At 41.6% G+C, this 139,771-nt stretch overlaps 9 protein-coding genes and 3 non-coding genes across 28 annotated transcripts in view; 6 read left to right on the top strand and 6 right to left on the bottom strand.

The window, feature by feature from the left end:
* Positions 1–557: 557 nt before the first annotated feature.
* On the bottom strand, positions 558–6,092 carry LOC147256454 (epithelial membrane protein 3-like). 2 transcript variants are annotated; one of them, XM_086214458.1, is made up of 6 exons: positions 5,979–6,063; positions 4,454–4,611; positions 3,423–3,513; positions 3,232–3,334; positions 2,989–3,129; positions 558–1,112 (listed from the first exon to the last, which is right to left on the bottom strand). In XM_086214458.1, the coding sequence occupies exons 3-6, from the start codon at positions 3,498–3,500 to the stop codon at positions 937–939; spliced, it is 498 nt and encodes a 165-aa protein (XP_086070584.1). In that variant the 5' UTR covers positions 3,501–3,513; positions 4,454–4,611; positions 5,979–6,063; the 3' UTR covers positions 558–936. The 2 variants fall into 2 exon arrangements, with proteins under 2 accessions (XP_086070584.1, XP_086070583.1); XM_086214457.1 differs by having other exon boundaries at positions 4,454–6,092.
* ccdc30 (coiled-coil domain containing 30) lies at positions 5,592–34,295 on the top strand. 8 transcript variants are annotated; one of them, XR_015117927.1, is made up of 29 exons: positions 5,592–5,684; positions 7,006–7,221; positions 8,626–8,808; positions 9,031–9,130; positions 9,267–9,457; positions 10,715–10,871; positions 11,243–11,314; positions 11,723–11,838; positions 11,918–12,036; positions 12,133–12,325; positions 12,566–12,664; positions 13,690–13,818; positions 13,987–14,124; positions 15,414–15,592; positions 15,751–15,988; positions 16,194–16,301; positions 17,150–17,320; positions 17,544–17,753; positions 18,076–18,233; positions 18,341–18,506; positions 19,241–19,362; positions 19,457–19,598; positions 19,809–19,945; positions 20,419–20,536; positions 20,714–20,766; positions 20,938–21,133; positions 30,501–30,593; positions 30,800–30,932; positions 32,335–34,295. XR_015117927.1 is itself a non-coding variant. In XM_086214450.1 (28 exons), exons 2-28 carry the CDS (start codon positions 7,207–7,209, stop codon positions 30,800–30,802), a joined length of 3,579 nt encoding a protein of 1,192 aa, XP_086070576.1. In that variant the 5' UTR covers positions 5,592–5,684; positions 7,006–7,206; the 3' UTR covers positions 30,803–31,072. The 8 variants fall into 8 exon arrangements, 7 of the variants coding, with proteins under 7 accessions (XP_086070576.1, XP_086070577.1, XP_086070573.1 ...); XM_086214450.1 differs by lacking the exon at positions 32,335–34,295 and having other exon boundaries at positions 16,194–16,274; positions 30,800–31,072; XM_086214451.1 differs by lacking the exon at positions 32,335–34,295 and having other exon boundaries at positions 16,197–16,274; positions 30,800–31,072.
* Positions 23,172–32,226, bottom strand: znf362b (zinc finger protein 362b). 2 transcript variants are annotated; one of them, XM_086214455.1, is made up of 9 exons: positions 32,046–32,226; positions 29,743–29,806; positions 29,242–29,476; positions 28,989–29,093; positions 28,025–28,343; positions 27,661–27,885; positions 27,373–27,451; positions 27,083–27,241; positions 23,172–25,621 (listed from the first exon to the last, which is right to left on the bottom strand). In XM_086214455.1, exons 2-9 carry the CDS (start codon positions 29,803–29,805, stop codon positions 25,505–25,507), a joined length of 1,302 nt encoding a protein of 433 aa, XP_086070581.1. In that variant the 5' UTR covers position 29,806; positions 32,046–32,226; the 3' UTR covers positions 23,172–25,504. The 2 variants fall into 2 exon arrangements, with proteins under 2 accessions (XP_086070581.1, XP_086070580.1); XM_086214454.1 differs by having other exon boundaries at positions 29,242–29,503; positions 32,046–32,225.
* On the top strand, positions 31,796–46,059 carry LOC147256457 (tumor necrosis factor receptor superfamily member 25). The gene is made up of 10 exons (XM_086214456.1): positions 31,796–31,816; positions 37,975–38,071; positions 38,167–38,292; positions 39,032–39,160; positions 39,276–39,306; positions 40,595–40,716; positions 40,874–41,014; positions 41,494–41,531; positions 41,933–42,026; positions 44,461–46,059. The coding sequence occupies exons 2-10, from the start codon at positions 37,987–37,989 to the stop codon at positions 44,763–44,765; spliced, it is 1,071 nt and encodes a 356-aa protein (XP_086070582.1). The 5' UTR covers positions 31,796–31,816; positions 37,975–37,986; the 3' UTR covers positions 44,766–46,059.
* A 791-nt stretch (positions 46,060–46,850) lies between these two features.
* On the top strand, positions 46,851–53,962 carry ttc34 (tetratricopeptide repeat domain 34). 5 transcript variants are annotated; one of them, XM_086214461.1, is made up of 9 exons: positions 46,883–46,944; positions 47,094–47,242; positions 47,930–49,680; positions 49,756–49,978; positions 50,399–50,591; positions 50,717–50,883; positions 51,076–51,349; positions 51,447–51,661; positions 52,129–53,962. In XM_086214461.1, exons 3-9 carry the CDS (start codon positions 47,990–47,992, stop codon positions 52,672–52,674), a joined length of 3,309 nt encoding a protein of 1,102 aa, XP_086070587.1. In that variant the 5' UTR covers positions 46,883–46,944; positions 47,094–47,242; positions 47,930–47,989; the 3' UTR covers positions 52,675–53,962. The 5 variants fall into 5 exon arrangements, with proteins under 5 accessions (XP_086070586.1, XP_086070587.1, XP_086070588.1 ...); XM_086214462.1 differs by lacking the exons at positions 46,883–46,944; positions 47,094–47,242 and adding an exon at positions 47,268–47,386 and having other exon boundaries at positions 47,930–48,104; positions 48,753–49,680; XM_086214460.1 differs by lacking the exon at positions 47,094–47,242 and having other exon boundaries at positions 46,851–46,944.
* On the bottom strand, positions 53,126–60,422 carry alas2 (aminolevulinate, delta-, synthase 2). Of its 2 annotated transcripts, none has more exons than XM_086214464.1 (10): positions 60,256–60,422; positions 58,971–59,317; positions 58,740–58,832; positions 58,445–58,667; positions 58,024–58,208; positions 57,759–57,938; positions 56,834–56,998; positions 54,508–54,776; positions 53,804–53,966; positions 53,126–53,592 (listed from the first exon to the last, which is right to left on the bottom strand). In XM_086214464.1, the coding sequence occupies exons 2-10, from the start codon at positions 59,299–59,301 to the stop codon at positions 53,429–53,431; spliced, it is 1,773 nt and encodes a 590-aa protein (XP_086070590.1). In that variant the 5' UTR covers positions 59,302–59,317; positions 60,256–60,422; the 3' UTR covers positions 53,126–53,428. The 2 variants fall into 2 exon arrangements, with proteins under 2 accessions (XP_086070590.1, XP_086070591.1); XM_086214465.1 differs by having other exon boundaries at positions 58,971–59,322; positions 60,256–60,408.
* A 702-nt stretch (positions 60,423–61,124) lies between these two features.
* On the top strand, positions 61,125–81,089 carry LOC147256460 (N-terminal EF-hand calcium-binding protein 1-like). The gene is made up of 12 exons (XM_086214466.1): positions 61,125–62,314; positions 65,910–65,934; positions 71,286–71,394; positions 73,134–73,159; positions 73,335–73,432; positions 77,165–77,423; positions 77,504–77,583; positions 78,973–79,026; positions 79,290–79,402; positions 79,553–79,630; positions 79,767–79,858; positions 80,034–81,089. The coding sequence occupies exons 1-12, from the start codon at positions 62,198–62,200 to the stop codon at positions 80,060–80,062; spliced, it is 1,080 nt and encodes a 359-aa protein (XP_086070592.1). The 5' UTR covers positions 61,125–62,197; the 3' UTR covers positions 80,063–81,089.
* Positions 81,090–87,143: 6,054 nt separating this feature from the next.
* Positions 87,144–87,450, bottom strand: LOC147256461 (Nuclear RNase P). Its single transcript, XR_015118008.1, has one exon.
* A 2,034-nt stretch (positions 87,451–89,484) lies between these two features.
* On the bottom strand, positions 89,485–89,791 carry LOC147256462 (Nuclear RNase P). The gene has a single exon (XR_015118009.1).
* Positions 89,792–90,654: 863 nt separating this feature from the next.
* LOC147256463 (RNase MRP) lies at positions 90,655–90,909 on the top strand. Its single transcript, XR_015118007.1, has one exon.
* Positions 90,910–92,434: 1,525 nt separating this feature from the next.
* On the top strand, positions 92,435–104,498 carry LOC147256464 (large neutral amino acids transporter small subunit 1-like). Its single transcript, XM_086214467.1, has 11 exons — positions 92,435–93,368; positions 93,882–94,391; positions 94,488–94,613; positions 97,898–98,003; positions 98,108–98,152; positions 100,000–100,123; positions 100,200–100,303; positions 100,549–100,645; positions 101,148–101,297; positions 102,366–102,540; positions 102,779–104,498. The coding sequence occupies exons 1-11, from the start codon at positions 93,293–93,295 to the stop codon at positions 102,853–102,855; spliced, it is 1,590 nt and encodes a 529-aa protein (XP_086070593.1). The 5' UTR covers positions 92,435–93,292; the 3' UTR covers positions 102,856–104,498.
* Positions 104,499–108,103: 3,605 nt separating this feature from the next.
* The window catches only part of LOC147256465 (TOX high mobility group box family member 2-like), an 84,863-nt gene continuing 53,195 nt past the window's right edge, over positions 108,104–139,771 (bottom strand). For 2 of the 3 annotated variants that reach the window (XM_086214470.1, XM_086214468.1), the window contains 6 exons: positions 132,463–132,723; positions 115,510–115,743; positions 111,956–112,036; positions 109,933–110,331; positions 109,602–109,741; positions 108,104–108,623 (listed from right to left, as the gene is read on the bottom strand). In XM_086214470.1, the coding sequence (XP_086070596.1) occupies positions 108,584–108,623; positions 109,602–109,741; positions 109,933–110,331; positions 111,956–112,036; positions 115,510–115,743; positions 132,463–132,723 (1,155 nt within the window). In that variant the 3' untranslated portion in view covers positions 108,104–108,583. The remainder of the gene's footprint in view (positions 108,624–109,601; positions 109,742–109,932; positions 110,332–111,955; positions 112,037–115,509; positions 115,744–132,462; positions 132,724–139,771) is intronic. The other variant, XM_086214469.1, reaches the window with a different exon arrangement.

Raw genomic sequence — 139,771 nt, forward strand, 5'->3', positions numbered from 1 at the left:
CTCAGATAATGTCACAGAGGTCAATTCTGACCACAGTCTCAGTTTTTGATCCTTTTGTCTGACATTGTCTGGGTGCCTGTCTCTCAAGGAAAACCCTGGCTCACCCCAGGATGCCATCCAATCATCATGCAGTCAACAGAGAGTAGCCACTCTGCTCACAGCACATCTGACTACATTTCCCTGAGTGTCCCCCCAGTGAGTGACTCACTCAGTGACTGCCTGAGTTGCTTAATTTGTGGCCTTCTGGCCCCATCCTCAGGCAATGAGGCAACAAAAATTAGCTAATGATGCTAATGTTACAGCTTGTGTTTGTTATGGAAATTAGGTCATGTGTTTCCCTCTAATGGTAAAGGGCTAAAATTGTAATTTTTGAATCAAACATTATAATAACAACTTTATGGATTTAAATGTATTTTCCATTTTGTTTTAATTTATTCAAACCAGAAGTATATTAAATATCAATACATGTCAAGTGTCCAATCATGAAAATATATGTTTTAGGTTTGCCAAGAATATGTGTTGAAACAAAAGGATTCAAACCTTTTTCTTTCTTTTTTTTTACAAGAAATTTATTGTAAGCAGTTAAAACAGATTCTACAGATGAGCTTTAGGTACAAAAATATACAATTTCCCACTTGCTCTCTTGAAATGAAAGGTAATAAAGTCATTTATTCAACTACAGTACTTTTTAACTACAAAACCAATATACTAACACAAACTAATATATATATATATATATATATATATATATATATATATATATATATATATATAAAATTATCACAAATACATAATTATTTCAACCAAAGCCTGAGTAAAAATCATAACATAAACATAATCAAAAATAATAAAAGAAGCATTTTTGATGAAAAAGGAGTCAGGCCAGTTTTATCTGTGGATTATCAATTACGGATGATATTGCCTTCCTTTATCTGATCACTCTTTTTTACGCAGGTGGACGTATATTATGCCGCTACAGAGCAGCAGGGGGACACAAACCCAGGCCAGGATGAAGCAGTAGCCAAAATGTCCTGAAGTCAACTCTCTGGAGTCCTGCAGGATTTCCTTGTTGTGCAATGTGTAGATGAGCGCTGCAGAGAAGGCTGTCAAGCCTGAAGAGAAGCATAAAATCTCTGATTTAGATACGTTTCCCCTATAAGGACATTATTAACATTCACCAAAGTTAAAGACAAAAACAATCGCAGTTCTTGGATTATAAGCTCATCCATCCATCCATTTTCAACTGTTTATCCTGTTAAGGGTCGCCAGGGTTGGGTGGGGGGGTGGAGCCTGTCCCAGCAGTCCTCAGGTGAGAGGCGGGGTTCACCCTGGACAGGTCACCAGTCCATCACAGGGCCAACACATAGAGACAGACAACCATTCACACTCACATTCATACCTACGGTCAATTTAGAGTCTGAATTAGCCTCGTCCCCTCTTGATGTCTTTGGACTGTGGGAGGAAGCTGGAGTACCAGAGAGAACCCACACAGGAACAAGGAGAACATGGAGACTCCACACAGAAAGATCCTGTGCTCCAGCCAGGGCTCGAACCCAGACCCTTCTTACTGTGAGTGACAGTGCTGACCACTGCACCACCGTGCCACCCACTAAGCTCATACAACCAATGCTAAATGTCGGGCAGTAAAATGCAGATGTGGAAGAAGCACACAATTAATTTGCTTAACTAAAGTATAAGTACTCAATAAAATAGATCTCTGGTAAAATACTCCACTCAAATTTTTACTCAAGTAAAAATGGAGAAGTATTTGAGATTGAGTTAATTAAGTATAAAAAGCCAGTGCTCATCCTACTTGATAGTGATGTATTTTAGTGCTTATGAGCATTCAAATCCTCTAAACCCCTGACTGCTACACTTTATGTTAGTGGTTTGTTTTCCAGTTTTGCTGCTCTGATTCGTGTCCTCTTGAAGTTGTTAGACACTAAATTTGAGAGTACATTAAAAGTACATGTATACAAGTACATATATGTACACTGCACATCAGGTTTTGACATGATTTCTATGCCAATTCTTTTTCTTCAAAGTTCTTGTAGGTTCAGATAAATGTAGCAAAGTAAAAAATACATTTAGTTTGAAGTACAGTGGAGAAAAAGCACAAAGTCCCCCTAAATACAAAGGCTCTAATACAGTACAGGTACCTTAATCATTGTATGTAAGGAAAAATACTGAGAAGCTTTCAACATTTGGTAAAGTTACTGAAACAAAAACATTATAGGGGGGTGAACGCAGTGACATTATTGCATGACAATACCAATGTTTTTCTTGGTTTTTTTTTTACATCTGGATGTGATTGTAGTCTCTATATTGAATGTTATTCATACAAACAACTCAACTTAAAAAAAAAAAGTTTCGTCACCATGAATGTATGTGCCCATTTGTGATCCCAATGAATTGTAAATGAACTCTATTAATAAATAATCTTTTCTACCTCAACAGCACTCACAGGTCTTTACAATGTCACCTCATTTATCCAGTTACACACAAACACAAACACACACACACACACACACACACACACACACACACTGATGTGGAGGCAGCCATGCAAGGCACCAACTGACTCATCAGGAGCAATTAGGGGCTCAGTAACTTGCGCAAGGACACTTGGTCTCCAGGGTAGGGGAGGACGAACCAGTTACCAGACTGCTAATCTACCTCCTGAGCCACACAGCCCCATAATGAGCATCAGACGTACAGCTGATCCACCATAATTTATCAGATTTAAATGGATTCAAGTAAAGGAAGAGACATGATGATTTTGTGCTGGTAAATTAAATGATACAGGCACACCAAACACAACTTTGCAGGAGAGGATTCTGTCGTTTACCTGCATCGGGAACTACTTCCTGAATAATTTTGCTGTACCTCAGTGTGAATGTCAATCAATTTTCAGATTTTAGACGTGCACTTCCAGTCTCACTTTGGAAAAGAGCTTTTTTTTCATGACATATTTCACGCCACTGTTACCTGCAAAGACTTGACACAGTCCTGTGAAATAGAAGAGTCCACCCTTAGACATGGTGAACAGCTGACCCAGGAAGACCAAGAAGGACACAGAGGAGAAGACCACCGAGAGAACCATCAATACCTGAACTGCCTGAAGCCATTCTGTGAAGGGAAGCCATTTTTAAATTCAAACTTTATATATATATATATATATATATATATAAATACATGTTGCCTTTTTAAGATGACATAATAATACATTACCAGTTTCTTTGGAGGATGAACACAACCATGTCCCCGTGAAATTGTCAAACCTGCAGTTGTACCACAAGTCCGAGTTCTCCATCCCATCCCACACCCACCAGGACTTAGAAAAAGAGATTTTAAACATGAGTCACAGGGTGGGTGATGATGTGTTTCAGTATCTAAATAAATGAATGATTATGTGTCTATACCTTCTCCATGGTTGCGATGAACAGCATGGCCAGTGTGATGAGATGCAGCAGGGTCACAAACATAAGCAGGTATGCCATTTTTTTTAAGTTCCTGCAAACAACATAATCTCAATTCCAGAGAGACTTCATCCAATGTGCAATTTATCACGGAACTAGTGAGGGACCAATTTAAACTGTTTGTTGTTTCAATAAGAGTTGGGGGACTTTCCTGTTTTCCTTTCGACCACAACATGGAATGACCGAGTAGCTTAGTATAGTAAAGTCTATGTTGTTGCTTGAAAACAGAGTGCTATGAGTTATTTCTGTAACTTTGGCTGCCCTGTGTGTTGCCATCATAAAGCCTGAGCCTAAAGGGCCTGAGCAGCTCCATCGAGGGCCAAAATATTTACCCAAATAACCTCTCCACCCCTTTGAATACTTATTTTCACATTATGCAGGGTAAACACGCACATTTGGACTTCATTAAACTTAGAGGAAATTGAAGTCCAAGGAAAAGCCAGTTAAACCTATTTGACATTCTATACACTGGCTGTGTACGTGCAAACACTCAAGAAGCCTCTGTAGCTTTAGTGGCAAGAAAGTCAGCTTTGAAATAAGTGGGCACATGGTAGAAAAAAAAGAAATAGAGGGAGGATGAAATTATCTGAGTAGATCTTTATCTATAGGAGAGGTCCAACTTGGGTGGGTGGCGGGTGAAATTATGTCATTAGACTAGAGTTTGCCCATCAAAGGAAAAGCGAAAGAAGGTAATCTTTAAAAATGAATCAGATGTTAATTCAAAGAACCTGTCACGGAAGAAGTGAAAATTTCAAATATGATGTGTAAAACCCATGACCTTACGTTGTATCGCTATTGGATAATTTATTTTAATATGGAACACAAAATGTGAGACTGAAGTATAATTTTGAAACACATTTTTAGAATGCATGTAATATTGAGAGATCTTACTTTCCAAAGACAGCACCCCTGAAGAACCTTTTAACAAGATATTCACTGACATCGGATGAAAAGTCTAAGAAAGGTCCACTTACCTTGAGTATTTGCTGTCTCCGTTCAGATCTCAGGGGCAGCTTCACCACTCTGCAACATTGTGCCCCTCTAGGTGGTCCTCTCCTTTCTGGTTTTGCCACACCCCTTTTATTTTCTCAGTCCCTCCATCAAAACTTTCCAAGGAGAACGCCTATTTCCTCTGTGCAGAACAGAGCTCCCTTTTGCTCTGCCTCATAGTCCCACAGTACATCACCATCCAAATTTACTCCCAATTGGTTCCACCCACAGGGCAGTGGTAGCACACAAAAACCACATGAAAACACAACCTTAGTCAACAGGCCACTCTTCAGAATATATTATGAGTAATCTAACACATTCCATCCATTCACGATCTAAGTATTGCATAGTTAGATGTGAAGGATTAACATACAGTTGAAAAATTGTTGACATTGTTGGCATTCAGAGAACCCCGAGATCATGTGGGTGGGACACAGTGAGCAAACATGTAAGGTTAGAGCAGGATAACAATAAAACAGCAAATTACAAACTTTCAAAACATAAAAAACACATTAAAATCTATGTAAAAGACAAAAGAGATGAGAAAAAATAACAGGACTTAATGAAAATGTTATTTTGAAAAAGTAGCCAACATACATTGTGCCATAAAATGTAAGAATTGTATAAGTGAGAGGAAAATACTACAATAACAGCAAAATCCTCATTCAGTCTTCAAAAATTCATGCAATCCTCATAGCAGAAGGGAAATCACTGTTTAAGTTTGTCTCCCCCTTGTGTTTTCATCAAGAAATGGGTGAAAACAGTAACGCTACGTAGAGATGACACAGTGCCAATGTGCAAACATATTTATATATATGTAAACCAAAAACTTCTCTATATATCAAATGAGAATTTTTGTTTTTAATTGTTTGATGGTGGTTAAAGATGATTAAGGTTTGTACATCTCCACTAAATGCGTTTATAGGAAAAGCCTGGCTGGGACTATTTCAGTTAGTCAAGGTCTAAAATTGGTTTTGGCACAATCATTTCAAATGATATTCCAATAAGTATTTTCTCTACTAAAAAGACAAAAACGACGCAGTCATACAACAGCAACACCCAATTTAAACAAAAACGGTTGCATTTTCCCCGTTTGATTGTCCCCTGTATCTGTGTAGTGGTACGCTCCGTTGCCTAGGCGCTAGGAGAAGCCAATTCACCTCACCACGCCTGTTCTTAGCGCTAAGCTATCTTATCGCGGTCACCTCTTGATGGGTGAGTAAAACAGTAACTGCAAAATGTAAACACGTCGTTGTTTAAGCACGAGTGTCCCTGTATTACCAGGAAAACAGAACGGTGTTTCAGCCGAGCGACCACCGGAGACAGCTACGGCTAAATTACTGCTAACGAGCTAGCGTTAGCGGACCACTGTTAACTTTGGAACTAACTTTGATAACAAGCTAGCTAGTGCTGCTCGTTGTCAACGGCTGTCTAATTCGGCAGTTTATTTCTACTAGCAATACTTAATTTGCAAATGTGAATTTAAATAACAAGAAAAAATATTCTTACGAGTGAGCTTGCGTGGCTTAAAGGAATGCTGTTGTCCTACAAAACCCCTCGTTTGCTCCTCCTCGTCAGACATTTTGTAGGGGAGCTTGTTGGGGAGCTCGGGGAAATAAAGATAATAAACCCTTTATTGGGTGTTAAGTTATCACTTATTGTGAAGAGCAGGCGCGTCAGCAAGTCAGTTGGTAACGTTATATAATCAAGGTTCACAAATGTAAGCATGGGAACGTCAGTTGGAAATGTTCCCTTTTAAATCCTTCTAAAATAGACAATATGCCATAGATTTAGGCTTTGCAAGGTTTCAGGGGATTTATCATAACTAAGTGTGCAGTGCTTATTTAGGATCACTCAGCTAGTCTTAATTTCATATGTGGATTTTTTATATGAATAACATACATGTATTGGATTGAATTGGGGCTCTTCAGTATGTCTATTGAATATCAATATCGTGATAGTAGACTAAATATAATCCGTATTGAGTATAGTGATGGCATTCTGTTGGTTTTATAGGCTAGACTACAGTGAAGAGATTTTCTGACTGTACAAGACTCCCCTAGCTGTTCTCATATTTGCATTTACACACTTACAACCACAGTAGTGAGGATCATTTTTTTATATTAAATTGTAATGATTATTTGTGAAGAAGCAATGTTAGTCATCCCTGCATCTGAACCACAATATCAACATCAAGGCATCATGAAATATTTTCTCCATATCACCCACTTCTAGAGTGAGTGTATGTATATTATTAGAAGAAAGAAATGGAAGTTCGTTTATGGAAAAATCTTGTGACTCGTGTAGAGGGGATAGAATTAAGTGAGGGTCTACTTCTTCCTACTTCTTTTCAGGCTTGTAAACTGGTTAGTATTTTTGCTGTTAAAGTATTTCTTTTGTTGGTTGTTTCTTGTTCTTTACATGTTAGAAAAAAAAGTATTTCAATCAATTTTAAAAGGAAAAAAGTCTTCAAAGTTGGCTACAGGTCCCATATGACTGGCCAGAATTGCTCTGAAGTGCCTGTTGTCTTTTACAGGAGCTATAATGGAAAGGAGACGCTGTCATTGGTGAAATGCAACAACAATGGCAGTGACGAAGACTGGAGATGTATTTATCTTTGTTATACTATTTCAAACAGAGTTGCTAGGTTAAATTGTTGCTTGGAATCAGTATTTTCATCACTAAGGAAAAGGTTCATCAGTCACAGATGCAGCTTCCTCCAGCTTAATGTGTGACCATGGACCATGAGGAGGTAATGTTCATTTGCTTACACTGCTGATGCTTAGTGTTTAACACCAGAAGTAACTGTTATACATCATTTAAAGAAAATATTAGTACCCACACGGTTTGGTTAACCTTGTTTTGTTATTCTCTGAGGCTTTTATTCCATCAACTACAGAGTGTGATAGCTGTTTTTAATTGGTCATCTGGAAAACAAATGTTTTATGAATGATTTTAATTTCAAAGTTGCTGAAATTATCATTATTACATTTAAAAAGGTTAAACTAAGGTCAGATTATTAAATCCTCTAAGTATTGCGGTTTGTATTTTCATCCAATTTTGCTTTGTGAATCAAATTCTTTTACACACCTTGATTGGTATTGTTTCATATTTGATGACGGTCTCGGTTGACTTGATTCAATTGGATCATTCATTGTGTTTGCACATCTCAAGAATTTATGCTGCTGATGTGATTGGTAACTTGGGATGGGAATGAATCAGATTTTATCAATGATGACAATGCAGTTGTCATTTCTGCTTGCTGGTCTGATTCCTTGTTCTTTCCTGGTCAGTTTTTACTGTGGAAAAAAGGCCACACAGATTTTTAAAAAATCTCTTTGTAGAAACAGAAACAAAGAAGAAATATTTGAGATTAAACGCATCCATGTTTTCATATAATAGACATATGATGTTGTCCTGCCTGCTTGCATTTCTAAACTATGAGGCATGCAATATCATTCTGAGACTTACACGTTACAGAAAATGTTTCAGTGTTTTTTCAAAATGTTACCATATATATTGTTACCACAAAATCCTATAAAGTTTTAAATCTATTCCCCCACCTCGAGCTCATAGACATAAAAATGTAGACAGTTGGTGGGATGTTTAAATATGACAGACACATGAGACCTGATACCACATGAGACAATATGTTCTGTGTTGTTGCAGCAGTAACCACTCCTGGACGGTCATTCAGGATGGGAGGGTGGGGGGGGGGGAGTCCTGCTCATATTACACTGTCTGCAAAGTACAGTATTGAATTCAATGACAGGTGTTTAGTACTGGTATGCCATCCTAATGCCGTGTCTGTCTCAAGGATCTGCTTTCAGTGAGATTGACAACCTTGATGTTGAAGACTTTTATTAACACTCGAGTTTGCAAGCTAGTTTTCCTGAATGCCTTCAAATATTTGTTGTTTTTTTAATGTTGGTATGGTAGTTGATGCTCGTACAAAATAGACTGTAACAGTAAATTTGTGTATATGTAACACTTGGTGAGAGCCCTTGCTTGCTTATTCAGAAACTAGCTCAATATTTGGATCCATTGGGTTTCCTCACAGTGTTGAGATGCCTTTCTTCCTCAAATCTTATTAGCTGAAGCTTAATTGCTCTTAATATATTGGCATCAAGACATTCACCACCTAGTGGGTCTTCAGGTGCGGACAGAGCTGGACCAGATTTCTGTACGCCTTCAGAGTGATGGTTTGCCTCCAGGAGCCACTCAAGAGGAGCGGCTGCGCCATCTTTGGCGGCAGCTGCTCCAAAGCGAAACAAAGCTCCAGTCATCCATCCAGGAGCTGCACACCTTACGCACCCAGCAGGCCAATGAGATGAAGGAGGTGAGGCATTATGCAATCTTTGCTCATTCTTTACACTAGTTGTTGTCTGACTAGAGGTATAAATGATCTAACAAAGTGTGCTCCTCCTTCTCATAGAATCAGACATAGAAACATAGCCGTAGCCCATGACTGGAGATAATACTGTCACACTTCTCTGAGATGGCTACTGACATGGTGTGTCAGTCACAAACCAATTAATTTTTGAATTTGTTTTTCTATCAGGTGGAGAGCTATGTTGCACATATTCGTGGACTGACTGCAGGCTATCAGAAAGATAATGAACAACTGCGACAAGAGCTGCACCAACTCAGACAGCAGCAAGGTGATTTCAGTGCACCTGTCGTCAAGTCTGGTTTGCTAAAACCTCTGAGGGGGCAATTTTAAACAATGTTGTGAATTCACTAGTTCTTTTCAATTCACAGTCCTCCATGATAAACTGAAACTCTGCTTTCTTCCAGAGATTCAGAGCAAGGAGCTGGCAGAGATGTTAGCCCAGGAGGACCTTGGAGAGATGGGCCTGAGCAGCCCCAGTGAGCAGGTGGCGTACTTGCTGGTGGAAAGAGCTACGCTGTTGGAGAGGCTAGAAGCTGCTGAGAGGAAGTTGGACTGCCAGAGTCTCTCGGGCAGCTTAAGAGACGTCCAGCTACAGGTAAATGAGTCTAGGGGGTTGCATCCGCGATGTGTGAATTCAAACGTAGACAAGTTTGAACCAAAGTTCTCCCTAGGGACTGAATTTATGCATTACTAACATTTTGAGGGTTACGACTTAAATCTTACACCAAGCTCTCAGTAAGTGTAAAGTTCTCAGTAGAGCCTTGTGAAAGGGGGATAATTAGGAGGATGAGGAGAAAATATACCATTACTTATATGTTGTAGTTTGATAGTTTCACCTCTCATTGTGCCTGTTATTTGACATTATCTGATGTTGTTGGTTATAATTATCACCTAATCATAATACATTGTCCCAGCTTTTTGTAGTTTTAGGGTGAGTAAAGGCAATTTTTTTTATCCGTTAGCCTCTTTGCTGTTGTGCAGCTAAGTGTATTAAAAACAAATGGATACAAGAGACAGCACAGTCATATCACAGTCTTAAGAACGATGCTGTTGACATCAGTCTAATGAGCTTCAATGGAGGGTTTAATGTGGACTTGACACCCTACATTAAGGGACAAGGGCTGCTAGGTTGCAACAATTCCTCGTATGAAAGGCACTACAGAAATGGACTTTAAGTCAAATTTTCAAATGAAGCTGCTCTACAGGCTTCATCGTGTACCGAAGTGTTTTTTATGCACTATAAACTTGGTCGGGTGCAGAATGCACCAGATTGGTACCTCTCTCCTCCCCCTTTGGTCTGAATAAGTTGATAGTTATGTACTGCATTTGTGCACGTTTCCTCTCAGCAGGGTTCCCAGACTCCATGGAAGAAACTGTTTGGGCTGCGCAGGTCGGGTCAGAGCAAACACAATATTACCCCTGTAGGTCCCCTCCATCGCAGCTTATACTAACCTAACTAACACAAAAGTCATTACTAAAAGCTAAACGGTTGCATCAGTGGCTGGTTTCAGAGGGGTACTACATTCCATGATACCTGCATGACCACAAAATGAAGGCATGTCACTTCTCTCACTAACGCACCTGTCAGTGTAACTCTGAATTAACTGGCAGGAGCCCACTAGGGTGGATGGGCATGTCACAGGTGACAGCACGTGTACTTTTTGTATGACTTGATTTTCTTTGCAGGTGAAGTGTAATGCTGAGACAGGATATTAACTCGCTTGCTCCTTTGCAGGGTGACGATCAAAATGCATGTCTCTGACAGCAGCATGTTGGCCCCCTCGCATCTCCAGTCGCTATTTGCACCAGGTCCTCCCACTGTAACCATTCATGCCTCATTCTGTAACGTCAGGCTCACAGCGAAGAGATTTCCCGAGAGAGAAATGAGCGTCAGCGGCTGGAGCGGGACTTGGAAGAGGCGTCAAGCAGGCTGGCGATGGCTCATCAGGATATCCGAAGACTCAACAATGAACTAGATGTTGCCAAAAGTAACAACCTAGGTCTAAATGGTATGTTGCAAACACTGACAGTATGTTTTCCTAGATTGTATGGCTCTATAGAAGATATATTGATTTTGTACATTGATGCTGCTTGAGGGTTTGCAATGAAATATACAAAGTATCCACAGATGCCATGATTGCAGCCGCAGAGGCAGGTTTCTTTTCACTGTCACGCATGTTTAGTGTTGCATTTACTCAGTTCAAATGTCAGTGTAGCACAGTTAGGCAGCAACGTTACCCTCGATTCGTGTGTGTTTTTAAGTGGAACTGCTATATTGTAGCCAACTGTAGGAAGTTAATGGCAAAAAATATTGTCTTTAAAAAGCGCAAAGCCTATTTTGTGCTTTATGAAATTAAAAAAAATCTGCTTCTAATCTCAGGGTCTGAGCTTCAGGGAACAGTCCAAGAAGTAGAGAATCTGAGGAAGGAAGTGGAAAAACTGAAACACTGTGGTGAGACAGACTTGGGTGTGAATTTGAATACTAGTATTCGGTTTTAGAACCAAAACATAGACTACTGGAGGTTTTTTTTTTAACTTTTCCTCTAATTTTGATTGATACATTGGCTGATTAACTCCTGATATAGTCAGGACATTCATTTGATTCAGTTTCCTGAGTATCATTTTTATTTCATCTGTTTCATGTTTCCCATTGTTTTAGAAAATAAGGTACTACCTCATTGTCACATTGAGATAGGATGTCATCTAAGAGGACAGTGGTTAGGATTCAGATGACAGCCATAGCTAACAATGACTGAGATTTCTAGAATTCTGCTTGGATAGCTTTAATACTTCATCAGACGTTGATACCAAAGCAGGCAAATATTTTGTTGAGATATTGATTGATTTTGTCTTTTTGCAGATATGATGAACCTGCAGAGAACCAAAGAGCAAAATGACAGATTAGATGCTGAAAACAGAAGTCTGAGGGAGAGATTGTGTATTGTAGAGAGGGAAAAGAATAATCTCCATGACCAGGTCAGTGTTTTTCTGAATATATCACTTTCAATATGTACATTATGGAGCAGCTTAGCATTGTGTGGTGTTGTTTGTCCAGGTGGTAAAGAATGAAATAGACCAAGAGGCCACTGCCAAAGAGGAACGATCGAACAAGAGCATTTGCAGTGAACCACAAAGCACTCTGTCAGCTAAAGAAAAGGAGCTCATTCACAAACGGTAAACATGGATTCCTCAACTGCTTCCAAGTAAAGGGTGTGATGAATGACTGCTCAACCTGCTCAGTCTGATGTGAAACATCCTCCTGCTCTGAAGGTGTCAGGCGGCAATGGAAGACCAGCTTGTGCAGGTGAAAGAGCTGGAACGGCAACTTCAGAGGCATCGCAAGGAGCAGGAGGAGCTGGTGGAGAGGAATGAGGAGCTGGAGGCCCTGCTGGGTGAGGCCCAGAATGCCAGCAAGGAGGAGAGGCATCGCCATGATGGGGAACTAGAGGGACTGCACAGAAGGGTAATAAACAATGCTAAAGTCTTTCTTAAACCTGTATGGACCTCGGTGGATATGGGATATATTACTGACAGTTAAATTCTCAAAATAAGGATCTTGAATAAAATGTTTATTTCACCTGAAAAGTAATTTAGTTTAACCAACATCAATTATATTGATCTTTCATTAGAAGAATGCAGAAAGTATAATGGGTTGTAGAACTTGGGTTGGAAAGGTTCAGAATGACCTGAACTGGTCCTGCAGATCAGAAGCCTGGAGGCAGAGTTGAAGAAGCAGGACACCCAGGAAAAACTGTTAAAGAACGGAGAAGAGGTCAAATCTACTGAGTCCTACTTACAGCTGGTAAGAAAGCTCACTCTTGAATATCACTGGTTACATTTACATGGAAGGCAGTATTTCAGTATTGACCAATTTAAAACACAACACATGGTCCAGTCTCCAGCAGGTGTTACAGTTTTCAGCATTGCATCATCGTCTTCCTCTTATTCCTTACTAGTAAGGGTCGTGGGGGGGCTGGAGCCTATCCCAGCATCTACGGGCGAGAGGCGGGGTTCACCCTGAACAGGTCGCCAGTCCATCACAGGGCCAACATACAGAGACGAACAACCATTCACACTCACATTCATACCTACGGTCAATTTAGAGTATCAATCAGCCTAGTCCCCAAATTGCATGTCTTTGGACGGTGGGAGGAAGCTGGAGTACCCGGAGAGAACCCACGCAGGCACAGGGAGAACATGCAGACTCGACACAGAAAGATCCCGCGCCTGAGCTGGGACTCGAACCCGGAAACTTCTTGCTGTGAGGCCACAGTGCTGACCACTGCACCACCGTGCAGCCCCTGTTTTCAGCATTATCAGAGAGAAAATATTAAAAAGAGATCACATTGCAACATGAAATGATTTCAAGTCAAATTCTGGAGGGAAACTGCTGATGTAGAATGTTGGGAGGAAATGTCTTGAGGCATTAGTCAGATTTGGCTCTGTAGCAAATGGGAATATGAGTGGAATATTCAATTGCAAACTCAATTAAACTCCATCAAAATATTGTCTTATATACCGGGAGCTGAATAGTTTGATTTTTGCCATCCATGCAAATGTAGCCATTGATGATGTCTCTTTCGTGTTCATTTCACAGAAGCCATGTTATCAACACATTTACTGCAACTTTATTTGAAAATGTTGACAAGAAAAGCAGTTGTTATGCTCATTTAAAGCATGGGGTTCTTTAAGTTGAATGGTTTGGAAGTAGAAACAACCTTTGAGAATTAGTTTAGACATAGTGAGCGTGTGCATAAAAGTGAGTATGTGTACTTAAAATTCTATGACTCACGAATACACTGTGTCCCCCTTGCACTGTGTATGAAGCATCTGAGGGACAGCAGCCAGGAGAGAGTGGCTCTGCTAGAAGCTCGTCTCACTGAGGAGAAGGACTGGAGGAAACAGCTGGAGCTGGATCTCAGTGCTGCCCGTGCTGCCTTTAAAAAAGACAAGGAGGTAGACACTAAATTATATTTAATGCTTCATCTGACTGTGCAGAAAAAAACGCATATATTGGGTAAATAAATGTTCAATGTAGACCTGTATTTTTTTTTTAAATCAAGAATATTGTTTACCAGTAAAAATACAACCTTTAAAACTGTTGGTCATTTTCAATCTTGCTAGGCTTTGCAGATAAGTGAGCGCGAGCTGAAGAAGCTGAGACTCGAGGTCAACAGCCTCCGGACTGAATGCCAACAAGGGAAAACGCTCATCAAGAGTCTTAACCAAGTCAAGGGGGAAAAAGCTGTTCTGGAGGAAAAGGTTTGTCTGTTCACACGCTGACACTGGACATATATCGGTGATTCAGTTTTTACTGGATAGTTAACTGGAAACATCGGGTGCTTCAATCGCAACCTGTTTTTTTTTTTACTTCAACCATTAAGTGCCAGAAACAACTTTTTTATACAGTCAGAGACAGCAGGACCAGAGAACCCCTTTTCTCCTTTTCTCTAGCTACTTAGACCATGACATGCTATACTAAAATTATCTCATCAACCAACAGATTAAGGGGTTAATAAAAGGAAATTATGGGTCATCCATGTTTTTATTTCCTTCAGACAGGCCTCCAGTTTAGTCAGCTGATTTGTTTCATGTCGATGCATGGATGAGTACAGCTGCGTATCGTCTGCATAACAGTGAAAATAATCAAGTGTTTCCTTATAATGTGATCTCGAGGTATAGGGGTATAGGGTGAAGAGGACTGGTCTAAGCACAGACCCTGGTGGAACACTATAAATGACTGTAGTGGTTCCAGGGGGTTTATCATTAGTGAGCACGAACTGAGATCGACCTAGTAAATATGACCAGAACCAATTTAGTGCAGTTCGTTTAATGATCTAATAAGACCAGCACAGGGACCAGTCCCTCATCTGATGCTAGTAGGAGGTCATTGGTTACTTTGACTAGTGCTGTTTCTGTGCTATGATGAATCCTGAAACCTGACTGGAAATCCTCTAATAGGCTGTTGCTGTGGAGAAAGTCACAGTTGTTTAGCAACTGCTTTTTCCAGAATTTTAGAGAGAAAAGGAGGATTTGATATTGGTCAAAAGTTGCCCAAAACGTCTGGATCCAGGGTTGTGTTTTTGAGAAGGGATTTATTTACTGCTACTTAAAAGGACTGTGGGACGTAACCAGATAACAGCGACACATTGATCATATCTAAGAGAGAAATGCTAACGAGGGGTAGAGACTCTTTAAGCAGCTTAGTTGGAATGGGGTCTAGAAGACAGGTGGATGGTTTAGAGGAGGAAATTATTGTACTAAGCTCATGAAGGCTAATGGGAGAAGAACTATCAAAGTATGTGTTTAGTCCAACAGCTGCCTCTAAGGTTTCTGGGGTGAAGGTGCCGTGTTGTCAGGTGATGGCAGGAGGAGAAGAAGTTTCTCTCTATTAGTAGAATTTTGTCATTGAAGAATTACATGAAATCTTTGCTACCCAGGGAAACAGGAATAGCATTTAAATATTTTAACAGAGTGCATACAAAATTTTGCAGTTGCTGTGTTGTATACATTTTGACACTTGACACCATTCACGTGACTCTTATTTTCAGGTAGCCCAGATGGAGCGAGCCCACCGCCGGCTTCAGAGTGAGTTGGAGAGCCAGAAGGCCAATAACCAGACTCAGGATGACCTGCAGGGAAACAGGTTGCTGGTTAACCAGCTGCAGGAGCAGGCTGACCGGCTAACCAAGGAACTCAGCAGCCTTCAGGCTGCACACGACACACTGAGGTTGGTGTCCAAGATGTCGAACTATAAAGAGTTCAGTGTAGTAATACATTTAAGAACCAGTGGGTTGAGTTGAGCTGTAGGAACCACAACAGATACTTCTATCTCTGGGATGGCTGAATGGAGCTTATCTGTTTAACATCCATATGTATGCTTTCCAGGGAGGAGTTGGTTTGTGAGAGGCAGCAGACTGCTAAGCTCCAGGCCAAGCTGAGCTCCAGTGTCCAGAAGACAATCGCAGCTGAGGGGGACAAAGAAAGACTGGAGCTGGAGGTAGAACACCTGAAGCAGAAGCTGCAGAATATTCAAGAGCAGCTCTCTCTTAGAAACAAAGCTCTTAGTAACATCCAGAGGCCTGCTCATGAAGAGACCAGTCCAGAGGGGAAGAGCTTGGATCAGGTAAGTGAATTGCATGTCAGTAGATTTTTCTTCATAAAAAGCTTTATAAATCCAATCATAGTTTGACTGGTGAATTATTTAGCCGGGCAGAATCTCACAGACATCTTTTTCTTGCTGATATGAATCTATGTGTGGAGGAAGTCAGAACCATGCATCATTCATGTACTACTTGTGTGTGTTGTGTTGGCTGCTGTCATGTCTGAAGCAGGAGTTGGAGCGTTTGCAGGCCAAGCTGGCAGAGGAGCAGCAGCTTGCCTCTCAGTACCAACTGGCTTTGCAGGCACAGGTCAATGAACACCAGGCACACATCAAGGTACTTTTAGTCTAGTTTACAAGGTTCTGGGTATAACCTTGCCATTGACTAATTATTTTAGTCCACATTTTCCACCCTTCTGCTTTTTGCATGTTTGCATTTTCCAATTCAATTCAAATGTAGATTTTGCAAATGTAGAGTTTGCAAAAAGCAAGGCCTGCTTGCTTCATTTCAGTGAATAATGGTAATGTTACATTTAATTACAATTAGTTACAATTAATGTCAGAGATTATATTGCAAGGGTACCATTGCTGCATTCTGTGCTCAGAGCCACCCATGATGATAATGACTGGATTACTGAAATACACCCAAGACACAGGGCTTTTCTCTACCATAGCATCCTGTACTGGTATGGCACATTAAAAAGACTAAGGTACATCTCATCTATAATGGCCCGTTTACACCAAAGATTTGGAAAGAAAGAAGTTGAAACTGCAAGTACATTCAATGTGCCAGTCTGAAACGCAGCAACTTTCCTTGCAATTGTTTTGTCTCGTCATGAGTCTTAGGTGTTATCTGACTGCAACAGGATTTTCACATACCCATACATTTTAAATTATTTTATCATGTGATATCATGGAAAATTTGCGATCTGAATGAAATACCAAAGTAGATTAAAATAAGCTGAACTTTGCAGTCTGTCTTTCACATTCATTACCAATCATCAGGCCTCCCATTTCCTGTCAACATCAGTTCCATATGAACAGATTTTGTCTCTGTAATGATGGAGCGAATGAGAGATTGACTTCATGATTCAGCCACCAAAGATCTTAGCTTATCACTGATGTCCTGAAATCCTCAGTTCTCTTCAACATAAACTCAGCTCATTCTATCAATTCTGTCTTTAGTCTCAGGACACAGTGCTGAATCAGAAGACAGAGGAGGCCAAACAGATGAAGCAGGACCTGCAGAGGGTCCAGAATCTGTTTACCTCAGCTGAGAGAGAGCTGCGCTACGAGAAGGAGAAGAACATGGACCTGAAAGGACACAACACCCTGCTGGAAAATGAAAAACTGAAGGTTTGTATTTAATAACAGCATATTATTTGGAATTTCCTGAACATGTCAGACAGTTATTACTTCATCATCATATGAGTCATTGTAGTCTCGCTGTCACCTGTACAAATGCTGTTCAGGAGTATGAATGAAACTATATCTTCATAAGGGTGAGGGGTTGGTTCTTCAGAATTATTATACGAGTTGTTGTATTGATGTGTGATGGTCTGTGGTCTGCTTCCTGAAGCTTTGTGCAGAGCTGAACCAGGTCCAGGCCAAGCTGGTCCAGTTGGAGAAGAGAGTCCAGACTCAGGCGGCTGATCAAGAATGTCAGCAGCAGAGAATCAGGGAACTGGAGCTGGAGCTGGCACGCAATGCCACAAACCGCAGCACCACCACCAGTCTGCAGGAGGAGCTGCAAGCTGAGAGGGCACGGCTGATTGCTGCTGACAAAAAGGTCAGTGCCACTCAGGGCTTGTTGGTTCCGTGGTTAGACCAGTACATCAAGGTTGAAAATTAAGCCCTGAGGTGATTTTACTCACCAGCTCCTCCTCTGTTGTTTATGTACAGCTTGTCAGTGAAATCCCTGACATGGTCTTTGACTGGAATGAACACTTGTGTCCAGAACACTTAAACATTGTAGCCTAGCTAGTGAAAAAAAAATTTGAGATGTGATTCTGTCAGGGTTTTTTGTCAATATGTAAGCTATTTCTGAGATTGTAGCTTGTGTTTCTTGCTTGTTGCAGTCCATGAACCCTGTGGTTCTGTTGTGATGGCAGGTGTTGGAGCTGCAGCAGCAACTGAAGACGACTCAGCATCAGCTGCGCATGGAGGAAGCTCGGGCCAGCGAGAGCAGCCGCCTTGAGAGAGATAGTAGAGACCTGTCTGACACTTTGTCAGCTTTGAGAGCGCAGCAGCAGGAGGACCACATCTCCAGGTAACAGTGCTGCTGACACTCCCCACCTGAAACTTGGTCCCATTTGGAGGAGTAATATTTTAAAGTGAACCCAGTCATGTAAAAATGTTCTTCTCCTGTTTTCTCAGGAAGCTCTTAGAGCAGCGTGAAGAGGAGCTTCAGCAAAAGGTGCGCTCTCTACGGCTGAAGGAGACCTCACTCACCACGAAGAATGAAGAGCTCCTCCACCGTGCCCAACAGCTGGACACCCGCCTGTCCATCCTTGAGGCGGAGCTTAGCAAGGCCAGAGAGGAGGTAAAAGATTGTGTATTAATGTAATTTTTGATCAGACGTCGTTCGCAACAGGAAGCATCCAAAATATTGCTTATACAGTCTAAGGTCTTACATATATCACAATATCAGAAATTCCTCTCTGAACAGTGTCTTGATTTTTCAGTTACCATGTTCTAAAATATTGAAACAAAGAAATTAATCAAACCACTTGCCAGCGTACAGTGTTTTAAAATCTAATTCAAACCAATTGAAAAATAAGTGATTCATGATTAACTTCAATGGGAAAAATATCTAATTGACAGAACAGATGATAGTGAGATGCAGGTGCCAATAAAATAAGTACCAGGCCCTGCAGTACTGAGAAGTAACAGTACACATACCCCCAACACCGTGTTAAAATATGTGAAGTTCAGTTAAGATTCACTGAAAAAAGTCTGTTGGTTGATCTTGATTAACTTAGGTAAATGTTTTTTTTTTTATGAAACCACATAGCTTGTATGCTGTGGTAAATTTTGTCATGTATTTTTAAAGCCACTATTCCTGTATGTACACACAAACATTTCAAAGTTCCTCAAAGTCACTAGTAAAAATGTGTGTGAACCCTGTTAACTGCTGACCATATTTAATTTTTTTGAACATCAACTATTACGTCATGTTACTTGAATTCTGAGAACAAAAGTACATCTGTTTACCAAGCCTCAAGTGTGAGTTATCTGATTTGAATTGAGATCCTGTGTGCTGAATGTGTCCTCCAGGCCAGAGACAGTCAGACATCCAGCCACAGGCTAACGGAGGAGCTGGCAGCCAGCCAGCTGGAGTGTGACAAACTGCAGGGGGAGCTGCAGCAGGTCCTCCTTCAGCTGGATGCACATGTCAGGTTAGACACATGGATGGACACTGAATGTACTGATATGAATTAGAAACAATGTTGTAGTTTTTTCTGATATTTTTAGCTTTCTTCCTTAAACCAGGAAATACAATGACAAGCAGAGTCAGCACAAGATGAAGCTGCGTCAAGCCAAGCAGGTCTTCCTCAAAGTCACTGCACAGAGGGACAACACCATCCAGAGCCTGGAGAACGACCTGGCCCTGGCCTCCAAACTGTCACATCAGGTCAGACAAATGATGCTGCCAGCATCCTGTAATCGCAATACAGATGTAGGTGTAACATCTACTGTTCATAGAATACAGACTCCTTTTTCTTATAAATACTCATCAAGGGACATTAGTGTTTGCTTTTTTTTAGAGGTGAAACACCTGAAGTTGAAGTGTCTTGTAAACCCTGGACAATATTTATAACATGTAAAATACTGACAACTACAGCACAAAGAGAGGATTCAGAAAGTGATGGAGGAAAATGAGAAGCTTTTGGAGGAGAAGAGGATGCTCCTGCTGAAGATAAGCGAGGCAGAGGAAATGGGCAGCAACGGCATGAAGGCGGCATCCACAGTCCAGCACAGGTAACAACACAGGACTCACATTCACAGTGATTCTCAACATACATCGAACCAGTGAGCCAACGCCAGCAGATGTAGAGTGAAGAATTGTCTAGACATGCGGTGAGTGCTGTTGCAGTAGGAGGGCGTGAAGATATATGTGCTGCATGTCTTTCTGCAGCTGCAAATGTGGGATGTTTTAGTAATTTAGTATTCAATATCAACATGTTTTGATCTTTTGTGTTATCCTGTATCAGTGTGGCTGAGCTGCCTCAGACAAACACTGAGTATTAATCTGTCCACCTTGTTGACCACTGATTGAACAGGAAACTGATGTAGGAAACGGATTTGGAGATGGAGTGCAAAAATAGAACTAGGACCAGTGATGTAAATTTAAAAAATGTATACAAGCCACCTGCTGCTTATTGGTTTTTTTATAGGTTGTATGCTAGTGACTAAGAAGAAAACTGTGTGCATTCCAACAAAATCTCTTCCAGGGTCAACTTCTTAGAAATGGAAAACAGGCGACTACATGATCGGTCAATGAAGCTGTACGCTCAAGTCAGTTCTTTGGAGCGCCTCCTGAGGTACCAGCAGACGTGCTGCAGTCTGAAGGTAAAAACATGGCTCCTCACCCACTCATGTCTTGATGTAACCCAGACATCACACTTTCCAACAGTGGCTCTGATTTGTCAGTTTACTTTTGAGTGGAGTGGATCTTATGTCCCTTCATTATTTGTAAAAGAAGTCTTTGTTTTTTTGATTCTATTTTGTGGTTTTAATGTTCAACAGAATGCCAAGAACGTGCTGCCCTCTGAAGGCGTCCTGCAGGCATCTGCGTTGAGGTAAAGGGCAGTTAATTATTGTAGAACTCGTCTTTTTGAGTTTACATTAAGTAAAACATTTAATCTGAAAATCTGCTCCATTGTTTTCTTCAAATAAATTTCAAACTACTCAGCATTTGTTTGCGCTGATGGCAGTTTCTGTGTCTGTATTTCTTTCTGCTGTGTCACCAGCAGTATGGCCGGTTCCTACGATCCAGTGGACCTACTGGACTCAATCTGCCAAGTGAAGGTTGAGCACGTGGGGGACAGCACGCAAGCATCTGTCTCTACACAGCAGCTGTCAGAGCAAGGCTACCTGAACCTCACCTCCCCGCTAGTTTCTCCAGACGCCAAAGGCCCCCAGGAGAATCCTGACAACAGTGATAAGGTATGAGAGGTGCTGACACCTACCAGTGAGCTCGCAGCAAGAACAAGCGTCCACCATCTTCACTGGGATGCAGACTAAAAGGGATCTTTGATAAAATACAGTAATAATGAGAAAAGGGGGCTTCCACTGCAGTTAAACTCAGGATGATCTTTGTGGTACAGGGGATTTTTTTTTAGCACTTGTGCATGTTTCAGTCATGCATTTCTGTAAAGAAAACAAGTTAATTGTTGATTAGGTGGTTTGATTTGAAAGGTAATGACAGTCTTGTATAAAACATGTATCTCATTGGAAAACCTTTGGTCAGCTTTTGTGAAACATTAGTGATTATTTTGTATAGAATTATCCAGGAAACAACATTTTGGGTCGATGCAGCAAAGGTCAAAAGGACATTTCATGAGGGAGATGTGACTGAGGTCGGTTTACACTGAGCACTTTATAAAACGTCTTAGCCTTGACTATGTTTACATTTGCAGAAAAGTAGCAGTGAGAAATGAGTAATAGACATTTTTACCTTGTTTAAATGTAATAATGGCAGAGTTTTCTATGAAAAAATGCCTGTGGTGTTACACTATTATGGTTTTGTGAGTGAAATGATTTTTACAAGTGTGCAAATTCATACTGATATGAAACATTGATGATTTTGTGGCCACTCCCGTATTTACAATGTGCAGCATTGTAGTTTAAAAGGAAGAGAAAGCCACAAAATTCCTCCAACTTTAATTTATTTTGAGTTACGTAAGTTGTTGATCTATTGATCTCCACGGTTTATTTCTGGGAGGCTCCATGAGAAAGATCTCATACTTCACCTGGCCACCAAAACCGTGAGTTGAGAGACATGTGAATGTTGCGTGAGAGCAAATCACATGATTCCACGTTACCATCCCTGTCCATGTGTAAACCCTTCCTTCTTTCATCTTGAATGTGCCTGAAATGGTGAAGTCTCACTTTGTCTTGCAGCTGGGGGAATAAGTCGATTAACAAAAGCCTGTTGACGTCCCGACATGTCGACCCAGATCTGACTAACGAGAGCCTTTGACACTGTTGTACCCATGTAAATAATTTTTAAACAAAACTATTTTCATAAATAAAGGACAGTAAATTACAAACATTCACTCGATAATCATTCCATTCCATCTGGCTCTCTAGTTTTTACTCATGCTTTCTAAATGTCACAGCTAAACAATACATTTTCACAAATTATTGAAATATATTTGATAAAAAAATAAATACAAAAAATAAACTTCTCCACTCACATAAAATGAAGAAAGAGGCATTATATTTCTTAATAGTGGGATTTATGCAATGCATCAAATACATAACTGAATATTCTTATACCTGAAGTAATGAAGCTCAGGAAGGCTGCGATTGCAATTATCTATAAGCACTACGTGCACAGATGGCAGCAAGAAAAGTGTAACTGCTGGTGTAAGATGAAAATGTCAATTTATATCATTATCATGACATGGCAGACCTGTTAGTCTGGTGACAACAAAATAAAAAAAACCTTTCAAATCACTCATTAAAAACGTTTGTATGGCTTCCGACTTCCGATAGAAATGAAGAAATATTGTAGTTAACTGGAAGACAACAATGATGGAAAAATATCCTGGGCTTAAAAAAAAAATCAAGATCAAAATTGTATGAATTTAAAATAAATAAGTTTGTGTGGTGGCTTTCAAAAAGTGGGAGAGAATAAAGACTTTCTTCTCCCTTTATTGAAATGATGGCTTCAGAAAGAAAAACTGAGTGTGAGAAGACTTTTTATTTGTACGGTGGCTTAGAAAAAACATTTGGAAAGGGGAATTAGAACAAATTGTCAGGGTGTCAGAGGATCCTTACAAAGTCAAAAGATTTAAGGGAGTAATCAGTGTTTAGAGCATGAAGCTGTAGTTGGAGGTCTTGATAGAACGCTCCATGTTCAATTGCCTCTAGAATGTTAGTTTGGTGTGGTCTCTTTCCCTGTTCGTAAAACATGTAATAAAAAATACTATAAATACGAACAAAAACAAGCAAACGGTGATGAATTTATAACAGTCTCTTTATTAAACAAGGTAAAGATACAAAGCTTTTTTTCCTTTTTTAAACATTGATAACCCTCAGGTTAACTTCTCAGTCTTGGCTGTGCATATTTAGTTGTCTAGAAACTGTATATGAAACCACAATGCAAGACAGGAAAAAGTTTAATAAATCTACGCAATATTTTTTCATAGAGAACATGGGTTAAACAGTTATCTTACAGATTACAGCTCAGGAACTCCATGCTGAAGGAAACAAAATAAAAAGATGTTTACAGGACTGAATACTGCAGAACACAATACAGAGTAATGGAAATGGGATGATAAAACAGTTAAGGCTTACATGGAAATAACTGATTTAAAACATGAATATTAATAACATACGAACAGACTAAAATAATTACAGTAAGTTCATACATATTTTTTTGTTTCAAAACCCAAACAGAACATGAAAGCTTAAAAAATAGGTACTATAAATGAGTAACGTGTTTTACAGTACAGCAACATGTACATTTCCCCATTATCTCAGAAGAGTACGTTGAAGAGGCAGGGTCTGTTGTTGGCGTAAATGTCTGTTTTCAGGCCAGTGGCTTGAGTAATATTCTTTTGAAAACATACTATATACTGTATATGTATTTTACATTGTTCTCAGTTAACGGAGCACTTTTGCTCAAGTGCCCTGAAGAATACAGCGTACCCTATTAGTACCATCCAGAGGTTAAACAGTACAATAAAAATACAACAAAGAATACTGTGTACAGTAAAAAATAATACTAAGAAAAGAAACCAAAAGGAGAAGAATCCCCCTTTGCTTTAACTCATAATATAGGCCTATGGAATATGTTTTATACTGCAATTTATTCCGAATGAATAAAGCTAATTAAACATAGGAAAGAGAAATCTGGGTGAAAGCTGTACAGTAACTTCACATTTTGGTCCAATTCTTAGGGTTAGTTCATCCTAATTGTGTTCAAAAATTGGATTTCAGCTGACACAGGGCTGGCACTACATGTGCAATAATTAATCACCAGCTGCAAATAATACGTGGAAAAGAAAAGTCAAAGTGAAGCTGAACAGAGAAAGAAGACACAAATATTACAACACGGTTCATTAGAAGAGGTGGGTAGTAACGCTTTACTTGTATGATTAACTTTCTGAATAAATTGTACTTGTGGGTTTTTAATGCGGAAACTGTTGTACGTACTGCACGTGTGTGAGGAGAGAATGCTACTTCGATGGGGGGGCGACTGCTTTGACACGCAGCGTTTGGTGTGTTTAGCCTCCAGAGGGACGATCAATCAAACTTAGTGGGCTTCATTTTGACCGTTTCACCAATCGCATGTATTCACATAATAACACACAAACTCTCCACACCAGCTACACAAACACACCCACACACAACTTTCTTATTCAAGTAATAATTTGCATGAGTACTTGAACTTCTCCTTGAGTAAATATTACTTCAAAGAGATGGTACTTTTCCTCGAGTAAAATTTTTTTGGGGCTCTCTACCCACCTCTTTTCTATGGCACTAGTTTATTGGATGCGAGGACGATTTCAAAAGCAGTGTTTCCGTGATCAAACGTGATCATAAAAGGTGCCATCGGATATGGAGCGAAAGAAGGTCTTTCTCCCCTCCTCACGTCAATAATACAATCATTAAATGTTTTAATTGTCAGCCACCGATTGCCTCTCTTCAAATTTAGACGACCCTGTAAATGTGTACTTGCACATAAATGTGAGTGAAACAAAGGAAGTAACAGAAAAAAAGACTGTTATTTATACACAGTCGGTACTCTTAGCTGCCACAAGTAATGCCCTTTGGCATTTTCCATCCAACAAGATCTCAACAATTTGAGCCACAACCACAAGGCCTAAAAGTGCTTCAAGATTATCTTTGGATGTTTCCAGAATACACCCAGCAAACATTTTTCTCAATTCTCTCTAAGGGCAAGTATCATCTGGCACATTTTGGAAACCCATTTCATGGAAGAGGACAAAAAAAAAAGAAGAAAAAAAAAAAAGAAACCCAACTCAAAACATTTTTGATGGCCAATGCATCCGGCAGTTTACATGACGCTTACGAAAGTGCTTATTAAATCTGACGCAAGACATTCTTTGCCACTCGATCCTCTGGACAACATCTAGCTGTATTGTTACATTCACAAAATAACACTGTGCTCATTTTTGACTGGCCGCCTCTGTCAAGACGGATGGAGGCAGCAGCCCGTGTGTTGAACGTAGCATGCTTACGTCAGCTGTCATAACGCTAATGTAAGCCTTATGTAGATGGCCGAGAGTGCAAGGCCTGACAAGCTCCAGCCCCACGCAGACTCGGGTTCGACAGCTACTGAGCTCAGATTAGGGAGATGCGTATGGGGATGCTGGGGGACTCGGTCCTCTGGGGTGACTGGTGGCTCACTAGGTGCTCCACCACTGTGTGTTTGGACATGTGCTTCATTAGGTAGGTCTCCTGCAAAAGCACAAAAACAAACAAAACAAACAAACCAAACAATAAATGGCATTATCTGAAAAAGAAAATCATAATGAACATTTGAAGTGATTCACACAGTATAGCAACAGAATCATTGGTGTGTTTGGACTCTAATGACCAGAATACGCGGAAACTTTCGCATACTACACTGTCTGCGTATCCTGCGTCTGACCGTCACCCTGACTCTTGCAGACTGTACCATCAGAGGTGATGAGGTATGTCAGGTTATGTTCATCAGGGTAAACAGTAACCGAGACGCAAGCTGCAATAGCGTGCAAAGCTTAACAAATGAGGAGGAATAGAAATGTGGACGCGGTCGTGGCGAGGGGGGAGAGGCCAACTTGGGATGCTTGAGGTAAGTAATGTGACTGTTAGCATGCTTGTGCCTGTGTCTATTGGTGACGTACAATCATTGTAAACAGATTCTGCATATAAATACAGAATCTGTAAGAAAGGGAGAAAAATATTTGGAGAGTGAAGATTCTGGTTTCCGCGTGACTAGCTTTGAGCGGGCCTGAGTTGCTTCCACATAAAAAGTCCAGGTGGAAATCAGAAAAGACGGAACGCATTGGCCAAAATGCAAGGTCAGAAAAATGGCTGTCGTCTGAAAATTTAACAAAGCCAGTGTTGGGTTTTAAACTCGTCCGCTGAATGTAAACTGGCAAATTTTGAAACAATCCTTTTGTATTTGTCGTCTTTCAACTCCATGCTAACGTCTCAAATTGCCATACAGACTAAACAATGAGCAGCCGATGGAACGACTCTTGGGCCGGATATCCGCCGGCTACAAAATACTGGCCCTTGATCCCGAAGTCAGAGTGGGAGATGACCATCCCAAATTTTGGAAAAAGCCAGATAATATTTGTTACAGACCGTGATAACGACTGTCTTTGAGCCTCTCACAAAGCGACACAGGACCACCGCTTTAGAGTTAGGACACCACATTTGGTCATCTTTTGTCTGAGCCCAAAATCACAGTGTAAACCAGGTGTAAAATGCAGCAAATTACTCAGTGTTTTCCAAGTTTAAATCAAGGATCCCAGATGCAATTTAACTGATTACAAATCTACTTCTTTTATTTATTTATTTATTTTTTTTTAAACAGCATTTAATGTCAGAAAGTAGTGACAATTAAATTTCTATGCCACATTACAAAGACGCATGTTGACTGTAATAGATAAAAAAAAAAAGAACCCATCCAAAACTGAAAACAAGTATCAGTTTTCATAAAAACAATATACTTAATAATTATTGTGATTGAAAAGAAATGAAAACAGGAGATGAGAACAGATTATTAGGTTCACTGGATCTCTTTAAATATAGCAAGAACATGTCAAATGATTAAATATCACAATCAGGGAATGCTGCTAGTTTCAGGCTGATGGACAGAATCTTTGATACTCTGAGACGACATGGAGACGTGAACTGTGTGGTACTCACTGAGGTGTACGCCCGACCACACATGCTACAGCAGTAGGCCTTGGCGTTTTTGATGGCGTGCGCCGACAAGTGGATCTGCAGCGATGCGGAGTCTGAGTAGGCACGGTAGCAGTTGGGACATTTATAGGGCTTGTCTTTATTGTGCTGCCTCTGGTGAGACTGTCAGGGACGAGAAGACAAATGTTTTTAACAGCGAAAACCTTCGGACTTCTGCAACCAACGATGGTGATCGGCTTGTTTTTGGAGTTGTCTGGCCCTGTCTCAAATCATGGTTTAATTTCGGTCCTGACCTGGAGGTTAGACAGCTGGGTAAAAGCCTTCTCACACCCAGGGTGAGCACATTTATAAGGCCTGTCGCCAGTGTGGATTCTGTAACCAAAGAAGCAGAGCAAAAAAAAAAAAAAAGTATTTTGCCATGATTATGATTCAACATTGACATAAATATGCAGTAATGTGTGTGTGTGTGTGTGGGGGGGGGGGGGGTATGAGTGGAGAAAGGAACAGAGAAAGTTAGGAAGCAGCTCCACAGCATCTGTTTTGTGCCTTAACCAACGTGACCTCCTCTGATTTGGACCCACCTGGTGTGCTGCTGCAGGTGTGACAGCTGACGGAATGAGTTCTCGCAATAGGAGCAGTGGTAGGGTTTGATCCCCAGGTGGATGCGCAGGTGCTGGGACAGGTAGGAGGCGTTGGCGAACGTCTTGGAGCAGTGGGGACACTTGTGTGGTTTGGCCTCCGTGTGGGATTTTGAGTGGATCTGCATCTCGGACTTGGTTAAGAAGGTGAGCGGGCACACTTTGCATCTTAAGGGTGGAGAAGGAGACAAAGATGCTTTAAAAAAAAAAAAAAAAAAAAGTTCACGCATTTACATTTAAATCTGATGAGACAAGGCCAGCGGTGAAATGATGCGATGCAGTGAGAATGTGGGTGCTGGGGTACCACCTGTAGGTTTTGCCCTCTTTGGGCGCGACAGTGACGCAGCCTTGGTCAGCCAGGATCGGGTACGGCACCACCAGCAAAGGACCAGAGGGGTTCTCAGCTTTGATCTTCTTCCGACCTCGGGGGGCCTTGGGTGGTGGGCCCAACAGTCCCGCCAACCCTCCAGCCTTCATGTGGTCCACACCAGGACCACTTGCCAGCCCAGAGATGATATTGACAGAGGGGGCCCCACCTAGGCGGTTCTGGCTGCTGGAGGTTGGAGTTGTGGGGGTTAGAGCCTCCGACGTGCTGAGGCTGTCGGGTCGGGATGAAGGAGCCAGACCTACAAGGGGGGGGGGGGGGGGGGGACTGTTTATCACAGCTGCTGCACAACTTGAAAGAACTTCCATTCTTGATAACCGAGAACCTCAAACTTGTTCATGTTGTGGACTCTCAATAAGCTGCAGGCATCTGTTTGAAGGGCTTGTAGAGATATTTTAGTTCATGTTCAGAAACCTTTCACTAGTCCTGCATCACTGATCAGAACCTAAAAATACCCAGGGAGGTTTGCAAAATGACCTGGAAATTGTAAAGGCAATTCTTAAAAACAATACAGTATAATAAGTCCACATTTGAAAGGTTTTGTGTTCAGTGATTTTAAATTGTTCGTTTATAAATGAAAAGAAACCATCATCAGCCTACAGTGGGGAAAAACCCTGATAAATCCCAAATACGGCTGCAATACAATGATAATGTGACACATTTGACCCCCCCCCCCCCCACACACACACACACACATCTTTTCAACCTCAGCTTAACATTTCCGCTGACATTTCAGTGTTTTCACAATGAAACAATTGCAAAATCTTGAAAAAAAAATAGTGAGGGCGCTACGGTGTTTTTGCTGTAGTTCGATAATTTCATGTACCTTCACAATATTTTACTCTTTTTTTTTTTCTCATCGCTGACTGAAAAACTACTGCAGTACCTGAGCGATGGTTGACTCGGCCAGGTTGTTCGCCGAGTTGCCGCATGTGCCAGTCTTCCCACAGTCCTTTGGCCTTCACAGCTGACTTGTCATCCATGTTTCCGTCTGGAAGTCACAGGTTGAGAGCCCCGTTTACAACACCCACATCATTTTCAGTGCATTACTGGAAACGTGTGTCTTTTCATAACCCCCAACTAAATAAGTGGTTGTCTGTTTGTATTTTAAAGATGTAGAGACAAAGTAAAGAGGTTACCTGGTCCTGAGCTGGAGGCAGGACGGGCGTGCAAAGCGATGTCCGGCTGGCCGGAGCCCTGTGGCTGCGGGTGGTGGCCCGGCAACTGCTGCGGCTGGGGCTTTGGCACCGGCATGCCGTGCTGTGCGCCACCGTCTGGGGATGAGGTGGGCACCAGCAGGGGCTGCTGGGAGGGAGTGGAGGTAGGCGGCAGGTGCAGAGGTCGGATCTTCTCGGCCATCAGCTGCTCCTTGATCTTGTTAATGAGCACCAGGTTATCCAGCTGAAAGGGTTAACGGGTCATGCTCAACAGAAAAAAGCCACCGTGTGTGAATGTCATTCATGCCCCCCCCTCCCAAAACTCCATATAAACACACCCCAGGTCAGCAACCACTGACCAGCTCTCAGGGAGACTTGTGACAGTTGGTGTCAGTGTCACTCTGGGGCTGAACAGACATTCACACATGGAACCACGTGAAGAATGGAGAAGTCACCGTCCTCAAAGGGTTAAAGTGGACTTACCTGGCCTGGCATGGATGGAGGCGGCGGCCAGAAGTAGGGGTTGTTAAATCGAGGCTCTGCCATCCTAAAATAGGGACAGCAAAAGTTAAACTGAAGAACAGCTCCTTACACAGCGCCACTCCAGATTTGACACGCCGGACGCACCATGCTGGACGTTTTGCCGATATCCAATATCGTACAACTAATTCTGGCTGATTACAAAGTTTACATAATATTCCCATTTTGAAAAAATAGAGAATTTGTAAAAGTTGCTTTTGTGTTTCCAAACATAAAAGCCCATAAAAATACTGAATGCTATTTTCCCATTAGTGATGATGATCTAAGAGGAAGTGGAACAAAACTACAGCTGATATAAAACGGACCACCAACACCAAATCATTCAGAAATGCTGCAGCACCTGCTGAGGACATGCCCACATCCTCATGCATCCCTGTACAAAAAAAGAGTTTTTCCAGACTAAAAGGAAAATACAAATGAAGAGTGGGAACCCCCTCCAATGAGAAAACTGGTAGGCAGGTGGCACTGGTGTATCTTGAATTAATAAGACTTTGTGTTGTTTTGGCCTTTCTGAAAATAATACTGTATGTGTTATATAATATATTCCTGGACAATGTATTAGTTTTGCTCTGTTTTCATCGTGCAATATTTATAATTTCTGTCATGCTTTCAATTTTTTTCCATCCTTTTGTATATCTCTCTCTCTTTTTTTTAACTACAATTAATTACATTCTGTGTTGATTTCCTTGTGTGAACGCTAGCGGCCACTCATTTGGAGGCTACGGAGGATGCTAATAAAAAGAAATACATCACAAAATATAAGAAACGACATCGTGGGAGACTCTGACATGCAGGTAAGATTCAGCGCTGCACCACAGCCAAGATTAGGACAGGTTCATGAAACGGGTTTGATCAGGAATGTTCAAGTTTGCTTTTTTTTTTTTTAAAATCAGCTTTTGATTCCGCTGGGGGAAAAATAATACAAGAAGCTCTTACAGGATTAATCATTAAACTGGACTCAACATTGAAAATAAGTCAGGGGTCACTGCTTCTTCTTCAGTGAGGCTTGTGACAGCTGGAATAAACTCCGCCATGACCATCGCCAGAACAACAGAGCAAACTTCACCTGCTGGCGAAGACCGGGAGATGCAGATGGATCACCAGACAAAGCAAGTGGACAGAAGACCTCTGAGGTAAAAGTTATATATATATATGTATATTTAAAAAAAAAAAATTTAAGTTTTTTTTTAAATTTAAATTATCAGGATCTGCATTCACCTTGGCAATAAAATCCTACTGGTAAAGGTAATAAATGGGGAGATTGAGTTACATTTGATTTATGTTAGTGTGTGTGTGTGTGTGGGGGGGGGGGGGGGTAGGCCTACAGACTCTTTCTACAAGTTAACACAGGTCAATCATGTAAACGTCACCCAGAAACATTTGGACCCTGCTAAAAAGGCGGTGAGCCTGGTCTAGCCAGCCTCCAGTCTGCGTTTGTCTCGCCTCTCTTCCTTTTGTCTGACACTCAATTCCCCCAAAAAATAAGTACTCGTCGCTTTAAATTCCAGATAAACGCAACGACACCACCACACACACACACACAGAAAAAAAAACACCCTACAACTTTCCTTTCTTTGACTTTCGGACCCGTCTGGCGTCTGCGAGCATCCACGGACGCAGACCGGAGGCGCATTTCACGGCTTGAGCCTCCCGGTGCGAGTCAGACATTCTCAGACAGTTTTCTTAAAACATTTCCAGACAAAAGAGAAACAAAAATGGCAGCCTTATTTTTATAAGGCGGGACGCCATATTCTGCAGACCCCCCAAAAAAATTTTAGGAGCATGATGTGGTAGTGAGGAGGGGATGCGAGGGGGGCCGAGGGAGGCGAACACAAAGGTGTGTTTATCATGTCAAAGGCATGAAGGATTGTTTACGCCGAATTGCAGGTTTGAATAGCCCGGCCTCCCCTGCTCTTAAAAAAACTGACACTTCCTACAACAAGCATGCCGTGCAAAAACAGCACGGAAACGGACAAGATGCAGGCTCCACGGCGGCTCGCACAGCCGCACCGACGCGGTAAGGTCAAAATAAAACCGGCGCACAATGCCTCCTCTACCGAAACACGAAGAGCCATCTTAGCCAAATTTCACTTTTAGCCTGCCTTTTTTTTTCCTTCTTACATTCTGCAACTTTTGGGCGAATCAAAGGGCAGCGGTTGCATTTGGTGCACAATGCATTTTTGGGCATCGAGCGCGTATCCGCCAAAGACTGAGCGGCGGGGAGAGCAGAAGACATGCACAAATACCTTGCGTCCCGACTGCAGATATTGTCTGGCGAGCTCGGCTATCATATAAAAGCTGGATGTTCTTTCTGCCTGCTGCCTCCAGTCGGACCAGCGCTTCCGGGTCGCTTTGTTCACTTCTGGGTGCCGCTGCAGGCTCAGTGCAACACACATTCATACACACACACAGATATTCTGCTCATGTTGCTTTGGATTTTTACAACGTGACCTACTTTTTTTTTTTTTTTTTTTTTAGCTTTGAATGGTCAGAGTGTTTGGGTAAAGCATGATTTTAACTATTTTGTTGTTGCAGGCTGGGTTTGAAGGAGGTGGAAGTAGACACATTATCTACTAGCAAAGACATTGTAGAAATTGTAGAAATACTCCATTTCTACACATCTGAAATCACGCAAGTGTATTAAAATAAAGTATTTAATATTTAGATTGACCCCTGTTGGAGTGTTGCATGGCTGCTGTATTAAAGGTTATGCAGCTGATGCATCATTACACAGTTATTTATCTAAATAGCAAAAAGTTGGTTCTCTATTGTCAGCAGTTCCTCAGATATGTGACCTCAGGACTCCAAATCAGTACAAGATGGGTCACAGAATTCTTTTTTGTCATCATAGTGTCTAACGATGTTTTATAGTCATATATTTCAGTGCCATATTTTTTTTTATTTTTGTTTTGTAGATAGAGAAAAAGTTAATTGTTCTTTTCCCGATAACGCGTCCAAGTTACATGACAAAGTCTCTCCAAATCAGTACCAGATATCAGAATGAGATTCAAAATACAGGAAACACTTTTATTTTAATTTCTCTTCTATTCCAGCATTTTACAGGAACATTTTAGTCCAAAATTCATTCTTTTTTCAAATAGAGTATGGCTGCCCAAAGAGGGGCCCACGGACCAAACTTCACCCACTGAAGGTTTAGATTTGAGTGTGTTACACGAATAATAACCAACATGATGAGCTACAAGTGATTTGAGTGTTAAAAAGCAAACTAGTTTTCACCCATTTCATTTGTGACACTCTGTTAAAGTCACTCTTGAGATTAAAGCTTTGCATTTATCACAAAATCACTGTAAACAAATACGACTTACAGGCTGGCTGATATTCGTGTAAGATGTCCAAGAAGTTTACAAAAGTGTCAAATAAAGCAAAATCAATTTATGAGAACGAACGAGTGAAAGAATATTTGATTTCCGTCCTGCACCGCGTTAATTATTGTTCATTGACAACAAATCAAACGTTCGGCCATGTCGCATACTGCATGTGTGATTAACACTCCTGCAGATCATAGGTGGAAAACAGGCAAAAATCACCAAATCCTGGCCAGTTGAAGAACATTCTTATCTTTACCCTAAATTAAATGACGCTACTCTATTGTGCAATAATCTAGTTACTGTCAGATAATCTATTTTGCAATAACACATTGATTTTACACTGATTTTTTTTTTTTTTTTTGTCCATACAGGCTATCAGTGAGCGTTCTCTGCACGTCTATGCACATGTTTGTCTTGTTTTTTTGTTTTTTTTTATTTAACTGGTTCAGGGAACACAGGATCTGCAGCGCTCCCGTTCCGTCAGTACTTGTGCAAATGCCAGTTAATAGCTTGAATCACTACACCTATAATCAGCTCTGCTCTCCAAGAATGTGCACATCCATTTGTTTTTCCCCAGTTCTCCAAGGTAGGCATTTAAAACTAGCCAGTACTTATGAGTCAGTGCATACGCAAGGACGAGTGCAAACATGAGAAGAAATGCTGTGTTAAAAATAGTACAGATTCAAATTTGAGGTCGTTGGACAATAATGCGAGAAGAAATGTGGAAATACTAATAATGCGTATTAAGTTGAATATAGAATGAACAGGTGTGGTTGTATTCAGAGATACTGGTATGTCAGATATGAAGAGTTCACTAAATGACATGTTTATGTCAAGAGAGCCACTTATATTGTCTGTAAATAACTGCATATATGGAAGACACACTGAGGGCGGCACGGTGGTGCAGTGGTCAGCACTGTCGCCTCACAGCAAGAAGGTCGAGCTCAAGTCCCGGCTCCAGCACAGGATCTTTCTGTGTGAGTCTCCATGTTCTCCCCCTGCCTGTGTGGGTTCTCTCTGGTACTCCAGCTTCCTCCACAGTCCAAAGACATCAAGAGGGGACGAGGCTGATTGATACTCTAAATTGACCGTAGGTGTGACTGTGAGTGTGAATGGTTGTCTGTCTCTATGTTGGCCCTGTGATGGACTGGTGACCTGTCCAGGGTGAACCCCACCTCTCAACTGAAAGCTGCTGACCCCCCCCCCCCCACCACCACCCCACCCCCGTTAACAGGATATGCGGCAGAAAATGGATGGATGGATGGATGGATCTACAAAACACTGTACTTAAGTCTAAGGTGTGTGCTCGTCTCAGCTGCACTGATATTAGTCATTTAATGCATTTGACTGTGTTTGTTTGAGTGTGATTTAAATTGCTGCCATCCGTCTCATCTAGATTACAATCTTGGGTTGTTGTTTTTTTCTTTTTTTGAAAAAAAAAATCTTGTTCACTGAAATAAAGAAACTTCTTGGATGGAAAACCGTCACTGAGTCAAATATATCCTGTCTTTACTTACCCCGACAGCCCTGCCACCCACACCTTGACAAGATATTGTGTCATGAATGACTTGCTAGTCCATTTGTCCAGAGGTTCAGTGGAATTGTGGTTAGTTGTGACGTTGTTACAGTAGCTAGTGTGTGTGTGTGTGAGAGGAGATTTCATGATCTCAGCTTCCTGCTTCTTTCACACTTCTTAGAAAATAAGAAAAGCTGTCATTTCTTTGCCCACAAACCACTGAACACGAACACACACACACACACACCAACTATGCTACCGACCTTTCTTTATCTTGTGACTTGATGATGCTTTAGAGGAAATTTACTCAGGGACGACAGATAGAAACCCTCATCCTGCTGGCTGCTTGCCTGGTGATTGTGACAGTGTTTTCAAATGACAGACACTAACGTTCGAAAGTTGGTCGCTTGATTACCTCAAGGTCTGTCCCTCAATCATGGTCTTTGACTTGGTAAGTAAGATGTTTTATGTGGACTATTACGTGTGTCTGTTTTTCCCGGGTGACTGGATTTTAAATGATTTTTTTTAAACTTGTTCTGGTGTCTGTGACGGTTTGTCGATCTGAGCCGGTTGCAGTTGACATTAAGGCTTGAAGCGTCAGTCGAAAACGTCCGAGTGTTCAGGATGAGTTGTGTCCTGTAGTTGACGGAGCTTTTTTGTTGCGGTGCAGTTGTGGTATTGATAACAACCGAATAAATTTGCATATTTAGGAGCATCAGGTGCAAAGAAGAAACACTGATTTGTTGCCGCCAATGTCCGTCTTCTGTCTGTCAGTTGGTATGGTAGAGAAAGTCAGTACATCTGTTGGTCTTGTGTGTTCCGGTGGTTCAACCGTCCCCCCCTATGGACACACATGGAAGATTCTCTCTGCTGATCCCTGACCGAGCAACATAATAGCAATACTTTAAAACATCTGCTGTTATGAACAGGTTCATCCGTACGACGATAACTTTTACTTTTTGTCTATGTGTTTTTGTACTCGTGTGTTTTTGTGCACGTGTGTGTGTATGTGTATGTGTGTGTGTGTGTGTTAGGTACAAATCTGAGACATTTCACTGTATTTTTCTGTGTTGTTGACTTGTTGCGACACAATGAATAATTCCTGCCTTTACAGGAGTAAAAAAAAATTTCTTCAGTGACACAGATATCATGATTAGAGGTAGATTAATTAAGCAGCTTACTGATCAGTCGGGCCAATTATCGGGCTTTTTGAGATAATCAGCATCGTCTGATATCAGCACCGCTAATTAGAAACTAAACAAATGACTTACGTGGACGCTTCAGTCTGCAGGCAGCCTTGCCCGTGAGGCTGCTGTGGAGCAATGTTAGCGCTCTCCTTGGTCCATGTGCTGCTTTTCTGTGTTCAAGTGACAAACACATGAATGTGTTAGAATAATGGTCACAATCATGTTCTTTGTAACCAAAAGTCAGAGGTGCAGCTCACCGGCTGCTAATATCTATTTTTTTATACCTTTTATATTTATAATAATATAATAATAATAATAAAATGCATTTATTTGCTGCCTGAGCACCTGAGAACCCCTTACAATAAAAGATACAGACAAAAAAATTATGGAATTTCAACACATTTTACATAGTTTAATGATCACCTTTGTCAACATTTATTTAATAAAGGTTCATTTAAGTTCAGACATTTTGTTTCTCATTTGTTAATATTACCAAATTGTTGTATTTTATCAAATCCATCCCGGACCAAACAAACAAACAAAAACAAAACAACAATGTGGTTTTAGCGTTGTGTGCCGGCTAATTGCCTGCCTGCTACCTAAATATGTGATGTGGATCGTAGATAATAAATGTAGTCTTGCAGTTTATTGATTAATGCATCGTAACGGTATCAACATTCTATTGTTATTGTGTTGAAAATGTGAAGTCTCCATTAAGGCTCGTCATTCAGCTTCGACAAGTCCCTCGCTGACTCAGACTGTGGATGAGAAAAGGAGAGATCGTCTCATTTTGACGGTTCCATTTTGTCGGTTCCATTTTGTCGTCCCTCAATGAGCCACAACTCTTGAGGTCACGTTAGATAGAAGAAGGCCATCAAATTGTTCAGGTTTTGATTTGAAACACCACATGGGGCTGTTCAGGGGAGAGAAGTAGTGGTCTGAAATATCAGAAATAAACTGGCGAAGGCAAAAAAAACAAAACATTTTTCACTTCAAAATTCTGAGACCCACCAAGACCACCTGACCACTCAAGATGTGACGTGTCCGGCGCCCGCAGTCGTCCCTAATGACAAAGAAAGGACAGTGACATAAAAAAAGACGATTGCATAAAACTTAAAGCAGAAGAACAAAGAGAACAGGCTGTACAGAACAAATATTAAGATGACATTGACATGGATAAATAGATGACATCAGTGCGGCAATCGCTTTAAATATGATTATTCTGATGACAATGGCAATGCGATGGAAAACTATTGAGTACAATAATCACACACAACCGTACACATTATAATAGGATAATGACTGCAATAAAACAGAGTAAGCTGCAATAAAGTAATCAACACCAATGGCAGGTATGTTGTAAAGTCGAGTATAAAGGTGTGTATTAGCATGCGGTGTCTGAATGTTCATGGGTAGCAGCAGTAGCATCCCAGCAGTCTCCGAATCAGTGTGTGTGTGTGCGTCAAAGGTGAGAGATGCTGATGAAGCTCAAATCAGCAAAACAGTAGAATGTTATCCATCTCACAGGCCCAAAATATGTGTTGACACACAACCATGACCTCCTTATACACTTGTATGTGGGTTGTCAAAATTTACTGCATTACTCAGGGCTCGATCTTAGAGTCATTTCCCTTCTTATCTTGACATCAATAACCATCCAGGGGTGGGAAATGTAAGTGTTTTGCAGATAACACATTCATAGGTGTGTTGCATCTACATGTGTTTTTTCCATGACAAAAAAAAAAAAAAACGCACACACACACAATCAGAAAACATCAGAGTAATAACCATGGAAAAGAAATTGAGATGAAATAGATTTATGTAAAATATTTTAAAAGCTATCAAAAACAATATCAACGCAATGTAAATCACCTAAAACTAATTAAACACCATATAAAACAGCCCAGCTGTGTAGGTACAGGATGATCTTGTGTTGACAGCAACAAACTCAATTACATTTTTTGTTACCAAGCCTTAGAAATAATGGATCAAAAGTCCTTGAGACAGAAGTTTTACCCGTCACGTGCTGAAGCACTACAGCTTGCTCCCTTTTGATCATTTTCCAAAATTTTCTGCAGTCAAACTAGTCTTTAGGTGGCCAGAACCTCAAGATTTTCATGTCAAACTTTGTCTTTTGTTTCAGGTTCTCCTACTGATGCTTGCTTTATTTCTTAGCCGACAGAGTTTTTCTGAAGAGACCCAAACAGACAATGGCTCATGTCATGCTATGTGTCCGCCGGGTGAGTTACAATGACAAGCGACGAGTGGCTCAGGAACAGCCGTGTTTTATACGGCTCTGCTGGTATTAACACAACTCCTCTCCACTGATTTGCAGGGTATTATAAAGTTGGCGAGTGTGACGGTCAGCTTGGAAAGTACAGATGTAAAAGATGTGTGAAGGGCTCATTCACGGCGATACCAAACCATATAGAGAAATGCCAGAGATGCAACGATTGTGGGAGTAAGTATCCTAATCAGATATTAACCAGTCACTGGTTTGGTCTTAAATGGAGGCAAAATCCTCTTAATGTTGCACGTGTGATTTACGTGCAGGCTTTAATATTTTATTTTTTTTTAAATGGCAACATTTGGATTAATTCCAGAATATTAATGCCAAATCTCAGATCAGAATCTGTTTATTAGCTGATTGCCCAGTCATACGTGGAAGAGAATGTGTGTCTGCTCTTACACATGCAACGCAGAAGAATTTTAAAATAAATAAGGGTAATGAAGTGAAACAAATGGGAAATTTACTGAATGGACTTTAGATAGATGTGAAAATGAATGTTGGGTTTGGAAATGAAACAATGACTGTTCATGAAATACTGTGGAAGCTGGAAACCGCCATGCTTTTGGTTAATGCGGTTACCTCAAGGTTGCAGGTTAATTCCTGCATTATCTCAAGATTTCTACGCTTTTTTTTTTTTTTTCATCTGAAATTGTCTCAATTTTCTTGAGTTGATTAACTTGAGAAACTTGAGAAACCTTGAGAAATTAAACTTAAATAAAGCCAACTTAGCAAAGCCGTGTTCGCGATTGTGTTTTATTTCTTATTGACTTGTAGATAGAACTTGAGTTGAATTTTGTGACGTGTATTTAATAAAGCGGCAAATATTAATTATTGTGCATTAAATCCTGAGGTGACCTTGTAAGGAGTGGTAACACTGGACTGACATGGAAACGTATTTGACTTTTGCCAGACTATGAAACAGTCATACAGAATTGCTCGGACACCAGCGATGTGGTTTGTGAATGTAAGCGAGGATACTATGATGCTGACCCTGAGTCTAGCCTCGACTGCCAGCTGTGCTACTGTCATCACTGTACTGGTGAGTGCGTCGCAGCAGCTGTATTGACTCCTCTTCTGGCTCTAAATAAATGACTCAAATCACTTTTTTGTACATCTCAGAATCACTCGCAATCTGCTGTGTTATTCCTTTGCAGGTGACAGCGCCAGATGCCAGTTCTGCCACAGGTGAGTGATTTTACATGATGACCGATCGAAAGGTAGACAGGGGGAAGATTACCTGTATGCATCTTTTGACTTTGTTGATGTATTTTTTCGGTTGTCACTCTGTCAATATCATATCATTTCAAAACAGCAGATCTTGTTTTTGAATGCAAACCCTGCAACCAGCAGAGGGATGAGTAATATGTGCCATATTTGTGTGTGATGTTTACTTGACCAAAACCTCAGCGATGTCTTTGATGCCTCACCATGAAACACTGGTTGTGTGGTATCCAGCTTGTAATGACCTTTTTAATGCTGTTATATCAGAGGTTGTAACTTTATTATTACAACATTTTGTGATGATTAACCTTTTTTGTCCCCTTTCATTATTGGGAGGAGAATTTACTATCATTGGGTTTTCGACCCCCTGACATTCGCCTGAAAATATCCTGGTAGTTTTTGCATGATCATGCTGGCAAAGTAACAAATGGCACCAAAAACATAACTTTCTTTGCAGGGGTAATACGCTTAAATTGAGGGCTCAATCTAAATATTTTGTTCAGTTAATCTCATCAGGAATATTAGAATGTTTTGTGGATCCATCCATCCGTTTTCTACCACTTATCCTGTTAAGGGTCGTGGGGGGGGGTGGGGCCTATCCCAGCAGCCTTTGGGCGAGAGGCGGGGTTCACCCTGGTCAGGTCACCAGTCCATGGCAGGACCAACACATAGAGAGAGACAACCATGCACACTCACAGTCACACCTACGGTCAATTTAGAGTATCAATCAGCCTCGTCCTCTCTTGATGTCTTTGGACTGTGGGAGGAAGCTAGAGTACCAGAGAGAACCCACACAGGCAGGGGGAGAACATGGAGATTCACACAGAAAGATCCTGGGCTCCAGCAGGGGTTCGAACCCGGAACCTTCTTGCTGTGAGGCCACAGTCCGAACCACTGCACCACCGTGCTGCCCTGTTTTGTGGATATGTGTGGATAATTTGTCTGCTGCTGCTCCACAGTCCTTCTTTGAGCCAAATTAGTCAACTGAGCAGGTCAAAGAATAAAACGCAACTCTTTTGATTCAGCAAACTAATTTTAGTCTGTAATAAAATGTATCTCTGTTGTCAAATTAAGAATATCATGGTTTCATGGTAGTTTCTTGCGTTGTCACTCTCAGTTCTAATGGTAAAACCACCAGGATCTGCAGTACCTGTGCTGGCTCAGAAATTCAAGGGTTGTATCTGATCACAATGACAAATATGTGCGCAGGTTCAACTGCTGTCTGTATTGGTCTCTGTCTCTGTTCCTTCAGGGAAGAGTGTCAGTCCCACTCAGAATGCAAGACGAAATGTACAGCAACTCCAAATCCACCAACAACTACAACGACTCCATCCAGAAATCTCGCTGGCAGCACAGCATCAACTCCAACTCAATGTTAGTTTTAGATGAAATCAATTTTAGTTTTAGATATATCCTCTGTTTTAATTTCACGCATTATTGGTCTACATGTGTTATACTGCGGATTTTGTGTGTGTGTGTGTGTGTGTGTGTGTGTGTGTGTGTGTGTGTGTGTGTGTGTGTGTGGAAAAAGCAGCTGATGTTCCCCAGATGTGGATGGCTGTGATCATGGTGCTCTCTTTGGTTCTGCTGCTCTTCCTCATCTGGATTAGCCACCAGAATTGTCCCTGTTGGGACTCGAGCAGGGACCTGGAGAGCCCCACCGAATTCAACGGTAACTTGAGGTGGAACAAAACTGAGTACATTTGCTGGAGTGTTGCACACAGAAGCAATGTTTGCCTTACTTTAGAGGTTTCAAGCCGTGCATCTTATTTTACAACTCCTACTTCATCAGACTCATGTGATATTTTTTGATGATGAAATTTATTTATAGATCTGTGATAAAACTCCCATGAGTTGTTTGCCGTTTACCTTGGGATCAGCCGGTTTTGACCTCAGCGAGACTTAAACAGAAAGTTTAAAGAGCTTGAAGGTTAGTTACAGACAGCATGTGCAAGTGAGGACAAAAAAAAAAAAAAAATTTAAATCTTTTTTCAAATTTTTGTTCAGGTTATGGTTGGGGTAAGGAAAGTAGAGATTAGAATAAGTCTCGAGGACATCAGAATGTGACGAAACATGTCCATTTTCATTCTGGTGTGCGTTCTCCGCATGTGTAGCAGGAAGCTTACTGATGATATCTTTTCTTCTTAACAGAATCATGGTGCATTCCCAGCAGCAGCCCGACCACAGTGGTATGCATTCATTCCTTTTGTCATCTGCAGAAATATACACCTATAGTGGAGTAGGTGGGTGTTCAAAAACTTTATGAAAGATGGAATAAAATCTGAAGTGGAAATGAAGTCAAAGCTTGATTACTGTAGTACACATTTATTCAACAAAGGCAAGTTTAGACATCTCCTGTTGCCACCAGGTGGTGCTATGTCTAATCTACTCCAAAGTTGCAGCTCATACTTCATCTCTACATCAAATCTGGTGAAAATTGACTTCATAGTTTTTGTGTAATCCTGCTGACAGACAGACAGACAGACAGTCCCCACTGAAAACATGACCTCAGTGGCAGATATAAATCTAGATCCTTCAATTTTAGTTGTCAACCACGAGTGCTTTTTTTCCTCTTTCTGTCTCTGTCAAGATGCATAAAATAACCGAGGAAACTCACACGATGACTCCCAACCAGAGTCCAGCCACACCAGAAACGCATCTACTGCCAGATCCTGAACACAAAGGTAGGATTCAGGTTTTATTCTCACACACAGTCTCTTGTGGAGCGACGGATGCTGTCTCTGCTCAGTAGCTTCCTTTAACGCAAATATTAGTCCAGAACTCCAGTGGAGGAACAACTGGAGCTCCAGCAGACGCACGTGTAACATTAAAAACATACAATCCAACCCTTAAATTTCCATTTTGATAATAGCTGACTAACATGTCACAACGTCAGCCTTAGTAACTGAAGGTTGGAAGTCACAACAGTAATCATGTCATCAAACACTTCTCTTGATACTTGTGTTAATAATAGATGGATCAAATAAGAATAGAGAAAAGCACTGACTCAAAGTCACCTTGGAGGACTTGTGATCTATTCTTAATCCAGCTATAATCAAAGACAGAAAGTCTGGAAACTGTAGCCAAATGCTTTTTTTGATATGGGTCTGAAATAATCACACTTTCCAAACTGAGCTGAAACGGCCAAATAAGTTGGAGTAGCTGGTAACAGAAGGTTAAAAAAGATTAATTACATCAAACGCCTGCATAATTTTAGCTAAAATGTCAGAGAGCCTGATTCATCGTTGTGAAATAAACATGTATGATGTAAATGTGCTGGGTGGATGGTGGGGCAGGGGAGAACGGCCCATCATTGCAATGAGACAAGCTCTGAAATCTCCTTGACAGAACAATTAAACAACTAAACTGCCTAAAAAAAAGGAGAGAATGTTAGATCCAGATGAGGCCCATATTTGGCCTTGACTCAGGCTGAGTGAGGCCGCCTAAAGTGAGCCAGGGGTCCTCTTTGGAGACTAATGGGAGCCTGACGTGTCCCACATGAGGCCCAAATGTGTCTGCAGATCTGAGCTGAGAGATCTGATTAAAAACCTTGCAAGAGTCAAGCAAGAGCTTCAACCTACTACAAATCCTGACTAGCATTGCCAGATGGAGAACGAATCTTCAGTAAATGTACATGATTCTGATGTGGGCGGCACGGTGGTGCAGAAGAAAATGGATGGATGAATGGAATCTGATGTTGTTATGTGATATGCGGAAGGAGTCGTCTTTATTTACTCAGCTTCATGGTTGAAAGTGAATGAAAGTGAGATAGTTTAGACCTGTGACTGCCAAACGAGGGTACAGTTATGTGTGTGTGTATGGGGGGGTGTAAAAAAAATGCCCAAAAATTCTGTTGTATCCTCTCTGAATCCTCAGGGAGCAGTAGAAACTCTCAGTGCACGCAGTACAAAAGCTGGAGACAGTGTACAGAGGTGCTAGCCTGGCCACCGGTGGCGCTAGCACAGCTGGCAACACCAATATTGCAAACAAATCCAATCCATATCAGTAACCCACATTAGCGAGACGTATTGTGCCTAAACTGAACTAATGCTCACCGTGTCCGTTGGTTGTTTTGAATGAATCGGAGGTGCTTATGAATCGGAGTAAAGAGTAACACCATCATGCCTTCATCTCATAGGAATGCTTTATGTTTATTATACTTTTTTCAGCATGCTTTGCGAACTACAGCATCTTTTGAGACTTGGTGTCTGCGGAGGTAAAGAGTAGGACCTACGGCAGGAGGCGCAATGCTTCAGGGGATACAGGAGTTAAAATATTTGAGAACCACTGGTACTAGGCTGTATTCAGTCTAGTTCTACAGGAACATGTCACAAAATAATCAAATTGTTGTACATTATGGGACTTTATCAGTCTTCCATGACACAGAAGCAACATATCAGGACAGTTGAGGCTTGCATGTTTTAACGCTTGACATTATGACTGGCCTGCTGACACTTTTCCCACCTGAACTCTGGAGGTTGAAGCTACTTTCTTGAGCTGCAGTGTTCTGATGCCCACATGTTGCTTTATTTTTATCTCTTTGCTTGATAACAAAAAAAAAGATCACCTCTCCAGTTATCGCCCATCAGCTGCTGATAGCGCTAAGGTAGAGCCTGGAAACAGGGCGGCTTCACTTTTTACATGGGTCAGCAGTTCCACGTGAGATGAGATCTGATAGGGACTGACTGCAGGTCACCGTTTCGTCAGACTGATTTGCATCCTTATATATCACATTTTAAGGCTTTTTCAAATGACCTCCATGAAAACCTTTGCAACTATTACGCAAAAGTCATCTGTTTCCCCCTGAATTTTTTTTATCTGGTGTGTATGTTTGATTTTTTCTTGGTCTTGGAACCCTTTGAAGGTTGTCATTCTAAATGTTTAGTGCCTTTTCATACTGTTCTCTATATTCCATTCCCTGTCCTAAGGAAAGAAAAACAGAACATCACCAGACTTTAACGTTGCCAGTGCTGCCTGATCTCTTGCTCTTCTGCTCTGTTCTGTATCTTTATGATGGATTTAGACAAAACAAACGACAACAACAAGACAATTACCATGAAGTCCAGTTGTTTTTTTTCGCTCTCTTTGCCCTTTGACTGTATGTTTCTCTGCCCTCAGCTGCCAGACAAGAGGAGCAACAGGATCACTGGCCCGCCGTGATCCTCTACGCCATTATCAAGGAGGTCCCTTTGCGACGCTGGAAGGAGTTCCTGCGGCTGCTCTCGGTGGCCGACCAGGAGCTTGAGCGGGTGGAGCTGGAGGCTGGCTTTGGCCTGGGCTTCATGGAGAGGCAGTACCAGATGCTGAGGCTGTGGAGCCAGCGTTCCAATGCGAGCCTGGACACCGTTTTCTCTGCCCTGCAGTACATGGATTTATCGGGCTGTGCTCAGCTGCTGCAGGAGAGACTGGAGAGGCTAAAGTGATGGGACGAAGAGAACCTTGGTTTCACAGTTTGCAGGACACCTGAGGCAAGTTTCGTCCACCATGGATGGAGGTGGACGAAGGACAGCCACCAATAGTATATGCCAGTAATGTACCAAATGATCCAAAGATGATCTTGCAGAAGGAAGCCTATAGTTTCCCGTCTATGGACAAACAGCTTCAAACCCATGATGAGTAATATGTCTTTTCTCAAGAAAAAGCAAAGTTATGGATTGATTGCTGCAGGGCCACTAACCTGGACATGTCAGGGGGTCGGTTGTCCCAGGCCCTTGCTCAGGCAGTGCCTAAAAGTGCCCTCTTACCTTTAAACAATCTGCTCTAGTACTTTATCAAAACTACACTGGAAATAATCTTGGCAGTCCCCGGCTCGCCGAGTGGCTTCTGACAAAAGCATGTTGACAAGAGAGTCATGGCGTGTAAATGCAGCGACTGTAAGACTCCCCATGGTAGAGAGACTGAATTTAAAATGAAATTAGGGGAAATCCCGCTTTTAGCCAGTATATGTCATGGTAGTCAGACCGCATGGCGTACGTGTGTGTGTGTGTGTGCGTGCGTGTGTGTGTGTGTGTGCGTGCGTGTGTGTGTGCGTGCGTGTGTGTGTGTGTGTGTGTGCGTGCGTGCGTGTGTGTGTGTGTGTGCGCGCGCGCGCGTGAGGTTAAAGTGCTGAGTTGAAATGAAACTAATTCTATTTCTGTGTATGAACGTAACGCAAGAAGACAATAAAAGGGAAGAACAACTTCCCTTTTCAAACGAAGATTTACAAGTGTGCACAAATCTCTTATACCTCTAGAAACGTAAACTTTTCAGTTTTTGTTTTTTTGTTTTTTTTTACTTAAACGGTGCAAACATTTCCATCTACATTTACTCTGTTCGATCAGGGTCACCAAACTTGATATCTCCATCTTTTCTGACACAAGAATCTGGTAGAACACCTCTGCTACAAACTTTTGACACTCACAAAGGAAGATCAATGAAATCCCCACAGGACGTCAGACTTTGTGCGTCTTGGAGAGAAACCGTGTCAAGGTGCAATCGGCTGGGTTTTTCCTCACCACACATGTTCCATCCCAGCCGATGTTTTCTTCTTGTGGTGCATGTGTATCTCACTTTGAGAGTTTTGTGTTTATCACTGACGGTGAAGGACTTGAACTTTCCAGTCAGTGGAGTTGAATAATAATCATGTCTTGATATGAATATGTGGTTTACAGATTTGGTCCTGCTGTGACATGTTAATTAATATATATATATATATATATATATATATATATATATTATGATTAATATTGTTTGTCTTTTTATTTGTCTTTTACTTTATGGTTTTAACACATTTGTATTACACCGCTCAGTGAGCGGATTATGCTATAATTGTACTTTTGGCACAAATGTATACAAACATGATACTCAGGGTGACATGATTGAGGATTACGTGAATAAAATTCTTGGTCACAAGGTGGCAGTGTTGAGTTAGTGAACAGCATCAGTGTGTGTAGGCCCTAGAGGTCTCATACAAAGAAAATGTATGCAAAATGCTCGACTAGTTTTAATCTCGGTGTGGATTAGATCAATCTCGTGAATTGCGAATTTCGCTTGAGCACAAACGACTGATGTCCCGGTTTGCCCTTTTACCCTGGATTCAAAAACAAAAACAACCCATACAGAGACATTTACCTCATTCACTGTGTGTTAAGAGATGGGCTTTACATCTGAAATAATAACAATAAAAAAAAATTCACATCATACACTTGCAAATCCAAATGGGCCCACGTGTGTGGTGTCTATTCCACTGAAATGGGCTACTTTATCACCTAATGCTTCATTGTATTTACAGTATGTTAAAAAAAATGCAACAAAATATATCAAGCATGCTTTTGATAATGGATTTTTATTGTGTATTTCTTCAATTCGTTTCAAAATGGACAGCTGAGATATCGACGATAATATTCTTCCCTTCCATCTCCCGTTCAGGGGGCAAAGTTTGTACTAAAGCCTTTGCAGTGAAATGATGTCACCTTCGGTTGTCGTGTGACAGCGTTTGTGGTTTCCCTTGGCAACCGGACCCTTGCTCACGGGGACAACAGCTCACTCCCAGCCGGGTCCCATCCGGGCAACAGAAGTAACAGAACCAGGCCTTCATATCGTGATGGGAAGTAATTCTGGAAGGTTGTTGTTTTTTTTCTAATCTTCTCTTGCTGCTGCTGCTGTTTGTGTGTGTGTGTGTGTGGGGGTGTGTGTGTGTTTTTGTTGTTGTTATTTTTGTTGCTAACTTTTATTAAGCAGAAAACCAGCTCCTGCTTTTGTTGTATTAGCAGAAACGCTGTGGTTGTCCCGGCAACGAGGAGCTGAGCGCTATTGAGTTACAAAACTGAGGTCCAGGTTTTGTGTCGTCGGGACGGTGCGGAGGAGAACAGGAGCGGAGACCAGCGTCACTCATGCTTTAATAACTCACGGATTTATTTCGGTTTGGGCTTTTTTTTGTGGTTTGGAAAGAAAAGACATAGGAATGTGAGCGGGGCAGCAAAACTCCCATGAGAGTGGCCATTTTGACACATACCCCATATTTGACGCTTAAAAAAATAACAGTTATGAAAAAAGAATGTTTGCAGTACGTATTGATAGTTAATGCATTATTCCTTTGCGTTACAGTTACAATATTGCACGTTGCTCTGTTTTTGCACCGTTGATAAGAATGTTTTAAATTTCAGGATTTAGACAGGTCTACCCTACATGATGCAACAAAAGTCAGGTTCCGGGTTTTCACACGTTTGAGTGTGTAAAGGTGTTTGTTGTTTGATAAACAGCTTCAAAATTGATCATATATCAGTTGTTCATGTATTAAACCAGCACAAATAATACAAAGATTTCCTTTTTGATGTTGTTGTTGTTGTTGTTGTTGGCAACAGTCTTTTTTTCACTTGAGCTATTCTTAAATATCACAATAAGAAAGTATGGGTGTAGATAATGGGATAAATGATGATTGATTTCCATTCAGCTGCCTCCATCTCAGGGTATCGGTTTTGTGAATAGAACACTGACATTTTTTAATGTTACACTACAATGAGGCAACAAGCCCAAATATCTGCCAAGAAAAAGAACTGTTGTGTTTTGGTATCGTATTCCATTTTGACCCTTCATTTCCTGTTTTTAGTGGACAGGTGACGTCTACACTCATCTCTGCGATCAGCTAAAGCCGGACAGCTCCATCTGCATGGTCATGACAGCTCTGGTTCGATCTGGAGTTTCAGAGCTGTGTGAGGATGGGGACAAGTTCCTTGAGGCTGGAGAGCTGGGAAGGGCCACCTCCCACTACATGTCTGCCTTCGGTACTCATGCCGCCTCCACTGTGTCTCACATGCGAAAACTGAAGAGTTCCAGCCTGGGTGGAGTAATCTCTACCCTAGAAGGCTGGCTAGACAGTCACGGGCAGAGCCAGCCTGCTGAGGGTCTACACAAAGGACTAGTAGCTGTGTTTTTGTCCACTCTCTCCCCCAATAATCTGTCAGCCACCATTTTTAAAATGGAGTCACTGCTTCAGAGTGGCGGACATGGCTGTGAGGAGATTTTTGCACGCTGCACTGCTCTGCTCGAAGGGAAGCGAAGCCCTTATCCAGAAGGTTCTACCCGTGTGGTGTTGGAGCTCACTCGTGCCCTGGCCTGCTTGTTCTCTGAACCTCACAGCATCAAAGGCCTGAAGCTTTACCTCAAAGCTTTTAAGAGCAATACTGCTGAAACCGTCCGACTGGTGAAGAGCAGACAAGCCCTGCACTTACCCAAAATAATCAAGGCTTTTACAGAGCAAATGCTGCACGTGCATCCCTCCTTGATACTTGACAACCGGCGTGAAGTGACAACCAAGGAGAATGAAAAGCTCAGTGTTGATGCTGCTTCTGCAATCATTGAGTTTTTGTTGTCTCTCTCACCAGGTAATATAGAAATACAGGAACTTAGAGCTGCATATTTATTTTTCACAGGAAGGTTTGGAGACAGTGCGGAGGTGTACTCTGCTATCTTACAGCAGAGTGCAACTTCAGAGCCAAATTCAGAGAGTAGTGCCAACCAGACAGTCCAAGACACACCTGAGAGGAGAGCCAGACACTTAACCAGTCACGCTGCTGCCTGCTTCTCAGCAGGCGGCAGAGTTGAAGAGGCCTGCAGGGATCTGGGGGAGGCATTCAAGATCCACCCTGCATGCTCCCGAATCTATTTCCAAAAGCTCTTCACAGATCATGGTACAGGAATGGCTGCTCGCACCCATCTCCGTCAGCAGGCAGAGAGAGACCTGTCTGTGTACAAAGAGAAGGTCCTCGTCCGTCCAGACCTGAGGTCCAAAGAGGGTTTGGAGCTCCTGGATCCTGCTATCGCTCAGTTACGGACTCTGTGCCATTTAGAGCCTGACGGTGGAGGCAGAGAGCTGCGGGTGCGACTGGCCGAGTGTCTCCTTCTCAGAGGAGAGCAAAAGGAGGCTCTCTCTATCTGTAGTCAGCTAGCTGCTGTCAAAGGTCAGCAGAGCTATCAGAACACGGTGCAAGTTCTCCGTGGATATGCGCGACTTCTCACAGATGACCACCAGGGGGCACTGGAAGACTTCCAGGCTGTGATTGAACATAGTGCCCCCCACCCATCCAGCTGCGTACGTGCTCTCTGTGGCAGGGGGCTTCTGCGAATGATTGGCGGCTTGAACTACCTCACAGCGTTAGACTATGTGACAGCTAGCTGGCTGCAACCTCAGGAGACAGCATTCACAGTTCGCTGTCTGGTGCCATGGAACTGCAGGGGACTGCTGTTTACTGTTTTACTGGAGCAAGGACGAGTCATGCTGGAGGAGCAGGGGTCCACCTCAAGAAGAAACTCCCAGAAGCCTCAGGAAATCAAATCAAAGAGCGACGACCACAGAGCAGGGTAAACATCGGTTCAGTAATTCTCAACTGATGCCATCTGCTCTGGTAACTTCCTTCATTCCACTTTGTGCATCAGGACCCCTGCTGGGGTTCAGTCCCTGGCTGTGCTGCTGATGGAGCTCCAGCCCAGTGCTGATGGACCACAGATCCTAGCTGCAGATGCCTTGTACCAGCTTGGCCGAGTAGAGGAGGCCTACCGCCTGATGCTCTCCATCGGGCCCAGCAGTCCTCGGGCCCCCATCCTTGCTCGCCTTGCCCTGCTGCAGCTCCACAGGGGCTTCCTTTACGACACCAATCAGGTATACAAGTCACAAGCAGTCAACTACAGTGCCTACCAGCAGACTCAGTGAATAAAGCTCTTCTGAAATGGAAAGAATTACAGCTTCTTCTCTAAACTGGGCGGAAATTAGTCAAGGATGATGTTGAATGTACTTTTATGTTAGTCATGGACTGTGGTTTGGAATTTCCGCTTTACATTTTAAATATTGCGCACGTATTTCTCCAATATTAGCTCTGACAGTAAGGTTGTTGGGATGAGTTTTCAAGCGCTGTCATTCAATAACTACAAACAATTTATTTAAGCATTCTTGTATTTTCACTGTCACTGTGTTTTTCCAACAATCTCAGATCATTAACATTAACAGATAGGTGACTTTTCAAAGTTATTCCAAGGTGTTTAAAGTCAAAGAAGTGATGGTTTTTATCACTTTTCCTTGCAGCTGCTGAAGAAGCTCATTCAGTGTGGCGATACCAGCTGCTTGCGCCCCCTGATGGCAGTGGCACAACAGAAGGACCGGGCACTGCTACAGGTTCACTGTCACTCTGCTGCAAAACGGATCCTGGAGGGCAAGAGAGAAGAGAGTGCTGTCAGGGAGGCTGTGGCCTACCTCTCTATCGCCATCATTGTCTCTGGTGATGAGAATTATTGGTCTGGCTCACTGTGGACTGTCTGATCAGAAGGGTGCTAAAGCTGAAGAAAGAGCATGCATAATGCTTTAACCAGGGCATTTGGTTATGAATATTTTCTGTTTTTTAAGGTGGAGAAGGAGCAGACTCCTTGTTGGAGAGAGCGCGATGTTATGCTCTTCTGGGCCAAAGAAAGACAGCCATCTTTGACTTCTGTGCCATTCTTAGGAAGCATCCAAAGCACGTTCAAGCCCTCTGTGGACGAGGCTTCACCTATCTCATGCTGAACCAACAAAAGGTATTCTTGAACTTTTTAGATTCTTTCTTATTCCTCTGACCTTCACTCCACTTGGAGCTACACAAGATTACTTTAATGTAAAAATAAACTACCACCATTGTACTTGGCTGATGAATATTAGGTGACACTGATCTACAGATGTGTGTTTTCAGATCAAATGTAATATTAAAGCAGCCTTTTCTTCTTCTGTAGGAATGCACTGATGATATCCTGGCAGCACTGCAGATCAACTCTGATACCGTCACCAAAGACATCCTGTCCCTCAAGGACAAGGCCCGTAAATTGGTGTGTGACTGGCTGCACCAGTCTTGCAGGACTAATCTTTCAGACCTCCTGACCACTATTGCTGCCCCCGTCCATGAAGAGCAGCTCAGAGAGGCTTTTATTATCGGAAGCGCTCTGATGAAGACTGACTGCAGAGACCCCAGATGGCATCTCCTCTACGTTGACACACTCATAGCCAAAGGTGCCAAATTTGCTGCTTGAACTCTGTGTTTCACTAAAAAAATGCTCTGGTATTTACCGTGACCCTCGCCCCTGCTGTTATATGCCATCTGCTCAAGGTGAAGTTGCAGCTGCAGGTGATCATCTGATCCAGGTGTTTGGCCAGGAGCCGAGAGATGCAGTGGCCCAGGCCCGGTTAGGTGTGGTGGAAGCCTGGCGGCAGGACTACTGCAGCGCAGCTTGCAGGCTCAGAAAAATCTCTGAGGAAGATCTCTCCGGTCTGGACTTTTTACTGGCACTGATCCCATATAATCACAGAAAACACATGGCGCAGGTAAGACCACATCCTGCAACGCTAATGTCACTTTTCAGCATGAGTGTCATGGATAAAAAAAATCATTGCTTTTGACTATGGCAGCACTTTCTATTCCACCATCAAGTTTAATTCTTGAAGTTTACATTTAAGTGCAGCATGTCATTTGTGAATAAAATACCAGACGATTAAACATCAGCTCATGCAAACCTCCAAAACACAGAGGAAGGTACATAGGAGCTTGGCAAAGCAACCCCATTTTTTTCCTTCTTTTTTAAGAGAAGCGTAAACACACTGATGAAACTGAAACATTTGCTGTCTGATAGTGTTTGTTTTTTTGATTTGTCCTCTCCACATCAGCGACCCCAAACATACTTTTTCAGTGACACAGCGTGCATAATATAAGATGATGGAGAACGTCTCACTACATTGTTGTAACCAAGAAGCCTGATAAAGCTACATTTCTGCTTGGGATGTGATCGTGACAGGCAGCAGTGCAGGAAGCCAGCAGTGTTTCATCAGATGGAAGGTGGGATCAGGCCCTCACCCTTCTGACTGTGGCGATACAAGCAGCAGGAAATCACAAGCTCCAGTACCTCCGCCAGCGGGCAGCCTGCCTTGCACAGCTGGGTTTACACGACCGGGCTGTAGCTGACCTAGACCAAGTCATTCAGAAACATGGTGGATCCGGCTCCAGCTACACAGATGACCCCAAAGTTTGTGCAGAAGACCTGTGTCGTCGAGGCCGAAGCCTGGTGCTGTGTTCCAGAGAAGGGCCAGCTCTTGACGACTTTAGTCAGGCTCTGGAGCTGCACAGGGACCAGGCCCTCCAGTGTGTGGATGCTGGTCTGGGTAGGCTGCATGTAGCTGAGTGCTTCCTGAGGGGGGCGCTGCAGCATTACGGAGAGCAGCAGCTCAGTAAAGCCTGGATGCTGATTGAATGTGGTCTGGTTGTGGACAGTGAGAATGTTGAGCTACGCAGACTGAGGTCAAGGGTCAAACGAGAGGTGGCCAGCCCCTGTAACGTCAACTAGAACACCATGAAGCCATGTTAGTGCCCGTAACAAAGATATGGAACATGGAGGAGAATGTAAGTGGCGGAACCTTCAGCAATGATGTAGGACAAGTTTGATGAATTTTTTGATACTCGTCTTATCATGTTTTTCAAGTTTAAGCTCACAGTGCAATTAAGTCTGATTAAATCAGTATTCAGTAATAATAACGATGATAATTTGAATTATAGTTTATTTCTCAATTGCTTTTCAAGAAAAATGACGAAAAGAGGCAATGAAATTACAACTAAATGCAGATAAGATTATTGTTGTTTTAATATTAATACCTTTATCAATGAGCCAAAAGCATGTTTAATATGAGGGGAGCATGTAAATAGTAGCATTGATATTTTTCTCCTTTACAAATTGATTACATCTGCAGACCTACGCACAGAGGTTGAGCAACTGAATGGAAATGGAACCAAAAATCACACAACATTTATTTAAATTTTATTCATACATCACACCGAGATAAGATAATTTAGAAAGTGCCAAATGTGCAGGATTGTTGCTGTCAAAATGGAAGAGGCACAATTTCCTACATCATATCAATAACAGCAGGTGCAAGTAAATGAGCATAAATACAGGAAAACAAATACATCTGTAATATATTCCACTGACATGAAATAACAATAAACCCACACAGCTAGTTGCTAAATAAGTACTATCTTTCGAATAATTTGGAAAACACGCAAGAACTTAGTTGTTTTACTTGTGTCGAACAGCTGAATGGACTCTATGCAGACACAGTAATGTACTGAGGTTCCATGTTTCCAAAGTAGGATTTCTCCCATTCACTCATGAGGTCAAAGTGCAGCGGACGGTCGCAGAAGGTGCAGGAGGCCGTCGCCGGGGTGTTGAGCTTGAGCCCAACTTCCTGCCACACGTCTACCAGTTTGTCTGTGAATTATACAAATGTATTATTTACAAGTTTTAACGATTAGAGGCTAAAAAGTATTGCTGTGTTTTAAAGAGCCAGCACACACCACAGCTCTGATTTGAGTTTAGAAGGGACATTAATTCTGTATTCACTGTCAATGTGATGCCGAGACGCACTTCACTTGATTAGGTATTTACTAGAACTGATTTCAATAAGGCCTCCCACACTCACCCACGAAGTAGTCCATCATGGTGGGGTTGTGATGAGGGGACGGAGCCAGACGCAGCAGCTCCTCACCCCGAGGCACCGTTGGATAGTTGATGGCCTGGACGTAGATGTTGTGTCTCTCCAGCAGTGTGTCACACACCTTGGAGTTCAGCTCAGCGTTGCCCACCTAGAGAAGAATGGTAAATTGAAGCGTTAGCCATTACGTGGCTTTACTTACAGCAGACAGCAGTTATTGCCTTGACGTGTAAGGTGTGCTATTGAATGGACGTTTGCTTGTACACTTTTTAAAATGTTCATTTTAAAATTTAAAAATTAAAAGATGTACAGGTAACATTAAATTACGCATAATTTTAGTACCAATGTGTTTTGTTATATGCCTTTGCCATTTTAAAGATGTAGGGGGTCTTTTTCTCAAATGACATTTGACTACTCGTGATACAAAATACCTGTTGTCTCAGAGAGCCAGGATGTCACTGAGCTAAATGGAATACAGCTGTTAACAAGACATTATTTCTTTGGCTTTTTATCTACAGTGTGCTTTTGAGAAAAACATGTCCAAATGTCTTAAGTGAAATAGACACTGCAGCTAGCATGTGCTGAATACGCTAGAACACTTTCAGTGGGTGGGATGCCTGGAATCCTTTATTTTTAGAACGTTTCATATGAGCTCATGCAGTTGTGGAGGCAGCAGTTCTGCATTTTCATACCCGTATGGGGATGATGTGGCTGGGGCAGTTGACCACTGGCAGGCCCTTATCCATGAGCAGCTGCCTCATGTGTTTGACGTTCCTCTGGTGGGATCTGCGGAGGACCTGTCCTTCAGGGCTCTTCAGGACCCGGACAGACTCCAGCGCTCCAGCCAGGACCATCGGGGGCAGGGCGGTGGTGAAGATAAAGCCGGCTGCAAAGGAGCGCACGGTGTCCACCAGGGCAGCGCTGCTGGCGATGTAGCCTCCCACACAGCCAAATGCTTTGCCTGGAAAAGATAAAGAGGGGCTGCGTGAAGTTATCAGAGAATATCATCAGTGTCGGTAAGAACATCAAGTACATAAAGTATTTCAACTTCCTAGTACTTCAGTTTTTGTTTTGTTTTTTAAATTTCAAATGGGGTTCCACTCAAAATCTTTACGTTTATTTTTATTTTGGAGTAGATCTGTATTGACATTGCAAGATTGGACATTTTTGATGAAAACTTCTGAGGCTTGGGGGAGTGACATCGCATCACTTCACCAAGTTTCAATTTCCACACAGTTTTGCCAGAACGTGGGCAAACTGTCCTCTTTCTCACCCTATTTATTCAAGTCAGGGGATGTCAAGGTCTGAGACTGTACGCCTCTTCTCAGACGGAGCTTGGCGGTGTGATCCACGGCAACCTCATAGTGTTATTTTACACAGCTTAAGACCACGTCAAATATATCTGCCCTCAGGCATCGATTACCTTCGAAAAGTGACAGTAAAATTACCCCAAGAATACTGTATATCTGAATTGTCACTTTACAGAAGTCACATACAGTTAAACCATCATTCATGATGTACTATTTATAATTTCCCTTCTATTTATTGAACCTCCCGGGCCTACAACTTTAAAAACCTCCGAGCAGAACGACACACATTGCGGTTCATGAGCTTCCTCGTCCTGATAGGAGTAAACTCAAACTCTCCAGCAGTTGCCAGTGTTAAAGGAGTGGATAGCAACCAAAACATTTTAATGTTGCTATATTTCCCACATTTTCAACGGGGGCGGAGCTACGGGGTGGCAAAGGGTGGCCGTGGCCAACCCTGGCAGCGCTCCGGCCACCCCCGCGGCTGGGGAATTATTTGTTAAAACGCGGCTCTCACGTGGAACATTGGTTCCGCCTAACTGCCATTTCCGCACGGACGCGATTAGTTGTAGGACACACTTGGCGGGAACGGCGAGCAGGCGGGATCGCCGCAGGAGAAAAGAGACCGCGCCTGCGGTGGAGAGTTCCTGCGCTAAGTAAAGTCATCGAGACATTTTAGGTATCTACTTATTGCCACCCCTATGTGAGTGATGGTCTCAGTCTGGCCACCCCAATGAAAAATTTCTGGCTCCGCCCCTGATTTTCAAAACCACAAACAAATAGTTTACAACCCTTAGAATCTTAAATCTCACAATATGTAAAATGAAGGTGATAGCAGTCACAGTTTCAGTAATGAGCCCGAGTTTGACAGGTGTCGCTCCTTGTCTCATCCACTACAAACAAGCAGTTATCATTGCCATGACAACCTCTAACTGCAGCCGGAGCCCCAGAGATTCTTCTACATTTTGAGACCATATTTTTGTACGTTTTATGTACTTAAAGTGAGACTAAATCGTAACAGCATTATTATAGTCACTGTGATGTATCTAATGGAGCTGTCAGTCTTGAGTATTGATCACCACTACCCCTCACCGATAAGCGGAATAGAAAATGGATGGATGGATGAATATTGCTTATTTCCATTGAGATTGTGTCTCCGTCTATTTCCAAGTCGACACTTGTAACCGTCCACTTTGAACTCAAGTTTTGTAATCCAGCAGTTGATTACGCTTGATCTTCATTTGATGAGGATTTTTACCTCAGAACTTTCAAGTTGACATAAAGAAACACACACACACACACACACACACACACACACACACACACACACTCTCACACACTCTCAACACACACACACACGACCCTGCCTCTGATAGTTTTATCAATAGAGCCAGAGTGGGAGGAGAGCCGGCACCCAACTGATAAACCTTCTGCTTCCTCTGATGAGAGCTTTATCCTCTCCTGCCCTCATTTATCCAACACCAGAGCAGCACTTTTAAGAGTTATGGTGGCTGTGTTGGCAATATGACACTGGCAGTTAGACCAGGTGGCTGTTTGGTGGAGTTTGGCCAAGAGAAGAGACAATTAATCTGTGTCAGTTTGAAGCCGTTTCTCAATGTCATTACCGATGTAAGAGTTTGAGGGTGGGCTGTTACCATACGTCAATGAAAACGACCGTAACCTCACTTGAGAATACAGATAAACAACTCACCTAAGGTCCCAGAAACAATGTCAATCTTGTGCATAACATTGTCCCTCTCTCCCACCCCAGCACCATGGGTTCCGTACAGGCCAACAGCGTGAACTTCATCGACAAAGGTCAGGGCTCCAAAACGGTGAGCTACATCACACAGTTCCTCTAGGGGACAGATACCACCTGAAAGAACCAGAGAACAATGCAGTATCAATAGAACAGATGAACGCCTGGAAATTAGCCAAACATGTTCCACCAGGCCAAGATATAGAGGGTTAATGAGCTATTGTTGGCTGATGAAAATGCCCTTGTATCAAAAATCAGAAGTGGTATATAAAGCAAGTGGAATAATGATAATAATGTACTGTACTCACTCAGAATCTGGCTGTTCCTTTAATATCTACACACCTTCAAACAGAGGCACCAGTGCGTACCTAATAAGAGCCTTGAAGACCAGTCTGGTACTTTTACAGTAACAAATCTGAGGGGACATTCTTCAAAAGTGTACCTGTAAGTACAGAACTGCTCTTATCTCATACCTCTGTGTTTGCCCAACAATTATGAGTTGTACTGATAATGATTATATGATGGATGTCTTACTTTCGCTGAGGTCAACTGAAGCTTCAGTTGGTATTAGTATCATACTGGGAGCTTCTTAAATCACAATGTATGGAATATAACAGTATATAACGATTACACCACTCAAAAACTGACATAATTTACATACATTTTCCATTTAAAGCTAATATCTGAGGCATGTTTCTATACTGCACCCTACAAGTGCACTTCAAATATTTCTCTCTCACAATCTTAATAATTTAAACCGCAAATATTTCATTTTTAAATTGGAAGTACACTCCACCATGTATCTGATTTTATGTATAAACAGTAAGAAGTAAAAACAGTAGCAATCTCTGTTACCAGGACATTTCCTGGTGCTCACCGTCCATAGAGTGCACCGTCTCAAATGCCACTATTTTGGGTGTCATTGGGTCTGAACGCTGCAGCAGTTCCTCCAGGTGTTTTCTGTCATTGTGGCGAAAGATAAATCGCTTGGCTCCACTGTTTCTGATCCCCTGAATCATTGATGCATGGTTGCCAGCATCTGAGTAGATCTCGCAGCCTGTGTGTGACAGTGAAGGCATCATAAATCCTTTCATCTGTTCAGAGATGTTAAAGATGAGCGCCTGTCAGACATCAGTATTTACCTGGCAGCATCTTTGCCAGGGTGAAAAGGGTAGAGTCGTTTGCCACGAAGCAAGAGGAGAAGACCAAAGCTGCATCTTTCTTGTGAAGCTGAGCCAACTCTCTCTCCAGAGACACGTGGATGTTACTGGTGCCTGAGATGTTCCTGGTCCCACCTGCTCCGGCACCATGCCGTTTCAGGGCCTCGCTGAGGACACGGAAACATGACACATCTGACGATCCACGTAAGGCATCCTTTATTTACATACATTCAATCCATCATGAATAAAAGTATCCAATATTCAACACAATATGTAACTAACTGACTGAAAATCAAGCGGTGCACCAAAGGTGTGTTTTTTTTGCTTTGTGTCTGCTTGTGATTTGTGTTTGACTCTCTGTTTAACGTGGGACTTCTGTTGCACGCTTGATCTCCCATCTTACCTGATAGCACCGAGAACCTGCGGGTGCCGACTCATCCCCAGGTAGTCGTTGCTGCACCAGACAGACACCTGGGATCCCTGGCGCTCAGAGATGGAGTAATCCTCGGCGAAGGGGAAAACCTCAGCGCTCCGGTTGACGGTCTTGAACACTCTGTATGTGTGGTCCTTCTTTTTATCTGCAATCTTCTCTATGAAGAAGCGGTCGTAGTCGTAGCTGGAGCCGACTGAGGGGATGATAAATCAGTCATTCAGCCGGTCAGACAAACAAAGAAACTTAACTTCATTTCAAATCGTACCCATGTTGTCCCTGAGGAGATGGGTGACAGTGTTTTGAGCTGATACTGGGAGCATGGAATCCTTTAAACCCTTCAGCAGAGATATCATTCTACCTGCAAAAGAGAAGTGTGGACTTGTCAGTGTGTTTTTTTTTTTTTTTTACTTGGTCATCTGATTGTAAAGCTCAGCTTCTCAGGTGTTGTGCACATATGAAGTCTGCAGCATCACTTCAGCTGCCAAACTCTTCCTACCCTCTTCGACGTCCTCCTGTACTTCAGGGCTGGCCTGGACCAGGCCGATTTCAGAGGTGACAAAAGGGCAGGCCTTTGATACAGACACCGCCACCTGAGCCGCCGTTTGAGCAAACAGCCTCCTTTGTTCCACAGTGGGAAGACGGCTGCTGGCAGGACTGGTGGGCGAGACGTTCAGTTTGGGCTCCAGAGAAGTCGTCCCGCTGATACTGATCTGGCGAGCGATGATGGGACATTGATTGGCCAGAGACAGCAAGGAGGCTCCTGTTTTCCTTAAAGCCGGCTTCGTGGCAGATTTCAGGAAGGGACAGTGGTGAAGGAAGGCAGCCATGATGCGCCCGCTGCTCCTAATCTCAATGAAGACACAAGACAGGAAAATCATATGCACTATATCCCTGAAGAATACGACTTTCGGGCAATTGGTGCTTAAAAAAAAAACCTTTCCCAGAAAGGGCAAAAGGCAGAAGAATGACTGCAATGTGTCAAGGACATTTTGGTTTACAAGGTTCGACATGTTCTGAGGGGCTGGAGAGCAGCAGGCGCCCACTCCTGGGTGTGTCAGGTTGCTGCTGCTTATCTCGTCTCTGCAGGCGCTCCAGCGCTGCCCCGATACACGTCATCAGCTGATGCTGCTATCAAAAAAATCCTCTCTAAAACACGGCGGAGACGCTTTTAATTCTTTTCATTGTTATGTGTGTCCCACACTTTGCGTTAGAAATAAAAGTATTTTTTTCTCCAAACGAGTTCAAAGCAAAGATGGCGCGTGTGTGGGTTCACGGGAGAGCAGCTCTGCGCGTCCCTATCACTTCCCTGTTAATCTCCTGTGGTCAACAGATTAGGTGTTTCTGAGGACCCGCAGCTTTCTCTTGTGGTTTAAAGTTATCTTTACATTGGTCCCTCAATGGCCTTTTAAACACATGTAGGTCAAACTTTATGGCAACTCGTTGTTATTTTTCATTGTTGAACACTTTTTTTTTTTTTTTTTTAAACAATGGCTCACATGCAAAAATTGCAGCATCTTTTTCTGCGGCCTGTAATCTCAAAGTATATCAAGCATCCAAACATCTATTTTTTATGAATGGATTTAAACAAAATTCACTGAAGGATGTGACTGTTCTTTCCTGTGTACATTGATGGTTAATAAGTAATTGTCAAAACAGTATATTTACTGATAGCTACCGTATCACTATAAGCTGCAATGGATAAAATGATAATAAACGCATAGCAGTAGTAGAATTAATAATATTAATGATAATGAAGAAGATCAGACTGTGAGGAAGCTCACCTGTTGACCTGCACTGAGGACGAACTTCTGCGCAGCAAATAGGCAGCAGATCCGAAAGTGTCAACACTTATTGGAGCAGTGTACAATCAGCTGTGCTCCCACCCCTCCGAGGTGTCACACGGGGCCACCCAGGGAGGCCTGTGTGTGGGTTGCATCACTCAGATACATTTGCTGGGGCAAAATATTGTGAGCCCACTATACTTGTTGTGTCCCTCATGCTTCATGGGGCCAAAATGCTGGGCCCTTCGATTTAACGTGGTCGTTTAAGGCTTAACAGTTTAGAGTTCCGATTAGTTTATGGGTAGGATACTGTGTGTGTGTGTGTGTGTGTGTGTGTGTGTGTGTGTGTGTGTGTGTGTGTGAGGGGGGGGTGCAAAGATATTTACATGCTTATATTTTACTTAACATTTAACTAAAAGAATATATTTCAATAATAGAATTACAATTAAATAATAACACGACATAGGAACCATACAACATTCAATATTATGTATTTTTTTCCTGTTGTTTGAAGTCACTATGAATTTGCATTGTTAAAAGTAAAAGTAACACAGAATATAAATGTTAATTACACTGAAATAACAGGAAGTACTGTTAGACATTTATAGGTGTTTATTATGAAAGTTGTGAATGAATATATACGCAAATAATATGTCTATATCATTAGATATAATTAGGTAATATTTATTTAGTTCTTGATTATAAGACAAGCATGTAGGAGAAATCACATTTTATTTATTGATTTATTTATTCATACAATTATTTCCAGTGTCCTCGTGAGGAAGTCTGTAAACCGTAAAAGTCTGTAAAAGCTAATGATGTTTCCTGTCTCATGGCCATTTGTCCTGTCAAACTGTTCAAACATGGAGGCAAACTGTGCTTAAAAGTAAACTCTTACATGTCAGCAGTATGACCCTGCTGACATGTTCAAATCACATTTAGAAAAAAAGACAAACTAAAAAAATACTGCCGAGCATCTGTGAGTAGTTCCTGTCACGATGACCTTTAAAGTTCCAGTTCTTCATCTCGCGCCACATTAACAGAAATTCCCTCCAGACTTTCTTGTGACATTGCATTGATGAGGTGAAAGTGACTTTGACCTTTGACCAACAATTTTTTTTTTAGTATATCTTTGAGTCTCGGCTGCACGGTGGTGCATTGGTCAGCACTGTCGCCTCACAGCAAGAAGGTTCTGGGTTCGAGTCCCGGCTCGGGCATGGGATCTTTCTGTGTGGAGTCTGCATGTTCTCCCTGTTCCTGCGTGGGTTCTCTCTGGTACTCTGCTTTCTCCCCACCATCCAAAGCCATGCAATTGGGGACGAGGCTGATTGGATTCTCTAAATTGACCGTAGGTGTGACTGTGAGAGTGAATGGTTGTTTGTCTCTCTATGTTGGCCCTGTGATGGACTGGCGATCTGTCCAGGATGTACCACGCCTCTCGCCCGTTGACGCTGGGATAGGCTCCAGCCCCCCCACGACCCTGAATGTAAGAATAAGAGGAAGACGATGGATGGATCTTTGAGTCTCAGTCTACATAGCTTCCAACTGGAGGAAGTTCCGTTTGATTTTTGTGGTGTGTTTTTTTTTATTTTAGATATCCATGATATGATAAGAATATCACAGTCAAGGTGATATTGGAATATTTATTGGATAGTCTAAATCCTGTCGTGGTTGATTAATGTTGCCCGTCAGCCTGGCTGTAATTAACTGTATCACCAGCAGGGGTCGCATTTCCCCGCCGGCTGCTGCTGCTTGGTGTAAAGGCGGAGTTTTTCCTCTTGTCGACGTGAGGGAGGCAGCGGGCAGCAGGCAGAGGGCAGCAGGCTGGGTCCACCTCATCTTCTCTGGATCTCAGCTCTTTCAGCGTCCTCCATCCTACGAGGAAAACACGGAGGGACAATCCTTTGTTTAAGGGCAGAAAGACGATAGAGAAAGCGGCAGGATGCTCGCCTGTACGGAGATGATCACCATGTGTCTCCAGTCTGCAAAGCACCAGCACATGAGGAAGCAGCTGGAGCTTGACCACAACCAGAATCAGGGCTCCTCTCTCTTTCAGGATGTAAGTACATTTGATGATGGCTTGACAGTGTGATTTATTTTCTAGATTATTTCTGCTCAGATGTATCTATATTTAGACGTGATTGCCTCATGCCTCCTCTCTCTTGGATCTCTCCCACCAAGGCACCTTATGAGTAATTCTCTGTCCTTCACTCTGCTCTTTATGAATGGCTCAAACTGAGTCTCCCATTCAAATGTGATGCACAGCAGCCCTGTTATGTAAGAAAGGTGAGTGTTTGCCCATTAGTGCGTGAAGGAGACACTGACATGCTTTGATTTACTGCTTTTGATTTGGCTTGATTCCAGTTTCACATGTGGTTATTAGGGTCATGTCCCTTACATGCATATGTAAAACAGGAAATGCTATGAATTTTTTATGAGCATCCTTGCTTTCACACAGCTCCAAACAGAAACACCTATTAAAAATAGAGAGATCTCGCCCTTTCAATTATTCAGCCATGCTTGCACAGTTGTCAGAGGGTTGGATTTTTATGTGCAGAAATGTTCCCATGTTTGTTAAAGCATCAGCTTCATATTCCTCGTTATAGGAGAGGATTGTATTTTGAATTTCACCTTTGCAGCCTTTATGTCTGCAATCGTGATCCTAATATAAGAAAGTGTATTGAGCAGCATCATTTCCCAGTTTTGGACTTCCAGACAGCTGGCTATAAATAAAATTCAGTTTTCTAGAGGCAGATTATTGGCCAGAGCAGAGACCGAAGACTGCAGCATGAGCACATCTGATATAATGCAGTTAGTGTCCATTCTCACCAACCCTGCACTGCATAAAGCTCCCCGAAAGGCAACTTATCCAATTTAACACTGCATTTCCTGCATGTATAACTTACTGTATAACATGTCATTGACCTGACACACACACACACACACACACACACACACAAATATACAAATATGTTTGACTTTACGGCAGCTATAATTATTGTGTCCAGTAACAGTGCGCATCTATCAAATGTCATTATGACAAATTGAAAATTTCAAAAGAAGTTTTCACTCCATTTTTCTGAAGAGTTCATCAATGAAATGCGATGTTCGTATTACCAGACCACGCAGACAAGTTGTACTCTCAGCTTTATTTTGAAATTTTCAGTCAATTATGCAGTGCAGCGCAATTTGTGACGATGATGTTGTATCATGAGACGTGTCGTGATTCGTATCGCAATGTGAGGTCCTTGCCGCCGCCCCCCCCCCCCACGCCTTTTCACACAATATTGAACCCCATTTGTGTTTTTCCTCCCATCAGGCAAGTTGAAGGCCTCATTGTGCGTTTTAATGGACGCACAGTCGGCTGTTTGCTTTTATATGCCTGAGAAGTGTTTAGCTGTTCATCTGGAGATTGCAATCTCTTCGCCGGCTGACGGCAAGCTTCTTTTCTTCTGTACTGGAAATGCTGTCGATGCTCTTGGAGCGACAGGCTCTCCTCCTGCTTTAGTTTTATTGTGTTCAATAGGACTCAGCGTGACGTATTAACAGGCCCCTGGGGCAAGCCGAGGTAGACATCCACTGCTTTCAGAAGATTTCCTCCAGCTCTGTGGGATGGCAACGCCTCCGTTGACTCCGCCAACCTCCTGGTTGAACACAAAGGAGAAATAAATGCGGCGAGTAAATATCGCTGCACTTTTCTCCAGAGCCGATGTTTATTGCCATCATTATGTTTTCCAGATTTTATTGAACAGCTTATTGGCTCCATCTGAGGTGTCTTAGTTTTTACGCTTACATCAGCGCTTCCACGGTTTAGGGGGAATTGACGGCGATAGCGCAGCCTCCAGGTATCAAGCCATCACCAGTACCCGAACGACATGAGGCGTGCAAAGACGTTAAAGGACCTTAAATCATGTTTTTGTGTTTTGGATCAATACATCAGCCAGCATGTCAGAGGTCTGAGTCCTTTCAGCACATGCATCTAATAAGTGTGTGAAAACAAGCTCTGATATCCTGAGATAACTAAAACACAGAATAAAGAAAAATATCCCAATTCCCCTGCTTCAGCCGGCAGCTGCTCCAGACAGATTTATTTCAGTTATTTATTCAGTTGTGAATTCTCCCTCACAGTCAGCGATGATAGCGATCCTGAGGGCCGGAATGAGAAGTGATCACATCAACGAGACACTTTATTTGAGATCCCCACAACGGTCCTGTAATGTTTACAAAATGTTATTATTATCTTGATAAATCTGTTTTTATTTTGTGGACATAACTAGACTTATAAATCCAAACAGTCAGTGGCAGGTCAGTAGCAGATTAGCTGCTGGTCAGTGGCAGGTTAATAGCAGGTCAGTGGCCGGTCACTGGCAGATTAGCTGCTGGTCATTGGGTGGTCAGTGGATGGTTAGTAGCAGCAGAGTAGCACATCAGTGGCAGATTACTTGTTGGTCAGTGGCAGATGAGTAGTTGGTTAGTGGCAGATCAGTATTACAAATAAATGACAACCATTCAGGAGCCAAACTTTTTTGAAGGTTGAGCTTTAAAACATGAATTTCTTTTTTGAGGTAGGGCACGGCTGCCTTCCAAACAAATCTGCTTTATAGAGCAACATCAAGGAATGCGCACTCGATCATTTGTAGTGATGTCATCACACTCCAAAATCAAACGTGAAAACATCTGCTAGCTGATTTAGATCAGTGTCCTGTACCCCTGAATCATTAAACTGCTCGCTGTGTTCTCTGTCTACCTCAGTGGATGGTGCTAGCCTCACCAGTGGCTAGGCTAGCACTGCTAACATTAATGCTTGTTGTGTCAGCCACCGCACTGGATGTCTACAGTGGCTCTTGACAGACATGACTCTTCAGCTGATGCGCTGCGTTCACTGCTGCTCCCATGGGTGTTGGGCGAGACTGTTTTGACCAAACGAGTTAGGCAACATGGGTGCAGGTCTCTCCTGAGAAAACGTCTTGTAGAAATGTGTCTCGAATGGAGGAGGGGTGAAGTGTAAAAATGCGATGCGAGCGCGGAGAGTGTGTCTAGAGCTTCAAGGTGACAGCTTTGGAGTGAGTGCTCGGCTCCTCTCTGTTAATCAACCATCCGCTGTACTCCAACGGTCACACAAGCTGATGTAACAGAAAAAAGAAACTGTGAAATGGTAGGAAGGTGTCACTCTGACACTCAAAATGGATCTGATGTCCCACAGGTTTGGTGTTCTCACAGCATAAATGAATGGACTGTCACTTCCTCCTTGTGAAGGTTTTATACAAAAGTGGGAAATGTCTTGAAGCAGTATGATTACAGAAGAGGAAACATAAAAGCTTCCTTCCACAGCTCCTTCTGGGTGCCTATAAATGTCACGGATTCATTTCCTTGAGATGTCGCCTGTCTCTTTTGTTAGTGAAATGTGGAAATTACTCCTTGCATGTCCTCCTGTTCAAAGACGGGGTGACACCAGTGGAGACTCACAGGCTGGCTCGCATCATCGTCTTTCCCGGAGGCATTGATGCTAGTCATTCAGTGTCACCATCTAAGGACCCTGTCAAGGACTTCCTCTCAGTTTCTCAACACATTTTTTGTCACATTTTTGTCATTTGTGTCAAATCCCAGAGCTGGGAAAAAAAAAATCTAAACATGATCTTCTCTCCTCATTGCAGATATTCCGTCGGGCGGACAAAAATGGTGAGTACAGAAAATATGCAGTTAATTGGATTACATGGCTAATTAAATCAAATTTAAAATCTCTTTAGGAGTTTTTACATACGCTAATGAAATGCACAAGTGGAGAAAAGTGGCTCCACTCATGCTGGAGCGATCCGGAGAGTCTCAGTAACCAAAGACACGTACAGCTGCCTTCTTCCTCCAAGTCATGATGACATTCACATGCAGACGAAGATTTCAGTATGATTCCAAAAATGACAATATTTAGAATTTGACTAGGGTCATGTAGACATCCGATTCCAGTTGGCTTGTTGGAATTTGGTCTTTTACTGAACTTAGTATTTTTCAATTAAGACTTAAGGGATATGCAGACACTTAAAGGAGTATAAAAACAGTCAAACACTTCAACATCACTTGCTTTCTTTCCTTTCAATGTTATCTTCTTCCTTAGCGTTTATACTCTTGACATCAATTATTTTGTATGTTTCTCTACCTTTCCAGAGACTACAGGTGGAAAATGTGTTCGATTCTGATACATAGCACTTCTCCTTGTTTTTATATGAGATTATTGTTCTGTTGTGCATTGTCATTGTTAAAGCTAAACCTTGATATACTCTGAAGTCGTGCGTAATTGCTTTACTTTGTCTTGCTGACTTGCCGAGCCAGTTGGACTTTGCATTGTTGCGTGTAAACAGGATTATTAGCGAAAAAAAAGTTTCTTTAATCATGTAAACAGCTTTTTTCTGAATATTGACTTTTTTTTGAATAAGAGCAAAAGATGCAATTCAAGAAGAAAATATAGTCATTTTTATGTCCCCATTTTAAAATGTTTCTGTGTACAACAATGCAGAAGGACAAAAGGCATTTTTTACATCTGGTGTCCTTTTTATTCTATGTGACTGACTATTTATGATTTATTCTGTGCACAACTAAAGCAGAGGAAATCACAGGACTCTAAAAACAGTGTATGCATATCAAATATTTAGTTGCAAGGTCAGAGGTCGTACGCTGGAAGGCCATCAGTGAAGACAGTCAAATCCATTCTGGGAAAACACGAAAAAAGCCCCAAAGACCAAGCAGAATCAAAACCATTCACGCAAACACTAACAGGTGTGTGAAACCAGGCACAGGTGAAGCGCATGGGGTAATCAACAATGGCGGGAAAACACAGGAAGTGAATGCAACGCAAACTCAAGAAGAGAAATTTCCAAAATTAAAGAACTAAACACAAACACCCAAAAACCTGTAGACAGTCGGTTTATTCTTATTGTTATAGGTAAACACATTATGTATGATTTGATATTATAAGTAATCAGGCTACAGAGTAAAACTGGGCCCTGTTTCTGCTTTTCTTTTCGAAGTCTCCTCTGTAGAAAAAATCGTGTTTTTATTCCAAAAGTGACAAATTCACAGAAGACTTGCACTTCATCCGAATATAACAGACCCCCTGCAAAACATGTCAGTGTTACATTTCAGTTCCATCTTTACTTGAACCCACCCCCCCCCCCCCCAAACTTCCTGTGGGAAAACAGTGAGCATTTAGCTGTGGATGGGAAACAAACCGCCAAATGTTTTTGCTCTTTGTTCTGTATTCATGCATGCATCTCCGTTTAATGACATTCAAAATGCAAAAGGGCTAATAAGCGATTCATGCCTGCAGAGTATCGCTCATCGGTTTCCTCGGGAGGGTGGTGGAGATCGTGTTACATAAGAGCAGGATTAATGATGCAACATGTCATAGGAGGGGTTGTTTTAGGTGCCTCGCAGTTTGTGTGGAGATGCAAAAATATATATATATATATATTTTAAATGCAGAGTGAATTATGAAATGAAATAAATATGCTTCTTCTTTGGAACGGTTGTGAGGAAATGGTGGTGGTGTGTCTTTGTGAATTAGTTGAAAAGCGTAATGGCTGAAAGCACAACAGACGGTGTGACATTCTCAGCTGAAGACCCTTTATAGACATGGCTTTTGGCGAAGAATACTGTGATCCACAACAACAGCTCTGCCATAAATTCTGCCTCTCGACAAAGACGATAATGTACAGCCTTGATCAACGCTGTCAGCGAGATTTTAATTGAACTGAAGGTTTATTATTAAGGTTAATTTGCAGTGATGTGGAAATACAGAGTTGCAATGTACAGTTTTACCTAAAGAAGTGGCCGTTGAGAGTAGATTCCGCTCCTTCTTTTTCTCGCTCTCCCTCCTCTACGTGCTTTTTTTTTTTCACTCTCCGTTTGAAGACTCTGTCTCTTCTTCGTGGAAGTTATCTCCACTTTGCAGCCGAGTTCTGCTTGTCTTCACAAACTTCACGAGCTGTGCACCCGAGAGGAAAGTGCCTCCTCCCAATCAGTGGTGAGTGGGCTGCCGTGATGCGCCTCCAGTACTGCAGATTTTCCAATATAACTTCTCAAGGCGGAAAACAATTACAGAAATAGGAATTACGCACAGGCTTACCTTTCTCGTTCTGAGATCAGCCTGTGATAAATGTCGAGAAGGTTCACAATGGGACAGGATCTCATTCATATTGGAATTTTATCTCTCAGTGTAACTAATAACATGCATGAAAACCGACTTTTGAGATAAATGAATTCTCACGGAAGAGCATTTGACAGAGCTCAGGTGGCGTTCGTTCCTGCTGATCTGAATTCCAGTATGTACGTTGATCTAAATGGTTTCATGTACTGAATGACATTAACAAGGACGAATACTACTTTAAAACACGTTCTTCCTGAGGTAGGATTGGCTTTTCTTTTCTGCCTCTCATCTTTTTTTTCCAATTGTGTTTTATTAAATGCCACATTCAAGTGTGTCAGAGTGGATTTCAGACTACAGAGGATATCCCAGAGGATGCAGTAATGCACAGAAGTACTGCATCTCTGGATGGAAGAAGCTAATGTGTAAATGCAGAAGTACATCAGACGTTTTTACAGCAGCTGTCCTTGCTGTTCTATCCAACGCTGACTGTTTATCATTTATTCATATACTTTTTATGGAAACATTTGTGTGGGCTAATATTGACGAGCGTACGCACTTCTTTTACTCCACACTCTGATCTAGTAATTTGATGCCAAACAAAGTTTTGTTGTGTTGTACCTCATAATACTTGGTAGAATTGTTCAAATGTAATGACTCTGTTATTTCTGGACCTTAAGGCAACATGCTTTCATTTGTATAAGATGTCCAACGCTTATAAAAGCAATTGAAAGCAGTACTCCCTCTGCAAGGATCTATGTATGAAGTATTGATTGAATGGTGAATATCTGCTCTTCAGTCTATTATTAGCTGCCACATTCTCCTGGTGGGGAGCTTGATGAATTATTGGTGCTGCTTCAGGTTGAGCTCTTTCAGCCTCAGGATTCCTGGGAAGATGGAAGATTCTGTTCTTTAAGAGCTTTTATTTAGGTCACAGTTGGTACTGTTGATTTATCCGATGTGAAGTGAAACAATTAGAGCCAGTGAGTTGTCTTGCCTCTGTGGTGAGGTACTGATTCATCACCCATCTGAACAACAGCACTCGAAATTACCCAGCCGAGGTTTTCAGCCTGACATTTGCTCGTCACAAAGCCCGCAGATCAATAGCAGGAAAATCTGCATATTATATGCACCGAGCTCAGCTCGAACAAGAATAGCTGTGTAGGATTGGTCTGATGACGTAAATAAAGAGATATGCTGGGTTGGAAAATCACATTTTAGCCTTGAGACACACCTCAAACATGTAGGTTTTTATCGCTCTGACATACATTTAGCCGCTGCATCTGCATTTTAACACCATTTAATCAGAGCAGCAGTGTGGAGGACGACGTGCGGTGATCACACGGATGTTTGGGACTAGTTCTTCCTTTCTGATTCTGAACATGGAACTATAGCCTTTCAAGCATATACACCTTTCATTTCCGCGTTTCAACATACACATCAGCCAAGGCGTTAAAACCACTCACAGGCTTTGTACTGAGTATAATACAACAGTAATACACACATAAATATTAGAAAATTGAATCTCCCCTCATGAGGGTTGCAATATTCAGTTCTTGCTGAATCTGTTGGAGAGAGAAGTTGATTTCATTTAATGGTCACTTAGTTTGTGGTGCTGTTGATCTAAACTGGGTTTTAATAAGCGTTACATAATTTGTCCGTCACATTCATGTGTATGAAAGTGACAAATTATTAGGAACAGTTCCCAGTAGTCATAAACATGCCTCCAAAACTTATTCAGTAAAAACTGAATATTAAAATGATCATGAAGGTGGATTGATCGACGTTTGATTGGAGGTTCAAAGTGTTCCAGCGTCTATTTGAGTGTCACTGGTAGAAAACATAATACGTTGCTTTGAAGTGTCAGACCAAATAACCAATGTTGTCAGTGATTTGCATGCTGGTCATGATGGAGTGCCCTCAAAGCTTATTTTGCATGAGGTGATGAATATTTGGAGTAAATCCAAAAAATAAAAAACTTTTAGAGGAGTCTTATGGTGCATCTCTGTCCTTGAGGATGTGTCATCTGAGCTGCAGTAACTAGTCTTTGAGTGTCTTGTGTGAATATACGAGTGTGATGAGAAGGCTGGAGAGTGAGTCAGAGGTGCAACAGAGTGTGTTTACTCCTACATACTGAGCAAAGAAGCACGAGGAAGTAAGAGACAGGATTTATTAACCTGTCAGCTCTGACAGCTACTTCTGCTGTTTGTTTTCGATGTAAATGTTGAGATATTTATCCAACGATTATTCATTGTCGCAGATAAACAACCTTCAAAGCTTTCAACACTGTTTCTTTACACAGGATATTGATTTGAAATTGATTTTTTTTTTTTATTTGGCAACTTAATTGAAACCACATTTTAATACAAATGGCGATAGAGGAGGGATACACTCGAATACATCAGCAGGTCCGAGTTGTTCTCACCAACCTTCAGACGATACTGTGAGCTCAGATCTTTCAGTCTGAGCTCCGCTGCCTTAGATCTTGGAGTCAGGTCTCAGAAGATTTCACTGTTTGCAGAGCGACGCTGGCGAAATGGCAGCGAGATCTAATTACCGTCTGTAGTTGGTCCACTAGCGACCGCTTAAAGCAGCTCTCGGCCTCTGCGGTACACAACCAGAGATGCTGCTTAGCTCAAGTAGACTCTTTCACTAGACTTTGTGTTTTAAAGAAGACTTTGCTCAACTAATTATTGATATCTTTCAGGCCGGTGTTACTCTCTAGAGCAGGAAGCTGTATCCCATCCCTTCAGATAGACATTGAGTGCAAGCTTATTGATTAAGCTTATGTCCACCTTCAGCAACTGCTTTGACTTAGCGATGTGAAGCTGACTAGTAGACAGACTTCATAAAGGTGGTAAAACCCCCTGCTCGGTGTCACTTTGCCTACTTTCAGATGATGGGAAGCTGTCCTTGGAGGAGTTCCAGTCGTACTTCACTGACGGCGTCCTTACTGACGAGCAGATGCAGGAGCTGTATTACTCCATCGACAGGCAGCAGACAGAGTAAGCTCATCCTCCCTTTGGGTGTCATCCAACTCTGCTGCCATCTGTTGCCCCTCCTGCTGCCTGTGCAATGAGACGTCTACGCCTCACCTCACTTAAGATTAGGCCTTTATCGCATAAAGAGCCTTAATTTTAGCTCTGTGTTTGCACACTGATGAGCACAAATCAAATTGTGACATAACACATGCACGTGTCAATAATGTACCAAACTAAGAATAGTACCAAACCAAGGTAATTAATTGCATTCATTTATAATTTGTTCCTTTTAGTGTGTCAAAGCCATTCTAGTGTCCATGTACATTACCAGGACCCTGGCCCACCTAAATAGAACAGGGCCTTAATTAATGTGATTAATTGCACCTGTTTTCACCTTTTAATGACATGTCAAAATGGCCAGTGTGAAAAGGGCCTTTTGACAGTATTCTACAGCGGCCATAAGTGGTTGCTGTCTGACATTGTCTGTTGGTGTCATCACTTTTGACAACATTTTTTTGATTTTTGATTTTTTTGAATTTCACAATACAGTACTTTTTTGACATGAATTTATACAGTTTAGTGTCAGTCTGTTGGTTTAGCAGTGTTGATTCATGCTAATGCTAAGCTAACTTCAAGAAACCCAGTGAAAAAGTGCAATTTTCTCCCAAAAAAGCCTATCATAAAACATTAATTCATCCAGGATGTTGCCGACACCTCACTTAAATCTGTTTTTCCATAAAGGGGTCAGGCACCTGCTGAAGATGAGCTGCTAATGTTAGCTACAGCTGACTTGGTTTAAGGCTAGCATATACAGTACATGCTAATGTCAGCTTCAGCTGACTTGGTTTAAGGTTAGCATACACAGTACATGCTAATATTAGCTTCAGCTGACTTGGTTTAAGGCTAGCATATACAGCACATGCTAATGTTAGCTTCAGCTGACTTGGTTTAAGGTTAGTATATACAGTACATGCTAATGTTAGCTTCAGCTGACTTGGTTTAAGGTTAGCATATACAGTACATGCTAATGTAAGCTTCAGCTGACTTGGTTTAAGGCTAGCATATACAGTACATGCTAATGTTAGGAGTAGCTGGCTAGCAGATAGGATCCATCTCTCTCTGTATTGTTCTGTTATACTTCATTTTGTCACCCAAATGTGGTCTCAGTTATTGAAATTTGGTACAGATACCATGAATCGGTGCTGTGCCAATTTAGTTTGGTCACTGCCCTTTCAGGTACCATACCCTATGCTTATCATAAAAACATCTATAGTAATAAAAACTTTTAGGAGAAGCAGAAATTGTCCCACTGAGTGGAAGAACACAATAGTGATGAAACAGAAATGAGATGTAGCTTTTAGACCGAAGTACCCCTCACTGCCAGGCTCTAAAACAGCTTTTACCCAAAGGCCATTGCTGAGCTGAACTCCTCTAACACTGCAGTAAAGATCAGAAACACTTAAAATTTTTATTTGCTTTTTTGTCAGCTTTGTTGTCGCTTGCCTGGATGGAGAAGTGTGTGTGTCTATCTGCGTGTGCATGTGCGGGCAGTGTTTTCAGTCATTTTATTCTGTTCAGTTCTATCGACAGCTCATACAGGTTCCTTCGTATAGCAATTAGACAACAAATTAACTGGACTTCAGCCGTGCATTGTCACATTTACGGTGAAATGTATTGACACAACTACATCAAAGTGGCCAATAATATCTCTTTAATTAACACCTTTGTCTTCTTCTCTCTAACACATTCTTCCCTCCTCATAGCAACCTGGATATAGACAAACTCTCAGGTAACTACACGCTCATGTATCACCTTTATGTGTCATTAAAGCTATTAGTTGTTGTTGACTGATGAAGACGCTAATGAATTTCCCACCATGCCCCAGTTTTCCCAGTTTAAAACGTAATTACCCCGGGCTGAAACCAGTGTAATTCTAATTGTTGTCAAATCTTCTTATCCCCAAGAATACTTCACTCCACATTTGGGAGAGTACGTCAACGTTCTATCTGCTCTGGAGAAGCTGAACGTGGCCATTTTGAAGGCCATGGATAAAACTAAAGAGGTGGGTGGTGACCGGCTTTCACCTCTGCGCTGTTTTGAATTTTTGCAAGTCATAACATCATCCACACGTACAGTAGCTCAACATCAGCTGGCAGTTATCCCTCTCAGCAGCGTTCATAACATTTGTAAGCACCCTTTATCCATGCAAACATTCAAACAGACTCTTTTGTTTGTGCCCCAGCTGTCAGTTTGAAACCCTCTCAGAGGACCTTCTGTTCACTCCGCTGTGGTGGCGATGCCGAAGGAGAAAAAAAAAAAGGCAGACTAATATATTTGCGCTGTCCGTCTCCTGACTAACAATACTTGATGGTTCCAGGATGAGCTTTTATCCTGAAACTGCCTTTTGCATGTCAGCTTAGACGCATTTCAATTCAGTAAAGTGTATCCATTTAAAGGAATGGAATAATGTCTATCTACCAAAATAACACGAGGATAGAGAGTAACGGTGAGGTCTTAGTTTCATCTGAGGACAAGAAACCCAGGGTTAGATGTCCGACTCTGCAGCTCCCCAAAAAAGGAGGTACATATGGCTGTGTGCAAGTGCCTCAAATTTGCTCTTGAATAAATGTAATAAGTGACATCCCCCCCCCTCTAATTCTGCAGTCAGTAGAAGCTAAAATATTGTTCCGTCAGACCGAGAGTCAAAGGATGACGCACAGCCACGCTAGCAACACCTTGTGATATAAATGCTAATCTCAGCATGCTCGCAAGCAAGCATTTGCCAATCATCACAAAACCCAGAGCAGCTCAGGCTGATGTGAGTGACATTTGATCATAATTCAGACCATTAAAGATGGAACATTTTTAGTTTTACAGGTGAACAGTACATTCAGAATGACCCACTCAAAGATACTGAACCGAAATATAGAACAGAGAACATTAGCGTGTCTGAAGTTTGGCATGTTTTGCTAGGGTTTTTTTTTTTTAGGTCGTTTTTCTTCACTCTTATCAGGGTTCTTTGAGCGGTTGGTTTTACATGTGCTTCAATATAAATTGCATTTGATTCAGTGTGATTTGAAATTCCTAACTTGGAGAGGCTGAAACCAGATTAATTGGTTTTCACTATTTTTGATAAGAAGCAATTTGTAGTGTAGCAGTAGATGACCTGTGAACCCTCATGTTATCATGCAGTTACGACATTGGCAGGGTTTCAACATGAATTGAGGCTGTTGTATTCATATTTAACATGAAACCATGACTTTTTTCCTCTATAATAGATCTGCAGTAACGCATGATTTTATGGACTTCGAATCATAAGTCACCCTCAGCAAGGTTTCCTTCGGCAACACATTTCCTGAAACAACTGAGACTCTTATTTCTCCCGTGATAGCAGTGACTCCACTGCTCTGACCATTTGTTATTCCATTGTTTTGTTTTTCCGCTCATCCTGCAGGTGAAAAAAAGGTCGCAGATGCCGAATTTTGACCTCGAATCCTGAAGTGCGTTCACCTAGTTCGCATATTTTATGCTCATCATGCGCGGTAAAGCTTAAAAGTGCAATGAGATTTCCTGTATTTGAAATGTATCCCCTGATAAAGTGACGGTATCTCTTCAAATCATCAGCACCAGATTATGAAATGTGCTCATTAGAGCGTTGTAAATCTTGTTACGAAGCCTAGTCGAGTGTATATTCCATGTGATGTGATTCCCTTTGCCACGCGCTGAGGCTTTAATCATGTTGTTTTCAGTTGAGTTCCACATCAGAGAACTTCTGCGAAGACTATCAATAGTGCAGCTCCTTCCTCGTCAATCTCAGCCCCAGTTTGGCAAGAAAAGACAATCCGTTGACCAGATTGTTTTCTTTAACATTTAGAGACCTTTATTTATTGGAAGTGTGTGTTTCTGATGGTAGAAAGAGAGGTTGATAATAGATGATCGTAACATTAGCTGATAAACCTGGCAGCTGTCCTACTGATCTGACGTCAGATGACCTCTAAATAATGTCCAACTGCTCAGCAAAAACACCCGGCCATCTTTCATCTTCTCTGATCTCATCCTCTTTCATTTCCTTTGTCTCTGTTTTAATCTAATAGTCACCCAGATGCACACTTTTCCATCTTTGTTTCAGCTCCTCTCTGTGTGCATCCATCCTCTACCAACTGTCTGGCTCTCTTTCTTTTGTAATTTTCCTCATCTCTATATCACCCGCGCCTTCCTAGCTCCTGCATTTTTCATTTTGCTATAAGTCTGTCAAAAGGCTTCCCAGCCCTGAAGAACAGATGCTTTTTTTTTTTTCTGTATTAAAATGTTTGTGTGAAACCAGAGCGAAAACTGATCCCATAAAAGTAATGAATGGCTTTAGGTGAAACTATGGTAACATTCCTACTTGAACTCCAGGGTAAAATGTTCCCATCATGCGTGGAAACACAAACAGGAACATAATTAAGAGACCAGACTAGAAAGCGTAAACTGTGTCATTGTGGTGCCTTGAGATAAGAAGGAAATATCTGCTCTGGTGTTGCAAACTCATCTGTCTTTTTGTGAAAAGAGCTATGGTTCACTACGATTGCAGAGGATCGCTTCAGCTGCTGCAGAAAAAAAAAATAGAAACAAGCACTCCAACAAGCTCGGTGGTCATTTTTCAAAGGTCGCCCTGTCATTCTTTTTCCAAAGTCTATTTTTTTGCGCTGTGGAGTGCAGGTGAGGGTGAAGGGGGTTCATTACACGCAAAAACAGTGAAGGCAAAGATAGAAAAACAGCAGCAGCAACACTGGAGCTTGGAGTTGTCTGACAGATTACAGCGAAGAAGGGACATACATTCACATGTCATCATCCGCATTTTATCATCATGTGGGCTTTCCATTTATCGTTAGAGGCTGAGATGTGCTACAGTGTCATTTTGGTCTGAATCAATTGATGTTTGTTACATCTAACTTCCTGCCTCTCAACCAGCTAATTTCCCGTAACCACTAGGAGGCCCTTTGTCTACAACAACATTGCATTTACAACGTTGCATGTCTTTGGTTCCACCAGGTGGTGCTATTACTATTCTACCCAAAATTAACTGAGCTCTTCCTTGGCCCGTACTACACCCCCTCTACCAAGTTCGGTGAAGCTTGGCCTCATAATTTTTGTGTTATCGTGCTAACATACGGCCAAGGCCACCAAAACATGACTTCCTTGGTGGAGATACCAGAGAACAAAGTTCTTCATTAGATATCTGAGAGCCTGCAGGTTTTATGCACAAAAAAGCAGTGTAACAAGAACAAAGGAGAGTCTGTACTCCTCCACATCTGTTTCACCGTTTCTACATAATCACCTGCAGCTCTAGCATATTAGCTACAGGAGTGGTAGTTTTCAGTTTTTGTTTCGTCCTGACCACATAACCTCTGTGGGGAGGGGGAACCTGCAAGAGATACAGTATTTCTTGAAATAAAGATGAGAAATGAATTAATGAGGTAGAGTGGCCATCTAGCAACCGCAGGGTCGCTGGTTTTGATCCTCACTTCCCCGGCAACCATGTTGAAGTATCCTTGAGCAAGATACTGATCCCCTAATTGCTCCTGATGGCCCTGCGATGGACTGGTGCCACATCCAGGGTGAACCCCGCCTCTCGCCCAATGTCAGCTGAGATAGGCTCCAGCCCCCCCACCCCCAGTGACCCCTAATGGATAAGTGGTATAGAAAATGGATGAATGGATGGATGCGTTAATGAATGGTAAGAAAAAAACTAACTGGATTTGTTTTCCCTGTATTCTGGCCTCCTCATTATTTCCATCCACACCTTGCCAAGGAGTACCAGGGTTCTTCAGTGCTGGGCCAGTTTGTGACGCGCTTCCTGCTGAGGGAGACCTCCACCCAGCTGCAGTCACTTCAGTCATCCCTGGACTGCGCTATGGAGGCGGTTCATGACCAGGGTTGTACAGGCAGGAGGACACTGAAGAAGCCCGAGGACCTGCCTGTCCAGAGGGTGGCCAAACGTCCTGGGCGACGCATCCAGAAGAACATGTGCCTCTCCCCTACGGACCCTTACTCTGGCATGCTCACCACAGGTAGGCCTCAGAAACACATCAAGATACACGAGAGTTTGAAAGACAAACATGTAATATGCTGGCCTGATGTTGTGTGTCAGGGGTCAGCGTGGAGCCGGACAACCACTGGGGCTCCCAGATCAACCAACTGGAGCAGCTCATAGACAAACTGGAGTGTGAGGTTTGTGTGATATCTCGTTATCAGCGCATGCTGATCGTGTGTGTGTGTTTTGATTTTCAGATTTCACTGTGTCGAATCCAAACAGGAAAATGCAAAAGTGTCAAAGCAATGCAACAAGGAAATCATGCTGCTACTAACGATTCAAAGCCTTTAAATGGTAATGTGACTGATGTATTTCAAACAAGCAGACATCAATTTTCTGTTGTGAGGTTGTAAACAAACACATTTCAATTTCGTGTTTAAACACCTAAAATCTACAGTGAAAAGGTTTCTCCCATGAGGAAGGATTGCATCGCTCTCTGAGAGCATCTGGTTCAACTACAGAGGCTCAGCTGTCATGGACGGAGATGTCAAACAGACCGTGTGAGGCCCTGCAGTGTCGACCCTGCAGCCCACGATCCAACATGTCGAGAAAGAGAACGATTTGTTGAAAATGCATGAGGATGGGTGGTAGCTGTAAAATGCACACACAGAATATCATGCATAAGGTGCCAGCCTGTGAATACATGCTGGCGTTCACTGAGTTTCGTGCACACACCTCTACATCAGTATATAAAAGCTGGATGGTTGCACTTTTCACCTGTATTTTGTCTTAGGAGGTGAACAGTTCACTGCTGGTGCCGCTGCATTATTGTGAAATTCCCAATAAACATGACCGTGTTATTCTGTCTCTTCCTAGTTAGTTGGCTCAATCACATGGACCAATAATATAAGACAATGATTCTTGGGCATCGTTTTTAAATATATACAAAACTATTGAAATGTTCATTTCATCTAAAGAAAGGGAATGCCTACAGTCACTCATGGTGTATGATACGATACAGTACGACACGATACGATACGACACAATACGATATGATACGATACGATACAGTACGACACGATACGATACGATACAATATTAGGGTACTGCACATTATTGTATATTATGATGAAATATGATTCACATAGACTGAGCATATATGTTCATGTGACATTGTCAGAGACCAACAATTTATACAAATACCACATATTACTTCCTCTGGATAAAAAAGTAAAATAAATGAAGTTTGTTCCGGAGGCTATCAAAATTGTGAACGCATACAGTAAAAAAAATTGTATGATACATGAGGGCTTTTACAAGTTCATATATATATATATATATATATATGGCTAATGAGGTAGCCTGCAAGCACACTCATATTTACATTTTCTTATCTTTGCCATGCAGACAAGAATTATGTTGAACCGCAGCTCTCGGGGCTGTTGGAGGTTTAGTGTGGCGACATCATCCTTGTGAAAGCGGATGCTGTGTGACTGCGCTAACCGGAGGTCATAACGTTGGCTGGAATCACTTGGGCCGGTTCTCCTGCTCTTTGTTGACTAAAATATTTATGCCTCCGTTTTCAGAGTCCGCATCTTGAACCACTCAAAGAAGATACATTGGCAGGCACGTATAAATCGGTGAGTGTAAAATACACCCACACTTACTAATTTGAAGGGAAGATACAATTGTCTCATAACTTGTCGATGGGTTAATGTGAATACTGAGTTTTCGCTCATCGTTGTTACTGTAGCAAGTTGGACACTTCTGGATTATTTTATTCCGTAACATCATATAGTTTCACTGGGTTGTGTTCACATGATGCACACCAACAAATATGCAATAAGAAAGTCATGCCCTCTGTAGTTAAAAAGAAGTTTTTGTTTTCTTTCCTATTGTCTAGAACATTCTTCTGGTCCAAAGACAAATGTCTGTGAAGGAGCGAGATGTGGAACAGTTTCAGCAGGCTCTGAAGATCTACACAGACGCCTCCAGCAGCCAGCCAGACAACCTGCAGTACGTCCCTTCACCTGCCTTTGTTTGCCTCAGGATCTCTCTGTGATTTCTAATCCCTTCCATTTCTTCGAACATACCAGATAACCCCCGCTGCCCTTTTTTCCCTCCCTCTGCTTCTCTCTTTTTTTCTCTGCCTGTCTCTTATTTTAGCATTTCAGTCCAGAACCTGCCAGACAGATCATGCTTCATCATGTACGAATTTTGGCAGGATCGTCTCTCCTGGATGAGGTTGGGATCAGGAAGGGCTTCGTGATATTTTAGGAGCAAAAATCTTATTTATAAAATGTCCTTGTCTGAACCTAAACTTTGTTCTCTCGGAAACATTGCTTCTTTTTTCTTTTTCTTTTTTTAAAACCACTTTCAGCTACCAGCAGTCACCCATCAGTAAGACCTTCCAGCGCTGCATCATCGACTCCCTGGAGGAACCGGAGATAATCTCCACCATGCTCCTCCCAGGTAACTGAAAACCGAAAGTCATCCACTGAGTAGATTCAACGAATATACTCTTACTATTAAACCAAACTGGAGCTGTTAACTGGACAATAAAAAGGATTATCTGATTTTACTCTGCTTGTTTGAGTCAATCAAACGCTATAAATCATTGATTCTTACTTGTTCATTCATTTTACAGCTTCTTGGTGGATTATGAACAACAACTGACGGCAAAGATGCTTCTATTCAGCACAATAAAAGCAAGAAAAAGAGATTGTTGTTTTTGTTCCTTGATTTCCTCTTTTCCCTCATGGCATGACCAGGATTGTTTTTTGCAAAGCGATGCTTCATGGAATAAAAAAAAGGATACTGTTGAGATAAGTCAGACAAAAAGTGAACTGAGGTAATGCAATATTTGTTTGTGTGATCAGCGGACTTACTGGCACATTTCTTGCTTTTGATTTAATTGAAATACAAGGAATATTTGCATGATTTCTTATTTCTGACTTTCTACATCGTAGAGTAGATTCAATGTCAATGCCACAAACATAGAAAACACATGAATGGAACTAATCTGTCCATCCGTCACCCGTTTTATCAGTGCAGACAGAAGCAGACATAGTGCTAAGGTTAACCTGCGTTCCCCTCGTTCTGTGCTATTGTGCTTTGTTGTCTCCTTCAAAGCTTTGCTACCAAGCGTCTTTTTTGCTGAGGAAGATCAGCTCAGATCGAAACTTTTATCTTCTGTGTCACTCTTGCACTTTAGAAAACAATCCCGTCGCCCTAAATATGAAGATGCAGATTGAATATTTGAACAGCTGTTTGAAAAATCCAGGAGCTTCACGGAAGTGTAGCGATATTAGCGGACGGTAACGATTAACAAAATGATACTTACCTGTACTGTTTCTCTAGGAATAAAATAAAACTTTAAAGCCATTATTTTACATTTGCAGAGGAGTTTAACAGACACATTAATAGAAGTTTATTTTTTTGAGTACAGAAACTTAGTAAATACTATGTAATGACAATAGAAAGTCTGTTAAGATTGTGTACAGTAGTTAATGATCCAAGTAGTTGTCGTTGAACATCAGTAAATGTACAGTATTGGTTGCTCCGATAACGTGAGGAATGAATGTGTTCACTCTTTATCGAAGTGTTTATCATTTCTTTTAATGGAGTGTTTAAAGTTGTTATGTGGATGCTATGTTTGTTTTCTGGCATGAAATAAAGTTCATGACACGTTGATGACATGAAATGATGCATTGATTGTCTCGAGTTATTAGATTTCAGTCGGCCTCACCTGTAAGACAAGAAAGGCAATGGGAATCTTTTTTTCCTTCTCTGTAGATTAACAGCAGGAGAAAATAGATACAAAACTGATTTCAGAACATAAAAGACTGAATTATTTCCTTTTTCTTTAGTTGAGCAAAACCGACAGCAGCAGGAACCTTTGGGAAATGACTCAAAGCCAAACCATTTCAAACCCACTTTTGTGTTGAATCTGAGATAATTAGCTGCTTCTCACTCCTCAGTCAGCCAGTTGACTCTTTCAGTCGATTCCGTCTCCTCGAATAAACCTGAAGCAGCTCAACACAAAGAGATAGAAGTGCAAGTTCCCCCTGCATTGCAAGCTGGCGGCTCACTTTTGCAGCCTGAATCTGCTGATGATGTCAGGTAATATTTGACTGCACAGCTTCTGTCTGAACACCACATACCAAAGTCTTGGAGATTTTTAATTAAAATCCTCCCCCCCCACCACCACCACCACCAACGCTTGAATAAATAATGTGTGTCTGACATAGTTTTACAGAAAATATAACTAGGATGTTTCTTCTGCAGGTACGTTGGAGGGAAATCAACCAACGGAAAATGGAAATATCCTGCTTGTTTCTTTACCTCGCAGACAGAACTGAAGTGAAACAGACAGTTTTTTGTTCTGAAACTGACTGAGGTTGAAATTTAACTTAACTGGTGCAGTGCCGGTGGTTTGAGGGGACACAGGTTGTATGATGTCACAAAATATCTCCGGCTAATCTCTGATTTTGAGCTCAGTCCTTCTGCAAGTCATATCAGTCATTGCATTGCCAGAATTCCTTCATCGTGTCTTTTCGGATCACCGACTGCTTTGATGACCTCATGACAAACCCCAGACTCTCAAACTTGGCGCTGCACATCCTCAAGAGTGCCAGTAACGCACATGCCAGGTTTGATGTTAATCCGATGAATGTTTGTGGAGTTCATCCAGTCAAAGACGTACATCAGGTCTTGCTTCATAGTGTGATGATGTTGCTTTCTGCAAGCTGACACAGGGTGAAGGATTTTTTTTTTTTGCAGAATATTGTAATTACCATATGGAAATCCTTAAAAATGCAGCCTACCTATCAACCTACTCAAAATTTTCAAGTCATTCTCTGCACACACGGTATATTATTCTGCACAGTGAAACTGAACTATTCAAGCACAGAACCAAGAAGACGGGGGGGGGGGGTCAATTAATAATTAACTCCTAATATGGAGCAAATATCACATTGTTGTGCACTTACAGCATGTTTAGATTAAAGATGGATGTTCAGGCTGCTACGCCATGTCAACCATGTTACATCAGGTGAAAGTGTTTGTAATCAGACGATCATTGGTGACTGATATTCAAAGATACCTGAGGCTTTTTACAGCTGCTGTTTTCGACCCTAAAGCTTCCCTGCTGCTATTTTCTCCTCGGTTACAGTGAAGCCTCCGCATAAAAGTGCCAGTCACGCGGCCAAAAACGTTTTCTGTTCCATCTGTCACGTCAGTCACAATTGAGCACTGTCAATGCTCTTTGGAGTGGGTGCAATACCCACATCTTTTTGTGCAATGTCTGAGTGAAGAGTCTCGTGGGAATAGTTCACAGTAGACCGAGCAAACAAATGACATCACAGAAGGTCAGTCAGTCAACAGAATGACTTTTATCACCTGTTAATATCTGGCACTTGTGATATCATCCAATCACGAGTTGACACGGTGGAAATTTACTGCACCTGAAGGTCAGTTAGGAACTCACGTGCATATATTTGTGTGTGATTAGGGAAACACGGATAGAACAGTTGTAGACCGAAGGGAAGGGACGAACGGGCTGGAGAGAAGAATCTCACACAGGACATAACAGGTACAGAGACAGCAGAGGAAAATCACAGCCGGCTGTCAGGGTGCATTGATGCTGAAAAGAAGCAAACTCAAGCAGAAAGATTTCCTGAAGTGTCACACACACGGATGCGCGCGCACACACACACACACACACACACACACACACACACACACACACACACACACACACACACACACACACACACACAAAAACGGTTGGCCAGATCTGTAATAAGCTGGGAGGTTTTAGCGGAGGGTTCAGAGGATACAGGCCATCTAACAGCCAGTTTAGTGACAGTTGATCAAGGCAGGATTACTGATGGCCCAAGGGACAAAATATATTTCTGGAATTAGGAGGCGTTTGATCCGTCGTATCAGATGGGCTCCAGCTGCCTTCTGTGATTGGCCACACGTTGGCTGCGGCTTCAGGGCCAGATGACACAAACATGAGCAACTGTGGAGAGATGTTTCAGTTTTAACCGCGTGAAGCTGAACAGAACCTGATGGCGGAGATGGTGAAATTCAACATCAGGATGAGCTGAGGTTTTATAGCAGGAAAGTAAAATACATACCAATGGAGAAACGCAAGAGGACGCGGAGGATAAGAGCAGAGAAAGAATATGAAGGGGAAAATGTTGAAATATGAGCCAGAGAGAAAATATGAAATCTTTGAACAGACACGCAGGCGGGAGGTTAAAATAAACCCAATTTAGGACATCATGATCTGGTAAAAACTGAGTGAGGTTATCAAGGCCTGATGAAAAGAGGTATGAATGTCTGAGGGGGGATGGAGCGTGGAAACAGGAGGTGAATGTTCTTTGAAGAGACGGGGAATTGGCAGCGAAAAAATGCAAGCGAGAAACAGACTGAAGGAATAAAAATGAAGAAATAGAGAACAATAGGATGAAAGGAGCTGTGAGCTTTTGCGGTTTGTTGAAATAAATAAAAAATAGTACATGCATGTATGAGGAGCTGCTGTAATATCTCTTGACAGAAGTGTTGTAACGAGCAGAAAAACAAGATAAAGATTCAGTAGTTGTATACAGTGATGTTCATGGATCTGGTTAAATACACTGAATAAGTTATGTTCTTTTTCAAAGGTTTTTTTCAACAACATTCAATAAACCTTCCGAAACAAAGATGGGAATAAAATGTTCATCAAGAATAAAAACCAAAACTGGAGCTAAAAGAAAATATAGGCACAAAAAAAGGTTAAAAAGTATAGCGATATATAGATATACATATCCATAATTTCATACATATATACATACATACATACATACATACATACAAACATACATGCACATACATACATATATACATGCATAGACATACACACAAACATGTATACATGCACATACAAATATAAATTCATCCATACACACATACATTCATACATATATACATGCACATACATACATACATACACATACATATATATAAACATACACTCATACGTATATACAGGCACATACCTACTTACCTTCATATTTATATATATATACATATATATATATATAGACACACACACACATGCATATACATACAAATATACATGCACATACATACATATATACATACATACATACACTCATGCATATATACATGCACATACATTCATACATATATACATGCATATACATATATACATTCATCCATACATACACATACATTCATACATATATGCATGCACATACATACATACCTACAAACATATACATGCACATACACACATGTATACATGCACATACCTACCTACCTACATATATATGTATATATATATACATGCACATACATACATTCTTATATAAATATACATACATACACACACTCATACATATATACATGCACATACATATATACATACATACACACACTCATACATTTATACATGCACATACATATATACATACACATATACATGCACATACATACACAAATTCATCCTCACATACACATACATTCATACAAGCACATACATACATATATACTACTACTTTACTACATTCATACATACATACATGTACATACATATATACATACATACATATATACATATATACATACATATATACATACATACCTACATATATATGTATATATGTACATGCACATACAAACATTCTTATATAAATATACATACATACACACACTCATACATATATACATGCACATACATATATACATACATACACACACTCATACATATATACATGCACATACATATATACATACACATATACATGCACATACATACACAAATTCATCTTTACATACACATACATTCATACAAGCACATACATACATATATACTACTACTTTACTACATTCATACATACATACATGCACATACATATATACATACATACATACATATATACATACATACATACATACATACATACATACCTACATATATATGTATATATGTACATGCACATACATACATTCTTATATAAATATACATACATATATACATACATACACCCACTCATACATATATACATGCACATACATATATACATACATACACACACTCATACATACATACATGTACATACATATATACATACACATATACATGCACATACATACACAAATTCATCCTTACATACACATACATTCATACAAGCACATACATACATATATACTACTACTTTACTACATTCATACATATATACATGCACATACATATATACATACATACATTCATTCATCCATACATACACATACATTCATACATATATAATACATATATACATGCACATACATACATAAATTCATACATACACATACAAATACATACTTACATATATACATGCACATACATTACATACATACATTAATACATACATACATAGATACACATAATTACATACATACATAAAAGTTTAGGTATTAATTTGACTTCAAAGCTCACAGTTATTTTTCGTTTGTTTTCCTTTATCATTGTTATTATTATTTCTTTTTTACATGTTTAAAATAAAGAACTTACATTTTCCTGTTTTTCATGCTTACATGAACAAAGCGAACAAAGAGAAAAGCTTTCTCCGAATTCGGTACGATAATTCAAGCTGCATCATGTGTCACACCGTCTCCATGTTGTTGTTGGGGTTTAATGCACCTAATGAATTATTGCACTAAAACATTTTAGTTGAGCTGCTTGGCTTCTGGTCTTTGATAACAGATGCTCTGTGATAAAACATTCATCACGAAGTAAACAGCATCTCCCTGCGTGTTTTCCCCACAGGTGAGTAAAGTACACAAAAATACAGCTTTGTGTCAAAGAAAGGAGGAGAGGAGAAGAGCAACAAAAATGGGTAGAAAGAGACATTTGGGAGTAAGAAAAAGACATATATACATACAGTGTATATAAAGAAGATGAAAGGATTAAAAGGTGAAACAGAGGAGCCTAAAGCAGGCTGGGAAATACGATTACATGATACGAGTTGATTGGGAGGGGGAGGAGAGCCAGAGGGACAAAAACACAACTAAAGGAGGAACAGTTGCAGAAAAAAAGAAGAGTGAGACTGAATGAAGGAATGAAAGTGGTAACCAGATCAAATGAGAATCAAAATTCAGATGCACAGAGAACATAAGTAGACGAAGACTTTAAGAGAAAGAAGAGTAGGCTTAGACTGATGAATGACACGAAGAGTCAGCACGGTGACTTGATATAGAGTTCTCATTGTCCCATACGAAAAAATACAGCATTTAAACAAATATATTGGAATCATAAATGCAAGGTCGGGTTACATTTTCACATGGCGATAATCAAGACACTCTGCTGTTGTTTTGAATTAGCAAAAGCCTCAGGCATTCATGACATGACTTCCCAGAGGCGTTCCAGCTTTTTCCCAGTAAGAGGTCAGGATTTTATGGGACATGTGCTGGGGCCGTTTCCCACCTACAGACTGGTAACATTACAGGGAAGGTGCTGGGAAGCAGGGACATTACTGGGATTACTGCCCTCCGCCCCAGCTACAAGCAACGTGTGTGCACTGGAAGGAGGATAGTGAAAATATACCCAGTAAATTAACTATTCAGAACACACACATACAAACACACACCTTTATGTTTCTAATTTACTCTCTCAGAAATATTTTACTTAATACTTGGTGCATTCAAGGACTTAAATGGAGGACTGGTGATTCTTTCTCATTGTTACGTAGAGTGGGCGTAAAAAGTGGGAGGAGAGTAGTCTGAATTGGGTTCTGGAGACGTGCTCCACCTCATACATCGCACTCATTCGCCAGCCGCGAGTAATTCCAAGCCGGCGTACAACCACATCCACCAGCGACGCAGAGATGTAGCGCCATCTGGCTTCTCCTGCGACGATTGCACACAGACCAGTCATTTCTGTTTGCTCGCTCACCCGCATCAGGTGACACCCTGCAAGGGCAGCTATTGGCTCTTGTCTCAGACCTTCCCCGAGGTGATTGGAGGAGTGACGAGCACTCAGCATGTGACCTCCACAATGAGCTTCCACCCACAGTGAATCCCCACGTCGAACAGGACATTTATTAAAACGACTTGGTGCACCGACATGTTCTGTCACGGTTTTACTAACAGTAGACATCCGTACAGATGGATTTATTATAGAGATGTTTTGAGCTACAGACAAAGTTCCTTGCACCTTCTAAATTATTTTATGGAATTTTGCACTAATTAAACTGTAAAATGAATGCTGCAAAGCATGCTGGGAAAAAACCCGCATCCCCTGATCCCTCGCAACTATCCCAGATAGTCGCTGTCTGTTTTTTACAACGGTTGTTTTTGCCTTTGAAGACACATTTTTTTCCTTTGAAAAAAAAAAAAAACAGCTGCAGAAAATAATAAAAATAGTTATCGATTGTACGTTATAGTCAAAATCATAAGAAATTAAGAAGTTTCTTGAGGTTTTTGTCACAAATAACTTGTGTTTTACCTTTGTGGTTACTGCATCTAAACACGTCACTCGCTCCATAAACCGAAAGAACTCAGGATCTGGATTCTCAATATGAACCAATGAAATTCCACACAAGTGATAGATAGATAGATGTATAGATAGACAGACAGATAGATAGATAGATAGATAGACAGACAGATAGATAGATAGATAGATAGATAGATAGATAGACAGACAGATAGATAGATAGATAGACAGACAGATAGATAGATGGATAGATGGATAGATAGATAGATAGATAGATAGATAAATAGATAGATAGATAGATAGATAGATAGATGGATAAATAGATAGATAGACAGACAGATAGATAGATGGATAGATAGATAGATAGATAGATAAATAGATAGATAGATAGATGACTAAATTAGAATAATCCAAGGTCAAATTGACAGGATACTGTGCTCGTACTCCAGCAAGTTATGATTTAAGACAAAACTGGAACTTTAACAAACTGCCCTGTCTCATCTTGTATGGAGTACAGAAGTTTCCAAAATTGTAAATAAATGAAGAAATTAATAATATAGTGTAACATTTAATTCATCAAAAATAAAGTGGACAGTTTTGATTGATATCTTGTGACAGATTTTTTTTGTTTCTTTCTTTCTATCTACTAGCTTCCCTATATTTTTTTACTTTCAAACATTTCTCTTTGCGATTTATTTTCCTCATTATTTAACTTGGACATTTCCAGTCGATGCATTTGTCCATGTTCATTTCAGCGTCTTCCTGTTTAAAATTTGCAACTCATTAAACATTTGGTATTGCTTACAGGGGCGAGGAGGCTATGACTCAAAGTGTATAGAGAGTCATGTTGTTGGTTGATTAACACCAAAATACACAGATTTACCAAATGTGTCATGTTCCCATTCGGTAGCAAGCGGGTGACCAACCACAGAGCTGAAATATTAATATTTTGATGGAGAAATCTCAGGGATTTATTCTATATTTTACTGTATCTTTCAGAGATTTATTTACTTACATACTGGCAAGCAGCATGACAACATGTTTGAGAATCTATTTTTTGTTTGTTCTGTCTGGCGACCTTTCCTCACCCCTGGAAGCCTAGTTAATGTGATTATTGTCTGTATGCTGGTTGTAACAAAGTAAACGAAATACTGTGTTGACAGTGAAACTCCTCTACAGCTTCATGGCGAACGAGTCAAGTCGATTACTGAGAAGGTCTCCTCGGTCTCGTGATGCTGCATTCAACTTTGCTTATGACACAAAAAATTTATCACCTCAACAAAACCCTCCAGTGCAGTTTGGTGTTGAAAAATAAGGCCCCCGCCCCCTCCTCCCCAGCAGTGTGACTCATAATGGGTGGAAACTCTTCGTAGAGCGTCACTCCTCCGATTGCCCCGGGGAAGGTCAGAGAGAAGAGCCAATCGCTGCTCTTGCAGACTGTCACATGATGCGGGGTGAGACAACAGATGACATGTTCGTTCGTGGGATTCGTAATTAAACCGACAACATTGCTGAGGTCATTCGACAGAACATTCCGGACTGACGTGAGGATTATGCCAACTACTACTGGATGAATTACCGATCTTCCAATATTTTCCTCTCAAATGTAAAAGTGGGAGGAGAGTAGTCTGAATTGGGTTCTGGAGTCGTGCTCCACCTCATACATCGCACTCATTCGCCAGCCGCGAGTAATTCCAAGCCGGCGTGCAATCACATCCACCAGTGACGCAGAGATGTAGCGCCATCTGGTTTCTCCTGCGACGATTGCACACAGACCAGTCATTTCTGTTTGCTCGCTCACCCGCAGCAGGTGACGCCCTGCAAGGGCAGCTATTGGCTCTTGTCTCAGACCTTCCCCGAGGTGATTGGAGGAGTGACGCGCACTCAGCATGTGACCTCCACAATGAACTTCCACCCACAGAAAGTAATGCGGGCAGATCAAATCGTTATAAAACCACATACCCACATTAGAACGCTCTGTTAAGGTGATGTTCGTGTCGGTGTTGTGAGGAAAGGACAGTCATAAGAGACAATACAGCAGGACCTTTTATGCTATAGGCAACTCCCAGTCCTTGCTTTAATCTACCTGGATTGCACACCGATGTAATGTAGAATTGAAGCTACAATGCATGCTGGGAAAAATGCATATCTACCAATCCTTTGCGGATCATCCAGATGGTTGGTTCAGAGTCATTTCTATTGTTTTGGGGGCTTTATGTTCAGATTCTCTTTTGTGTTCTCACAAAATAACACTTACGGTGGATAGTAATGAATCGTTACATTTATATTTTTTTCTCTTTAGGGTATTATTGATAAAGCTCAGTCAGCCATATATCGATTGCTGTTGAATGCAATGTGTTATAACAGATAGAAATATAAATTGCGCTTCTCAATCAAAAAAGTGGTTACAAGCCCTTCCGAACGAAACTAGTTTGACCTCAATGACTCGGTGTCTCAATACGAACAGAATTATTAAAAGACGAGTTTGAACTTTGCAGAGATTTTAAAGATTGATAGAAAGAAGGACGATGCAACGCGCCAGGCTGCCATGCCTTGAAATTTCCCACAATTCCGCTTGATCTTGAATCTGTTAGTTTAATACGAAGCTATTTAACGGCAAAAAATTAGGAGAAGAAACGGAACCATTAACAAATTTACTGTCTGTATAAATGTTAATACGAAGGTAAAACATGAGAACATGTTTTAAGTTTAGTGGCACCATCATGATACTTGACGTCTCGCGCTGACACTTTATATCTGGTGTTTTCAACCAATTACATTAGCGCATTCGGAAAACTTGCCATCTGAGCTACGTTCAGGGAACCTGGTTTCTCTCGCTTCCGCTCAGGGGAAAGTCCCCGGACACGCAGCAGAAAGTGCACTGGGTCAATCCAGTGTTGGCATGTTATCTACCATCCTGGAGCTGAGAAGTTCACCTGAACGGAGCTCGGTAATAATATGCCGACGTTGTCATCCACTACAGTAATGCAAGTACGCAGTGCTGCTCTAACAGAACGGGGCTCAATCTCTGAATGCCTCCTTTTTCAGTGTCGCTAATGCTAATTTAGCTCCCGCTTAGCACATAGCAGCACCGGAGGCGGTCGCTTGGAGGTTTGTTGACTCCCTACTGGTCCTGACTGTTGGCTGTTTTGTTGTTTATAGCGACAACACACCAGCTTACTGTGCAGACTCGCTTTAACAGAAGTGATACAGCACTATTTTTATTGTCCGTGGCGATAATTGCGTCTACAGCGACAGTTTAAGACCCCCGAATCTTTCAAAGTGTCAGCTTTACTGGAGAAACTGTGACACGCAACATCGCTCACTGCTTTAGTCAAAGTAGAAATAATCATCACCATAAAATCGGTACATCAGTAGAAGAAAAAGTTAAAAAGTATTCAGAATGAAATGTACCTGTGAAATATACTTTTGATAACTTACGTGTGGTGGAGTAATAATTACTTATTATTTTATAGTATTTGTACTTGCAATCGAAGTACCGAAGGAGTGTCAGGCAGATGTGGACAAAGTACACAACACTCACTATTACCAAGTAAAGCATGAAAGAATGAAGTACAAAAAAAAAAACGTCAGGAGTATTTAGAACATAAATTTAACATCTAATTCATAGGGTTTGAGAAATAATAGATTAATTTGGGTTAAACGTTTGTAAAAAAAAAAAAAAAAAATCATGCACTTTCCCCTTGTCAAGGGTGGATTTAGTTTGTAAATGGAGATTTGTGAGTCACCAACGGAGTGTAACCATACGTCTTGCCTGAAGAATGTTCAAAAATAAGGCCCCACTTGTCATTGAACCAGCTCAGTTGTTTGGTAAAACAATGATGTCACTGCCAGTAGTGTGACGAACTGAGATGTCCGGTATGTTATGGCCATCATGTCTCATTAAAAGTGAAAAAAATAAAAATCTTCTTAATAACGCAAAATATAAAAGTACAGAAAAAGATTTCCAGCTTAAGTTTATCTATTCATTTATTCACGCTTTTACCAAAACCTAAATTGAATTGGAATAATTTAAATGCTTGTCACGGACAAAACTGATTTGTACGATTAATTACAATGAATGAAATCTAACGTATGTTAGTAATGATATCATCCAATTCAAGAAAGCGTGATATTTATGTCAGATATCACTTTATTTCCACTTAATAACAAGCAAATGGAGTAGTTTCCTTGCTGGTATCACAACTTCTATTACCACTGTCATGGACAAGTTTTTTTGGTCAAAGTATTTTTTTGGCCATATTTGAGTATTATTCTGTTGTTATTTAGTGTCAAAGAAAAACTTTGATGTCGTGAACATTGTCAGTATGATTGCTGAATATAGAACCAAAACCATCATCCTGATAGTTTATGTCCTAAAGCAACCTTCTATTATGATCGGTAAATGTTCCCAACACCATGTTTATTTTTACACTGATGGTAATAAAAATGCAATTAAAATGTAATTTTAGCTATTTGTCCCGGCATGTTTCACAGTATCTGTTGTGGCTATATTTATACCGTAAATATGCCAGCGTTTATACAACACATTCCTGTAACTTTGCCAGAATTTCGAACAAATTATATATAAATAAACACAAATTATGCATATGTATCTCCTTTCTGAGCACCCTTCTTTGTCTCATAGCTATTTGATCGGATATAAAATGGTTGAAAAGTCACGAGGAGACCGAAATTCCATCCGCCTCTTCACGTGCGTGAGCATAATTAGCTTCTGTTTACGATCTGCAGGGCCTCTGGCCAAAGGGTGTCCATTTTCTCTGTGGTGTCACCTTTCTACAGTACAGACGCGGCACAGCAAAGACGCCGCTCCGTGTCGGCGCCACGAGAGGGAGCCCCCACCCTGCAGCAGAAGCTCCCCTCACATGCCCCAACATGACAGCACATACATGACAGGATTAGGCAGCAGTACACAGAGAGATTACAGCGTCACATGGTGGCCCCTTCAAATGGTGTCTGCCAGTAACCTACTTCCCCCTCTACCACCGGCACCACCTCCCCCACCATCTATCCCATCATTCATTTGGAGTGGGCGTAGGCTCTCGTATGCAGCATCATAGGGGTTCAGCTCCTCCCTGCTGTATCCCAGAGAGATAGACAGAGGGACGGGAAGGATCAGGGTCAGATGAATTCTAGTCTGAGTGACGAGTGTTCAAAGGAAGAGGCGTGTGTGTATGTATGTGAGAAGACAAGTCAGAGAGTGAGAGAGTGAAGTTTGTGTGTGGGTGTGTGTATGTGTGTGAGTGAGTGAGTGTGTGTATGTGTGTGTGAGGGAGAGCGAGAGAAGGACACAGACAGAGGCAATATAGACAGGAGGAGGAAGGGGGGCATAAAGGGAGGAAGGAAAAGAGGACCAGGAGGAATAAAACAAGAAAGGAGGAAACAGATTAGGAGGAAAGATGGCTGAGCCGGAGCTGAAATCACGGAGCAGCCGGGAGAGCGTTGCCAAGGCGGCGAGCCAGGAGAAGATGGGGGGTAGGTAGACTACATGCTCACGCTCCTAACGATACCACATGGTGCAGGGCTGCATTATTCCGCCATGCGCTCTGATGCAACATTGCCTGATGCAAATATGCCTTAGGGTGTGTGTCTGAGAGTGTGTGTGTGTGTGTGTGGGTGTGTGTGTGTGTGTGTTTCTTTGAAGCGACAAGCTCCAGCTTATATGAGTAATTATACACAAATATTTGCTTACTTCATCCTTGCTTGCATGGATGTGCATATTTTACCTGTGTGTGTGTGTGTGTGTGTGTGTTTACATAAAAACTGAGAGAAATAATTCATGGAGGTTTTAACATGATTTATTTTAGGCCCAGGATGTAGTCTGGAGCTCTTCTTTGATGCTAAAAACTCAGTTTTTCCTTTGTGTTGCTGAATCATATCCTGTTTTGTTGCTGTTGTTGTTTTTTGAAAAAGTCTCTACAATTAAAGCTAATTCTTGCTTGCTTTTAAGAATGCGAATGTCTTGTGTCTCCACTCTCTCCGGGTCAGCTGAAGCAGACCCAGATGGTCTGATTCTTGAGAGTGCGCCTTCCCCGTCTACTCCCATGGCCCCTGCTCCTGCTGACAAAACCCCTACGAAAGGCGAGAAGATTGAACTCAAACGCAGCATCACCCTCTTCAACGGCGTGGGAATGATCATAGGCACCATCATAGGCTCGGGTATTTTCGTCACTCCAACAGGTGTGGTTAAAGAAACGGGTTCGGCTGGGCTCTCCCTGATTGTTTGGTCAGCCTGTGGCGTGATATCTACCATGGGTGCCCTGTGCTATGCCGAGCTGGGCACCACCATCACCAAGTCAGGGGGGGACTACACGTACATCCTGGAGGTGTACGGTGAACTGGCAGCTTTTCTGAAGCTGTGGGTAGAAATGCTCATTATCCGGCCGTCCTCGCAGTACGTGGTGTCGCTGGTTTTTGCTACCTACCTTCTGAAACCCCTCTACCCAAACTGCTCTGTGCCCGACAGCGCAGCCAAGCTCATCGCCTGCCTGTGTCTCAGTGAGTAAAGGTGTTGGCTGATATTCCACCAACTTAATACCAGGTGATTATTCCTCCTAATCCCTGAATGTGTCATATCTCCCCCACCTCCTGTAGCCTCCCTGACGTTTGTAAACTGTATCAGCGTGAGGGCGGCCACCAAGGTCCAAGATTTATTCACTGCCTCCAAGTTACTCGCTCTCATCATCATCATCCTCTTCGGTTTCATACAGATTTTCACTGGTGAGTCACAAAAAAAACACCACAACAACAAAAAATATCCAAATAGACCTTACTTTTCTGTTGTGTATTGTTTGCCATATTTTCAAAATCAAATATACCTCATCAGTATTTGGCATCATGTCAACTGGAAATAGCATGGACCTGTTCAGGCGAACTGATTTCACAATCTCCAGTTACCCAGTAACATTCACAAGTTGAGAAATAACAGCGCTATCATCAACTACCTGGCGTATCATCAGTGTCGTGTCCCAGGGAGACCGGCTTCTGTCTGAAGTTTGTGTTTGCAGATGAGCCGTAGGACGAAATGAAGACCTGTAACTTCAGCGTGTAGCCTGGAAACATAATCTTAATACGTTCACGTCCTCAGACAATCTTTAAACAGTGAGTGGAAACTCAAACCCACACGGTCGTTTGTACTGCTGCTCTTGTGAGAGTTTGGTAAAAACCTTTTTGAAAAGATTAAGAATAACATGACTTGATTAATCCCACACGGGGGGGGGGGGGAATTTAAATAGTTTGAGCAGCACTTACAGAGGGAAGAGGAAAGGGTAACATAAATTAAAAGAAAGAAAATATTTATTAAATAAGAAACAAACAAAAAATAAAATAAATAGATATCAATATTTATACTGGACAATTTAAAAAAAGATTTAAAAGCTACATGAGATCATTTTTTTGTGATTATATACTCACAAATAGATATTTTTTTGCTATTAGTTCATGAATCGGCCTTGGCAAGACCATCCATCCATCCGTCGCACAAGGGAAGTGAGGTGTTTTGAATGCTACAAGAATTTGTGTGGCAAAGAGTCGTCTTCCTGATGTTGTGACACTAGACTTGCCTCACGTGACATGAAATTAAATCATCTTGCAGAGGCCTTCGTATAAAGCGACAACCAAGTGCCACATTTAGTCTACGTAGAACCAGAGTTTCCCCATATTCTTGTCACACCATTGAGAGGAATGAGTTGCGGTGTCAAGGAAGAGCGGTTGTTTTTTTTTTAAACATCTGTTTAAAGTCAGTCGTTGAGTCCTTTCTCAACTTGTGAATGTTATTGTGAGTGTTGCTGGAAACAGCTTGTAAACCAGCACAAACACCTATTTTACTATTTAGAAAGTTGATATAAAGCCAAATGATTATAATAATTTCAATATTAGATTAAAAAAAAAGAAGAAAAAAGTACAAACCAGAAACTGGAAAGTTGGCTTTTGGCATCGAACAATAAAATTCGATGAATAAAATTTACAGAATCTCATGCATTCACAAAAAAAATGATTTTGGGCATCTTTATAAAGCTGATTCATAAACTATAATATGTGTTCCCAACAACCTGTTAAATTCGAGAATGACGGTGAAAAAAAATACAAATAAAATACGACATTAACATTTGATATCCCAGCTTGTCTCTCAGCCTCCATCGCAGCTGTCAAACTACGATGTACTTCCTTTGTCTCTCTCGCTCTTAATGAGCAACACATAGCTGACGAGCGCTAATGAGCCCAGCCAAGCAGACTGCCCTCCTTTCAGGTTGTTTGCACAGTTGCTACGTGCGAACACAAGGCTTTTCTGTCTGTCATCATGCGGAGGGCTCAGCTGAATGAATATGTACTGCCCTGGACATTGCTTGGCATGCTTTACGATACATGACCTCGTTGAACAGTATGTAACAAACCGGCATAGCCTGGAAGAAGTGGACGTAGCCTCAGACGTTCTAATGGCAATGACTTATTCCTATATCTTCTTTTCCGTATAAACCTTTGGGTGACGTCACAGAGGCTTCAACCTTTTGGTTTCACAGTCCACAAGAGGATAAAAGATTATGAGAGTCAAAACATCTTTTCTATCCATTAAAAATAATCTGCATGCTTACACAGTACAAGATAAACGAACAAAAACACGTCATATACACCCTAAAACTTCATCTAAGAACTGATTTGTCTTTGCCGTGCTTGGACTGAGAGCTGAGAGGTTCTCAGGTCGAACTCAGATAACAAACTTCATTTAAATTGAGCCAGAAATGCTTCCTGCCTCGTCATCCACCCAAAGAAGGACTGCGTGTTTCAAAAGGTTCAGGGTGCCGTTCTAGTTTGAGATATTTGGTTTTTAACTCCCCAACGATTGACCAACATTCAGTCATCAAGTTAGCAAGTGCCGATGTATTTAGGGACTGGGGAGAACTCCATCTGTACACCACTGCGGTGGAGTCTCATTATGTCAGACAGGAAGGTCGACCGGTTTGTTTACTGTGGATTTACATCTTGGATTCATAGTTGTGTCTGGTCTATTTGTAGCTTTAAATTTCAATATCAAATTTATGATTTTTCCTACTATTTGAATGTGGATCCAGGCAACTCGCCGACACCTCTATGATGTTGGGGTAAACTTCTGTGGCGGAGCCGAATCAGGCTGCTGTTCTTTTCCCGCCAAAAAAGGACTCAAAGGTTTATACAGTCACATAATCAGTCAAAACTTACGGAGCATCAAGTGGTGGAGTGAATTATATGATGCAGTCTCCAGCTTGAAGAATGGAAACAAAGAATCATTTCAATTCGTGCACTTGGAAGAGTGCGGGAAAGACAGTGTGGCCACGATTTGCTCCACCCTACATCTGCTGCTCTCCCCTCTTTTGCAAAACCACACCCACAATCATTGTCCTCCACACTGTGTTACCATGGAAACTAGGCAGCCAAGCTTCGCTGGCTGTTGTCATACTGTGTTCTTTCAGAGCGCAAAAAGAGAAGGACAGAAAATAATACACGTGCACCTCAGAGGGCCTCACAGAATGGAGTGTCATTAGCATGTGAAAGAGACAGGTAAAGGAGATCCATTTTGAACACACCCTCCTTAATAACAGCCACCCCTCCTGCAGAAAGACTGGATCTGGTGGCTGAGTGAGTTTGAGCTGCACATGGTTTTCTTATCTGATGGTTTCTGCTCAATTTTAAATGTCAGCCAGGCAGGACCTGGTTACACATCCGAGGAGAAACCAGGACAAGTGCACATCAACCAGCCGGATGGTTGTTCCATGGAAATGTCATGTCTGTCCACACTCCCTCACACACACACATGGGCCCACGCGTGCACACGCACTCACACACACACACGCACACGCACACACACACACACGCACACACATACACACACTGAAAAGCAAAGGATAATGAGAATCCAAAAAATGCCTCCTCATCCTGTTTTTCTAGATTCCTTTACCTTCCTTTCTTCTGTGTGTGTGTGTGTGTGTGTGTGTGTGTGTGCGCGTACTTGCGCGTGTGTGTGCATGTAGGTGACGTTCCCTACCTGACACCCGAGAAGGCTTTCGAAGGCAGTAAAATGGGGGTTGACAACATTGTCTTGGCTCTGTACAGTGGTTTGTTCGCTTTTGGAGGCTGGTGAGTCACTCATTACTTTATAATTAATATATGATCAGACAAACACGTTTGCTGTGGCAACGCAATACTATCAGTCCCTAAAGCCTGTTCTTCCTATTTTTCAGGAATTACCTGAACTATGTTACCGAGGAGATGATCAATCCAGAGAGGTGACTTAAATGTGATAAAGGTTGTGTTGAGGATTGTTCAGACTCTCCTGTAAATGTATGCCAGCAGCATGACTGCGCTGACCCATGACTGTGCTTGTTGATTTGCCAGAGGACTTACAGAGTACAGGGTTCAAAACTGAACATTATGAAGGAATGCATCAAATTCTTTTAAGGAAAACGGCCTCTTGTCCAGCCTCCCCAGATCCACACAAGAAGACTCCCTTCTCTCCTCTGTGCGTGTCTGGAGGAGCTGGGTCCTGACATGCTGACTGTTAATTCAGCTCAATGAGTGGTAGTGGATGGGAGGGTTAGCGTACCTCTGGCAAAAGTCATCAAATAGATCCTCCCGGTTCTAGTTCTAGCCGTGACTGGTTGGAGCAGTTGCTCTTCTAGGTGTCAACAAATTTACGAAGGGGTGTTAAAGGTCCTACACCATCTTAGTGCGCATGCGTCGATTCGTGTGCAGCATGTTGCAATCGCTCCTGCTTCACTTTCTTTGTGTAAAAATGTAAATGTGTACAAAAGAGACCTCCTAATCTTCTTGATTTTTTATTTTTTCTTCATTATATATTGTTTTATTGTGAAATGGAGCACTGCAATCCAACAATTTCCCGCTAGGGATTAAAAAAGGATTTCTGATTCTGATTCTGAAATCACTTTGTCCTGTAAGGGAAGAAATTCTGGCAGTGCGTCTCAATCTAGAGGTATAATGTCTCAATTTCATTTGTTAATTCAGAATGAATCATATGCACAGCCATATTTATTTCAAAGACTGAACCAGACCAGATCAAGTCAGCCAGATTTAGGCCTGATTCCGTGTGGCATCGGGCCTGACTATGAACGTTGTGAGCGACAAAGGCTCTTGTAGTGTGACATAATCCAAAATGGACCCCAGTCTCAGCTTGACCCGATTCAACAAGACTAGTATGTTAGATTGTTTTTGCACATTCCGTCTAGTATGACACCCTGACCCGTGTATCCTGATGCCGACCAGTGGGACGCAAAGGCTCTGCAGCACTCATGATGACACTAATCCTGATGTTAACACATAATTTTGCAACTTTACCAAATCCACACCTTCTTGTCATCTGGGGTTTTTCTGTTTACATTACAGAGCTAGGGCTGCATGGTGGTGCAGTGGTTAGCACTGTGGCCTCACAGCAAGAAGGTTCTGGGTTCGAGTCCCGGCTCGGGCACGGGATCTTTCTGTGTGGAGTTTGCATGTTCTCCCCGTGTCTGTGTGGGTTCTCTCTGGTACTCCGGCTTCCTCCCACAGTCCAAAGACATGCAATTGGGGACTAGGCTGATTGATACTCTAAATTGACCGTAGGTGTGACTGTGAGTGTGAATGGTTGTTCGTCTCTCTTTGTTGGCCCTGCGATGGACTGGCGACCTGTCCAGGGTGAACCCCGCCTCTCGCCCGTTGATGCTGGGATAGGCTCCAGCCCCCCCCCCCCCCCGCGACCCTTAATGTGTAGGAATAAGCGAAAGATGACGATGGATGGATTACACTTGCTAACATATGATGTCTCAATCTAGCGCACGGAGGAGAGAGTTCTGTCTGGCTCTGGGGGGAAGACTAAATGACACTGTTATTGCAGTGAATGGAATTGAATTCGATTAGACATTTGATGTAATTAACCGACTCATTGCATGACAAAATGGTGCTCATGAATATTATTTTGAATAATCCAGCATGACTGATTACTGCGCGCAGTTTATCTGATTTGAAATTGTCTGCAGATTGGATTGCATGGAGATGAAAAGAATACAAATGTCAACAATCAGATATGATGCAGAAAACATGTTAGCTTTCCTTAAATGAAGACTGACCATTCCTGCCGCAGGAACCTGCCCTTGTCCATCATTATATCCATGCCCATCGTGACGGTGGTGTATGTTCTCACCAACCTGGCCTACTTCACCACCATCTCTCCTGAAGTCATGGTCGATTCCGAGGCCGTCGCTGTGGTGAGAATTGTTGTATTGCATTTATATGTCATCCTCATGCACGTTTTTACTAATCGGTTCTGTCGCTGCTCGGCAGAGTTTTGGGGAGTACCATCTGGGTGTAATGTCTTGGTTGATTCCTGTGTTTGTGGGATTGTCGTGCTTCGGAGCCGTCAACGGATCCCTGTTCACCTCAGCACGGTGCGTGTTTGCATGAAGAGAATCAAACTGATTACTGATAGCATTTTGTTAGTGTGGTATAAAATATTTTCAATGAATACAATTTGGTTTTATTTGGAAAAAAAGCATTCAAGTTGAAATGTTTTTTTTTTTTTTTTTTACAAACGCATGTGCACTGAAACAAAAGAAAAGAGAGAGAGAGCAGATGTGAAAGTGAATATGACTCTAGGAGAGAAACATACAAATACCTGCTCTGCTTCTTCTAGGTTGTTCTATGCTGGAGCCCGAGAGGGTCAACTCCCTGCTGCTCTGGGGTTGGTCCACACAGACCTCTTCACACCAGTGCCGTCCCTCATCTTCACAGTAAGACGACCACTAATAACGGCAAAAAAACATGTTGTTCCACAGTTATCATCACCAGATGGACACGTGTTGCGTAATTTGCAGTCGTAGAAAAAGTACAAATCCCCCTTTACTTTACTGGATTACAAATGAAAGACGCTCAGACAAATTTTTGCTTTCTTTCAAAAATACTTAATTATTCAAAAGTAAGTGAGAGCCGAAGAGGAAAGAGAAGAAGACGAAGTTGTAGAAGTAGAAGTAGCAGAAGTTGAAGAAAAAACTACAGTGGCTGACATTTAAGCTCTTTGTAACAATGAAAGACAACCTTCAAAAGGAGCAGACTGAGAGTCCAAAGAAGCAAATACTACAGTGGTAAATAGATGAGATACCGCTGAAGCTAATTAGCATTTAGCATCTTTCCCTCCAAAAAAAAACAACATTCCTCATTCTTGCTGCAGCTCAAAGTTTTTGTACGTGTTTCTGCATTCAAGACAAATCTTGTGTTGTGTTCTTTTTGTATCAGTGCCTCCTCTCCATGATGTATACCATCTCTCAGGACATCTTCTCCGTCATCAACCTCTTCAGCTTCTTCACCTGGCTGTGCGTCGGCATGGCCATCGCCGGCCTGCTCTGGCTGCGCTACACCAAGCCAGACCTCAGAAGGCCCATTAAGGTAGCGGAGCCGTGTCTGAGAGTGTCTACGTCACCGTGGTGTCGGAGTCGGACAACTTTACTGTCTCTCGTGACAGAGATTCGTCTCAGCACACAGGAAGCACCACAGGCTTAAATAGAAGGTGTAAAATTGCAAGAGAGTGCAGATGTAACAAAGTTCATGAATTCGCTGTTTCATAAAGCATCCAGTATTCACTTATTCATTCATTTATTTTTACAAAAGCCTCATTGTCCCTGAACATACAGTGTTTTCAGAGATGTTTCAGTGAATACATGGTTGTTTGTTTCTCTTTCATCAAGGGAACATTACTGTCTTTGAGGCTTTGGTCTTTGAGTGCTTTCGGCCCATTTGCTTTAAAGCACAAGGATCTAGTAAGGAATAAATTGAATTCTTCTCTTTGTGTCTGAAGCAGAGATGAAGGCAAGTTATGTCCTAAACAGGCAGGAATCCATTTAACTTCATTCGTTTCCAATGCAGCAATGATACTTCCTCGGACGCTAATGATAGAACCACCCACGTTCCAGTGGAATTAGATTTCATTAACTAGTGGCTGAGTGGTTGCGCTGCTGGTGTGATGATAAAAACGGCGAATTCAACTGGATCATTAGCAAGATTGTTTATTTATCATTAGCCAACTGAGTGTTACTGTATCGTGAAATTATAATATTCACTCATGTTGATGAAATGTGCAGGTTGGGGTGAATTCCCCCGCAGAAAAAGAAAATGAGTGAGAAGTGAGTTGTTAAGCCTGTATCCTGGCTGCTTCACAGGATTCAGTAACTCCTCTACTAGAACTGGAATAACTGTGATACAAATACCACAACCAGATACTCCGTATGGCAAAGTTGGATACACAAAATGTTTTTGTCTTTTAATTTTATAGCATTTTTACACTATACCATATATTTATACCATTTTTGTAGACCTACAGGCGGTCCTTTGAGCTTCAGAGGATTTGACTGAATTAAAAAAACTGAATACTGTTATTTTTATTCGTTTTTTTTTTCTTTTTTGGTAAATGCTTCACAGCTTTGTGACTCACTCACCTGTCGTCTTTTCCCTCTGCAGGTGTGTCTGTTCATCCCAGTGACGTTCGTTCTGGGCTGCATCTTCATGATCGCCGTGTCCTTCTGGGCGGCGCCGTTCGAGTGTCTGATAGGCAGCAGCATTATTCTCACAGGCATCCCAGCATACCTTCTGGGCTACAAGTGGAAGAAACCCCATGTGGTTAAGAAGATGCTGGGTGAGGGAGCGATATTTCTGTTTTTTTAACGTATCCCTGTCTATTTGTTCAGGCGAGGCCGGAGGAGCATTTATTACAGTTTGTTATCAGTATTAGTGGCCATATCTGCGCTGGTTTGTTTATGTAGTCAGTGCAAAGGAGTCAAACGCAGCTGTTTATTAAAACCTGGCAACGTGATCTGTAGGAGCCTCGCGAAAGAAAACAGACGAGGCTAATGGGTTGAGTCTTCTCTCCTCAGAAATCTTCACCATGTTCTGTCAGAAGATCTTCATGTCTGTTCCCGAGGAGAAGGAGGAACGTGAGGCGGCGGAGTAATTCGGGACATGAGCAAGATGAAAAAAACAGAGACAATATTTTCTTCTGATGTTTACATTCATTCACTGTTTCCTTGCTATTTGGCTTAGAAAGGAAGAAGGACAAGAAGCTGACCGTGCAGGTCACTGTGGAACAAAGTGGTATTTATAAAGGTAAAGGAGGGTTTACGCGAATGTATGCACTTGTGTACAAAACACTTATTTTATGAGAAGTATAAAATGCTGAATCGTTTTCAACTTTTTCCACAGTGTTTATCTGATTACTTCAGCTCTTTTTAAGATTAGGACATGCGTACACAACATATTTCATGTTCCAGTCTTAAATGTGCTTAATTGTGATTTGATAACTGCATCACTGCTAACAGCATTAGAAGCATACTCTAGTGGCCTAAAACTGATACATTTATGGTTGTGTAGAAATTCATAGTTGAAAGGGACAAGAAAAACACTTTTTTTTAAACTTTATTTTTTACCATTAACTAACTACCGAACTGAAAATGTTTATGTTAGTTTAATTCTGGATTATAGGAGACAAAAACTTGAGTTAAAACCTCAGATTAGGTACTGACCAGGCAGAAAGGGTTGAAAGTCAGCAGTAGCACTGATTACCTTACTTACATTCTACTAATTTATATGTCAGATAATTAATTTCAACATTTGGGTTTGTAGAGATGTTGAGGTACACAGCACTATCTTAAAGCACAAACGACTGAGATAAAATAGTGTGTTTCCTGTCGTTACGCCGCTGTGAAGCAGATGATTCTCTTTGTGTTTCCTGTTGAAATCCAACTATTTCAGTGTCGGCTGTCCACGTGATGATACAGATGTCATGAAACAACTGTGGGAACCAGCATCTGTGTGTGACGCATTATAAAGACTTGTATTGATGTCATTCTTGTGCTTGTACATAGTAAACTTCACTGTAGTTGTAGTGTTTTGTATTGCATGTACCTGTGTGCCAGCCGAGTCAGTGCTCATACCCCCTTTATAATTATTATTATTGTTATTAGTCACTATCAGACCAAACTGAATGTCACAGTTTGAGTGTTTATTTTTATAGGAAATGTACCTATAAAACGTACCTGTATAGCAGATGTTTTTTCCAGAATTTTTGCAAATTATGATGTATGCAAAGTCCACTTAAGATCTAATCTATGATATATCTAAAGTTGGTGCCATCAACCATCGCGAAGTCAGGCTCCTGCCATCGTTGGCTGACAGTCGAAGCTTTACACTCAAAACGAGCTGAAATGCACACATGCACAGGAAGAGGGGCGCAAATCTCACCAGGAATGGAGCCAAAGCTTGAAGGGCTTCTCAAGAATCCTACACTGATTTTTAGGAAACTTATTTTCCTCTTCATGACCTCCGTTTTCTTGAAGAATCCTCGAAGGAGGAATGTAGCGTTTACTGAGCAAATCAGATAAACTCGAGCGCGTGTCTCAGAAAACACACCGCTTACTACCATAAATTACCTCTACAAACACCCTCACAAAAGCCTGCTGTGTAACGACGATGCCTTCACTGGTATTTGACTAAAGACGTGGAGAAAACCACTTCATGGCGTATTTCTATTCTTGTAAATTGAACATACCTCTGTCAGTTATTGTAACTGTTGTGTGTCAGTGACCATGGCAGGTACATGTAACAATAAAAGTATTTTTGTTCAAAGTTTGCTGGGTCGTATTTGTGTTTTGCAGGCTAAATCTCTCAGGGTTCAAATCTGGCTGCGCATGACCGTGTGGCTGCAGCGGCATTCGACACTGACATCCGGCCTCCACGTCTGCGCTAATGAAGAAGGAGACCTGGTCCAAATGAGGATCTTTCAAAAGCATGTTTTGGTTCCCCCCCCCCCCCCCCCCCCCAAAATGTGTTATATTATCACAGCCATCGAGTGTGTAGTGATGTGTATGAAACGCTTCTGTTCTTTCTTGTTTGTCTTGTCTCGTTTGCTGGCTGTCAGGAAATGCTGCAGCTGATGTCAGCGCTGTCAGGGGAGTTCATATCCGTCTGAGGAGGAAATGAGAGGGTCTGATGGCAACTGATAGAACCGGTGTCAGAGCTGCTGGAGGCAATATTAGAGATGGGAGATTTGTTGGGCAGAGAGCCAATATCATACAAACGATGTATTTTGATGCCCTCGCCAATAAGAGATGACACCCAACGTCAGTCCACGCAGTTAGCAAAGTTCTGGACTGGTTTTAATTGCAGCTTTGGGATTCTAATATCAATGCATGTCTGCGGGGTTTTTTTGCTGTTTTGAAACACTGAAAATAGTCCTGGAGTTGTCAAAAGAGTTAGTCAAGGTAGAAAAAAAAACATTCGCACGTTCAACATAATCTCAAGCACTTGTACCGTTCAAAACGTTGATTAAATCCGCAGGGAATACTGCGTTTGAGTCAGTAGTCAAAAAAACTCCTGTAGTACACTGACAGACCCTCTAGAACTGAGTTCTCATCATGCATGCTAGTGACACATAAACAGATACAAATATTCAAATTTCCGCCGATTAAAACTTTTAATTTAAATCACCCCATTTTTAACATATTTTACTATAAGTTGCTTTTAAAAAAAACCAAAAACCTTATAAATCAAACCTGTTTCTGAATAACATTTGATTCTAAATGATCTAATTAAGATGTTTTAATGCCTAAATATACTTCATGATGGTTGCTAACACATAGTACTAAATACATCGCAGCGAATCCTGTTTTGTAACTTTCAGTATTTCAAATGTAATTTAGCTGTTTATACCTAATATCAATTTCCTTTTTCTGTTGGGGGTGAAATAATCTTGATTTTGAAATGAAAGACTAACGTACAAAGAAATTTGATTGTAAAAATCTTTGAGCAAATGATTTTATTTCAACCCAAATCATGTAATGTTCAGTCGTGTTACAATTTCAAGGCTCAGCAACGGACAAAAAAAAGACGAATAATCACAAAATCATCAAAATTCACACCGGTAAAACTACATTCATAATAACAATCACGATACCAATCAAAGTATTGCATGTGTACTCAAATATGTACAATTACTGTCTTACTAAACACTTGTAGTTTTGGCAGACTTACCAGCAGTACCAGATGAGACCAGCAGATGGGGGTAGAGGAGCGCCAGCAGAGGAAGGAACTGAAATCCAATTTCCTCGGCTGCCGTCGAACGTTATTAACAGCCTGGGCAGCGTTTCTGTATCGACAGATCAGTTAAACATCTGTTTTTAAAGCCGTGTACAGTGAGAACTCCCCCGGTTCCTCCCACCTGCCAATAAATACATGTGATTTATCCAATGTACAGGGTTTTTTTTTTTTTTTTTGACTGAGGGCAATATTCCCGTTTCACACATGCTCAAGGGCACGTCGGTGAAGGTAATGAGGACCAGGACGAGCACCTTTGACGCCCTTGAAACAAATCAGCGCTACACTTCACCTACAGTCTAATTTATTGGAGGGACACTTGGTGATTTTTTTTAAACCCCCTTTGCATTTTTGTACAATATGGTGAGATATATGAATAGACTCGAGGGGGCACTGCATCATCAGAGAGAGAGAGAGAGAGAGAGAGAGAGAGAGAGAGAGAGAGGAGGGAGGAGGGAGAGAGGGATGAGAGAATCCATTTCTATTCTACCTTTAATCCAACTGTGAAATGCAAAAGTAAAAAGCAGCCTGTTCCCCCCCTTCTTCTTCTTCTTCTTCTTCTTCTTCTTCTTCTTCTTCTCAGGTAGTTCTCTGAAAGGCTGCTGCATTAACTCTTTCATCGTCACGCCTTCACACAAAAAAAAAACCTAAAACAAAACAAAACACAAAAAAATGGCCTATGGGCAGAAATGCTGCTTGATAAAGAATATTGATTTTTGTCGATTATGTGGGAAAAAAAAGAGAGAAAGGAAAGTGAAAGTGGGAGGGGGGGGGCAGCCCAGACCCTTCCTCACTTGATGATTCATCATCAAAGATCATAAAATTGCAGGGCTAAAGCAGAGTTGTGGTTGTTCTTTTTAAACACACGAAACAGAAACCGCAGCAAACGGGGAAACAAATAAAGAGAGACATGCATTTGTCCACTTTAAACATTTTATTACAGACAAAAGAAAACAAAAGAAGTATTTGTGACACCAAATGAAACTAATGCTGGTGCAGCTGTATTGCACCAACAACTTCTGAAAAATATTTATTATTCTAATAATCATGTTGTTTGAATAATAATAATAATAATAATAATAATGCACCCTGATGAAAATAAGCCAAAATGTTACTTCATATTATTCATAAATAGATGTGAAACCTGCAACCAAATTAAATAGAATGACCATATTGTAAAACTGATATTCAACAAAACAAAATGGGTTCTCTCATTACTGGCTTTACAAATTAAAGAAGTACATTTGGCAGGTTTATACACAAAATTAAAATATCTACCCCCACCCCCCCCCGTGTCTGTTCCTCCTTAAATCCTGCTACAGTGAAAAACAAAATATCTTTTTTTTTCTTCACAAAAAATGATAAAGATGAGTTCAACACAATTCTAAAACACCTAATAAAACTAGTCAAAAACTTTAAAACCCACTGTTTTTTTTTCTTTAGTAACATTTCACATTTAGCAACTTTTTTTTTTTTTTTAAATTCACCTGTACAAGTGGTGTCAGGACTAAGGGGAGGTGGGCGGGGTTACAAGTGGGTGGGGGGCGGTCCCTACTGACCCAAGAGGAGGAGGAGCAAAGAGGAGGAGTTTCAATCTTTGACCTCTACAGTTCCGTAACGTCCTGAGGCCACGTGAAGAGAGGAACGCTTCCTGTCAGATTCCCGCCAGCGAAGGAACCGCGAGCGCAAGTGAAGCGTCTTTCTCTCTCGTGTTTGGCGAGACCAGCGAATACAGTTTCAACACAAGTTTTAGTGTGTGTATTCCCTCACTGAATCCGCCTGCACAGAAATCACATAATCAAACGAAAATAATGTTAAAATAAAAGAAAGCAAGGGACTGCAGCTAAATACACACATACGAGGGATCCATTTTTGGTGATATTTACAATCACTCTGTGAGAAATAAAGGAAAGTCCGTTACTAGGGGCAAAGATGATTTACAAATGTCTTCTGTGACTATCTTCATTAAATTGTTGCTTTGTTTGCACTCAGTCTGGGTGGTTCAGTCCGTCCTGATGTACAACCCCCCCCCCACCCCCTCTGCTGAGGTGACTATATTAGCATTTCTACCCCAGACCCCCCCTACTCTTAGAGCATTTCATCTCCCCGAAGAGGGCAGTCCATGGTAAACACAGAGTAATGGAGAGAAGAGAAAGCATCTTTAAAAAAAATTCAAAACAAAATGAGAAGACATTTTTTTTCCTTTTTTTTTTTTTTTTCCGGTCTTCATTTCCAGTATGTTGGCATGAGCTTAAAGCTCGCTGCCCCCGCAAAAAAAAAAAAAGAAAAAAGAAAAAAAAGAAAAAAGAAAAAAACAACAACAACAACAACAACAAAAAAAACCCAGGAAAGTTCACTGATAAAGAAAGAGAGAGAGAGAAAAAAAAAAAAAGCAAGAGAAGTGCCTCGGGCTTCTGGCTGATCTAAGTGCTTGGCAAATAGGTGAAAGTTACTGTAGCAGTCTTTGGGATTTTCAAAATCCGCCAGAAAAAGAAACAAAACAAAATGGAGAAGAAGCAGATATACTGATGACGTTTTTTTTTTTATGTTGGAAATCTCCCTGGAGTCTGACATTTGGAGGTCTTTCAGCTTCAAGTGAGGTAGAGAGGCTTGTCCCGAGCTCCCATGCCACTGCGGAGGAAGAAGAATTATTGTGCGGATTAATTTTAACTGTGTATTTCTCTTTATCCAGTATTTCACCAGGAAAACCCCAGTGAGAGAAAACTGTTTCAAGGAAAACCTGGCTAAGAAAGTAGCTATAAAAAAAAGAAAAAGAAAAAAAAAGTGTTAACAAACAACAGACATCAATCAGCATTTAGAAAAATAGCAAATTCAAAATTGGCAGATCAGTTGCTACTTGAAATGCCAAACGTAGACTCTGTTCTTGAGTTATCTCTACTGACATGGAGGAGACATCTCCGTGCCCTCCACAACTACAACGATGTGACACCGAGAAGAGAACGTTTTAGCGAAGACTTCAAAGAGCGTCAAACGTGATTTGACCCCGGCGTGATCCCGTTTGACATAAAGATGAATCAGCTCTAAAAACAGGAGACACCGACTTCCAGCTCGTCTGCCTCTCGGAATAGCAACGGCAAGCTTTCAGGTGGGAGACAAAACAAGGTTCATCTTGCACCTGCTTGACTAGCTTGATTTGATAAGCCAATGCGTGCTAGCTGAGCCAAACACAGCCAGCCTTAATTGGATGTTGCAAATTTTCCCAACCTGGTAAAAGCATTGTTCTCCTGTTGCGTTACTCGTCTCAGTTTCAAGGAGATGCGGTACTTTAACAGGAGTTGATGATCGGGAAGTGAAGTGGTGTAGAACTGTGCAACAACTACTCACCATTCTCACCAATCAAACGTACTGCTTCCAAAAGATGTATTTAAAATGTCTTTTGTGACCTTACTTGTTTATCCATTACACAAAATTTACTTTTAACAAGTCGCAATCTCGAGGGTGTGGAAGTGGAATATTGATATTCTCCTGGGAGGGTTTGATTGTTGCCCTCGCCACAGAGGTGATGTCTGCTTGCCGGCAGGACCACCACAAAAACCGGGACAAGGAAGAGGCCTTTGGGTTCTATTGCGACTGCTACGATAAGCTCACCTGCAATGGTTTGGTCCACAGTCCCTGTTGCAGTACTCGCTATCCCATTCGGGGTTCTGGCCGTGCACATGGTTAGGGGCCCCTGGAGACTGTGAGCCCCCGACACTGTTCTGATAATCAGCCTGAATATGGGAAAAGCCCTGCAGACCAAAGGCAAGGAAGGAGGAGACACGGTTACATGGTTCTTGTGTTGCCGGGCCACACAACTGCCGGAGAGGCTGCAAATATTTCTGTTACAGCTAAACGACATACATCAGTGCATTCTGTAAAAGGTAATTAAACCAGAGAGTTCAGCAGATTGTATGTTTGTTTTAATAAGAGTCAGACCCACCTGTTGGCTGAGAGGAGGGGAGTGCAGAGGCGCCTGGAGCCCCATTTGGTGTGAGATGATTGGCTGCGACTGCTGCATGCGGATTGGCTGGTTGAGCAGGGAGCTCTGGTGCAGGGAGAGCTGGGCATGGGGGTGCAGAGGTGGGCTGATCTGGAAGGGAGCAGGGGGAGAGGCACTCATGCTGGGTGGCAGCATCTGCGATTGGCTGAGGGTCGGGGCCAGGGTGTGGCGGGGCGGCCCGGCGTAGCTCTGGAGGTCCGACAGGGGGAAGGAACCCGAAGGGCCCAGGTAGGGTGAGGAGGGCTGGGGGGGCACGCTGTACAGGGGCTGTTTTGGGGGAAGCAGGTGGGAGGGCTGGCTTGTCTGCTGGGCACTTTTTGGTTCAGGGTCATTATATGTCTGTAGAAGAAAACAAATCAGAAATGAAAAATAAATGTGTTGTCATAATTACATATCATTTCATAACCTCTCATTTTAACAGCTGCATTCATTACAACCAACAATTTTGTTCTGTCATTTCATTATCAACAGATTCTTATTAAATGGGAAGTAAAAGAAGTCGCTGTTCGCAGATTTCCACGGTTCGTTTCCTTCTTCACTACAGGCAGGACCAGATTTTCCCTAAAACCAGAGTATATGTGATTTATTCTTTTTTTTTCTTGACTGAGACTGTGTTTACTCTAAATCTTGGAGGTGGCTATCGTGGATACACGGACGTATTATTAAATATATATGAGATTGACAGGTTTTATGGTTGATTTAGTCTGAATGGTCTCCAGCTGCTTCACCACACAGCCGTCCTGCACAGTTCCAACAGGGCAGTTGACACTCGCGATCTTTCAGCTGCGAATCTCTTTTTTCTCCTCTTATTGATGCCCACTGTGTAATGAAAGTGCAGATATTTAATTTCCAGTCCATCCTTGATCTGACAGCTTTCACTATTTATTGTACACACTCGCACGCACACCTAGACCCGCTAACTGATGGGGAAACGGGGTCGAGGTTGTTGCAGCGGGAGGGGGAGGAAACTAACGCCCACAACACACTAAACTCCCCGCAAACTTGACCTTTCTCATTCTAGACAGTATGGCTCTGATCAGGTGCTTCGACGACAGAGTACCGCACCTCCACCTCCGCCCTGCCCCGCCCCCTCCAGGCTCGTATGATGAGCTGTCAGATTGCTCATCTTCAACCATCAGTGTTGATTAGAAGGTAATGGAGCCCATTTGTATGAATAGATCTGGGGCCGAGGTAATGATCAATAGACACCTTGACAGATAGATGGGAAAAGCAGAGGGTCTAACACGCACACACACACACACGCAGGACCCTGCAGGCAGAGAAACGAGGCTGTTTGCTTGCCGAACAAATGGAATGACAAAAGGAATCTTCCTCGCACTACATTGTGTGTTGTTAATACAAGGCGGCACTAAACAATGCGATCCTCAGCCCTCCTCCTTGCTTTGCTTTATTCCAATGCTACAACGCCAGTGCACTCAAGACGCCATCATTCACCGGGCAAACAAGGAAAAAAAGAAAACAAAATATGTCATAGATCTGAATTTGCAGGAAGGTATCAAGGCAGGAAACATCTGCACAGCCACTGATTGCTTGGATGAAACAGGGGTCTGTTATTATTATCATTATTATCATAAGATTTTCTAGGTTCTCATACAATAGACTTCAATCTGACTGTAGCACATGAGAGAGCAATCATTTTCTGTGCTTCATCCCTCATGGATGTTATGGCCATATGCTTGCACTCTGATTGGCTGACCCCTCCCCCAACACTATATCACCATACCATCTACACTACCCAACCCCCCAACATCTGCACCCTATGGAAATCAGGTATTGTTCCAAATATTCCTGCTCTTTTTTTTTCTTTTTTCTTTTGCATCAGATGCCCCCACCCTCTCTACCGCCTCCTCATCCAGAGGAAGCCCCGCCCAGCCCATTAGCAGGGATTTTCCATCCAATCCATCATCAGTCTTAGCCAGGGCCTGTGTGTCATAAGCGTTACCTTGGAAACCAGACTGGCTCTGTACGCGGCCAAGGCTTTCAGGTACTCTTTCTTGGCCGCCTCGGTTTTCCTCTTGTAACCCTGTGAAGAAAAGAAAACCATGAGGCTTCAGGTGAGAGGAGAGGTTGACATGCTCATAAATGTGCGCGCACACACAGACACACAGACACACATCTGTCTAACGGCACACAGACGCTCACATTTTTTTTCTAACACTTCTTAAACACACACACACATGCACAGTCACACACATGTCCTTAATGTCTCCCTTTCCATCAGAGCCAATGGCACAGAACACCTCTATTTCCTCATCACGCCACTAATACTCCCTCATCTCAATGTGTCTCCCTCTATTGTAGCAACACATCATTTCCATTCCAATCCACCTAGAGAAATGAACTGGAACTTCTTCTCTCTCGCTCCACAATAACACTCGTATCAGCACACTGACATTAGCGATCCAGTAGAATGGTTGTTGTCATTTGGCACATTAGGAAGTCATTCCTCCTGTGTACAAGTTTTGCTTGAAACTGCCTTCCATGTTGTAACAGTGACACGCGAAGCTCTGTTGTCATATAAGTAACTGCTGCTGCCGCCGTGTGAACTCTGTATATGCGTTTGCGTAAAGGTTGTGGGTTTATGGATGCATATGTATGTGTATATGTGTTTGCACAAAGCTATTTTTGAGTCTAATGGGCACATATAGAGTGTATCTGTGTAGGATGTAGCAGGCTGTCTGGAAAAAAAAAGGCTATTACCTATAAACGCTAGAGGCACAACAATGTGCAGAAAAGGGAGGAGAAAGAAGGGTCTTTTTAGTGGAACAGGAACTATTGTATTGTTGTGAGATTGCTGTTGGTGTTGGACTCTTGATTCCCAAAAGTACATGCAGTTACACAATGGGATACGCCAAAAAGATCTGTACTATCGTCTCACGGTTCCACATCAAGATTAAACCAGTGTTTCATTTTTTTCCCCACACGCAAACTCTCATCCTGATCCATCTCACTTCTGGGGATGCACAGCCAGTGGTTTGACCATTTCCTCCTGGGTTTGACAAGTAAGGCTCTTCAGCGCCAAATATGCAGCTTAACACGCTCAACTATGGATAAATGATTGTAAGGATCTCACCCCACGCCACATGGGAGCAGCAGGGGAAGCAGTACATCAGCTAAAGGCAGAGTCCTGACCGTCAGCCTTCCAAGACCTTTTCTGAGAGTTAGCATTAACGTTAGCAATGCTCTACCTCTGTTGGAAGTAGAGGGGCTACACAGCAGGAGGTTGAATATTTCAGGGAGTAAAGGAAGTTTAGGAACTACTGCTCTGGCCTGAATCTATTGTGAGAAGTATTACCACATGTTTAAAAAAAAAAAATCTGATTTTCATTTAGCAAAAGACGCCAATCCTCTCAAATGTTGAAGGTTTTCAAAACACAAGGCGTCGCTTGAGAAGTCTGGCAACATTTAGAGCTGAATGAGGAAATGTCAGACAACAACATGACGAATCTGATACTCAATGCCAGCTTTCATTGTCAGGCACTTTTAACAGCATCTCATGTTGGCACAAAAAAACCCCAACAACAACAACCCCATCCCTTCAACGGTTACAACACTGATGCTCTGCACTGCACTGATGCTTTTTTTAGGAAGAATTCAGCAGTGCTTTTAAATAAATAGCACTGGAAGGCTCTCTTATCTGCTCTTAAATAAAAAGTCATCACATGAGGATTTCACAAAGCATTAGGAGCTAACAGTTAGGTTTTGAAGTTGAAGGTAAACCGTCACGACCTCCTACCTATTAGCGCTGGAGATGACGTTAAATAGAAACAAAAACAATAGAGCGCTCTCCACGGATCGGCAAGACGCCCTTCAGCTAAATCCAAGGACGAGATGATAAGTAAATCTGTATTCTAGGCAGGATCAAAATAGCAGGCCAGAGATATAAATAAAGAGAGTGGAAATGAGAACTTCACACATCTCTGCTTGTCAGAGGGCCAATGAAGATGCATGATGTGGAGGTATCTGCTACCAAGGCTGGCTGGAGGGACCTTCATCTGGAGCTTCCGGGGACTTTGCAAAAAAAAAACCCTGAAAACAAAACAAAAAAAATAACCCCGCACACTTAAACTTTTTCCACTAGATTAAAAAAAAAAAACCCTACTGTACAAACACACCTCTGCATTGTGATGGCTGGAAACACCTTTAACACCAACGAGGGTTTGTGTGTTTCTGTATAAATAACCGAGTGTTTGCTTTTGCAGGGAGGCACTAGCACAGGAGTGCACTTGTATTTACCCACTGCATAACACATGAGCCGTGGACTGACTCAAATCTCCCGGGGTGTGTTTATATTTTTCCCATATTGACCATTTCTTGCCTGTAAAATGTCCAACTTAGTTAACTCTGAGTGTTTTACTGCTGCTGTTGCACGGGATCCCCCCCCCCACCCCCACCCAACCCATCTCCCTCTTCCCTTTACAAGAATTAAATTTAGAAAGAAAATCATTTTAATGAGAGTCAGGGGAGTGGGGATAAACGGATGGATTATCTTTAGAAAGAGAAAAACTAGCTCATTAAGGTGAGCGGTATCTTACAGCAATGTTCTAGTAATTACACAGCGCATAATGCCAAGTAATGGCTGCTCGCCTGCTGCAGCGCACACACACCATCTACTGGTGGGACCAGAGTGTATTCATGACAGAATGTGTGTACGTTGTTCTTTGTATTAGAAGGTAAGATAACACCTTTTCAATCAGGGCACATTAATAGCACTTAGTTAGAGCTTTGCTTGCTGAAGTAACATTAATTGAGAAAAATTAACCATTTGTTAATGCTCTTTGTGGCCCTTAATGTAAAGTGGGGGACACGAAATCCTTAAGTAACATCTCACCTGACCCTTAACCCCTAACCCACCCCAACCTTTCATCCATCTTTACTGTAACCCATAACATGAATGCACTAGGAAACAATAACTAGACAAATAAGTTAACTTTTCTCCATTGTTAGTTCTTTTTTATGTTTTTTTTATTTTATTTTTTTAGCTTAAATCAGAGTGTTAGTGGATTACTGAGCATAAAGCTGGATTAAGAAGATCAAGATCGTACCGCTCGGTGCGCTTCAGATGTTTTTAGACAGTTTTCCTTATGTTCCTAGTTGGTGGCTCTGGGGCGCCATTAGCTTCATGCTAAGTATGTGTAGCTGGCTCTTTCTGCATTCAGTAGCCACAAGAAAAGCGACGTAGCAGGAAAAAAAAAACATCTTTATGAGTTCAGGTCACATATTTGTAAACGCTTGAAAAGAAAAATTTGTAAGCGGTGACAAGTTGCTTTACCTAAGCTTTAACTAACCATTATTAATGTACGATTACTGTAAAGAGTTAGCGACGGTTAAAATCATCTATGTAGGCGTGTAAAAACTGTCCAGAAATGAGTTCTGTAGGGTTGCTTATTCACATGGAATTCCTGCAGTATTCCTTTAATGGCTGCTCAACCAGGTATTCATTGAAATCTGTGTGTCCTTCTCATTTCAGACCATCCAAACCCCCATGTTTCATACCTGCTTCTGTTCCTCTCCTAGGCTGTCCCACATAGAGGCCACAATCTTGGAGACGTCTCCGAAGGTGGCGTTGGGGTTTTGGCCCTTGATGGCTGCCTGGGTGTCTCTGAAGAAGAGTGCGTAGGCCGATACAGGTTTCTGTGGCTCGTTGGGGTCCTTCTTCTTCTTCTTTTTTTGGGGTTTGGGTTTGGGCTTCATCATCTCTGCCGAGGGCCGCTTCTCACTGCTTATCTGCTGGTGGGAAATAGGATGGAGAAGGAGATATTTGCTTGTTATAAATCAGTTGACGACAATAACTTTTACCGTAGAGGGAAAAAGTATCTCTCGGTATGCTGTGTGTTTATGGACACGATACAAGGACTGGATAAGATACTCGAGATTTTACAAGGTTCCACATGTATAAAACTACGGCACATGACTTTAAATATCAATAAAATAGCAAAGCAGAACACTCAAAGAATGTGTGAAAGCAGTGGAGTTCTGTGTTGAGCAGCTTGTTGAGAGGAGGAAACAGATTTAAAGACGGGGATGAATGAGGACTAACAGGACGACAGGGAGACAGGTTAGCCTCTGGGGTGTTGGTGGGGGAGGAGGGGTTCAGGAGAAACTGGCCAAAGCTACGGAGGGGGCTAATTAAAATCTCGTTGGCGGCACTCCCACTTGCTTCCACATTGGCACTTCTATATCAGTTGTTAAATTGCTAGATTTTCTGATTTTCTTTCACTTTTTTCCTTTCATGTAGATCACAAAGAATTAAAATCCAATTTTTGATGGAACCGGGGGAAAAAAAAGAAAAAAAGAAGATAAAATCTATATATATTTTTGAAGGATGTGCCCGGTTTGGTTTGCCAACAATAACACACTGCAATCTCACTACATTTTCAGGAGGCAGCAAACAGCTCACATCTGTGTGATGTACTCGATCCAACACACATGAATACATTTTCATTTTCCGTGAGGCTGTTTGACGGGGAGTCAAATCCAGGTCACCTGATCCTGGTTGCGATTCTATATGGAAATTGCCTCCTTTGCTGAGGAGAGAACACATCAAGCACAGGAGAACGAAGGAGAGGAGGGGAGTGGGGAGTGAGAGGAAGATAAGGAGGAAGAGAAGAAGACATGTGGCCGGGGGAGGATGGCGAGGAAGGAGTGACGGCTTGATGTTGCCATTAGTATCAGTTGAACATCAGTTAACCTGATTTCTTGAAAGCTCTAGAGGCAGGAAAAAACAATCCAATTTATAGGAGATATAAATGACATCCTGCATTTATAATGATCAAAATCTTCATATTAAGGATGTTTATGCGCACTGTGTGTTATGGGGAGGCACTCAAACGCTGTGAGTGTACAACCCGCCTCTAACGCCAGGTTCTTATGTCATCAGGTTACATTTGAAATTTTAAATATCCCTTTTCTTAATCAGTTGTGTTCAAACTCAGCAGGAGGGAGGACCAACCGGGAAAAAGAGATTTGTCTCTGCGCGAGTATCAAACAGCAACTCGAGGACATTTAAAGACGTTCGCATCCACCTAATGCATACTTATCACAGGATTAAGCGACAGCCATGTTTCCTCCTTTAACTGTCAATTTGAAAACAGGAAATAACTGCCTTTGAAAATCCCATTGTTTCAGCAAAGCATTCACAGCAAAACAACATGCTGTATTCCACACAGCATGAAATTAACTAATCAAAATTCAAGGTCCAGGAGCACATTTGGCAGCAAAAGAAAAAAACTTCAAAATGGCTTTTGTGGTGTGCGGAAATGAATGGATGTTCCCATTCAGGGGGACGTGAAAGCATTGCTTGTCTATTTCACAGCTTACAGGTAATATTCTTTTTTTTTTTTTTGTGCAAGTACGCTGAGTTTCATTAAAAAATAATCATCCCTCACTTTTAGGCAATGAGGCAGAAGACAGGCATTTGAAATGACATCTGTTCCACCCGAGCCTTTGAAGTGAAAATAGAATAAAATGAAGGTAGAGTAAATGGAATGACAAAATAGGAGGTGGGGGGGGGGGGGGGGGGGGAAGAAGGCTAAATAATCTCCAGGAAAATTCACATGTATTCACACCGTGGAGAGAGTGATGACAACAACATGCAATCAAGCAGAAGAACAAGGGGCGCATGCTTTCATTTTCTTTCTAAATTCTCCTCTCTTGCTGTACAATTCGTGTTTGTGAGCCTGATAGAGGCGATGAAATATCAGGGTGACTGGAAAGAACACAAATCAATGAACACATACCTCTAACTGAATGAACAGTTTCATCATAAACTTGAGTTTCAAAGCTTATATTGTGGTTTTTTTGGTTGTTTTTTTTTTTTTTGATGTATTACAACAGGAAATTTCTCTGGATTCATATCTTGCTTGTTTAAAGGAGTTTTTTTTTTTTTTTTGCTGCAGTTGCACGACTGGAATAAAGCTGATATTAGATACAGAGCTTCAGCTATTATGTGAATAAAAACCTTTTTTTTTCTCTTCATCACAGGTTGCCAGCTTTTCAAATTACTGATGGTGGATAAACAACTGTGTATCCGCTATATGATATCAAGCTTATTTTCCCCGTGTTTTCTCGTGCATGTGTAGAGAACAGTAATGATTATGACAGGTGTTGCTGTCAGTTGTGTAAAAGTGGGACTCACATCCCTTATTCATAACGCAAAATCTCATGGCTGTGCTGCATTCTGGTCTATTTTCTTTAACTGTCAGTGGAGAGATTGGTTTCTGGTCCTCTACTATCATGAATTTCTCCCCGTGGGAGTGCTGATGTTGAGAATTCATATTTGTTTGACATTTATCTCCTGGCCCGTAGTTTTGTTGGATTTGTCTTGACATGACATGATGCAATTTTTCTACAATTGGCCAGTTATTTACATAATCTGGAAAATATACTCTCAAAACAACAAAGTGGACCTCTGATTGTAAGCTACATTGTTTACAGCAATTTTCTCTAAATTGGAAATGTCCAATTTCCTGTGCAGGTTCATGCTTTACCTCCAAAAAACAAAATCCTTCCTCACAGATGCCCAGTAGGAGTCACTGTTGCAGTGATGTATCATCAGGTTTTTTCTTTCCCAGGGATGGAACTGACCCTAAATTACAGAGGGGCCAGCCTTGTTAGCTAATTACTGCTAACTATGACAGTTGTAATTCTGATTATCACATGATGGATGAGGGACATGTGGGAGCATGTGCACAGACACTGTCTCCTGCTCTGCTGTCAAAATGTGACCGTGTCATTTATTAACCATAGAATCTGCCAATACAGGTAGTGACTAATATAATATCTTATATTGAAGGTCTCCTGTGGTTCTTGACAGCCACTCACATGCAGGGAAATGTAATATAACAAGTACTTTTTTTTTTTTCAGATTTCCTCCAAACAAGAGTGCGAACTGTTCATTGACAGATCAGGATAACACTGCTGCTAGAAATAAAACATTTTCCACTTCTTCCGATATATTTAAAGAAACTCAATGTAGAGGAGCTTAAAAGCACACGGTTGTTGCTAGGTAAGATGCCATCGTGTTCCGCAAAGACCAGCCGAGTCTAAATATATTTTGTACACAGCTTTCTAGTTTACCATCAAAAGATTGAACTATAGTGTCAGCCGCAGCTTGCTCATCCCATCAGCATTTCTGTTGTCTGAGAGGGAGAGAGAGACATGGAAGGGGGTGATGGGGGAGAGAGTGAGTGAGAGAGAGAGAAAGAGAGAGAGAGAGGCAGAAGGGGGGGGGGCTGCTGTGATTCTGAATGGACAGCACTGCATTGGTAAGACAAGATTAGAATTGACAGCCTGATAACTGCGTCACTATCAAAACAGGAGCGAGAGAAAGAGAAATGGAGAGGGAGAAGGAGGAAGATGAAACAAGAGGAAAGAGAGATGATGAAGAGATAGGCAGAGGAGTGGAGTGGAGGGATGTAGAGAGGCTTGATAACAAAAAGAAGGACGGGCTCAGATATGGAGACTGACAGTTTAAAAGACATGAAAATTAGACAATAAAACCAGGTAATAGTATGGGAGAGTGTAAAAGTGTTTGTCGAATCATAGTCTCCTGAAAATATGCATCATCATCATCATCATCATCATCATCATCATCATATACAGGGAGCAGCAGAGTGGAGAGGCTGTATGCCGTATTGATTTCAGAAGGCCATAAAAACAAACAGGAACCACTGCGATGTGACGCTCGTCTTTACAGCGACGGCCTATTACAACGAAGCATGATGCAGAGCGACAAATCACATGTAAACGTCGTGACTGGCGTGGACATGATGGCGCAGACAATTAAAACATGGGAAGAAGACGCACGCTTGCTACGTAGTTCGCATGCAAACATCAAGCTTTTTTTGTTGTTTTTTTATGCAGGGAAATATCCTCAAAAAGCCTGCAGCAGAGTGAGGGGACGTATCGGTCTGCAGCTGACTGTGATACAGGGGAGGCTATTAGCTCAAGAGCATTAAAGATCGGGAGGGAACTCATCTTTGATTAAGAACAGACCAGGAAAAAAGCAAGTAAATGTAGTTTTGGGGATTTTCTTTAATGAGACCACATGCAGAAAGTTTTCTCTCTGTACTGGACTGCTTAAATGTTGCATAAAGATTTTAATAGTGCACTTTTTAAGAGACATTAAAAAAACCCTGATGACGCATGTTTGAAAAATACAGGTTGGGTTGAAGCAAAATTACTGCTGAAATCCGCCCCCCTAAGTATTGTACAGTTTACTGTGCTTTTCCTTTGGGAGACTGAGTTCTGAGTGTTTCCCTCAAAAATAAAGTGTGTTACTTGCAGTGAAGTGAAAATTGCAGTCATTCAGAACTACATGTGTAACTGTGTTCAAAAATGTCGATTTACTGCTTACTATAGAATAACAGTCTATTCTATAGGGAGCTGCAAGTGACCAAGGGAGCGATTTCATTCACACACACGCGCACACACACACACACACACACAAACATGCATGCACGCACGCACACAAAGAATATAACTTCTGCTGAACAACTGTGACGGCACAACTCATACGTGGCAATTATAGGATAATAGCAGATTTAATTTCCTTCATTCCCAAATATTCCCTTGAGTAAGTCGCTGCTGGGGGGGGGGGGGGGGGTGTGCACAGAGAGAGAGAGAGAGAGTGAGAGAGGATGGAGACCACAGGCAGGGACTAAATAATATGTAGTGTGGTAGCGTCTATGTGTGTTTACCTTGTTTCACTGTGAAAACATTATCTAAGGTGTTTTAGCTTTGCCTTTACTAAATGTAGTTAAATAGAAGAACAAGTAAAGAGGAGTTGTAAAGTACAAAACTGTCTCCGTTACACAATGCCCATCTATATTCTGCTGTATAAGATAATTATAAGCTGCAGCAGTGAAACCCTTCAGGGTGTTTAACCATAAACTGAAGCTCAGATGCTAAACTGACCACGACGCTTTCAGGTTAATACAGAGGTGTTTTATTTTCATGTATTTTAAAGACACCGACCGAGGAGTTTCAAATAATGATACTGGTGTAAAACACATTTGTAGTACACTAGAATGCGTCTCTTCAACAGCACAAGCACGGACCTCTCCACACCAGCATACTAGAGAGCAGCGCAGCTTAGTGCAGCTGTTACAGACTCTAAGCCTTTGTGGGTTTATAAATAGATAAATGGCCATGGTTAGAGCAGCAGCAGCAGCGAGAATAATGTAATTTCAAGATGCCATATATAATTTTTCTGCACACCCCCCCCACCCTAGACTGTAACTTGCAGTTTTAAGGGGAAAAAAAAAGCAGGTTCTTGAAGATTGTGTGTACAGCGCAACAAAAATATCAGAAGACAACCTGATGGATGCAAACACGTCCCTTTTTTTTTTCCTCCTCAGAGTGGCTACAAAGTCAGCTCGTTACTAAAATAAGAAGACATCCATGCAGTAGTTAGCGTGCTACGCCTGAAGATGTGGCAAAATGTTATGATGAATGTAAACTGTGTCTTGCTGTAGTTTTCTTACCTGCCGTACAGAGGAACGTATGATTTAAGAGCTTTAAGTGCCAAGTAAAGAAGTCTTTGTCGAGTTTCCATAACGAGGGTCAGGAATCACGCGGGGGCGTACATTTTGGTTTTTATTACATGCATTTAGCGGTTATTTAGATGGTAGTTTCACTTTTAAACAGCATCTAAATGGCGTCAAGATTGTCTTACATAATGTTGGCAGACAAAAGGACAGCCCTCTCTTTAAGACTAAAATGCAAAATACTGCAGACGCTGGTTTGAACATTACACAACATGTGATAAATCAGCCTGAACGAAACATCTCAGTGTATTTTCATGTTGTATAAACCTGTCAATTATTTTACAATCACACCACGTGAGTTGTTCTATATTCCCACCATCGAGGTCAGGTTTGATGGTTTCAAATGTGTCTTTAAAAATATACGCCGCACTCTTCATCTGGAAGCTATTACAGTTCCAGTCAGACGGACCATCTGCAAGCAATGACGGCACGTCAAAGCCACCACACAGATCTCTGAGTAGAACCAGGCGCTCATCAAATCAAAACACAGCCCAGCCCAAACAATAATGAACCGGAAGTGCAGATTCATGGTTGTGGTTTAAAACATCATGAAAGGACATCGATGGATCTGATCCAGGAGAGATTATGGTGCCTCGCCATGACAAACACACAACTTCTTTATGATGTGGAATATGTTTTTGGACACGCAGGTTGTTGTGATCGAGGAATTGGGATTTCATTTCAACCGACATGATCGTTGCAGATATTATAATTCCAGTCCAAAAATCAAAGCGGTCTCCGTGATTTATCCGACTGTGAAAACGGACTGACAGCTCTGAGGAACTCCTCCCTACAAGCTTCGCCAAACACCGCTGGACCTACTTAATCAGCCTAAATTGCAAAGTCAAGGCCCTTGTATTTGGTAATGTGGTGAAAACAGTGGCAAGTGAGAGCTAATTAGATTAACGGTAGTTTAACGAGCTGTTGGAGGGGCCTCCGCAGATTGGATTTTAATAAATAGTGGCAAAAGCATCTGCTATGCACTTCCTGGCTCTGCTGGCGTCCTAATTGGCCCCAGTGGGTTGCTGTAGCTCAGCACTACACTGTGCAATTTAGAGGGGGAAAACTGCAAAATGCTTATCCTCAGTCCAGGTAGGGCTGAGAAACTGAATAAAAAAACAGATGCATGATTATATGGCTTCTCAGGCAAAGCCCTATTAACATTGATATGATATAATAGAATTTTCTATTTTGTGGATGTCCTGTTTTAAAAGTCTTGAAGCTCATATAAAGGGATTCAGACAAACTAATTCTTTCCTATTGTTTGTTTTCAAGATAAAATGTTCACATGATGAGGTCTTTGTAGAGGCAACAGCACAGAAAGGAAAAAACAATTAATCAAACATGAATGAGCGACCATAGCAGGGTTATTTCCATAGCAACAGCCCGAGGGGACAACTTGAACCCTTTAATGTGAGCTGGTGATGTCTCTTTGTAAACATCTGCGCAGCGGGGGGGAGAAAGCCAATGAGAGAGCCTGGCAACAGAGGCATCACAGGGCAGCAACCTCTTGGTATCAATCGAAGTTTCCATTATGTGCTGCTGAAAGGACTGAAAAGTGCTCTGCATTATTGTATTAGCCATCATTTTGAGTTGATAGGTGTCTTTGTGCCGCCGGTGTTAAATGAGGTCGTTTTTTTTTTTTTTTTCTTTTTGTGTTGTTTTTTTTTTTAATTTTTAAGTGAAGCTGATAAAAATAAATGATGAGCAGAGAGCTGATGTTTCAACAAAACAATCAGCTCAAGTTCATATTAATTCACCGGTTTGTTTGTTTGTTTCCTGCTAAAAGAATCACTGCCAACCATGGTCTCTCTTCCTCTTACATCATCTAACAACAGTAATGATTTCTCTCAGACTTCATGCAAACCTGCCGCTAGTCGGCCCTTTCAGCCTCCAGCTGCGACCAACAGCAGGCAGCATACAAGGAGGACAAACTGCTGCTGAACTGGGTGTCGCTGACCTTTAACGTCACGTGTCAAATATTACAAGATCATCATTCTACCACCTGAGAATTATGTGACAGTTAAAAAAACAAAACCAATTCATATTAAATCTGAAAAATACTTGTCTATGTATGAATTTGAAACAGATTCGATTACAGCAACATTCAAAAGGAATATTGAATAATTATTCGAATTGATTATAACTTTAGAGTCTCTCTACTGGTTATCGTCTCTCTGTATGGTTCAGTTCCTTAGGAGATTTCTGACCTGGACCCTGACGAGACCCCCATCAGGACTCTCATGTCCGTGGCTCTCTGGTGGAACTCGGACCAGGAGCTGGTTGTATTCCGCTCACTGTGCACTGGCCCACTGCGATGAGCTGCTCGGGTGCAGGTTTTTCAAACTTTACAGAAATGGATTAATCAGGTGGTGTGATATCAATAAACACTGCAGGGGATTAATGATTTGCCAAACAGCTCCAGGGGCGGGGCTAATGTTGTCATCAAGCTCCTTGGCATGTTTTATCAATACTGTCCGATATTGTAATTTGTTTTTATTTTTCTCCCCTCTTCTCTTCAAGAAAAACTTCCCCCCCAAAAAGTGCATTTTTCAAGCTTTTCACAAATAAATGTCTTGCTCAAAGACAGGTTTTCCCTCTTGCATCTTTTTTTGTGACTCCAGAATTTAGGAGCCAGCCACGTGTGTTTCCCTCCAAGCTGATGTTGACCCATAGCCACCGCCTACAAAAAAGAGCTTTGATGACCATCTCATAACCAACTCTCATCTATAATGCCTGTTATAATCCCCAGCTTCTTTATGCAGCTGTAAACTCAGTAATCCACAAAAACACTTGGATTTGAGCTTTAACAAACAAAGCAAGCAAACAAACAAACAAACAATAACATGTGCAGTTCAACGTCACCACATGACCAAGCGAGCTGGTTAAACTAATAGCGCCAGCTGGTCAACGTGTTTCCGGGCTACTGACCTGGATAAAGAAGATGTGCATGACAACAATGTGCTTTAGAGTTTGTGAACTGTAAATAAATATTTTTCAGGACATGTTTTTTTCTGTTGTTACCCGTCAATCGCAGTTAGCTTCAAGTTAAATATACGTGGCTGGCTCTTTCTTCATTCTGGAGTCATAAAGCAATGTCACACTGTAAGTGGGAGGGACTAGAGTGACAGAAGAATTATTATTTTTTAAATTCTATCTTCCATGTTGAGAAACGCAGTAACACAGCTAAAAACCTATCACCCAGACATCAATTAAGAATACAGTTGCTCCACTTCAGACATCTGCACACGCCACAGCTTGCAGGTGGCGGCCCGGCTCCACTGGTGGTGAGTCGCTGTATTGTCATGGACCAGGTGTGATTTTATACCCCATATTCAACTCTACTCTTAGTTCACAAAAATAAAATTAAAAAAAAAACAAAAAACTTTTTCTTGCCTTGCTTTTCCCTGATATATGGCTTTCTCTTCTGTACAAGTCTTTAGTGGCTGAATCCCCCTCCCCGAGACAAAACAGAGATGAAGCTGACAAGTACCAGATTAACTGCAATCCAGTGCTTTTGTTCAATGCTTGTGTGTGTGTGATAGCAAATATGTGCAAAGGTATGTTGTTGCTGTTGCAGATTCTTGATGTTTTTCTTTTTATATGTAAAGCACATTGAGTTTGTCTTGCAGCTGTCTTCCTTATTATTAAAGGACCTTCATTGTCGTTTTGTAGTCCTAAAGTAGGGTTGGGAGGGAGAGCATTACAAAGCCATTTGCTGCCTTTGTTCACTGATGTGATGACAATACATCAAATATATCAAATTGCTCCTATTTACAAAAAAAAAAAGGTTTTAGGAGAGTAATGGCTGAGCTGTAGAGGGGAACCTGCATGCAGTCTAAAAATGAAATGAGCAGTAAAAGTATACATTTGCAAAATAGTAATTCACTCAACCACTATGAGCTCTGCTTTTAAAAGGGGAAAGGAAAAGTTCTCAGTGGTCCATACTCAAGTCAACAGTCCCCTGCTAACCACTCCACTTTCCGTGAAGTGAACAAAAATCAGGCCATTTCAGACACAATAAAGCCAGAAAATAGACTTTATTACCTCTTTGTCTCTGAATATTCTACAAGGATTCAGCATGAATAAGCAGTTTTTTGTGCTCCCATAGATGAAACATCTTAACGGTGGCTGGGTAGTAAGTGGAGCCTGGCAGCACCACCCCCAGCTGCTATCAGAAGCCTTCTTACAAACATTCTTGTCCCCAAACCTCAGTGGTTCCTTGGGCAAGAGTAATGGCTTCTTTGCGCCAGGCTGCGGCATGCTATTGTAGAATCACAGAGCGGTTAATTGAAACAAATGACTCTAATAATGGGACATTATCCCCACAGGCTGACTTTGTGGTGGGCCTAATTAGCGTTGCATTGGTGGCGAGAAGGACGAGTCACCATTCTGATCCCTCAAAGGAAGCAGCCGAGGCCCCATTTTAAGTGGGCAGTAAGGGATTCTCCCGTTTAGAGTGTGTGTGAGGGTGGCGGGCTTTCTGAAACCCAGCGTGGCAAATGTAAACATGGAGGGTCCCTCTGAGGGTGAGTCCCGTTCTGGTGCAGCTGCTACTCAAGCCCACCTGAGCGGGGCGGTCTGACTATGATAAGCACTACGAGTAAAGTTAACAGTTTATGGATAAGTCTGTAGGCATTTATTAATTATTCATTAGTTTTTCATGGCAAAATGCCAGGGTGCCAGTCTCTGAAAAAATGATCTGGGTTAAATGTTTAATTATTGAGGATTGTTTTTTTAAGAGGCTATTTTAATAATGATCAGGAGAAAAAGGGTTGGATCCCCCCCCCCTCCCCCTTTAATCAGTGAGACTCCAAACAAAGTAACCTCCATATCGGTGAGCTGATCTCTCACTTCTCTCGACAGATCTGCCCTAATTTCTCCCTCCAACTTTTTCCGTTGCACAAACGACTCACATGACAGCGCGTCCCCGCCGAAGCACATGGCTAGAGGCGCGATCATGCAGCTGAACACCGCATATTTGCTCAGTGCATTCATTTGCTGAATTAATTACATTTAAATGTAGGATAATCTATTGAATAATTTTCCGACTGCCGTTGGTGATGTGTCCTTTTTTATTGCCCAGCATGGTCTTGGTTTGTCTAAAGCTATTCAATTCACAGTCACACAAAATGAAGAAACGCGTCAAATTCTCTCATTTACGAGGCTTAAAATTTGCATGTTGTTTTGTTTACAACTCGATTGATTGATTTATCAACAATTCCTTATGACAGTAATTTCGATTATTGTCAACTCTTCACTTTGTTGTCCTCTTGCATGTCATCACGTTGTGGAGCATCAGCGGCCCGTAACTAATGTGCCATGTAACATGAGTTGCTGTTTTCCAGATGTATTTTGATAACCGCTAAAATCTGTTTTTGCCAAATTGTTTACCCTTGTGCGTTATGATCGCAGAAAGTCAGCCGTAATGCAGTGTTCAAATATCTGTGACCAAGCTGTTTTAAATATTCATTAGTCGTAACAGTCGCCTAAGGTTATTTGAATTAGAGCCATGAATATTCATGAACCGCAATGAATGTGCATTTGTTTTTAATGCTCAAACTGTTAATACTCCTCTTCATTACTCCACTCTGAACGCGGCATAATAAGCTGCACAAAACAAAGCTTTACTTTTAAAGCACATTTCTCATTGGAAACCTATTTGTTTGGGTTTAAATGAACCAGGAGTGCCCTTCCAATTATCTCGCTGTCATTTCTCTTGACAACTACAAGACACATTGTTCGCCCCTGTTGTGGAGTGACGCACTGAAGGGCATCTGTCTTTCTTTTGCGAAAAGAAAAGGCACAACAGAAAACATTTCTACTGTTACAAAAAAGTGATTTATCTTGGAATGTCAGCGAGATGTCACATCTATCCCGGTGAAAGGCAGCCGAGCAAGCAGGTCATATGAGATATGTCTAAAAGCTACAAAAAAGGAGAGTGCTGTTTCAATAAACACAAGTAATCCAAGCGCATGTGAAATCAAGTAAAACTGGAATATTTCTATTATTTCTTGTCTTAAGGTTTATTTTAAAGCAGTTCTTTCTTATGAAACAGGCAGTAAAGGGGCTGGAAAATAGAAATATACAGTAGTTCTGTGACAGCTGATGGAGCTTCATTGTTTGAGTACTTTAAATTAGACTGCAGACGCTCTTCTTCCTGTGCCTGGACAGTTCTGGATATCGTAACATCACATTTCTGAAAAGATTCACGTTTTTAATCGCTCGGTTTGGCTTTTAACAATCTCAAACAGAGCTGTCAATACATTTTGATGTTCCCTTTGTTGTCTATGTCTTAAATGTCAAGTGATGCAAAATAAATTTCCTTCACAGATTCAATGCAGTCAAATGAAGTCAAGCTCACATAACTTTGTGGAAATCTGCGACACAGACATATCCTGGAAATAGACACACACACACACACACAACTGTCATCTCATATTGTACTTTAGTTTTTAGTAAGTTAAATCTCCACTAGTCAGTATTTCTTACTGCCAGCAAGAAAAAAAATGTAACATGAATTTTCACCAAACTCTACCATCTTGCAGTTTATTACGGTGTTTCTGTCCATCAAATGTAATATTCACTGTCAGTCCTGCTGGATAAACTGAATCCATCACCCAAGGAGGACAGAAAATCGAACAACTTAGATCTTGTGCTTTTGTCAAAACGGCTGAACGATCATTTTTACACATTGTTGGGATTGTGGAAAAATATTCAAAAACAATCACAAAGATTTTTTGGGGGATCTGTGCCAAGCGTCTTCCCCTTGGTGAACGACTTGTGCACGTCTTTGCTCATTTTATTTAGATATGACATTCATCACAAAGGCTTCAACACGAATGTAGCTCCGACTGTTAGCTATAACAACTCTCTGAGGCGACATGTGAGCTCGGTGTGTATGTCTGCTCCAGTGGCCGACAAATATCACATCATCGAAAAATCTATGACGGCAAACTTAAAAACTAGGAACATCCCGGCTGTCAGTATACACGTCAGCAATAATAACTAACAGCGGAACATTAAGAAAGGTCTGTGACTCACACATCTGCCAAAAATATGAATCTGGCGCGTAACTAAGCTGAGCAAAATCCCAACCAGGAGTCATGAGAGTAACGTGACATAAACTTGTAAAACTGGCAGCTGCTGTTTTGGCAGTCGGGGCTTTTCCCTCCCTAACTAGCCTCATTACACCAGTAATGAGACAGGGGCTGGTGCTCTGTTTCAATATTTAAACGCCCTGGCGCCCCTTAAGGCACTATTTTGGGGCTGTTCCACAAACTCCTCCACGACCCCTCATTACCGTCTACTAGCGAGTGTCCCTCCTCCTTTATTCTTTCAAAGAGATAGATCTCGTTATCACCCCCACCCACCACCCACTACCCACCCCCCACCCCGCGAAGCTTCAGCCAGACCTGAGTGATCAGGGGGCTTGTTGAACATGAGACCCCTGAGTGCCACTTCTTCCCGAGCTGGCAGAAATACTGACAGCTAAGGGTGAGACAGGGATTCTCCTCAAGCAACAAGCATTCACATGACAGCAAGTTAACATTTCACAGTCACCCAAGACTCCGCCGTTTGTTTCAAAGATGAGAACTGAGTAGGTCAGCGAAGTGGGGGGAAGGGTCTTGAAGAATGTAAGAGCATTTCTGATTGACAGCTCTTGTCTTTTATAACGCTGATCCCTCTTCTTGTTGGGGTCTTTGTAAATGGTGCAATTTGAAGTCTGATAAATGGTTCAAAACTGGCAGTTAAGGCTATTATGAAAAACATCAGACTCCAGCAGAAAAGATCGACTCCCACACCTGAACAAAACCCCCCCAAAAAAAGAAAATCTAAGCCTAAATGTACATCAAATGTACACACTTTGAAGTGTACCCAATACTCAATCTGCTGCACGTCTTGTGATTTCCCGGCTAATATGTCTGCTGAAGGTATAGTCATAATTAGATGGAGAGGAGGCGGTTGGCAGACACGATAAATTCAGCAGGAAAATCGGGGCTCCATAGATCTGCAGGTCAGGAGTCTCACGATCATTACAGTGCGCTCTAGATGAGGAGAAATTACAGACTTTAAAGGCAACATTTCATGCCTATGCAGCATGATGATGACGGTCAGTCCACAGCTCTCAATCCTGTAATGATTTAACTCTGTTTGCTGTAGGATCGATGTGTGCTGAAAAAGAGAATCCCACAGCAGGGAGAAGTTTACAGAGCTTTAGCCTTAGGCTAAATGTTGTACAAAAACCAGCAACAACGTCCCTGGAGATGAAGCGTATCTGTTGCTCCAGCTGAGCTTGTACTAGTAGGAGGTTTATATGTGCATTGAAGGAGAGCTTTTATTGTGGAGAAGTGTATCCTTAAGGTAACACTGTTGACTTTTTACTTGCTTCTTCAGCGATGGTGAGAGAAGACTGTTGAACGATTAGCGTTCCGGTTGTCAATAAACTGCTACAAAGGTAAAGACTCTTCTTTTCTGAGCTCTGCTGCACAGAGAGCCCGTTTCCCTCCACGCGTGCTATTCTTTAAGCGATCAGCAGACACAAATCCAATCCTGCTCATTATACCTTTATCAGTATGAAATTAATGTTAATTGACTTTGCGGGGGAAACATCAAATGAAACATCCCTAATGGAAATAAAATGAAAATAACGTCATCTTTGATTGCTTTAAAATATTTCTCAATACACACAGCCTGCTTTCCTATTCCTCAGCCTCAGAAATAAGCTCCTCTTGTCCCGGGAGATAATAAATGAATTGAATCCCCCCCCCCCCCCCATACACCCCCCACTTCCACCCCACCCCCCTTCCTTATCGGTCATCTATTTTTCCAGAGTAAGCTATTACTTGCGGCGGTTGCTAGGCAACAAGAAATATTAATAGTGGCTATTATTAGCCAGGCTCTGCAAGAGTAGTACTAAAATGTGGAAGTGGGAAACATGAATGTGTTACATAAATCTCTGGACCTTTCACAGTGTGTGCAAGTCTCTGTTTGTGCGGTGATTTATTGCAATGACGGTTCATTTATGAGAAAAGGGGGTGTGAAATAAGAAAATGGAACATTACCCTGAAGGGCTATTTGAAAATAAATAATTGCAAAGGTGAAACAAAAGCTGTTTAAAAGGCAGACACTCCCTCTCTGTTTCCCTCTTTAAAATCACTGCTTTGTTACATTTAAGTTCACCTTACACACACACACACACACACACACACACACACACACACACACACACACACACACACACACACACACACGATGCGTCCAGAGACAGTTCATACATTCTCATCTACAAAAATCATTCAAATTTGTGTCATTAAACCCAGCAGCCGACACTAATAAGCAGATCAACTGTAACTGTTCCAGCTTCATTCTCCTGCAGCGAGCAGATTCAGCACAGTAGCCGGTGGATTGTGACCTAATCCTGAACACTGCCTTTAACAGAGGCCTTAGCTACCACCCACGGAAAAACTGGAGCCTGCAACTTATGCAGTTTGATTCTGAAAAATCACATAAGACCTGATTAACGGCGGATAAATGCCACGGATGCTCACATTAAAGCATAAATATTCATGATGGGGGGTAGAGAGGAAAAAAAGTAATATTTATGTCAGATGAAAGTATATGACGTTGAATAATTAACCACACGGGCCATCTATAATTCATCCGGTTCGATTCTATGATTAAAGCATTTGAATGTGTTCGGCAGGGGTGTTTACATGTTCAGTCTGAAGCATGTTTAACACAAGAAAAAGTCCTTTTACTGGGGGGGGGGGAACAGGGGTCCACAGCATGTTTCTGAAAAGAAAAAGTAGCTGACAAGGGATATCCCCCACTCCCCTCCTCGAATGAAAAAAGGAATGAAAATGTGCAACGCTGAGTTTCTTGCTCTCTTTCTCGGCTCACTTTGAGGCAATGAAATCTTTGAGTTGTGCAGCTGAATAGATATTAAAGGAGCTCTGCTGTGAAGGTCTGCAGCTCTCTGTATTTATAAATGTTGCATGTATAGGCTCTGCCCTCACTCAGACTTCACCGTCGTAGCTTCCTGAGCCTCTAAAAGCTCTAATTATCACCCTAATAGAGGAACACTTTGCTCACGCACAAGAATTCAGTCATTCGAATGGTTCATTGCTGGTTACACAAGTTCCAAACATCAATGCAACATCAGAAGATGAATCGCTGTTGGAATCATTTTTGAAAAGACCGAACATTCCATGGCATGATCATGTGACTCCTTCAGAGAAAACGCTCTGACCTGTTATCAGCCTTCCACAGTGCTTGTGAGAACACAAAAAGCAATAAATGGGGACAAAATATAGGTTTACATCGCTTTTACTGGTCATTTGGAACTATTTTTAAATGGAGTGGCCTTGCGTCAAACGTCCGTGTCAGTTTGCATCATATCTAGTCATCGTTATCCATATTTCATTCTGTCCAGTTTGAGTTGGATTGGTTGCATTTTTGCCTCTCAGAAAAGCACAAGTACTTTAGTTGGTGAAAATGGACCTTGATTTTCTTCAAGGTGAACCTTCTTTGTGTGGTTGTTTTTTGTTTTTTTTGACCAGGTAATTTTGATTTTTGGGGGGGTTTTGGTCACATTTTAGTCATTTGATTGCTCTAACCCTTATTTTAGGCGACTAAACCTCTCATATTCTCCTTTTAGTCTCTTTGATTGTATTCGAGAATACATAACAAAATCTGGAAAAGAGTAGTCAGCAAACATTTTCGGCATGCCCTGATGAAGACTAATGAGAGGTTCTAATAATATTGGTGAAATTGAGTTCCTTTTTGGTTCAAATTGCTGAAAGTATACATGATCGCTTTAGAGAACAGCGAGACCTCCTCTCTAGGAGGGCAAGTCCAGCTCCTCCACCGCAAAGAAAACAAAACCTGGTGTACTCACTGAATGCATTGGCCCCGAGAGGAGGTGGGTGTCCTGACCCAGCATGTTGGACATCATGAGGGCGGGCAGCTCCGGGTAGGAGTAGGTGTTGAGCAGGCCGTTGTGAGGCAGGGAGTGGAAGGGGTACCCTGACTCGTGCTCCATGAGGTGCAGCAGAGAGGGGTCGGCATGGTTAGGGGGTGTGATAGGTGGGATCTCGTAGTCCTCATCCCCCGCTCCTCCTCCCCCACCGCTGTTGCCTCTGCCCTGACTGGAGAAGCTCTGCAGGAAAACAGACACAGAAGTTTGACTACGCTTCAGAGTTGCAGGAAAGTAATATTCCAGCGTATATTAAAAACAAAAGGAATTTACATACAGACAAATGCTTTCATAGTATGGATAATTCCATAACCCACCAACACTCATTTGCACATCTTTGGAGCGTGGGAGTAAACTGGAGCGCACACACAGAAAATCTACAAGAACACAATAAATACTCTGCACCTCCATCTCAAAAGAGACATACTTATAGTAAAAGAGGTGTCCATCAGACTGTCTGAAAAAAAACTTTTACGATAAACTAAACTCTGGAACAAGTGAAAGGACGAATTCCGCAGTAATTAGATTTAGCATTCAAATGCACCTGTTGATTCTCAGATTTAGACAGCAATTCTCGAAGACTGTTTCACCAAAAATAAAGATGATTAAAAATGCAAATTGTTGCGACTACAAAAGTGTAAAGAATTCATTCAGCACAAATGCACACAGCGAATTAATTAGACAACAACAGCTGCTGTACAGAATAATTTGCTTCAGAAATCTAGACAGCTTCAAAGCAACAACAACAAAAAAAAAATTTGTCAGTTTTCATGGCTTTTAAAATACAGTTAATCAAATTCATTACGTGGAAAAACACCAGTGACATTCACTTAGTGGCTATTTCATAACCTCATAATTACAATGTCAATCAAATGTGCAGAAATAGAAAACAGTGGAGCAAAGCAGCCTCGCATTCCTCATTATGAAACATTTCCAGTGTCTAAATGACCCCCAGCAGGTAAAACAGCACAGATCTGATGGTAATAACAAGGTGATGCATGAACAGAGCCCGTGCTTGTCTTTTTCAGGCCTATCTTGACATGATATTGTGCAGAGAAATATGGTTTTGTGCTCTCAAAAGCATACTGAGGATATTCACCAGGGAATGAAAAGCAATTTTGTCAGAGGCAATCTGATGCCAACTCCCCTTTATAATGACTGAAGAAAATTAATCATCACAAATAATATTCCAGTGTCAGCCATTCAAGAGCTTTTTAATAGAATTTTTATTATTCATGTCTCGTGGTACACATCAACTAGTCCGTTCTGCAACATTTCAGAAATCAATTCAATATCTTCTTCGTGTTGCCTGTCATCCCGCCTGCCAGTGCAGCAATTCATCTTGCAAACAAATACTTTTAGCAAACAAATGGCGAGAAATACAGAGGTGCAGCTACGGCGTCCCCACCAGTAGAACCGGTGCTTAAGGAGAGGATGGAAGCCTCATAATGTGCACTATTATTAGAGAGAAAGTAATGATAATAAAAGCGGGTGTGTTTGCCATCATTGTGCTATTTTCTCCTCCCATAACAGTCAGACTCTTTACTTGATGCTTGTTTAGAAATATTGTCACTGACAATTCCTTTTCCCATGATGAGGGTTTTGCATATGTCTGTTTCTTCATTGTCAAACATTTGCTACTGTTGTCTTTTCTTATTATTGTTACAGAGCTTCAGGTTTAATTCGATATACATGCAGAACAATAAACAAATCTGGCTGTTTTGTGTCTTTTGCAGGCTGCATAATATATGACATCTGTCAAAGTATTCAATGAGGCTGTGCGGAGCGTTTGTGATCTTTTAGTCACTTTAAGAAACGCAAGAAAAGAGAAACAGTGAATTGTCAATAGATGTCAAGAGACAATAGAAAGGAAGAAACACAGAAGTCCAGGCGGCCATATTGTCCCTCAGAGGATTCCAAACAGGGTCCGAATGCACCACACCCTTTTGAGTTTTAAGAAATATTAGTGTTTGATCTGATGTTTCCTCAGGTTAGGTGACTAATCAGGGCAAATATCGGCATCACAATTACTGCCGAGGGCGCTGTCCTTGTCAAGTTTTGAAATCCTTACGCTTACAGTGACCCAGACGACGATTCAAGCTCAAAAATGTTGGAATGGAGACGTCCCAAGGTCTTGATTTTTCACTGTATGCCTCACACACACACACACGCACAGTAAATTGTTGGGAAGCGCCACAATAAAAGCACATTATCAGTGTCATTTGGTCATTTTTACATATAAACAAGCATACATAGTTTTACATGTAAATATTTGTTTTCCATCCATCCATTTTCTATGCCGCTTATCTGTTATCCTGTCGGGGGGGGGGGGGGGACTGGAGCCTATCCCAGCTGATATTGTGATATTGGGTGAGAGGCGGGGTTCACCCTAAATGGGTCACCAGACCATCGCAGGGCCATCAGGAGCCATTACGGGTTCAGTATCTTGCTCAAGGACACTTGGACATGCTCACCAGGGGAAGTGAGGATCGAACCAGCGACCCTTCAGTTGCTAGACGGCCACTCTACCTCCGAGATGTGCTGCCCCCAAATTTGCTTTCTTTTTAATCCCATATTACTATACATATTTGTGATGACAGTGTTTTATTTACACACACATAAACTTGTTTTGATATAGATAATATTACCTTTGGTAAATATTGGCTATTGGTCTCCATCAGAGGAAAAATATCTGCCAATTTGGCACTGATCAATTGAGCATTAATCAGTATTTGTTAGCCTTGTAAAGTCGTATGGTAAATACCCTTAAAAAAAAAAAACCTGTACTTAATAAGGTTTATCCTTAAAAGGACGTGGCCTCTTTGACCAAAAAAACTAAGTATTATATGGAACATTAATGTCTTAGACACATGAAATACTTGTTTGCCACCCATCAATCGACAGTAAACAACATTGTTGCAACTTAAATCCTGTTTAAGATCAAAAGCGTGTGACAATATGGTTGATGCATCCTTGATGATGGTTTCTGTATGATGTGAACAACTTGGATACAGTAGATACCTCAAGTGTTAAGGACACCCCCCCCCCCCCACCAGATGAAACATAACTCTTGTCAAACGCGTGTTCCAAGATTTAAATGCCGTCAGAGGCTATTTTACGACGGCGCCTTCCATCGCTTTTGTGAATCTTCATCTTCTTCTTTTTTTTTTTTCTTTCTTTTTTTTTTAACAGCTTCTTATGATGCCCTTGAAGATAAGACACGGGACAAGGACTTCACAAGTTTAATATTTTCAGACGTAGATAAATAATTCATAAATATACTGTCTTTCAGGACATGACGGAGAGCGGATAAAAGAGAGGGGTCAGAATGAAACACCAAATGTTGATTCAGCCTTCTCCCGCTATCCTTCTCTCTCTCTCTCTCTCTCTCTCTCTCTCACACACACACACACACACACACACACACACACACACACACACCCACAGAGGTGAAATTTAAACAAATGTGTCATTTGGCTGGACAAGGACATCACTTCAGACCTTTAAAGTGCCTGCAGATCAATTTTCTTCTTTCTGTAACATAAAGACTCTATACGAAGCATTTTGTTCATTTTAACATCATCGATAAGATAAGACACGTAGTTTGAGGCATATTGACGATCACCCTTCATAACGGAGGTGGTGTATTTTTTTTTTTTTTTAAAAAGAGCGAATCTGCTGCATCTTCCTTTGGGTGTAGTGTTCAAAACCTGCATGACCTTGAACGTTCTACACAAAAAATGAACTGTATTTACTGTTTAATTTATATAACTTAAGATAAAAGTGTTTATACCACACTGTTCGATTAAAACCCATTCAAGCGTTGTGTGGGAGAATAGTGATAATCTTGCTGGTACTTAGCTAACAGTAGCCTTATATTTTAGGAGGTGAGAGTGAACGATGAAATGCAGTTCTTTTTTTGAAGAGGGAAAAAACAAAACAAAAACGTACTCATCATTCAGTCACAAAAACGCTTTTTGTGAAGTTCCAAAGTCACAGAAATGATTCACTACTGACTTAATAATACGCTTCAGACTATCAGTATGAGACAGCTGAAGCGAAATGTACCAAGGAGCTCTTGTCTTCACCTGCGTCTGCCCGTTTAGATAAATTTTATAGCTTGGAAATATATATTTTTTAATATTTATTTGTAGAGGTTTGAAGCCTTAGAGGGTGACATTGCTTCTTGGGATTTGTTTGCAAGTATATAAGAGCACACCTCTGAAGTGATATTTGGGACGGTAAGAGGTTCGGGGCATTAAAATAGCATAGTATAAAAATAACAAGTACTAAGTTATTTGTTTTTGGACACTTGGGGGCAGCAGAATCATTTGCAAACACAACTCTGACAAGTCGGTAAAAGAAAATTTTGATTGCAAAAAAACAAAAAAACAAAAAACAAAAAAGCCCGCTTCTTTACACATCCTGCAGTTAAGAATAAAAAAATTAGTACTGATTCTCTGGAGTTCATCACTGACATTATGACACCCTAAAAAAGTCAAACGTGACCACTTTGAAGTTTGTAAATGCAATATTTTTGCTGATGGTTTCCTTCAGGAAAATCATGATCAGGCACCTGAACAGAGCTGAGTGAATCGGCTTTGTTTTTGCACACTCCTGAAGTCTAGAAGGAGGTAGAAGACATCAGCATGTTCAAAAATATGGTAAAATCAGCTTTTACTGAATTTTTTTTTTATACGAGGCCCATCTTTTGCCGCGAAACCTTTTATCTCCTGATTGTTTAGTATGTCTCCTATGTTAATTTTTGTGATGTTCGTCATCCTTACCGCTATCTTTTTATAAGAAATTCAAATTTTCAAAGCCATCTTGACCAGGATTCCTTTGCACAAAGAAATACTGCATCTGAATGGGACTTTCCTGAATAAAAACACAGTTTTATTTAGCTCAAATTCAGCATCAAATCCATGTCTCAAATCTCAGTGATTTATTGAAATGTAGTAGGTTTACTGCCACTTTGTGTTTGTTAAAAATAAATAAATAAATAAAAGGGGTGTAATCAGCTTTTGTTGGGAGAAAGAGTTCTAGTACTGGACACATTTATGTTCAGCTATGAACAGAATAATATATGAAATGTTTATTGGAGAAAATAACAGCTTTGCATGGAGCGGTCTTTGATTGTACATGATCCTATTATTTTTTGTATAAGTTAAACAGGGTGATTTCAAGTGAGCGCAAGCTGTATCCAGGCAAGGCTGCAGCTGAAAGTCTACCTTGAGATGTCAAATATTAGACTGAATCTGTGAGCGCAAATGAAACAAACAAACAACAACAACAAAATAACACCCCCAACATGTTGGATATCTCCAAAGCCCTCATACTGTTGAGTTATCTTAAGTCATTAAGTCATCTTAAGTGGAAACAAATTAATCAGCTCAGCTAAAAGTTTTCTTGACGCAAATGGCTGGGAAGATGAGATGAAGTCATTAGCCGGGTGATGGAGTCATTCGTGGCCTATGAGGTGTTCAGTGGAAGACAGCTCATCTGGGAACAATGATGTGCTCGTCAAAGGGAGGAGAATAAAAATGTTGCAGAGCTCAACAGAGAGCTTGTCATGCTTGATGGGGGCCAAATTGTCCAAAGACATTAACTGTCTGTCTCTGATGGTTATCATAGCCGGCAAATATGTTTACTGTAATGAGACACCACGAGAAAGTGTTAAAAATAACCGATCAGAAAACAACAACTCCTTTGCGTCATAAAAGCAAATAACTTTGAATGAGTATACGGTGTCCTATGGAAAGTCATCCAGCCATATGCTACTTTGTGGCAAAAAAAAAAAAAAAAAAAATGACAGAGCAGCAAGGTTTGGGCGACAAACAACAGCTGGCCATGCATACATAAAGATCCTCACGTCCAGTCTGTGTTTCCGATAGACGCATGGCAACAGTAAATCTTTAAAACATCTTACGGGCGAATTTCAAAAATAACCTTCAAAGACCAACCTTGACGAGAAGGACAGAAATCAAACTCATCATCAGCTACATGGCTGAGGCGTGGCGGACATGTGACCGTTACAGCGCCGGGTCCACAAAGGCTATCTGACTCGGCTTTGAGACGACAAGGAACTCCATTTGGGTGATGTATCAACAGGAGCAGCCGGTGTAGCACAAAAGAAGAAGAATGAAATAGCAGAGTCGCTGCGCTGACTGACAGCAAGACAGAACTGGGGATAAGTGAAGTGTGTAAGAAGTGGGGGGAGGGTGTTTCGACAGGAGCGCGGGGTCATAGGTAGCGTCTGTCACTAAAGGACAGGTGGGCTGTGGTGGACTTCAGCCAATGGTGCAGGAGCAGGCTAACCTCTTCGCCGCTCTTCCGTGCACCGGTAATTCTCTCAAATGTCACATCAAAATAGATCTCATTTAGGTGGGTAAAGAGGAGCTGACTCGCGGTTCCAGATGTGGGCGGACCATCGCTGGATTGGTCCCGAACTCTTAAAAACAGGAAAGCATTTTTGAAAAGGTGCTAAAAAGGTCAGTGTGCTGCACATTTATGTCAATGTTCAAATGAGAGGGGGGAAAAAAAGAAGAAGTTATAGATCAAAGATGAAAGGTGAAGGGAAAAAAAAAAACCAAAACGTCAGATCTCTGCGCTGGAATAGAAAGAAACAGAAAACTCTTTAATGTTTGGACCAAAGGCTATGTTTCTTTGACAAGAGGTCTCCGCCACATTTCCTATTCTTCTCATTAGAGAGAAAATATATAAATAAATAAAATATGTTGTATCGTAGTCACTCATCCCCCCCAAGGGAACATGGAAGCCCCAGTAATCACATATGGCACAATAGCTCGCCCATAATCCCCTTTATTTTTATTTTCATGATGTCACTCTCTTTAAGCCCCTTGCTTTATGAGTCGCAAACGCAGTGGAGATGGGAGGAGGAGAGGAGGAGAGGAAAAAGCAAGGGAGGGGTGAAAACAAATGATGTGGATCCCTCATTGTTCTTTCTCTATGCCCTCATTCCAGTCAGGGTAATAAGAGAACATTGTGATTTACTGTCAGTGAAGCGCAAGAGTGCATCAGAGAGAATCCACTGCGGCAGGGGCCATTAAAATAGATTTAACTTCCCACAGTATTAGGCCAGATGTCTACACTTCTATTATATTTCAATCAGCCATGACCTTGGTCTCCATATGATGAGAAAGATCACTAGGAGAGAGGGAAAGAGAGAGTGAAAATACACGCAGAAAACCAATAGAAATATCAAACTACT

This window comes from Aulostomus chinensis, chromosome 9, assembly GCF_037954235.1.
Source record: "Aulostomus chinensis isolate RoL2024-O1b breed Wild chromosome 9, RoL_Achi_v1.0, whole genome shotgun sequence".
Classification (NCBI taxonomy): Eukaryota; Metazoa; Chordata; class Actinopteri; order Syngnathiformes; family Aulostomidae; genus Aulostomus; species Aulostomus chinensis.

Excerpts from the sequence above, each read along its gene's own strand:
- ccdc30 (XM_086214447.1), top strand. Across the intron at positions 11,315-11,722 it reads GGAAAAACTGAAACACTGTG|ATATGATGAACCTGCAGAGA; the intron begins GTGAGACAGACT and ends GTCTTTTTGCAG. Across the intron at positions 19,946-20,418 it reads GCATCCACAGTCCAGCACAG|GGTCAACTTCTTAGAAATGG; the intron begins GTAACAACACAG and ends AATCTCTTCCAG.
- LOC147256460 (XM_086214466.1), top strand. The coding sequence starts at position 62,198 with ATGCTCGCCTGTACGGAGATGATCACCATGTGTCTCCAGTCTGCAAAG. Across the intron at positions 62,315-65,909 it reads GCTCCTCTCTCTTTCAGGAT|ATATTCCGTCGGGCGGACAA; the intron begins GTAAGTACATTT and ends TCCTCATTGCAG. Across the intron at positions 77,584-78,972 it reads TAGACAAACTGGAGTGTGAG|AGTCCGCATCTTGAACCACT; the intron begins GTTTGTGTGATA and ends CTCCGTTTTCAG.
- LOC147256454 (XM_086214457.1), bottom strand. The coding sequence starts at position 3,500 with ATGGCATACCTGCTTATGTTTGTGACCCTGCTGCATCTCATCACACTG. Across the intron at positions 3,130-3,231 it reads TTCATCCTCCAAAGAAACTG|AATGGCTTCAGGCAGTTCAG; the intron begins GTAATGTATTAT and ends TTCCCTTCACAG. Across the intron at positions 1,113-2,988 it reads ACTGTGTCAAGTCTTTGCAG|GCTTGACAGCCTTCTCTGCA; the intron begins GTAACAGTGGCG and ends GCTTCTCTTCAG.
- znf362b (XM_086214454.1), bottom strand. The coding sequence starts at position 29,805 with ATGGCAGAGCCTCGATTTAACAACCCCTACTTCTGGCCGCCGCCTCCA. Across the intron at positions 27,242-27,372 it reads CCCAGCTGTCTAACCTCCAG|TCTCACCAGAGGCAGCACAA; the intron begins GTCAGGACCGAA and ends CGTCCCTGACAG. Across the intron at positions 25,622-27,082 it reads GTGGTCGGGCGTACACCTCA|GAGACCTACCTAATGAAGCA; the intron begins GTGAGTACCACA and ends GTGCTTTTGCAG.
- LOC147256464 (XM_086214467.1), top strand. The coding sequence starts at position 93,293 with ATGGCTGAGCCGGAGCTGAAATCACGGAGCAGCCGGGAGAGCGTTGCC. Across the intron at positions 94,392-94,487 it reads CATCGCCTGCCTGTGTCTCA|CCTCCCTGACGTTTGTAAAC; the intron begins GTGAGTAAAGGT and ends CACCTCCTGTAG. Across the intron at positions 94,614-97,897 it reads TTTCATACAGATTTTCACTG|GTGACGTTCCCTACCTGACA; the intron begins GTGAGTCACAAA and ends GTGTGCATGTAG.
- ttc34 (XM_086214459.1), top strand. Across the intron at positions 51,350-51,446 it reads TGACACACTCATAGCCAAAG|GTGAAGTTGCAGCTGCAGGT; the intron begins GTGCCAAATTTG and ends CATCTGCTCAAG. Across the intron at positions 51,662-52,128 it reads ACAGAAAACACATGGCGCAG|GCAGCAGTGCAGGAAGCCAG; the intron begins GTAAGACCACAT and ends TGATCGTGACAG.
- alas2 (XM_086214464.1), bottom strand. The coding sequence starts at position 59,301 with ATGGCTGCCTTCCTTCACCACTGTCCCTTCCTGAAATCTGCCACGAAG. Across the intron at positions 57,939-58,023 it reads CCTGGCAAAGATGCTGCCAG|GCTGCGAGATCTACTCAGAT; the intron begins GTAAATACTGAT and ends TGTCACACACAG. Across the intron at positions 56,999-57,758 it reads GACGGTGCACTCTATGGACG|GTGGTATCTGTCCCCTAGAG; the intron begins GTGAGCACCAGG and ends TGGTTCTTTCAG.
- LOC147256457 (XM_086214456.1), top strand. The coding sequence starts at position 37,987 with ATGCTTGCTTTATTTCTTAGCCGACAGAGTTTTTCTGAAGAGACCCAA. Across the intron at positions 39,307-40,594 it reads AGATGCCAGTTCTGCCACAG|GGAAGAGTGTCAGTCCCACT; the intron begins GTGAGTGATTTT and ends CTGTTCCTTCAG. Across the intron at positions 41,532-41,932 it reads GCAGCAGCCCGACCACAGTG|ATGCATAAAATAACCGAGGA; the intron begins GTATGCATTCAT and ends GTCTCTGTCAAG.